General features: G+C 31.2%; 16 protein-coding genes across 19 annotated transcripts; 8 read left to right on the forward strand and 8 right to left on the reverse strand.

Annotated features, from left to right (window-relative positions):
- Positions 1 to 2,244: 2,244 nt before the first annotated feature.
- Positions 2,245 to 5,474, forward strand: LOC108336322 (HVA22-like protein i). The gene is made up of 7 exons (XM_017572737.2): positions 2,245 to 2,565; positions 3,138 to 3,178; positions 3,285 to 3,383; positions 3,602 to 3,658; positions 3,759 to 3,822; positions 3,916 to 4,125; positions 4,646 to 5,474. Exons 2-7 carry the CDS (start codon positions 3,147 to 3,149, stop codon positions 5,168 to 5,170), a joined length of 987 nt encoding a protein of 328 aa, XP_017428226.1. The 5' UTR covers positions 2,245 to 2,565; positions 3,138 to 3,146; the 3' UTR covers positions 5,171 to 5,474.
- A 5,275-nt stretch (positions 5,475 to 10,749) lies between these two features.
- Positions 10,750 to 16,464, reverse strand: LOC108338386 (uncharacterized). Its single transcript, XM_017575228.2, has 13 exons — positions 16,134 to 16,464; positions 15,933 to 16,048; positions 14,865 to 15,054; positions 14,548 to 14,629; positions 14,022 to 14,092; positions 13,577 to 13,618; positions 13,081 to 13,205; positions 12,750 to 12,843; positions 12,122 to 12,218; positions 11,878 to 12,047; positions 11,699 to 11,804; positions 11,347 to 11,433; positions 10,750 to 11,194 (listed from the first exon to the last, which is right to left on the reverse strand). The coding sequence occupies exons 1-13, from the start codon at positions 16,241 to 16,243 to the stop codon at positions 11,084 to 11,086; spliced, it is 1,401 nt and encodes a 466-aa protein (XP_017430717.2). The 5' UTR covers positions 16,244 to 16,464; the 3' UTR covers positions 10,750 to 11,083.
- Positions 16,465 to 21,999: 5,535 nt separating this feature from the next.
- LOC108341632 (uncharacterized) lies at positions 22,000 to 24,988 on the forward strand. Its single transcript, XM_017579291.2, has 3 exons — positions 22,000 to 22,606; positions 22,747 to 22,847; positions 24,242 to 24,988. The coding sequence occupies exons 1-3, from the start codon at positions 22,134 to 22,136 to the stop codon at positions 24,889 to 24,891; spliced, it is 1,224 nt and encodes a 407-aa protein (XP_017434780.2). The 5' UTR covers positions 22,000 to 22,133; the 3' UTR covers positions 24,892 to 24,988.
- A 3,505-nt stretch (positions 24,989 to 28,493) lies between these two features.
- On the forward strand, positions 28,494 to 32,322 carry LOC108337213 (hexokinase-2, chloroplastic). Its single transcript, XM_017573686.2, has 9 exons — positions 28,494 to 28,842; positions 28,976 to 29,126; positions 29,463 to 29,645; positions 29,942 to 30,016; positions 30,238 to 30,393; positions 30,490 to 30,585; positions 30,679 to 30,809; positions 31,085 to 31,166; positions 31,575 to 32,322. Exons 1-9 carry the CDS (start codon positions 28,574 to 28,576, stop codon positions 31,917 to 31,919), a joined length of 1,488 nt encoding a protein of 495 aa, XP_017429175.1. The 5' UTR covers positions 28,494 to 28,573; the 3' UTR covers positions 31,920 to 32,322.
- Positions 32,323 to 32,792: 470 nt separating this feature from the next.
- On the forward strand, positions 32,793 to 34,760 carry LOC108338209 (AP-2 complex subunit sigma). Its single transcript, XM_017574962.2, has 6 exons — positions 32,793 to 32,961; positions 33,046 to 33,144; positions 33,235 to 33,285; positions 33,452 to 33,625; positions 34,214 to 34,273; positions 34,505 to 34,760. Exons 1-6 carry the CDS (start codon positions 32,959 to 32,961, stop codon positions 34,544 to 34,546), a joined length of 429 nt encoding a protein of 142 aa, XP_017430451.1. The 5' UTR covers positions 32,793 to 32,958; the 3' UTR covers positions 34,547 to 34,760.
- A 95-nt stretch (positions 34,761 to 34,855) lies between these two features.
- On the reverse strand, positions 34,856 to 39,822 carry LOC108338208 (uncharacterized). Of its 4 annotated transcripts, none has more exons than XM_017574959.2 (14): positions 39,669 to 39,822; positions 39,353 to 39,484; positions 38,959 to 39,152; positions 38,401 to 38,449; positions 37,920 to 38,026; positions 37,565 to 37,787; positions 37,209 to 37,476; positions 37,058 to 37,121; positions 36,904 to 36,958; positions 36,712 to 36,769; positions 36,526 to 36,622; positions 36,076 to 36,393; positions 35,777 to 36,001; positions 34,856 to 35,529 (listed from the first exon to the last, which is right to left on the reverse strand). In XM_017574959.2, exons 2-14 carry the CDS (start codon positions 39,447 to 39,449, stop codon positions 35,179 to 35,181), a joined length of 2,106 nt encoding a protein of 701 aa, XP_017430448.1. In that variant the 5' UTR covers positions 39,450 to 39,484; positions 39,669 to 39,822; the 3' UTR covers positions 34,856 to 35,178. The 4 variants fall into 4 exon arrangements, with proteins under 4 accessions (XP_017430448.1, XP_017430447.1, XP_052736127.1 ...); XM_017574958.2 differs by having other exon boundaries at positions 36,712 to 36,772; positions 39,669 to 39,821; XM_052880167.1 differs by having other exon boundaries at positions 36,712 to 36,772; positions 39,353 to 39,821.
- A 3,629-nt stretch (positions 39,823 to 43,451) lies between these two features.
- Positions 43,452 to 44,342, forward strand: LOC108337128 (gibberellin-regulated protein 11-like). Its single transcript, XM_017573586.2, has 3 exons — positions 43,452 to 43,598; positions 43,794 to 43,857; positions 43,952 to 44,342. The coding sequence occupies exons 1-3, from the start codon at positions 43,521 to 43,523 to the stop codon at positions 44,131 to 44,133; spliced, it is 324 nt and encodes a 107-aa protein (XP_017429075.1). The 5' UTR covers positions 43,452 to 43,520; the 3' UTR covers positions 44,134 to 44,342.
- Positions 44,343 to 48,168: 3,826 nt separating this feature from the next.
- Positions 48,169 to 49,115, reverse strand: LOC108337129 (snakin-2). The gene is made up of 3 exons (XM_017573587.2): positions 48,957 to 49,115; positions 48,815 to 48,854; positions 48,169 to 48,682 (listed from the first exon to the last, which is right to left on the reverse strand). Exons 1-3 carry the CDS (start codon positions 49,032 to 49,034, stop codon positions 48,501 to 48,503), a joined length of 300 nt encoding a protein of 99 aa, XP_017429076.1. The 5' UTR covers positions 49,035 to 49,115; the 3' UTR covers positions 48,169 to 48,500.
- A 7,036-nt stretch (positions 49,116 to 56,151) lies between these two features.
- Positions 56,152 to 57,191, reverse strand: LOC108337032 (transcription factor bHLH52). The gene is made up of 2 exons (XM_017573470.1): positions 56,553 to 57,191; positions 56,152 to 56,367 (listed from the first exon to the last, which is right to left on the reverse strand). The coding sequence occupies exons 1-2, from the start codon at positions 57,189 to 57,191 to the stop codon at positions 56,152 to 56,154; spliced, it is 855 nt and encodes a 284-aa protein (XP_017428959.1).
- Positions 57,192 to 60,712: 3,521 nt separating this feature from the next.
- LOC108338454 (vacuolar protein sorting-associated protein 35B) lies at positions 60,713 to 68,642 on the forward strand. The gene is made up of 22 exons (XM_017575348.2): positions 60,713 to 60,928; positions 60,996 to 61,092; positions 61,198 to 61,321; positions 61,442 to 61,630; positions 62,034 to 62,127; positions 62,331 to 62,387; positions 62,476 to 62,565; positions 62,665 to 62,787; positions 63,877 to 63,951; positions 64,020 to 64,079; positions 64,541 to 64,657; positions 64,754 to 64,993; positions 65,067 to 65,132; positions 65,325 to 65,414; positions 65,496 to 65,585; positions 66,350 to 66,439; positions 66,666 to 66,734; positions 67,101 to 67,181; positions 67,271 to 67,378; positions 67,635 to 67,738; positions 68,018 to 68,131; positions 68,208 to 68,642. The coding sequence occupies exons 1-22, from the start codon at positions 60,836 to 60,838 to the stop codon at positions 68,416 to 68,418; spliced, it is 2,382 nt and encodes a 793-aa protein (XP_017430837.1). The 5' UTR covers positions 60,713 to 60,835; the 3' UTR covers positions 68,419 to 68,642.
- A 1,216-nt stretch (positions 68,643 to 69,858) lies between these two features.
- On the reverse strand, positions 69,859 to 76,394 carry LOC108338482 (ABC transporter B family member 13). Its single transcript, XM_017575384.2, has 10 exons — positions 75,872 to 76,394; positions 75,719 to 75,773; positions 75,434 to 75,609; positions 75,139 to 75,339; positions 74,669 to 74,928; positions 74,281 to 74,594; positions 73,454 to 73,677; positions 72,542 to 73,328; positions 72,202 to 72,443; positions 69,859 to 71,805 (listed from the first exon to the last, which is right to left on the reverse strand). The coding sequence occupies exons 1-10, from the start codon at positions 76,127 to 76,129 to the stop codon at positions 70,582 to 70,584; spliced, it is 3,741 nt and encodes a 1,246-aa protein (XP_017430873.1). The 5' UTR covers positions 76,130 to 76,394; the 3' UTR covers positions 69,859 to 70,581.
- Positions 76,395 to 79,639: 3,245 nt separating this feature from the next.
- On the reverse strand, positions 79,640 to 80,179 carry LOC108337031 (uncharacterized). Its single transcript, XM_017573469.1, has one exon. The coding sequence runs from the start codon at positions 80,177 to 80,179 to the stop codon at positions 79,640 to 79,642; it is 540 nt and encodes a 179-aa protein (XP_017428958.1).
- Positions 80,180 to 86,628: 6,449 nt separating this feature from the next.
- On the forward strand, positions 86,629 to 91,153 carry LOC108338742 (synaptotagmin-2). The gene is made up of 12 exons (XM_017575807.2): positions 86,629 to 86,981; positions 87,924 to 88,022; positions 88,123 to 88,173; positions 88,297 to 88,420; positions 88,696 to 88,814; positions 88,943 to 89,044; positions 89,254 to 89,328; positions 89,445 to 89,521; positions 89,600 to 89,846; positions 89,933 to 90,283; positions 90,416 to 90,547; positions 90,781 to 91,153. Exons 1-12 carry the CDS (start codon positions 86,871 to 86,873, stop codon positions 90,907 to 90,909), a joined length of 1,617 nt encoding a protein of 538 aa, XP_017431296.1. The 5' UTR covers positions 86,629 to 86,870; the 3' UTR covers positions 90,910 to 91,153.
- A 2,465-nt stretch (positions 91,154 to 93,618) lies between these two features.
- On the forward strand, positions 93,619 to 101,830 carry LOC108338229 (uncharacterized). The gene is made up of 2 exons (XM_017574988.2): positions 93,619 to 93,923; positions 98,088 to 101,830. The coding sequence occupies exon 2, from the start codon at positions 98,202 to 98,204 to the stop codon at positions 101,409 to 101,411; it is 3,210 nt and encodes a 1,069-aa protein (XP_017430477.1). The 5' UTR covers positions 93,619 to 93,923; positions 98,088 to 98,201; the 3' UTR covers positions 101,412 to 101,830.
- Positions 101,831 to 103,871: 2,041 nt separating this feature from the next.
- LOC108337764 (uncharacterized) lies at positions 103,872 to 104,598 on the reverse strand. The gene has a single exon (XM_017574353.2). It carries the CDS (start codon positions 104,502 to 104,504, stop codon positions 104,157 to 104,159), a length of 348 nt encoding a protein of 115 aa, XP_017429842.1. The 5' UTR covers positions 104,505 to 104,598; the 3' UTR covers positions 103,872 to 104,156.
- Positions 104,599 to 106,043: 1,445 nt separating this feature from the next.
- On the reverse strand, positions 106,044 to 107,030 carry LOC108337030 (uncharacterized). The gene has a single exon (XM_017573468.1). It carries the CDS (start codon positions 107,028 to 107,030, stop codon positions 106,044 to 106,046), a length of 987 nt encoding a protein of 328 aa, XP_017428957.1.
- Between the last annotated feature and the right edge of the window lie 9,108 nt (positions 107,031 to 116,138).

The following is a 116,138-nucleotide window of genomic DNA, read 5'->3' on the forward strand; positions in this document are numbered from 1 at the left end:
ATTTTAAATTCCTAACGTTATGATGATGGATCGTGTCTTTTTAAACGAAACAAGGTAAAAACAAAACGGCACTTTGCAAAAATTTTGTAAAATAATTATGCTATTTAAATTTTTTACATTTTTACACATATCAGTAAAATTTATAAGAAAAATTAATGCTTGTGTGAAAAAATTAAGAAGTATTTTTTTGTGAAATAATTATAATTTGTGTAATTCCGTCTATATTCTACATGCACTTTAGTTTAAAAAATTGTTTTTTTTTTCAAAAAAATCCAATTGTGTAATATGACAATATAGTTCAGACTGTGTCATTCAAAATTAAGAAATGTATTTCGAATTACGTAAACCAAGAAATATATTTTAGATTGTATAATTTGGAAATGTATTTTGGAACGTAAAATTTATAATATATTTTTTATTTATGCAATTTAGAATTTATTTTTAGATCTAAAAACACATTCTTAAATTCAAAAATTCGTTTTCACATCTCATAATCTGAAAATGTAAATTATGGACAAATTAGACTTTTCCAATACTCTCATGTAGGAGCATGAAGAAAGAGAGGAGGTGGAGAAAGAAATTGCCTCGTGTTTGTCTGTCTTCTTCGTACACTGGGCCTAGCCCACTTTATAAATTAATTTTAGTTATTTTGTCCATCTTTATAAGTGAATCTCTTTCTCCATTATCAGTGGCTAAAAACTGACCCAAAATTAATAGAAAATATTATTTTTCTCAGAGAGGCAACAATCATCAAAAATGATATATTTTTATAATTATTTTTCTTAAATAATAATAATAATTTAAAACAATTCTATTGATTTTTATGAAATTTGATTTTGTCTTTCATTGCGACACCTCCAGACACATTACGACATGCACATTTTGTTTCTGACACAATAATACCTTCTTTGCTGTTTGAATTTTATTCCAAATAATAATAGCATTCCAAACACATTAGGTTTATGCCATCTATCTTTTGTTATCATTTGCTTTATAATTCGACCAGGTTCGGTTCAAAACGACTAGTTTTTAAGAGAAAACTGAACATTTTTTTTTCTTAAATTCTCTCCAAAATGATAAAATAACTAACCATTTTTTTTTCTAAAATAAGTTAAATGAAAATACAGTAACCTAATGCGAAGGATCCATGAAAGAAAGAAGATGAAACATGATTTTGTTTGATATACTGTGTATAAGGTAAAGGAAGAAAAAGTAGAAATGAGTTGTGGTGTGAAAGAAAGGGAAAAAGTTGTAAATAAGAGATGGGTATTATATACATAAGAAATGAGAGCGAAAGGCTACCAAATAGACATAATTAGGTGGCACATGAGGGAATGAGCAACAATGAACATTGATGTTGAACTTGAGCAAATTGGTATCATGGTACATAGAAAATATCTATATTCAACATTCGCATGCCCCATAACATGCAATGAAATGGATCACTCATAAACTTTAAGAAGAAACGTAGAATCCAAGGCTTTCCCTTCTTTTTCTTTTTGGTTTTCATTTTCATCTTTCCTCTTGATGAGGAAACATCAACTTCTCCAATCTCCACATGGTACCCTTTTATTTACCTTTTATAATGCATAAATTATTAATGATACCCTTATAGTGTCACCTCATCTTAGGGTCCCTTTGCCTTTCTCAAATAAACTTGAGCCTTTATTACATTAGGATAGTGCTCTTTTCTTCTTAGCTTTTACTTTTGAACCCAATAAATCTACCATCGACATGCTTCGTTGCTTCTCTTAGCTTTCTTCTGCTTCACAAAAACTCTCCATGACCCGTTTCCTCTACTTCACCGCTCAAACATAATAATCATCCCAACCCAATTTTCATATGTTTTGAATACAATATTACAATGGGTCATTTGTGGAGATCATAACTGATTGATAGAAATTACTGAGGTTGGAAAAATCTTTATTTTTTTTAAAAAGTTGATCGGTAATAACTAAGGAGAATGCGTTGAGTGAGTGGTTATACTATACATATTATAAATTCTTCTAATTAATTCTTGAAATTATGAAAACTTTATATAAAATTTCGAAAAGCAATTCATCAATTAAAGATTGTGTTAATTGACTAAAAAATGTTGATTTGTGGTGTGATGAGTATTAGAGTGAAAGTGAAGGGTAATTGATGAGCGAAGATCACGCCACAAACGAAGTTGCAACACCTCCACGCACACAATCTTTTCTCTAGCTCTCTACAGTGTAGTAGTGTAGTGAGTCATAAATAGTCTATAATTTAATACACTGCACACACACACACTCTCACAACTGATCCATATAATGAACAGAAAAACCATTTAAAACGCTTCGTCTGTTCTAAATCCAAAATCCTAATCCTCTTTCTTTGCTTTTCTTTCTCATACCACTGTTTTTCTCCCAACACCTCTCGCCGACAGTGTAACGGTCTGCGGTGGCCGTTCCCGGCGCCGTCGCCGATCTCTTCCATATTCCGCCTCCAGATTTACCTCTGCTCCTTTCATTTAGGATTCCGACTATCATTTTCTTTTTTTTTTCTCGTTCTCTTTCTTCAACGCAATACACTCATTTCTAGGTATTTGTTTTTCATTGTCACTTTAAATGTTGGTTTCATTGTTGATTTGCGACGTGTGAAACAAATCAGATTAAGTCAAACGGTTTTAGTGCATTAGACGGTTCCGTTACCTGTGCTAGTGTTGTGGAGTTTTGATCTTAGACGCTGATCTTTAATTTACTTCGCATTGCTTCGACCTAGTTTTTCGATTCACTGGTTTCCTCCTCTGCATTTTTCTATGCATTCCACAGCTAGGTATTGCGATGACTGATGAACATTATCTAGGTTGACAACTCACGATTATTGTTGTTCTAAGAACACTGCGCTTGCTATTGTTCAAGTTTGGAAAGAAAACTGAAAGGAATTGTGGTTCTGTGGAGAAAAATAGGGTGTAGGGAGTAGGGATAGTCTTTAGGATATTGTCATGCTGATATTATAATGAGCTTGGAATTGGACAATTTTTGGCTTTGAATTGTAGATTGTTTTGAGATACATTAATTGATATGGCAATGCAATCGCTGTTATTCAGTTTTAGTTGCTTGAATTTTATTACGTTATGCTGTTTGGAGTAACCTTTTTCTTTTCAATGTCAGGGATACAAAATGATTGGATCCTTTCTTACGTGGGCGCTTGCGTATGTATTTTGATGTTCTAAATTCCAGTTTTTTTCTGATATGAATGGTTTGTGTGTGAGATTTGAAGGTTAATCGTTTTATTTGGTCTTTTTGATTTATTGACAGGATGGTCTTTGGCTATGCTTATCCAGCCTATGAATGTTATAAAGCGGTTGAAAAGAATAAACCGGAAATTGAACAACTCCGCTTTTGGTGCCAGTATTGGTATGCGTTTACCATGTTTGGTTCAGCTGTTAGCAAGAGAAATAATCATATTTGTTTTCTGTAGCTTTTTAATGATTTTTGCTGGAAAATAATGCCATTTCCCCCTCAAATTAGAGCTAATTTGGAACGAATTATAGATCGGTTGTTTGTGCTGAACTTAACGTGATAACTTCTACTGACAAATACTGATACCAACTTTGTTTTTCCCCGTGTTGCAGGATCTTGGTGGCCGTTTTAACAGTATGTGAGAGGGTTGGTGATACTTTTATATCATGGTAGAGGATTCTATCTTGGATGTGCTCAAAGAATATCTGCTTTCCTTATTAAAAAAAGTTTATAATGACTTCTTAGCTTTGAATTGATTTCTTCATGAAGGGTCCCAATGTACAGTGAAGCTAAGTTGGCATTTTTCATATTTCTTTGGTATCCCAAAACTAAGGTATGAAACTACTTATTTTGGTATAAAATCTTTTATTACTTTCTTATTTGCTTCTCTTCAATATGACAGTAAAATGTAATATTGTTGTGTTAGGGAACAACATATGTGTATGACTCCTTCTTCAGACCATATGTTGCCAAACATGAGACAGAGATTGATCGCAACTTGTTGGAACTGAGGACAAGGGCAGGGGACATTGCAGTTTTGTATTGGCAAAGAGCTTTCAGTTATGGTCAGACTAGAATATATGACATTTTGCAATTTGTTGCTGCACAATCGACTCCAGCACCTCGACCTGCTCAGGTAGTTGATTATGAATATGTACTGGTTGTGTCTGCTATTATGATCGAGCGTGACTTAAGTATACTAGAATATCAATTATCGGCTTTCGTAATTTGCCATTGAATTGTGCCCCTTATCCTGAATTTTTCTGGTTTGCAATAATAAAATATGTATTTTTTAAAATTTATGCATAAGTACGTTTAAAGGTGCCAGTCAGAACAATTGCATGCCTGTTAAAACAATATTGTACAGAAAAAGAAACTAAGACCTGAAATTATACTCATTTTTTCCATAGAAAGAGGAAAATATTGTAGTAAGTAATATTTCCTTTTTCCATGATAATGTTGAAATGAAGATACTGCTATTTGGTTCCGTGTCTCTACGCTGTTAAAAGTTATATACAGTTATTATCCATTTGTAACTTCAGTTTGTAGATTATTGGTTGTTTGGTTTTTGAGGAGGATACAGTTATTATCCGACTTATTATTCTTTATGCACATACCAATACCAATAAGAAAACAAATTGCTCTTGAAACCACAGCAACGCCCAGGTGTGAAGGTCCGTCAACCAGCACCTCCAAATCACCAACCAGCTGCTGCAACGGAACCACAAGTTGAGGAACCTCCATCCCCTACCTCTAGCACATCTTCGAGTCAGCTCCAGAAGGAAGTAGCAGAGGAATTGGATTCTCCAAAAGTTCCTAAAGCAGCCACATCTGCAACAGGTTTAAGTACTCAGAAATCGGGTGGAGCTGGTTTGAGTACTCAAAAGTCTGGTGGTACTGGTTTGAGTACTCAGAAGTCTGCTGGAGCTGCTTTGAGTACTCAGAAGTCTGCTGGAGCTGCTTTGAGCACTCAAAAGTCTAATGTTGCGCCTGAAACAAGCATTCAGTCTGCACCAGCAGAGTCGGACGCAAAGCAGGTCGAAGCAGGAGCACCATCTTCATCTTCTTCAGTTAATGAAAATGGGAATCCTCCTACTCCTACCAAAGAAACCATAATGGAAGAAAGCATTCGGTTAACACGTGGCAGACTAAGAAAAACCCGATCAGCAGGAACTCGCTAGCACGCTGAATATTGTCAAATTTTAGCATGAAATAGGAAGTAGGTGGACGATGATGAGTATTGAATTGTTGTAGAACTTGATGTAAATCTGTTTTCCCAAGTTTCCATTCCATTTGTTGCTTCATTTTATATATTTTTTTTTTATCAATTGTGGTGGCATGGAAGCATTGTAGCCTGATGTCATTATATGGACTTAGTTTCCATCGAGATGTTTGCATCGGCTGCTTTTGTATAGCTGGTCTTCATGTTGGTGTAACAGTATTACCAAGTTTTTCATTACAGGGAAGGCAGAATAATTTCATTAATTGGCAACTTCTCTCCATAAAACCTTTTTGCAGGCATTAGGTGAAGCAGGTTGGTTATGCACCACATCAACCAAAACAGTTGGTTCCATTAATTTAATTTAGAATCTGCTAGGTACTGTTTTTGATTGCTGTGATCAATACAAACAGTAATATACTCAATTTCTATTTCTTTTTGTCTGAATTTTCTTTCTGGTACATCTACAAATAATTTTTTTTTAGAAAAATGAAGACATATTTTAAAAAATAAAATTCTTTGAAGGTCTAGCATCTCAATTGTATTGTATTTGCTGCTCTTTTATGTCAATGTCTCCTTTTGATCCCAATTCGTCTCTTCTGTATACCCTCTGTCTTTCTCTTGAGCATCTTATTGTTATCCTTTGCTTTTGTTTTTCTGTTTACTTCTCTTTATCTATCACATGCCCTCTATCTTACTTCACCAACCTTTCTCCCTTACTCTCTTCAGTACTTCTCTCTCCCTAATCATTAAGAACTTAGAAAATGAGATTTCTACGTTTTTCAATACTTTCTTAATCAAACATCTTACATAATATTTTTCTCTTTTTAAGATGCCTGTATCTTACATAATAGTTGGGAACTTTCTCTTTAACCAATTCAAATTATCTTTTTAATCTCTTCCAAAGTGAATTTAAATATTTTTATAAAAATTTGTAAACACATTGTAAACTAAATTAATCACTATAATTTTAATTTGTTTAATTTATTCAAGGATATTTATCATGAATTTTAACTATAATATACAAAAAATGTTTATATGCTGTTATAAACTTTAAGTATTATACAAAAAATAGTTATGTACAGTGTTTTTAATTGGTTTTAATTGTCTTTATAATTTTAAAAATCAAGACTGAATTTCTCATGAATTATTTTATGCCAATGGAGAAAAATTCAAATATATGAAAATTGAATTGTTTTATCAGAATTAAAATTAAAATTTAATTGAAACATGATTTAAATATATTTTTAGTCGTGAAAAAAAGTTTTAAATTCTTCATATTTTTTAATATTAAAAAAGAAAAAAATATTAACTAATATAATCAAGATAACTTTTATTTTTTTAAACCAATAATTTACCTTTTGTATCATTATATTTTGATTAAAAATAATTATGATTTACTCATGCATTTATAATTATTTTCTATATATTTATTTTATACTATATTTTTTAATGATTGTAAAATCATTTATTTCTTTAATATATCCCTAATAAGGATTAAATTTCTAAAGAGAGAAGTAATACCATATGTTTTATGTATGTTAAGATTTACTACTTAAAATATGATTCGGTATTAAATTAACTATAAATAATAATAAGGGTTTTAAAAATGTTAAAAAATTTAAAACTGATAAGCTACGGAACCATATTTACTGGAAATAAAGACGTACCTAAACTTTCAAACATTACATTTCCATCGATTTTAAAAAGCTTTGAAATTTTAAAATGCTTTATCTAAATTTTACCTTAATGACTTTTCTTTATTCCATAATGTAAATACTTTTATAAGATTTTAGGTGAAGGACAGGACGTTGCAGTAAGTAGAAAGTTGAACTATGAAATTCTACATGGTTTCGAATTTTCAAACGGAAACTGTCAAAAGCATTCAGAATTTTACATTTTCAATATACTATTTAACTTCAGTTTGACTTTGGAATTTTATAACAAATTGAACCGTTGCAACAAAGACTTGGTCATTTTTTAATCCACTAGATTTTATAATATGTTAACTAAATCTTTACTTTTACTTTGCAAGGAAATCTTTTTTATCTTAATATTTAATATGGGTATCAATGTTTTTTATTTTAATATTTAAATCTAAGTCTAAGTTTAAGTAAAAAAATTAGAAGTTGAACTTACTATTTTAGAATTTTGAATTAAAAATTGTGTTATTTGAGTTGAACTCAAATCATATTTATATAACTTTTTTTTTCAAAGAAAAGAATATACTCATCATATTTTGATATTAAACTTTCTAATCTATCCAATTGGCAAAATATTTTAGAATATATAGATTCTTTCGAAGACTTTAATAATTAGAATGAAAATTGTTGAGATAATTGGTGAGAGTGGTTAATATCTAAGAAGAGAGACTTAATTTGTTGAGAAGATATATAAATTGTTAAAAGTTCTCTCTTATACGTTTTTAATTTCGACGATAAAAATATTTTCGTATTTTATTATGAAAATCGAAAAAAAAATCAATTCTGACTAGTGTAATATACTAAAGTTGAAAATTGAAGTTAAATTTGAAGCAAAAGGGTTTAAAAAAAGCGTTTTCAGAACATGACAAGGGTTTGGGTAAGGGAATTTTTTTCCACTAGCCGTTACCATTGACTTTTAACAATCTTATCCTCTCATTTTGCGCAGAATTTAATCAATTTATATAATAATATATCTTTGATGAGAAAGGAAACAATAAAATATAAACTTTTGTGGTGCATGTAAATGAAAAAGAAAAATTATATTAGTCATTGAAACTATTTTACTAAAATGGTGTAAATTTATTGGCTTTTTGAGTAAATAGAAATATTTTTAAAAAATTACAAATTTGGTTAAGTTGTGAAAGAAAACAACAAACTTGAACTATAGTCGATAAAATTTGCACCATTTTAGTAACATTCCAGCAGTACAGTTCTCATGTAGATATAATAATTATTGTATATACACATTCAACTAATTGAGATAAAGTTAATTATTATTAAACATTTCAATATCTTCATTACACCATTAATCACTTGTGAGAAATATTAACTACCAAAACTACAAATTAATAATTATATGTATAAACATTCATTTACATTAATTCATAATCTTTTCTCCTTACTACAGTTACTCTACAACCAATTAGTGGTATTTTGTTCTTTAGAATGGGATTAGGTTAGAATGTGATTAGCTTGAAGTGATTGAAAAAAAAAATGTGATAACCAAAGTGGACCTATATTTGCAGTTGCTTTTGGTATGCAAACTTGACAGCCCAACTAACCCTCCAAAAGTAGGGAAACCTCAACACAGTCACTTTCCCATTCCATGTTCTTTGTATAATATATATATATATATATATAACATACATAAATTTTTTTATAAATTTTTTTATATTAATTTAATATTATTTTTTCTTATCTTTTATTTTTGAAAAATATAAAAATTTATTTTTATTTTACCTTTATATTGTATGTGAAATGAATGTGAAGACACGTTATCCTATCATTACTCCTCCATGAATATTCTCAATACAATTCTAACAGAAATATCATTAACCAACTCTTTCATATCACATTCATTGCACTCATTTTGTATTATCCTTTGTTTTGTTCTAATAATGTTGATATATTAAAAAGAATTTTAATATATTTTAAAACATTAAAATCAGTATCTATATCAGTATATCTTGAAGATATGATACAGCAAAGGAACAGCACAAAAGATCCACCAGAGAATTCAAATTCTACTCTTGCACTACATTACAATAGAATGCAATATTATACAATATACATTTATGTGACTCTCACTATATAACCCTTTCATCTGTTTACTAATAAGAGATATGCAGTTATATATAATGGGTGTTATTAAGTGATACCAACTTTAACAAGAAGAGCAAGAACATCATCAAAGGGTTCTTTTTTTTTTCTTGAAAAAGCATCAAAAAAACAAAAGTAAATTAAACAGTAATTAGAGATCACTAGAGAGTGATCCCTCACCATCATTGTACCATCCTTGCTAGTGGAAGCATCTATTGTTCTTAATGGCATTAATGCCATAACAATCAACTATTATTGTTCAACTGTACTTTTCCTCTCTTTTTGTAATGCACAGCAGCCGTAAAGTAGAAATAAATAATAAAATATAATTTTTTTAGGCCCATTTAAGAAATATTTAGAGTTATGGGTTAGAGTAAAAAGTTTATTTGAATTGTTTAAAGTGGTAAAATTGATGTAGTATTATGGAGAAGAGTGAGTTTTATAGAGAATGAATTTTTAGCAACCTGATGGATGGAGTTGCTCAGTAGGACTTTCCCCTAATCAGTGTTAAATAAACAACTTTGAAAGTTACTGTTAATTTCATGTTTGTTATATCTCATTTCTCATTTATTGGTAGGTCCCAGAGTTGCTTTAAGTTTAAAAACTCCTTACCAACTTTTTTAATTGCATCTTGTGGCAACACTTGATGCAGTGCCTTATTTTGTTTTGTACTGTTGTAGTGCCAATTTGGTAATCTGCAACCACTAATTCTTCTGATTTGTGGTACATGTTTTGGTACACTTGCAGTGCCTTATTTTTGTTTTACAAACAATTCAATCTTTCAACAATGGTATAAATTGGATTTCGATGATATCAAATGGGATCAATATCATGAATTACAAAATCTGAACTATCAAATCAACTCATGAAATATCAAATCGGATCAATATCATGAATTACAAAATCTGAACTATCAAATCAACTCATGAAATAGTATAACATAGAAAAATCTTTTATCCATACTAAAAAAACATTTATTTTTGATGAAATTACAAAATTCCTTTCCTTCCTTTCTCGGCGAAACAAATGAAAAAGCATGGGAGCTCCAAATAAATTTTGTTTATCAATTTGATTCCCTACAAATACACAAAAAGAATTTCTTTTTTTGTATTGATATCTAACGGGATTGACGGGGCTCGAACCCGCAGCTTCCACCTTGACAGGGCGGTGCTTTGATCAATTGAACTACAATTCCAGAAAAAAAGATGTACTGTATAAATATTTTTACAGACCGTTTTTGTCAAACCTTTTCTTTTTCTATTTCGGATTCGAACCATTTTGTTGTAAATGAAAAAAACACATTTTTGTATATATTAATATGTATATCGATATCCACTTTAGTGAGATCGACACAAATTAATCGTAATCCGTTTCTTATTCTTATTAACAAATCGATTGAAAATTGAATCAATAAAAAAAAAAGATTTTTTTTTCAATTTTTGCTTTGATTTTCTACTTACGAGTTTGACATTAGTTTCGACATACATTATAATAATCCATCAAGGGTTCAAAATTATTTTCATAAAAATCCATCCTTCCGAACTACATAACATAAAGAAATAAAATTACTGTTAAGAGTTGGATACAAAGTTTAAGCACAACAGTTGAATTCTAATGGAGAAGAACAAGCTTAAGTTGGTCCTAGTATCCTACCAAAGCTTTTTTTGTGCATTTATAATTGGAAATATGTTAACCCAAACATCACCAAAGTTAAATTCGTCAAAGGCTTCATGAAAGATATGATAAACAGAATTGAAGTTAATCAGATTTAAGGACAACATGGTCAAATAAATGTAACATCATCAGATTACAGCCAACAATAAAATTTCTGTCAGTTAAAAGGATTGCAGGCAGTAAACATTGAAATAAATAACTAGTGTACAATCTCCATGTCTAGCCTTTGGCCGACCGAAAACCTTGTCGGAAACTCAAAAATGTTAAATTTGCACGGAGCACCCTATGCAGCAGAAAAGATGACAATTTGCCCCTGAAAGCATTGGGATTCATGTGCTATTTATCCAATATATGCATAAGCTGGAAATTGGACTGATGTAGAAAGAGTAAGGATGAAACTATTCTGTAGGAGCTGCGGAGTTAGCTGTGCTGCATATCTTAGTTCCACTGAGAATGTAGCCCCCAAATGCACTCATTTGCATGCATGGATGAGTTCTAGATGGAAGTACCTGTATATACATATATGAATAAATTGTTAAAGGGATGGTGTGATCTGTATTTTGTACCATAAAAATAACTTGAGTAACTGAAGGACTTCAAAAAAGTTGTATAATTTCGCAACAATGATATGAAAATGACATAAATAACGTGCGTTGTGTACCTGGTATTCACGTAGCCAAGGCTCTGATATTTGCAATCCAACGGCCATTTTCCCAAGCTGTAGATTGTGCATGCACGTTGCAAGCGGCTGCATTTTATACAACAGCGGACGAAGGAAATTTCATGAAACAATGGCGTGAAGAATTGGAGAGATCAGTTCAGAGAGATGCAAGACAACATTTTATTTCTTAAAATATTTTGGTATTCATAATATCTATATATGTCCCCGGCTACCCGGAAAAATCCGGAAAGTGATCCCTCAATATTACAGAATTAAAAGAAATCATGCCATTTAATAGAAAATATTATCATTCATGAAAACAATAAAATAAATAATAATTCATAGAAAATACCTGAAGATATTGATGATAAATTGCAAAAGGAGCAGAGTTCGCTAAAAGGGGCAAGAGATCTTTAACCACTGTCCAAGTATCCAACTCAGGTGCAGCAAAAATTAGACTGTAAATGGAAAAGAAAAAAGTTCATTTCCATTATTCTTTGAACAGTAAGGGACAGCTTTAAAGTCAGATACCTAGAAAAACCATTTTCCTTCCATAAGTCAATGACTTCTTTCTGCGCCCTCTCTCCAGCCTTTGGAGCTTTCCGAATAACAGGTTCAGTATTATCTGTCGCAATATCAGAAATTCCATTTTCCGACGAATGAGAGATTTCCACCATGCTGGCTGAGGCAGATATTTGATCCTGCACACATCATAACTTGTTCTAGTCTGCAAACAAGATAGAACTCATCAAGAGATCAAAGAGAGGCTACTTACATTTGACTGGCCTTCCACATTGCAAACATCATGTTGCAGAGTTTGTTCAGAAGATTCTTTTGGTGATAACAAGTCGGAAATGGGAGAACGTAGAATTCTGCAACAAATAAGAGATGATGATCATAAAGCCAGAGACAAGAACAAAAACCACGTAACATAGACATTCAAAACGGCCACCTAAGGTACCAGTGATCAAACAACCGGTTCAAAATCATTTGATATGATTCTCAGATAGAATCATGAAATTAATGAGTTATACGAATATAAGAGATTCATATGGTGCACGAGCATATAATATAACTATTATTTCTACTAAATTATCCACCATTATCTCTAAAGAAACCTCCATAAACTTTTCTCTCTTTATTCTGGGGCTTCATAAATTATTAAATTCAAAGAAAAAAAGTGTCTAAAACTGTTCGTCTGGAATTAAAAAAAAAATCTTTTAATAATGTAAAATATCCAGGTTTACAAAAGAACATCCAAAACTGTTTTTGAAAAATTAAAGCTTAAAATATGCAAGTCATTCATTCTTCTTTTAGTAACCAGTACAGCAAGAGTTATAAAATAGATTATGATGATTTTAACAAATAAAAAATTATTAATGCAATAAAACACATCATCTGACCTCTTGCAGATTTCATCACTTAAGTTAAATATCCTCACGATATCCATGGAACATGGTGCCTGCCCAAAATATGAGTTGCATACAAAACCGGTACCTGTAAAATATTTACATTATAACATGTCTATCACTTGCTCAGTCAAAAGATCGTTTAGAACAACAGAATATACGTATATATAAACCAGTGAAGTGCTATTTCATTTATGTTTACCATATTAGTAGCAATAATACGTAGTTTATTACACATTTAGGACCCGTTTGTTACAGCTTCTTTTGTGAAAGAGCCATTTTCATTAATAGGGAAAAATGGCACTTAATTTAACGTATACTATACCTCCTAAACGTTCTGCCACTGCCCCAGTGAGAAGGCCACCAATCATATCAACTACGAGAATGTCAGAATTTGAAGAAACGTTAGCCATGGAAAGTAGAAGGGACAACGTGTCTACCCGCAAAAATCTGAAGCATTAATAATTAGTCAGAAACAATATCAATCATAGATGCATCGCTTCATCTACCGAACATAAACCCACCATTTTAATTCTATGAACAGCCGGCATTGTAGTCATAAAGTCATAAAGTTGGGAGTTTGGTTTAATAAAAACCAGAAAATTAACAATTGTACAGCCTCTCTATTCAGTGAAACTTTAACTTTGAGATTTGCTCTCTTCTATTTCTTTTTCCGTTTGTTTTAAAACCACATACATATATCAAAGATATTTTAATACTTGTTCACAGTTTACATCTTGCTCCACAATAATAACTCAAACCAATAGGCAATAAATACAAATAGTTAAACATGTGAGGAAAAAACCGAAGATAATACTCACCCAATTTTGGATGGATACTTCTTAAAATAGGCTTCGCATATACTGGAGAGAGAAAAAGACTAACTGTGAGTAATAGAGTAGAGACTCGAAATATCAAAAACTGATACAGTATACATTTAAAGATATGGCAGGCAAAATATAAGTCACAGACAACTTCATAATAGAAAAATATCCTTTTCTTGACACAATTATTTGTATAACTTTTATTGAATCAAAATAATGCTGCTTGGTCCCACCACCAGCAAACAGTTTGTAGTACAGTGACAAAAGGCATAACAGCGTAATGTATTATCATCAACAGAACAAAACTCAGGAAGTCCATATAGGATATATCTTTCAGGTATATCTCTTACATCCAAGGCCAGTGATCAATTGCACAAAAAATTATGTGAAACATTATCAATATATAATGATAAAAGCAGCAAAGAAAAATAATAATGAAAACCTTCGAGCAACAGGACGCCTCATAAGTACTTTTGGTGCATATTTCTTCTGTTTCTTAAGTCTATATTTCTCCTGCAAAAATGGCACAAGATTTACTTCAGTACCATTCCTAAAATAAAATATATACACAGACAACTTGGTCCCAAAGAGATAATACTATGATATTTTGGTCTCCAAAGGTTTACAAAGTAGTCCTCCAAACAAAGTTGCGACATGTTCAACCTACCGTTATTTGGTTATTGCTTATTTGCAAACCTTAACAGAGGAACTGAAGAAAAATACTAAACCAACATATATAATGCTATTTGTCTTAAGAATGCTCACATGGAATGACATTCCAATCTACAACCATATTGGGTCCTGAAATCAGTTGTTGCAGTACCTTAAAAGAATTTTTTTGATGGCTTAAATTATCGAATCCAGTTGTTTTTGTTCAATGAAAAAAAAAAAACTGTTCGAGAATTTACAAAAAGATTTTCGTATATTTACTCCATAGTAAACCATAAAAGCTTCATAAGTCAAAATACCTGTGAGAATGATGTTTTCTTTTCAAATGTCGCACTATTGGCAATGAGAGCTTCAATTATTTCATTACCTCTAGCACCCTGCCTACATAAAAGATACAGGATACCTTTTGACCATCAAATCCCACAAGATTGGCAAAGAAATAATATATTGAGAGGTCATTTCAGAAAAGCAACTTGAATTAAAGAAAAATGAAAGTATTTAAACTGAAACCACACTCACATTACAAGTCAAATTAAAGTCACAGAACCAAAATTCGCTTAATCCCGAAAAGCTATTACCAAGAACAGAAATTCAACCACGAGAAGTATGAACTCACCTTCTCATGGCTTCTATATCTTCACCAGTCAGACTTTGTGCAGTATTATTGTCAACCAAAGCACGATTGTCCCTTGACTCAACATTCACTGCACCATCTCTTACTTCATCAGCACTGTTAACATTAACTTTGTCCCTCAACTCATCATTCCCTTGACCATCTCCTATTTCCTCAGCATTATTAACATTAACTGAAGTGCAAATAGAGAGAACCCACCCATGTTAGAGGAAGAGAAAACAATGGTAGAGTGCAGAAAAGTGCATCATTAACCATAAAGAATAAAATACACAAAAATAATCACAGATAACCTTAATCACTCACACTCAAATGACAGAAATAAACATACAACGGAACAATGGTAGTTTTTCTTTATGAAGAGGCAAAAAAACTATTGAAATTAGACCTGAGCACAAGGTGTTAAAACTGAACAATTAAAGTGTTACAAGAACGAGAAAAAGCTTGAGACAATGCAAAACATGGCACATTCACCCTTACATTTCATCCTTAAACTAATCCACCCGTAAAGGTATTTAAACTAATTTAAAAAACCATAACAACTCATCCCATATGAGGCCCTGTCCATACGTATTTGCTTGTACTAAGTGTACTGATACAGTTGCAGTAACCATTCCAAACATCTCAAACACCTTGTACCTTTTCCACCTCCACCCACATGTCTTTACCGTCAAACCACGTCCCTATAATACCGTGGCACCAAAGCTAGCTAATACGTGGCAGCTACTTAAAAAATGGTCACCGCCAAACATACATCCCATATGAACACAAGTACAAACTACAGCCTATAAAACAGAACAAAGCAATAACAAAACACAATCTAAAAATGGCAAATGAAAAATAAAGAAAACTATCTATAAACCGTAATGTAATTTTAAACTATCATCAACTAATCACAAATTGCCAAGCAAGACATTACCGCCTTGTTGATACTAAAAATAGTTCACTTTACATTACATAATCAGAAGTAAATGCACAGCCATAACAAATAACACTTTACACTCAAAATGGGAATGGCCAAAAGTAAGTAAATGAAAAGGAACAAGAAAGAACCTTGTGCGGGAGAAAGACAAGGCCCATCGGAAGAGGTATCCACTTGAAAAACGGTACCAAAGGCACGACCAATTAAAGGTTGCAGAGAACAGTTTTTATTCCCAATTTTCAATTTCCTGGATCACCAATTTTACTAGTATTTAGAAACCAATGAATAATATTAAACACACAAAAAAAAAAGAAAAAAAGGAGAAAACTAACGCTGCCGGAGAGAGACGAGCGAAAACCAGACGGTCTCCGTCGTTGATATCAAGCAAGACGCTGCAACCTTCCCAAGTGACTCTGCCATTGTTACTGTTACCTTCCCTCATCTTCTTCACAATTTTATTTATACGAATAAACTCCTAAATTGAGTGTTTCACGATGAAATTCAGTCGCACAGAGAGAGAAAGATCTAATAATATGATTCAACAACTATCTATACGTGTTCGTTGATCGTGCAGCCATTTTACTGTTTTAGTGCTAAGCGGTTTGTGTTGCGTCACAAGCATAACATAAACCCCCTTGTCACTGAAACTAGGGTACTATTAGAATTAGAATTAGGTTTTACAAAAGCAACTACTAACCGTTGCGTTTTATGTCATGAACTTGGGTTGGGTCTTCTCTTTCCAGTATGTTGGGCTTTTTAACTTCTGCACCAACTTTTTTAACGACGAGTTGTTATATTTTGAAGGCTTTTTTGTTTCTGTACCTCCGTAATTCTTTTCGGTTCCCCGTTTTGAATTTTTTTCAAAATAAGTTATCTACAACTTTTGGAATATGATTTTCATAATAAATTTTTCAAAATAAATTTTCTGAAACAATTTTTATAATAAAGTTTTCAAAACACATTAAATATATTCTGAAATAAGTATTTAAGAACTGAAACTTTAGAACAAAATTTTCAAACACATATAACATTTTTCAAAAAACAAAATTTCAAAACATATAAAATATATTTTTCAAAATAAACTTTTTGAAACACGTAAAATTGTTTTTGGAAATAATTTTTTGACAGTGGTGCATCAATGACACGATGACATAAATAATTTTTTCATAATAATAAAATATTCATTGTTCTAGTTGAAAAATATCGTTCTTATAATATGAAAGTCTAAATGGAAAATTTCTATGTTTTTATAGGAAATATTACAATTTTTTAAAATCTTAACTCAAACATTTTTTTTTTCTAATTAAAAAAGTTACATTTAAAATTACATTAATTTATATTTATTTTTAAAATTTGATTATGAACTTGGATTAAGATTAATCAATTATTATCTAATTAAAATCAATTAAATTTTTTTTAGCTTTACAAATATATTAAAATACACACTAACACTAATGTTTTCGTAAAGCCTTAGTAGAATATTATTTTTCACTCACGGTTTCCTTAAGTGACAATACTATAAAATCAACTTGTTGATAATTATTTATTACGGTAATTGTCGATTTCCAAAGACTAACCAATATGCCAAAAACTCTATTAAAAATAAACTCATTATAAAAAAAACATTGCAAAATAAATTCATCAATTGAAATAGACTAACCAATAGTTGTTGCAAGACAATTAATAAGTAATTAACTTATAAGTAATAATGGATAAGTTTTCAACAGTCTGATGGTTGGGAATCCAAGTGTGAATGGAAGTTTCACATTGAATAGAATTGAGAAAGTAAAGTCGTATATAAAGGTGAAAGGCCTATTAAACCATTGTCTTCAGGTTTTTGGTAAGGAGTAGTGTCGATCCCTTATATAGTTTACTCAGATGTTATTGGTTTGTGTGTAAATCACGCGAATCTCCTCTTTGATAGACCCAACAGTGACCTCATTATTGATAGTTGTTAAATTTAAAGCTTGTAAGAGTGAATAATTCAAACTATAGTATCTTATATTTACATAAATAAAATACATTTAAATATCAATAAACATAAGAAATCACGGAACATGTAAAGGAAACTCTTATCACAAAGTCAAAAGTAACAAAAAAAAATTTATAAATGATTTCTTTGTTACAATCTTATCTTATAATTTTTCATACTTTGTGAATTTTTTACGTAAACTTTCTATGAAAATTATTAAGAAATTAATATTTTTTATTTTTGTGCGTAAATTTTGTAGAGTCTCACAAAATACCTATCAATTGTTTTTTTACGAAATATAGAAAATTCTAAAAGTATGAAAAGTATATAAATCATAATTTTAATAAAATAATAACAATGGTTGATATTAATGTTACGGGTAACATAAGAGGGCATCACGTCTTCACAATAGTAAGAAATCTTTTAAATTTGATTAAAAACGTACTTAAGACTAATCAATTATTATCTAAATTAATATTGTGTAAAACATTTTGCAAAATATTTTATCTCAGCACTTGTTATTAAATTTTTGTTTTTAATTTTAAAATTGATTTTACTTTGAGTATAATTATTCCTTAAATACAGAAAAAAAATATTTATATTTTAAATAGAGCTTATGATAATTATTTAACGCAAATTAGTCCTTCTATTTTCAATTATTTTAAAAAATTAATCATTTTAATCTTTTTAAATAAGTATTTTCCCGATTTGACAAAACTATGTTTGATTTTACAAATAGACATTTTAGAAGTTTATCATTGGAAATCGTTAACTTTCATGACAATTTTTTTATATTACATTTCGAATATTATTCAATTAATCAATACTATTGAGTTCTAAAGGAATGAAAACATATCACTTCATCCAGTTTCAAATTGGACATTAATTAATCCTAAACCAATTTCTTGATCTTTGAATGATTAGGTAATTGAATTAACAATTAAATAAAAATTCATACCATGATAAGATAGGTGACCCATATATGCTTTGTCGGGTAGATGATGTCTTTTCATTTTAGTCGTTAAATTATCACTATTTATTATTATCACTATTTATTATTATTATTATTATTATTATTATTATTATTATTATTATTAATATTATTATTATTATTATTATTATTATTATTATTATTATTATTGTTGTTGTTGTTATTATTTTAATATATTTTGTGTTAAAAAATAGGGTTTGGATCGGTGATGTGTAGTTTATATGTTTTCTTTATGATCATTCTTCTAATTGAATGGTTGGCCAAATCTATGTCTCACCTAATAATAATACTAATTTTATGTGACTTGTCCCCATTTACTTAATATTCAAATTGATTTCTCAGCCTTTTCTGCATTGTACGTTGAATCTCACAGAAACTCATGGAATATGACATATGCAATAAGACCAACTCCATGTTTAGTAAAATTATTTCATATTTAATTTAGAGCAGTGTTGTATGAACCTTTTATTGAGATAGCAAGAGTTTTTATTGTTCTTTTATGTAAGTAGAGAATTTTTAAAAAATAGTTATATTAAAATGTCTACAAATCAAATTATATATAAATTAAATTTCAATATATGGAAAAAGCATTCATAAAAGAATTGTCTAAATAAATATATGTTTTAGTGGACATTGTATTCTTAGAGAAAAAGAAAATTAGGGAATGAGATTGGAAGGTGCAAATTAGCATATGTTTTTTTGGCTCATATGCTTTTAACTTTTGCTTCCTTTTGGAATCTTATGATCGTTTCTTGTTAGCAAAATTAAAAAATAAAAATACCCAATCCACACTTTTTCAAACCAAATCTCACAAGTTGCTTCATTTCATTGTTCTCTTTCTCGGATCTATTTGACACTATTCTAATTGCTTTATTCTCACGTTGACGAACTTTCCAAAAGGAAAAGAATCACTAATGTTTTCTTTTATGTCTATGTTTAACGAAAAAAGTTGAACAATGAATGAAAACTTCAACTTTAATCGAAAATTCTAATTATAATTCACTTGTTACATTATTAAATAAATGTAAATATACATAAAATGTACTTTTTTTTATCAGTTTTTACATAATATTTTTTATTTATTTTATAGACAAAAAATGTTTTTTTATGTTATTACATATAGAATATATTTAAAATAAGATATCAAAAAAAACAAAAGAAATATACTATAATGTTAGAAATTGAGTTTTAAATAAATAATACAGCATTATAAGAGATAACATATGAAAAAATGACACATTTTTATTAAAAAAACAAGGTTTGAAAACAAAAGTAATAATTAATTATCAATTTAACTGATTCTAGCGTGGACCGCGCAAAACAAGGAAAATAGTAATATATTGACAGCTAATATTATTTATATAATCTATTAACAACCATTTATTTATTTACTTAACAAAATATTGTTAATTATTTCAAATAGTATTATTATGAAGAATTATTATTTGGTGTTGTGAGAGCATGATTTTTCTTAAAAGGAAAATACTACACATCAAACATCTAAATTAACCAACACAGGTTTTTCTAGATTAATATGTAATATTAAGTTTTGCATTTAGCCATAAATTATTACGCATAATTAAATGATTATTTTGCAATTATCAATTTAAATATTATACCTAAAATTGTTTCTAATTGGTTGATAATGTAATATGTTATTTTGACGGATATGATGTATTAAAATTAACTCATGAACAATCGAGATAAGTTTGTGTAAGAAGTAGTTTTATTTATGTTTTGATCATATAAACTTGGAAGCAATTGAAAAGCACACGAGCTATTTAAAAGAAAAATAATACTTTCATACACTAAATTTTTACATTTGAAATTACCTTTTCTTATTTATTTATTTTAAATACAAAAATTTAATTTTTTTAAGACTATTTTACCGTCTTAAATAAATATAAAAGAATGTCATCTATCATTATTTTATTTAAAATGCACAGTTGGAAGTTACAAAAAATGTTGGCGTACGTGGATATATGCAATGCAACAAGTGATAGTTTATGTTCCATTGATGGCATCATTCTCACGAACTACACATCCTGGTCAAGTGCCTATTTCTGCGCCACCTTTCCATTCACCACATCTTTTCAAAGGTTCCTCTTCTCATAACAATTAATTCTTATTTAACAAAACTACCTTGCCTTTTTCAACCATTTCCTATATCTTAAATTATTTTTTCCAGGATGGAACACGATTAGGACATATACTTGTTCCACTAATAAGGTTTCCAAAAACATTTATATTGGTACAAATAAAATCGCATATAAGATAAAATAAAAAATGACGTGGATTTATATATACATAAAATATCCAAAAAGAGTGATAAAAAAGTAAATTCAATTTATTTCTATTTATTTTTCTTATTTCTAATATATATATATATATATATATATATATATATTTATAAAAGCTGTATAAATTAGTTTCAAGGAAAATATCTTAATTTATTGGTAATTAATTATTGTAAACAAAAAATTAAAGACCATTTATTATCGGATTTTTTCTATTCACATGTATACAACTACATCTACAAACTATACATATATGCGAATGTTCAAACATACAATTGAAAACCCTCCAACACAGTTAACACCTTGGTTTTTTCCTCACCGTCGAAGCACAGGTAGGCCACACCTTCCCAGTTATAGGGGTGCTCACATGGCCATTTAAAAAAGCATCAAATATTAATTACCATTTCCTATCTTTCAATTTTTTTATTCATTTGAAGACATTCAATCGCACTTTCACGTTCAAATAAAATCAAACCCCAACTTCTAGCTGAGAAATTCAAATCTCCCATCACTTGTACCATAAATTTTTAGTTGAAGGACAAGCACCCCACCACCCTCTGTTAAAAACTTTAAAGTGGAGAGAGAATATATATAATATATATATATATATATACATATATATACATATATATATGAATGAAGGAAGAGGAAGCAACAAATATACTAGTATTCGAACACGTCCAAAATCTTAGTGTTACATTTATTTATTACATTCCCAATAGTGTACCAGAGGTAAGTGCATTTTAATTTCACGCGTTTGTAGGTCCAAAGCAGTGAAACTAATAACTATATTATAAAAAATAAAAAAATTAAATTGTGATACAAATACTACTACTCCATTATATGTTATAACATGAGGGAATAAATAAATAAATAAATAAAGCATGAGTGGGTGTCCCACCACACACAGCACCTTCTGCATCCTTCTTTATTACTCATCTGTGAGATCTTCTATTCTGCTGTCTCTCATTTACACAGAAAAAATAAAAATCAAAACTTGTTCAAAAGACAACCTTTTTCATTGTATGAAACACAGAGAGAATTACCCTTTTGCTTCTCAAGGCTCTCTTTCATGGCTCTCTTAACTTCCTTGCCTGAGCACTCCACCACCCCAAAACGCCATAAACGAAAACCACAGCAACAGCAACAACAGCAGAAACAGAAACAGAAGCAGAAAGCAGCTTCTTCATGGGATCAAATCAAGAACCTTTTAACCTGCAAACAGATGGAAGGATCGAGGGTTCATGACCCTTCAAAAGGGTACTCAAAGATAGGGTCTTCTTGCAGCTCCATATGCAGCTTCAGAGACGTTGTTCATGGGAACACACGTGTGGTGCATAGGTCTGATAACTCTTCGCCGGAGAGTAGCTCTCTGGGTCAGGAAACCGGTTTACTCACCAGGAAACCGGTGACCGCTTCTACCCGCTCCACAGCCGCAAAATCAAACGCTGGAACAACCTACACGTCGTCATCATCTTCCAGGGGAATGCAGTTCAGAAAGCTATCTGGCTGTTATGAATGTCACATGATCATTGACCCTAGCAGGTACTACTACTATACACAAACACTTCAAATTAATTGCTTTAATTTCTCCTGAATTGATTAATTTATATATTTATCTTTTTTATAGTAAAAATTCAAACATTTTATTTAATGAAAATGGCTTTGAAAATGTTATAATTCAGGTTACCAGTTGCAAGAAGCACTGTGTGTGCTTGCTCTCACTGTGGTGAGGTCTTCCCTAAAATGGAGAGTCTGGAGCTTCATCAAGCTGTTCGTCATGCCGGTATTTTTAATATCTCTCTCTTTTTTTTTTTTTTTTCAGAAGAATATGCATGCATCATATTTTAATTCCATTTTGTAATGTGATTTAATTTCAGAAAAATATTAATTCCTTCCTTTAATGCCATTTAATTATTCATTTATTCGTTCTTGAGTGCTAGTATACTAATACAGGTTAACGTTTTACATCTTTAATCCTCAAAGAGAAACACAGTAACAGAGGTCTTCTAACATTAACTCGAATAATAATTTTTTTTTTCATGATATTAAAAAATGCTGTACTTCATCTGTTTTTTTTATTTATTTTCTAAGTGTGACTTTTTAGTTTAATTTTCTTTTCAAATTCAAGATAATGTTAATTATTTTGTCGTTATTTATTACATTTTTTTTTCACTTAATCTGATTTCGACCTGGCAGTCTTAAACTACACTTAAAAGTCAATTATAAAACGAATTTAATGTTCTTTAATTAATTCATTTAAGTGCATCCATTGACTTTATTTCTTTTACGAAGATATAACTAGGTTTGTTTTCAATGACTGTAACAATTCATTAGGGTACTATAATAAGATTTTTATTCTGGTTATCACTAATTAATATCATGAATGTTTCACTTTACTGAGGAAAAAGAAGAAAAAAAAAACTTTACACCAATGTGGAACATTGTTTGAAGCATTATAACAATTCTGTCTCTGTCAAAGTTAATTGATTGAACTGCCTTGTGCTTGAGGGAACGTGTTTGTGGGGTTACAAAGTAAAAGTCAGCTTCGAAATCCGAAACATGGACTCCATCCATGCATTCGAACCTTTTATCCGATAATTTTGCTCTTCATGGTTACTTCTGTCGCAATCAACCCTAACACTGTTCTTTAGGATTGGATTTATCTTAACATGTTTGAAAACTTTATTATCATAATTTTTTGAAAAAACCAAATGGTAGAAATTCCAATATAGTTTATTAGATAAAAATAAAAAATAAAATATTATATAAAATTAAAAGATCCATTAATTTATTATCTCCGTTAAACTTCTTTCTATACATCCATCATCACTATCACTAGGAAATCTCCTCTTCGATACATCTATCACTGAATAAATTTAACATTCAGAAAATGCACCCACCAAAATTTCAGTGCATTAGTTTGTGGGGGCAAAACATCCTCGATAGCTTGTTGTGTAGGAGAATTCGTACGAGATCACAGCTGTCTGCTGCAAAGGAAGATAAATGATCTGCTTCCGCAACGCGCCACCTCTTTATTGGTCCACACAGCACCACCCACCAAAAATAACAAAAAATTGACAATTGCGAATTTTCAATTAACTATGACTTGTTTAATTATAGTATTTATATTCTATTTCTACATTGAATAATAATATTAATTGTGTGTTTGGGGAACAGTTTCGGAGCTGGGTCCGGAAGATTCGGGAAGGAACATAGTGGAAATAATATTCAAATCGAGCTGGTTGAAGAAGGATAATCCCATATGCAAGATCGAACGGATACTAAAAGTGCACAATACTCAACGCACCATCCAACGGTTCGAGGAGTGCAGGGACACGGTTAAGAACCGTGCGCTGGGCAGCACCAAGAAAAACCCCAGGTGCGCAGCCGACGGCAACGAACTCTTGCGGTTCCACTGCACCACCTTAACGTGCGCACTTGGCGCACGTGGGTCATCCTCGCTGTGCGCCTCCGTACCCGGCTGTGGTGTCTGTACAATCATCAGGCACGGTTTCCAAGGCGGCGGCGGCGAACACGCGAAGGGCAAGGGCGTGAGGACCACCGCAAGCAGCGGTAGGGCACACGACTCCGTCGTGTGCGGCGACGGCACGCGGAGGGCCATGCTGGTGTGCCGGGTGATTGCGGGGCGCGTGAAGCGCGTGGCGGAGGACACGCCGCCGTCGGAGGAGGAACACGTGTCGGTTGCTTCCTATGATTCTGTAGCCGGGTACGCTGGAATCTACTCGAATCTCGAGGAGTTGGTTGTTTTCAATCCAAAGGCTATTCTTCCTTGTTTCGTGGTTATTTACAAAGTGCCTTCGTGTTAAGGAAACACAAAAAAAAAAAAAATGTTTCTATGATCGTAGCAGTACTGTATATTTAAATTTCTCCTTCAATTTCACAACTCTACCAAATAACAATGAATAAGTTACTAGTTATTGGTAATTGTATAGTTCAGTTACAAGTTGATAACTAGTAATTTATTGATCGTTAATTATATGGGGTTGTGGAATAGTGAAAATGTAAAGAACATCATGGTAACTGAATCATGGTTCTTGAGTTATGGAATTAGAATGTTGTAATGTACTTTCTGCTATTTCTGCTATTTCTGCCATGCACACGCATGACCATCTAATTATGGTGGAAGGTGGATGTGGAACCCAGTTTGATGTAGTTACTTTTTCTTGCCATGAGTTTTCTAAGTTTATATATTCTCACATGATCTTGTGCTAATGCAGAATGTTGTTTTCTATACGCAACACTTCATTAAGAATGTATGAGTTTATGGAACAATATTAGCATTTGAGGACATTTAGTGCTTTGATTAAATTAGTAATGTGATTATGTTATGTCAATGTGTTAAGTTAAATCTATGGTCAGGAGTAATTAGATGAAGAAATGGAGGATTAATGTGAGGGAGACAATGCATATAAAGCATTAAAACATTGTTCTCTTAGCAGGACCAGTAATAATTAGGAAGTCCACGCTTTTATTTTTTTTTCAGTTTTCTACCTATAAACAAGAGCAAAATGTCTTTCCCCAAAATAAAATGATGAGCATTGGTAACGATGCAATTACAAAATGTTACTTCCTAAGTTTTCAAAGGAGTGAAATTTGAATCTCAACTCTCTAAAATCACATGGTAAGTGATTTGTTTCTCATTTTCATACCCATCAAGTAAATATTATTTAAACAATATTTAGAATTACAAATTTATTTTTCATTCATATACCAAATGAAAAAATTAAATTTAATCATTTAAAGTTAGAACGAAACGAACTTACTTTTTATCTACCAAATTTAAAATTGAATTTGTTTGCATTTATAATTTTAACAAAAATTGTTAAATTAATCATTTTGTCCCAAACAGGTTAAATTTGATTAAAGAATAATATTTTTATACCTTATTTCGTATTTATTTACCTTTATAACATTTGGGTATAACACCGACAAAGGGCCGATTTTTTAAAAATTATAGAAATTAAAAAAAAAACTTAAAATATATTAAAATAATAAGACGTGGTCTTTCTTTGTCAACTTTGTTCATTATCACCATAAACTTTTATTTTTGTCGTGGTTGCAAGAATTTCTTCTTGGAAGCCGAGAATCTTTTATGAATTATTTGAAGGATTAGTAGCATGATTTAAGAATTGAATGAGACACAATGATGATGATGGTCAACAAATCAAGGAGGTAGAATTGTTGTATTAAGCACAATAATTGAAAGAATAAGAAAAGGAAAAAATGAGAAGAGGAGCAGGTTGGGTCGTGATCTGTTTGGGTTGTCCTTCTCTCAGCAACACTTTACTGAGCAAAGCATAATGAAGAACACTGCTTTTTCTATTCCTTTTTTGTTCCTTTTTGAAGGCATCTATTAGGGTTGGTTCATTGGAGAACAACACAAGATGATAATGATGGTGATAATTGCAGACACATGCACCAGCACATGGATATTTATACTGTTTTTTTCTCTCTGTCTTGTGTGATTGTATTTTGGGACAAGCCATGCATTACGAACACAGTACTATCCCACCGAATCTAACATCCCACAAGGTCTTGCTAGAGGAGTAAGTAATATGCATCATTTTGTTGCTTCCATTTTCTTAATCATTAATTAAGAACTAGGTTTAAAGTTGTACTGCTTTTCCACACCAAAAACGACAAATTTAGGGTTTTTGGGTTTCTTATTCTTACCACTTATAATCATTCTCAAAAGCTATAGCCTCTTTAGAGAAAAATTGGATTTTACTCTCTAAATTTGTAATCCCATTTAAAAAAAACTTTGTATTATAAATATAATTAATCATCTTTCAATACTTTCCGAATTACAGAACTTAAAGAGTTTTAGTTCTAGTTCCTTATTAAGAGAGAACTAAAAGGATTTTTGGAACACAAAGTTCTTCTAAAAATGTTAATTTGTGAATGTGTACAACTTTTTCATTTTATAAATGTTTTTGTTTTCTTTGGATTGAAAAAATAATTTAATTTCCATGATAGTTAGTCATAAACATATTACATTTAGAATGTTTAATATTAACTCTACTGTAAGTTTGTATGACTACTCTTATGGACCGGTCGAGTATAATTAACGTGTTAGAAAGACCGGTCGGTCATGTCTTTGGGACAACTGAGTGACTATAAACCCCAAAAAAAACTTTAAGTACAATCTATAATCGAGTTTATAGGTAAATTGTACTTACTATGTATTGGACAATGATTATGATCGTGCTAATTATAAACACATTTCGTGACCTATAGATATGAATATAAGATAAGAAGGTAATTATCTACATTGTTTGGAGTTGAAATATCAAGAACTTAGAAAAACGTTACAACAGAAACTTAAAACGAGGTTCAGTGACCTAAAGAAAAAGTGTATATGAGTGTTTTGACTGTGCTCACATTTTTTAATTTTTTTTCAGACAAATTTGTAGCAAGCAAATGAAGATGAGTGGTTGGGAGAATTTCTTATTACAAATGGTAGTTTTTTTATTCACACTTTAGGTAAATAAATGTAGTTATAATTACGTATGCAATAATTTTTATGATACGAATATAAAAACTAACTAAAATTTTAAAATTTGCAAGCTTTATGTTAATGATGTAAGATATGTTGATTATATCGTGTAAAATTCTTGAGAATGTTTGTTCTCTCTTCTTGTATTAAAAAAAGTGTTTCCTTAGTGTGCTGTTTAGAACCTAAACATATATACGTGAGGAAATTATTTTAGAATCACATAGATTTTTATTTATTTATAAATATTAGGTTTAACTATTTTTTAATTTTCTAAAAAAATACTAAATCCTTACTAAATTTCAATATTTCACTGGATTTGGACGCATGCAAGTTTTTATTTGGTTGTGGGCTCAAAGTTTGGTAGGCCCATCAAAAGGAAGAATGAGTGCAATACTCGGGCTTTAACATCCGCAGCCCAGCATTGCAAAAGACCACATTGATCTGAATACTTACTATATAGTCCAGTTTTTTTATTTTTTATTTATCGGCCTTTGATATATGAATGCACTTTGATATTTTATTTTAGAGCTAATTATGTTTTAATTCAAGATACATTAATTTCTAAGTCTATCAATGTAATAAAATGTTTTACCCCACAATGAAAATCTTTGCAGTGGCATTATCGTTATATAAAATTCAAAGCATTCAATAAATCTTAATTAATCGTATATAGAGAAAATTGTAATAACTTCTGTCTATAATAGTAGATTATATTCGTATTTTTTTTTTTAAAATATTTCACTTTAAATTTATTTCCCTCTTTTGTAAGTTTTTCTTAGATTACTGTTTTATAAGTATGATTAACATTGTTCTAATAATAATATTAATTAATAACAAAAATAAACCGTGTTTAACTAATTCAAAAGTTAAAACAACCGTTTTAAGGACTGAAATTGGTTCATCATCAGCAAACAAGTGAGTTTAATTACTGCTGTGTTTTTTTTTGGTCACATAAAGAATGTGTTGGATCAGCAAAAAAGAGAAAAACAAGCATGATGTCCGTTACAGTCACTGCCGCCACTTGCTTCGCCGCAGGCTCCTACCTTCCACGGTCGCCACGGCGGAGCTTCACGGTGGCTCTCCGATCTGACGTGTCAAGTACCGCAACGAGAATATTGACGGAATTGAAACGCGAGTGTGCCACTCCTCTCCCCCTTCTTCAGCAAGTGGCCAAAACCATGTCTGATGATATGCGAGCTGGGCTTGGGCTTAAGCCCGGGCTTCCCATGATACCCACCTATGTTGAAAATCTTCCCACTGGGTATGTTATGTTATTCGTCAAGGTTCTAGGATTGAGCATGTTAATGATTTAGGATTGAGCTAAACTTATATTGGGGTGGCTAGTGTTGTTATTAATGATTTGATGTGTGTTGTGTTGGATTGTGACATGTAAGGAATGAGAAAGGGTTGTTCTATGCCTTGGATCTTGGTGGAACAAACTTCCGTGTGATGAGGGTGCAGTTGGGTGGGAAAGATGAGCGTGTCATCGACACTGAGTTTGATCAAGTTTCTATACCACAGGATCTCATGTCTGCTACATCACAAGTAACAAACTAAGTTATTTATTTGCATAATATATGATGATCATTTTGCTTTTCTCAAAATGTCGCCATGTTTAAGTAGTGCTTTCAAATCTATAATTTGTCTGTTCCCATATAGGGTATGAGATTTTTGTTATATGTAAACTTGCCCTTGGTCACTCACTCAGGACATTTCTGCTATTTGATTTTATGAACACTTATTTCGGAACAATTTCTAAGAAAATCAGAAACTAGAGATCATGGTACATATATAGTTACTATAAAAGTAATGATGATAGGAATGACTTTTAATCTGTCAGATTATTTTTTCTCATCAAACAGATGCTGAGTTTCATTGCAGGAGCTGTTTGATTTCATTGCTTCAGGGCTTGCAGAATTTGTGTCAAAGGAGGATGGTGGGTTTCATATCTCACCGGGAAGAAAGAGAGAGATTGGATTCACGTTTTCATTTCCTGTGAAGCAGACATCTATTGATTCTGGCATACTAATCAAGTGGACAAAGGGTTTTGCAGTCTCTGGAACAGTATGCATTTATCTACCTTTCCTGAGTGCAGAACCACTCTCCAATCTCTATTATTTAACTTGGTGTGCATTCATTCACAGAAAAACTTCAAACAAAACTAAGATAGTAGTTGCCTTGCCACTATATTTAAAAACAAACCATAAATTTTAATTCAAGGGCACTGTGCATTATGAGGGGCAATGTAAGTTGTGTCATTTAATCAGTACCATTAACTTTATGTTTTGGTATAGTTAAATGGTAACTGAAATATATTATCCCAATTCTGGCATGGCTGAAACTTCAAACTACTTACACAGGCAGGAAGAGATGTGGTTGCTTGTCTGAATGAGGCAATGGAAAGACAAGGAATAGATATGCGAGTTTCTGCTCTGGTATGTTGTTTTGATGTCAATAGTTTTATAGAAGTTCAAGAACTTAACCAAAACAGACTGAAACAATCATGAATTGTTATTCAAATTGTTGCTTCTTTAGTTATTTACTTTAAAATTCATATATGGAATCTAATTATACAATGTGTCAATTTGTCAAAGTTAAACTCAAAGTGCAAACCTATAGAGTGGTGCTATAATTTTAGAAAATGGGTACCTAATAGGTGAATGATGCTGTGGGAACGTTAGCTGGAGCGGAATACTGGGACAGTGATGTTGTGGCTGCTGTCATTTTGGGTACCGGAACCAATGCTTGCTATGTTGAGAAGATCAGTGCCATTCCTAAGTTACAGGGCCATGCCTCTTCTTCTGGCAAAATGGTTAATATAGACTTCATTACTCTCCTTCTTTTCTTCATATTAATGCTATGGATGAAGAATATTATCTTAATATGAGCAAAGCATTCCTTAATTCAGATCATTAGCACTGAGTGGGGAGCTTTCTCAAATAGTCTCCCTTCAACCGAGTTTGACAGGGAAATGGATGCTGCTACCATCAATCCAGGGGAGCAGGTAACTTTTGAACCATCTCCTCTATTATTTAGATGTTCTTCCGACAAAGTAGCAAGTAGAAGAGTCACTGGTTCTCTTCACATTACTTGGCAGATCTTTGAAAAGACAATCTCAGGACTGTATCTAGGCGACATTGTTAGACGAGTGTTACTGAAAATGACTGAAGAGGGTGGTTTGTTTGGCAGATTTGTCCCACAAAAACTATCTACACCATTCATACTCGGGTAAATTTCATTTCAGTTAAAAATCAGAGGTGAAATCATATGACAGTCACTCTGTTCACGTAGTTCTAATCTCAGTTTACCATTTCTAGTTTTCTCTCAATTATTCATTCTCCAAAGTATATATTAATGCATCCCAATTTTCATAGTTTACTCTTTGCATCTAGTAACTCTACACCTTCTTATCATATACATGTTATGCTGGTTAAGGTATATTTTCGGCTTAAGACTCTTGAGCTATATTCAAACTGAAATATGCCTTTATATAAACTTAACAGAACCCCAGATCTATGTGCCATGCAGCAAGACTATTCTGGCGACTTACATGCAGTTGGGTCCCTCCTCTATGATATATTAGGGGTAAAAATTTCTTGTCCTAAACTTGATGAAAATGCAGTTTAAGCACATGTTCCATAACTCAACATTACCAACTTACAAACGGGTATTTCTTTCATGGATAAAGAAAGAAGATGGTAATTTCCCAAGAAAACTATAATAGTTGTATAAAGAAGCACCATTTGGTTATTTTACAATCCAAATATAATACTCATTCTTTTAATAGTGTTTTTTTGAATTAACTCTTCAAAATTTAATTTATTTAAAAGCTTAAGGAAAATGGAGAAAAAAATGTCCTTGTGCATCAGACTTTCAAGATGAAGAGTTATGATTATATTATTATGTGATGCTGTCAAGCATGAGCCATGTGTTTCTATCATATCTACTTAAAATATTGCATATAATACTTAATCACTGGCTCATTCTCTTCAGGCTGAATCCAATTTAAGTGAAAGAAAAACAGTTTTAGAGGTTTGTGAGACTATTGTAAGGAGAGGAGGGAGGTTAGCTGGTGCAGGAATTGTGGGGATTCTACAGAAAATGGAAGAGGATGACAGAGGTCTCATATTTGGCAATGGAAACAGAAGTGTTGTTGCCATTGATGGGGGCTTATACGAAAATTATCCTCAATACAGGACTTATTTGCAAGATTCAGTGAAAGAGCTGCTAGGGTCAGAAAAATCAAACAATGTGGTGATAGAACATACAAAAGATGGATCTTCCATAGGAGCTGCTCTGTTGGCTGCTTCAAATTCCATCTACCAACAACACTTATAGTATTCACTCTGACCCTGCTTGAGGAATTTTTTTCATTTGTAGTATTGAAATTTGAACTTTATGTAAATTATTCTTAGTTTAAATATTAGTATAGTTTTTTTTTTGGCATGAAAATCAGTTTTTAACAAAATAATCTAATTCAATAAAAAATAAGCAAAGTTTAATGAAGAGTTATTTCTACCAAAAATTGTATTTAAACTATGTCAAAACAATTTAATCTAGATTCAGTACAGTGTCGTCCAAATAATTTCTTGGTGTACTATGTATTATGATTCAGTGGTTTGATACTAAAATGTATACATTTAACATGTTTTAGTGAGGTTAAAATTTATAATAGTTTTTAAGCAAAAAAGAAAAGAATCACAATAGTAGAAAGACACATGAAAAAAATAAAAAAAAATAAAAAACTTCTGGAAAAGTCATAGCAGTTATTGTAAAAAAAATGGTAAGGAACTTGTTCTTTTAAAACAAATTAATTTTAATTTTAATATTTTTATTTACATTTGTCAAACTTTATTTTGTCTGTTCTTATTTGGTACTTGTTACTATATGGACGTAAGATATTTTTCCATCTAATATTAAATATTTAGACAAAAACTTTAAAATTACAAAATGATAAAAATAATTGCTTAAAATGACCCAAATCAAAATTTACATGTTTTACTGTAATAAAACAACAATTTTAGATTTTAAAGGAAAGAGAGCTATTTTATTACAAAAACTAAAACAACATTTTCTTTCACTCTAAATTTAAATTATAAAAAGGAGATTATATAAAAATGTAAACTATTTGAAGTATTTATTCGAAATTAATTTGAAAGTTCAAACTTCAAAGAAAGTCAAAATATAGGCAAAACCCTTGTCTCTCCCGTCTGTGTCATTACACGCTAGCAGCATCCAAAAACAAAATAAAAATAAATAAAAATAACATAGAGAGAGTTTCAAAGTAAAGTCGTTGGTATGATCATCTTCTTCGTCTCTCGCACTTAGATACATTGCACAATTCTTCCTTCTCCGGAACCCTAATTCATCGTTGCAAATGGTAAATTTCTCTTACTGATACTCGCTTTCATTTCAATTTTCAATTTGGTTTTTGTAAATTGTTGTATCCTTTTCGTGTTTGCAGATCCGATTCATTCTGTTGCAGAACAGACAGGGCAAGACTCGTCTTGCCAAATACTACGTTCCTCTTGAGGATTCGGAGAAACACAAGGTCGAATACGAGGTAACAACAACACGATTCCTCAACACGATTCCTCTTCTTTTTCGCACAACTAACAACGCCTTAACCTAATTTTCACCTCAATTTTCTCAGGTTCATCGCCTCGTCGTAAACAGAGATCCTAAGTACACTAATTTCGTCGAGGTCAATTTTCTCTCCGCCATTTTGATTATCATGCAATTTGTTGTTTGTCTGTTTATTGATTGATGTTATGGAACTGTGACGAGGTTCTGGTTCTGTCGTTCTTAGACTGTCTGAATTGCTACAATGTTTTTGTCTGTCGGTGTTCTTACCGTCTCGTGTATTGCAGTTTCGTACGCACAAGATAATATACAGGCGATATGCTGGCTTGTTTTTTTCACTCTGTGTTGATATCACTGATAATGAATTGGCATACTTAGAGTGCATTCATTTGTTTGTGGAAATACTGGATCACTTCTTCAGCAATGTGTGTGAACTTGATTTGGTATTTAACTTCCATAAGGTTTGTTTTTCATCTTATTTTCCCTCTACAATTGTGTTCTTATCTCACTCCTGTGTTTCTTTGCTTGTTATAGTTTATTTTCAGTAAAATAATTGTGTGACTGTTTATGTGGATGTAGGTGACTATAAGCCGTAGTTTCTAGTCTCGGTATTGCTATTAATTGATTTCTTCTGCTGCGTGTATTCTTGAGCTCATGTTAGAATATTGACAAACCATACCCGACAATAATCAGTATGCTACATTGATTATTTAGCTGCACTAATCAATATGTAACACTATAAATTAATGCTAAAAAGGGGTCTGGGACAGGATTACCTCATACATGTGGAAAACCAAAGAATATAATCAATATGTAATGTCATCGTTTATATACATCAAGATCCTCTGGTGGATGTATGTATGTATGTCTGTTATAATGATTTTTACTGATCTTTGTTTTATTTTTCTTTCTAAGTACAGTTCATGGTGGTTTAGTGTTAGGACTGGAGTAGTTATTGCCCACCATATTGAACGTTTTTCTTCCTTGAGATTATTATTACTATTTTTGAACGCTTACTTACTCATGTAATTTACCTGTTTGTCTTGAAGGTCTATCTTATACTTGATGAATTCATTCTAGCGGGTGAACTGCAAGAAACAAGCAAGAAGGTATGCATTATTTTGGTTTCTAAGCACTCCATGTATGGCTGCTGCTTTAAGGTTTAAGCCTTGTTGTTATACACTATGATTTCAGGCATAGTTGTCTACTTCTATAACTTCTTCCTACACATTTCTCCGCTTATGAAAATGCTGTTTTGGGTGTAATTGTTTTGACATAGCTATGAAGTCCGTGGAACAGAAAACCTCAATTCGATAACTAACCTGTTTTTGTGCTCGCAGGCTATCATTGAGAGAATGGGGGAATTGGAAAAACTGGAGTGATACATTACTTTTCTGCAGTCGTAGCAGTTTGGAGGTTTCGATGACTTGCTTTTGCCCTCGGCGTAATTCTTGCATTTCAATTGTGATACAGAATTTTGAAAATATTTTTTCTTGAGCCGTGTATTCAGTAGCCTTTACCTACGCATCTTATTGGGCTTATGTTTATATTTGTATGACATTAGTCAAATCGGGGTTTTCAATAGCCTTTCTTTTATTGTCGATTTCTATTATGTATTTTTTTAAAAAAAATTATTTGCTCGTCGTGACAGTTTGTAAAACACTTAATGGAATATAACTGGACAATTGCAGTGTATAAGCAATGAAAATCGATTAATTTTGGTGGTAGGGATGAACCATTAGGGAACAGATATTGGTGTTTTATTTTCAGTTAGATGGTGCTAGTGTCCTGCAAAATGAAAAATGATTAGGGGGCAATCCTTCTAAGTTTGGTTGGGGGATATTTTGGCGCAAATAAAGAGTTCTATGTTACTTTTAATATGAAAGGTGAAGCTCTAGAAGCTGCCCGTGTAGAAATATAAAACAATGAATCGTAGTACTGATGTTGGTCATGACTTTACAATCGCATTGGCAGCCACATTGTTGCACTAGTTGGGAGTGTGTCTCTGGTTTCTTCATATGATGAAGGGGGATGATGAAGGTCTAGTCCATTTGTCTTGGAAGGGTGCAAGGAGCTGCTTCTGTTGGGCAGGGATTGAAGAAATCTTGGATCCCAACGTATCTTGTGATGCAGACGAACAGGGAAGAATGGCTTGGGAACATGGATTCATTGCAGAAGAGTCATGCCTTGCACTTTGCCAATTAGGAAATTGGGTCCTCATTATATTGAAATTTACTGTGGACCTACTTTGTTCTGCTTGTTGCAACCCCCAAAAGCTTCGATGATCTGGTTTATGTGAGAGCGTTGAACTATAATTAGTTCCACATAACGGGTTACCAAAATAATGAGGTTGCTGCAACCGAACCTGCACTCAATTAAAGCATTGCGTGACGATACTAGCAGGACAATAAGAGTGCATATTTATGAGATATTAAATTGCACGCTAGTTTGTTCAATTCATTACTAGCAATAAACTTTAGGCACCTCATTTCATATAGATGATCACATTAAACTATTTTTACCAAAGTTGGACCCTAGATTTCCGAGCCTATTTTATTGGATTAATGATACTTTAATAACATTGCTCTTGCAACAAAAGAGATATTTAATACCTGTGGTCCTGCTACAGAAAGCTGATCAAGGAAAGAAGTTGAGGCATACTGACTCTGAGCTACAGGAATTGGCATGACCACCCCATGCTGCTGTGCTAGTGACTGAAAATAAGGCATTTGCAATTTTGATAATGGTTCCAACCTACTTCCAATTTTGTTATTATTATTATTATTGTCGGCCTTTAACCCATTACTTCCTGCTGACAAGGACAAGAAGTTGAAATTCTGCATAATAAGGATAATCATTAGTGCATGAGGAAGAGGGGTGGCATCATCACCAAAATTAACCTTAGGCTTACTTGCTTTTGAGGGCCATAAACCACAGGTGTTGGAGCAGACTGTGATATCTCTCGATAATGACATTGCTGCTGGAGAATAATATTCTTACTCTCATTGGGATTCGTCACAGTAGAAGTAACTCCATTTTTCATTCCGTTTAAGCTGTGCGCTTGTAAAAGAACTCCACGCTTTGATCCTTCATGTGCTCTCGGTTGATGACAGTCAAAAAGCCTAGTTTCTTTGATAACCTGTCTTTTTGGCATCTCTAAACTCTTGATTATATGACTGATGTGAATATGAGCTGCACACTTCTTCCATGATCTCTTGGGAATAAAAACCTGCATGGTTTGTTATTGGCAACGATAAATTGTTGTTTGAGTGGAATGTACACAATTTAGGATCAAGAGAATTTAACATAATAGTGTAAGTCAAACAAAAACAACAGTGATAGTAAATTTGTTAGTCCTTACCCTCCCACTTGACGAACAAGCTGAAGTTTCCATCAAATCCAGTTTGGAGGCACGGATTGCAGCTTCAAGCCAATCAGGAGCTTTAATAGCAGAAGACCTTGGAAAGAAAAAAAAAATTATCAGAATTGGACAAACAGTAACGAAGGTACCTAACTAGGCGAAAATGAAGAATGAAAGAAACTTTACTGAAGATAAGCCTGGCTAGTTGGTGCCAATGGAGACAAGCCTGGCCACAATGCAAGGCCTTCTGGAAAAAAATAAAAGAAGTTCGAGAATCAGCAAAATTAAGGAAAAAACTTTTCGCCTATACTTTAGTCATCAAAATGACATCAGCCATATCAAAAGGGGCATTTGATCTTCGAGAATGAGGGAGCATACCGTTTCCTTTTTGTTCCTTGATCATATGCTGTTGCTTGCAATCAACTTCTCTGGCCTAAATGTAAGCCAATAATACCAAAAATACAAGTGTACCAGCTCAGAAATCAGGTTATGGTAGGACCGAATAAACTGTAAAAGTTGAAATGTTCATCACCTCAAATTCCACGTGTGGTTTCCTCTCAACTTGAGAAATCCTTGATTGTCTGGGCATATTTAGTCTGCAATATGATGAAGCATGTCAATAGCAACAGACAAAGGACTTGAAAAATAGAGATATTTCAGAATGTAACAAAAAAATTACCCACCCCATTGCTAGACTTAACTCAGAGTCGTGCAATGCAACTCTGTTGCCATTTTCACTCTTAACAATCACACTAGGCATGTTCTGGTTATTTATTGTTCGAGAAGTGCCATGAGATGGCATCAAGGGCGTCGTACTCTCAGGAAAAGCAGGCTGCTGTTGTTCTTGACCAACATCTTCATTCAAACAACTTTTTTTTGAAGCTTCTAAAGGCGAACTCTCATGACCATAAGCGCTTGCACCCTGAATAGTTGCTGAGGCTAGAATAGAATCTATGACAAAATGAATAATAAGAGAGTGAAAAAGATTGAGTAAATATTTTTACAAGTATCCCAGATAAAGGAGAGAATGAAAAACAACCTTCCAGAGCAAGAGCAGCACTAGCATTATCCTCCAAGTTTTGCAAAACTGACGAGTTATCTGGCAAAGATTCCCCTTCTAGTTCCTTATTATTGTGATTGGAGCCATTGTCAGGGAACATTCCAGCCAAAGCATAGAGAGTCTCAGCAACCTCTTCCTCATCTTTTGTGATGGGCCCAGAAACAACTTCTCTTGGGGTCCATTGTCGTCTTATTCCTTGTTTCTGCAAAAGCATAAAATTCCAAGCAAAAGGTGAAGGAACAGAAAATGCTGAGAAATTAAACCAACAGAGCAAAAGTGTCAAGTTTTGAAACTGGCAAACACAGCCCACAGATGTCTTAGTTACAACACTCACTTTGGACTTCTTTACACTATCCTTTTTGAGAGATTCTATTCCATCCACCTTATTCTTCACCTTTTCTGAATCAAGTAACATGGATTCGCGACCCCGTTTCTTCGTGGCTATGTAATTTCAAAATACAAAACAAAAAAAATCATAATATTTTTAGCAAACAATATTTTTTCCCCACTTTCTACACAAGATTGCATGCAGAAGAAGAAAACTACTTGGTCAATTAAAAGCTTATAGTACATTAAAATATCAGTGGAACTAAAACGATTGCAATAATTCACGAGTAAAATAAAAAGACCAAAACTAAATCCGTAGTCCAACAATTGCAACAAACAAACAGAGGAAAAGAAAAGGAAAAACAAAAGCGCTTCTCAGAGATTGCTCAGACTCTAATCCAAAATCAACAATAGCAGAGAATTACACAGGAAAATGCATATTATGCATACATTAGAAACGCTGGGTTTCGAATTTGAAACTCACGCACCTGAACGTAGCTTCCGTGGAACAGAGGCACCGTTGCAGTCATTAAAAAACTGTCAAATCATTCAGAGTAGAGAAAGAACCAAACACAAGAAACTCTTCAGTGAGAAAAACATCCCCGAATTAAAAAGTAAGCAAATAAATAAAAAATAAAAACCCACTTCCTTATATGCTTTTAGTATCAATTTTACATTCAAAATGAAGTTTCAATTCTCAATAATCTATATAATAAAATTTCGTCAAAAATAATGTGATTATCCAGATAAATAAATTTCTAATTCTGAATGAAAAACACACGAAAACGCAACATGTAAGTTTCTTTCGGCGATTCTACCAGAAAATAAAATTGAAATATACTTCTCTAAAACAGTTTCCAAGTAAACTAAAATTGTCTTCCAGAAAAATTAATTAGAGATAAAGTTTGTATAAATTAGTGTAGAATAAATTAATTTTAACCTTTATTTTTTCAACTTAAATTTCGTTTATAAAACTCTACTTGGAAAAAAATCGTACAAAATTAGGCATGAAACAGAATATTAAGCACATAACAAGAAGAAGATACATTTCTATGAAGCTTGAATCTCTTGGTGGTGGCAATGAGAGCCGAAGAAGAGTCACGTGTTTGTTGTTGTTGTTGCTGTTGAGAGACATGGCAACTCATTTGAAAGCTCGTCGACGCCGTTCCCACCGCACTCAAGCTTCTCACCTTTTCCTTCTTCAATTTCTCCGAGAATCGAAGGTCGCCACGGCTGAAAACTACGCCTCACAAACCAAAACAGGTAAGAACGCAGGGAAACAAGAGAGAAAAACGAAGAACACAAAGCGTTATCTGCAAACTCTTCGTTATCGTAAAAGATTAAGAAAAAGAAAAAAGAAAAAAGAGAGACAGGAATAACGACAAATGTAAAATAGGTTTTGTCTGGTAGCGCAGAAAAAGTTGGTGCTGTGTAATTTACCAGCGAGGAGGTTGTGTTTGTGCTTGTGCTTGTGTCGTCGCTTGTTCGTGCTTGAGAACACACTGCTTCCACGCCTCACGTTTCGAGCTTTGTCCATTTCTCCACGGAAAAATAACAAACAAACAACAAGAGCTACAATAATAACAATAATAATAATAAGTTATAGGAATAATATCGTAGCGAAAATAGTGATAAGTGAAAGAGAAGGTTGAGTGGTATGGAAGGTGTTTGATGTAATGTCCGGTGAAGTTGAAGTTGAAGTTGAAGTGGAAGGGTTGAGAGAGACAAAAAGGAAGTGAGATTGTACGGTGCTTACTTGTTTACATGTTAAGACTACAAACACAGTGGTTGGTTTTGGCTTTTGGTTTTTGGTTTTTGGTTGAGTTCAGTGGAAAAGAAGGCAGAGAAAGTAATTGGTGCCTCGTGTTCAGAGAATCAGGTTCTTTTTTTAAGTAAAGGTATGTGGCAGAGCAAAACACACCCAAAAGTCAGAAGAAGAGTGCCAAAGATCTAACCACCAATAAAAGGCAAGAAAATTTCAGATTTATGGTTCTTAACAATTTTATTTAGTTATGATTTCCAAAAAATTAAACAAAATGGGTCAAGAAATTAATGTTGGAGACATTAATTTCATGCTATGACTATGGAGATTGTTAAATGAGCATGGAAATTGTAGGGTACGGTTGTAGGGAAAAAAAGTGTGAATTTTGAAACCTTGAACAAAAGAGAAATAATTATCCAAAAATATTATTTTACACACATAAATTCTTTTTACCTTCATTTCACATATATAAAAAAATATGTATAATTTTTTTTATTTTTAATTATTTTATTTTTATATTGTATATCAAATAAATGTAAAAATATATTATCTTATCGTTATATCTATCAAAAGAATAAAACAAAAGAAAAAGAGAATAGGAAGATTGAAAATGTTGATGGTAAGTTTTGATTGAACATTGAAGTGTGAGAAATGATTCTGTGGAAAAAAGAAAGAGGCTTTGGGTTAAGTTGCATGTAATAGCGATTCTTCTTCTTTAATCCGATAGGTAGTTACCTAAGTCTTTTCAATGTTGTCTCATTAGGATTTCAAATTCGCTTCTTTTTCTTGTTTTGCTTTATTTTGCACTTTTCTGCTTTTTTTATTTTATTTCAATTTTAATTATAATGATAAAAAAAAAGTTAATTATCAAAATATTCCTTGTACAACGTAAGAGAAACTGCCCAATTGCGTGGATTTATTTTTGTTTGATAGTGTGGAGAAGTTACTTTTAGCATGTTTAGATACTTTTTTTTAATAGAAAAAAAATCTATAAATTAAAATTATTTTGTAAGAAATTTGTCTATATGATTTTCAAAAAATTTATTTTTAATTTATACCTAAGCTTTTTTTCCTTATATTTTCATTCAAATCGTTCCAAAAAATTTACAGATATTCCACGCTAACTACTTATACGAACCATTATATGAACCATTTGTGGTGATTTTTCAAGGTTTATTAAGGAGTTTTAAACGTCAGGAAAATTTCTAATAATAAAATAATAAAAGAAATTGTCAATTTTAGAAAGTTTTCGAGCTGAAGTCAATTTTTGAATATTTTTTAATGGAAAAAACAAATTTAGTGCAAGTGGCAGGGCGATTTTTGTAGTATGCATTGAGTATATTGATATTTGATTTGTTATTAAATTTAATTATAGTTAGTGAATATAAAACTTTTAAAATGATTATTTTACAAGGCGATTTCACTGTTCCTACTATCTCTTGACTCTTATAAATAATATTTTAACATAAAAAATTTACATTTATTTGATATTATTTTTTTTATTATTTAATTTTTAAAAATATATGTATAATTTCACTTTTTTATAATTATATAAATGTATCACTTTATCATTTCTATTACCAAATTGGTGTTCTTAAATAAATGATTCGACTGGGCTACTTAAAAAAATTGAATTTGGTTGACGTAATTTGTTTTCCAAATTACAACATTTCAGCCTGAGGGCTAATGTGTTTTCCTGACCAGTTTTAAAAGAAAATTAAAAATAAAAATAATTAAATTTAAATAAAATATTTTTTAATTTCGAGTGATATTAATAAAATTAATTTAAGTTTTAAATATATTGATTTATAATATATGTTCATTTTCTCTATTTTTGGAAGATAAATGTTGGAATTATTTTTATACAAACTATACTCATCCTTTATCATAAATAATTTTCCTCAAGGGAATATGAATAATCTAACTCTCCTTTTAATCATTTAGAAATTCAAACTTGATATCATTTATTAAAATGAACTCACTTACTTGAAGGTTAATTTTCACTCATAATTCAATTAAGAGCATTTATACTATCCATGAGATATTTAAGAAAAATTAGGTATAGAAGTTACATTAGACCATTATCGAAAGTACTGCTTACCCAATCCTTTGATTTGGTCCCTGCACTTTGAAACTTCTTACGGGTTTTTTCTTCATGCACCTCTATAATTTCTAAAATAATCATTTTATCTTTATAAAAGTGGCTTCCGAAGTATTCATTTCAAAAACCTTCTTATAACAAAAATGATGTAATATTAACAATGAATGTATTTTAGTCTTTTTATTTTTAATATGAGATGCAGTTAGTAATATGGAGGTGCAGGAAAAAAATCCTTATTAAGTTCGACCCTTGGCCCTAAATATAGAAGCCCGGCCCAATTTGACTTTGGACTTTGCAGGAAAAAAATCCTTATTACTCCCTCCACCACCATGTCTTGCTTCCTGCACCTCCACAACTTTTCTTATTTTCAAAACTAACCTTATCTAAATACGGTACCAACTTTGACCATATGTCAATCACTTTTACCAAATCCACTTCTTTTTTATTAATATTCACTCTTAAAGCTTAAAGATTAAAGAGGCTAATATGTATATTCTGCACCAAATTCATGCTTATCTTATCTACCCAACCACCATGATGTAAGAGTATGTAACGTAGATACCATTTTCGTTCACCTTCAACTTCCTTTATGTTAATATTTCTGTTTCTATGTTTCTCTTATATATACTATGTTTTAAAATATTTTTGTTTTGTATAATTCGGAAATCATTTTTATTTTCAAATTCTACAACCTATTTTTTTTTTATAACTTTTATGTAATTAACTTTAGTTTATATAATATAAAAGTAATTTTTTTTTGCATAAAAACCATGGCATGTGGGCCAGTTTAGTTTCTTAACTACGGGGTTGTAGAAAAACAATGAAGGGAAACGGATGCTCATATCCGTTTGTCATTAAACGGATTCTTATATCCGTAAATGGATGTGCACGTCCGTTTTTTAAACAGAATTTTAAATTATAAAAACATAATATATCTATATATTATTAATATAATTAAACTAACTTCATAAATATATAAATAATGTAAAAATTAATAACTCTAAATTAATATTTTGACATTATAAAATTATTGAGAATTCTTCAATGGATATGAAAATTCGTAAACGGATATCAACATTTGTTAAAGGTTAAATGATGAAAAGTAATTTTTTTTAATCATCCAACTTTGATGTTAACTGAGGATAAATTGAGGATGTGGTGGTGCAGGAAAAAGGACGTGGTGGTGTAGGGAGAAACACTCCACTTCATTTTGTTACTAGGCTACAATAGACGAGAGTGTATGTAGAAGAAAAAACGTTCTTTTTCATAAAAAAAAATAATCATATTTTATAAGTGTATCTTTTGACGGATAGACAAAAAAAATTCACACTTACATTTTCTTGATAAATAAAACACATTTTTACAAATTAAATTTGACATAACCTGTAATGAACAACGTAATCTAAAATTTGTTTATTTATTCTCTATACTATAATAATTTATTTGTCGTATATAACAAATTTCCATAACATGGATACATACATTGTTTATTCTTTACAAAAAAGAATACACTTTTGATTCCTTTAGAAATCTTCAACACTTTTATAATCTATACCTTGAAGGAAAGAAAAAGGGACCCACTTTAATGGAATATATTAGTTTTAAGAGGGCTAATAAATACAACAACACTTCTCTCGTTTAACTCTTCCATGCAACTATGGCTATAAATACAACTACACTTTTTCTCCTCATTCACATAGCAACTCACAAAACCTTTTTCATTCTCATCTTCAAAACTCACCTTCATGGCCATTTTCAAGGCTCTTCTATTTTCAATTCTCATTTCTCAAATCATTGTAATTCTCGTGGAATCGGATACAATGGTAAACTTAACTTTTTCCTTTAATATATATACATAGGGTTATAATCTTCTTTCAATTTCATACAAATCATATTATATATATATATATATATATATATATATATATATATATATGTTGAAACTTTGCTTCTCTATGTCTTTTTTTCCCGACCAATCTTCAAAATTACATGATGTTTTGTTTTCTTAAACATCGCAGGTTATTATCAAGAACCCATTAGAACAACCAAGTCCTAGCCCTTCTTCTTCACCTCCAACCATAGGTACAAGTTCTTTAAGTAAACACTAAAGTTAACCTTTGATGTTACATAGATGATGTTTTAAGAACTTTTTTTCTTTTTTTTTTATGTTACGTAGATTGTGATGGTGAATGCAATAGAAGGTGTCAATTATCATCAAGACCAAATCTATGTAAAAGGGCATGTGGAACTTGTTGTGAAAGATGCAATTGTGTGCCTTCGGGTACTAGTGGCCACTATGAAGAATGTCCATGCTATGCAAATTTGACTACTCATGGTGGAAGACACAAATGTCCTTAAATTAATTACACTAATTAATTGTTTTCTATATATGAATATAAACGTTTGTAATAATTTAGTTTGGTTGTTATATCTATGCATTTTAGGTGGTGCATAGTTACTTATTACTAAAGTGAAGTTTCTCACTTTGCTTTCTTTTTAAGGTATTTTTCCTCATCTTTCACTCATGTCTTAAAGATACAAGAGTAAATAGTTGAATTCATCTTCAAGCATTGTTAACTATTTAATATATATATATATATATATATATATATATATATATATATATATATATATATATATATATAAATATTCTTTGCTTTAGAGTTAGGGTTAATTAAGTCTTGAGTCTTGAAGAATGTTGATATATTTGTATGAAGTTATGTGACCAAATTTGGGGTGAAATGAATGAAGGGAAAGAAAAGCTTAATGTTTAAGGAAAGAAAGAAAAAACATAGGAAACAGGTGGAATGTTGTTTGAGAGAATTTATAGGATGGTGAGGTTGAAGTAACCATCATCACATTCCTACATGGGGGCCTAGTAATGTTGGGAACCATAACTGGTGCAGGTTTTTGTCACCCTCACTCACACACAAATTCTACTCCCAACCTAAATGTTTTTTAATGACTAAAATAAATATTTAAAAAAAAAATTATTTATGTATTGGAAGTTTTATATCATCGATTAGAAATAAGATCAATTTAAAATATATAAGTAACTGCAAATCTCAAGTTAGTTTTGTGAAATTGAATTAAGTTTAGAATCCATTATTTAACATGATATTAAAGTCTGATTTAGATTTTATCCTATCAAGATTTCTAATTTGTTAGATATATTTTGAAACTATATAGATATTTGATGTTTGTTTGATATATTTTAAAAAATACAATGTCATCTTCTTAAAAATAATGAATAAATGTTTTTTACTTTTTTTAATAAAGCAAATTAGGTAAATGATGATTTTGTTAGCTATATACTTTTCTTTATAATAATTTGAAAATTGTGTAAATGATAATTTTGTTAGCTAGCTGTACTTTTCTTTATAATAATAATTTTTTAAAAAAGAGAGACAAATAATGTAAATATTTTCATAAGATAAAATTAATTTACACATAAAGTTAAAAATAAATTTTTTGATGAATCATAAGAACTTTTATAAGTTCATTTTTATCATTACAAGGAAAGTTAATTTGACTTTTTAAAATGTTTGTAGAAAAATTCGTCCTCTTATGTCTTTGTTTACTTCCATTTCTTATAATTTATTTTGGTTTTACTTATCTACTCTTAGTTTTATCAGATAACATTTCCCATCACAGCACCTCATCCATCATATGTTCATAGAGTTGCAAGACAGGAAAAAATGCAAAGTACACACAATTTCACGTGTTAGGTTTCGTAACTTTTGCTATGTTCATTGTTGCATTCTCTTGTTGGAATATATAGAAATTTAGCTAAACAATAATCTCTAAAATTCGTTAGCATTTAAATTACCATCTTAAAATTTTTATTATTATTCTTGTATTCAACATTTTTTAAATATATGTAAGTTTTATCTCATTACTAATGTTATTAATCTTGAATCAACGATGTTAATATGTAACTATTTTAATCAAATGTTTTTAGTGTAAAGGTATAAATATTAGTATATTACCACAATTTTAAAAGTACCAAAATACTTGTTAAAGCTAAATTAACATATTTTTTAAACGTTAAAACAGTAAAAAAAATGGATTTACGAAAAAAAGAAGAAGATTATTTACTTTTAGATTTGGTGGGTGTAATTAATATCTCCTAATAATTAATAAATTTGGTGCTTATCCACCAACCAAATCTGCTCTTACATGGAAGATTTAATAATAACTAACATGATTTAGACAAGTAACATTTAATTGGAAATAATTCATTTTGTGAACATGTGATGTTCAGGATTTGTTATGACTCTATTTCTGAAAATTTCTCTATTATTAGCTGAAATTACCAATTTTAGTGTCTTGTTTAACATTTCTCATGGCATGGTAAATTTTAAATCAATTTCATTGAAAAAGTTTCAAAAAGAAAATATAAAATAATCAGTAGAATGATTACAATTAGTTCAATGCATAAATTCCTCATATAATCTTAATCTGGCCCGTACTGCCAAGATATATATATATATATATATATATATATATATATATATATATATATATATATATATATATATATATATATATATATATATATATATATATATATATATAGTTTTTTTTTCAATTTAAAAACTATGGTGATACTAAAATCATAATATTCACTCATTTTAAGCATACATGATTATTTTAATTTTACAAATAATTGTTACCATTTAGTAGATTTTTTAAAATATAAAAAATAAAAGGAGAAATATATATAAAAGGATAACATAGATTTTCATAATGTTAATATATTGTTGTAGGTAAAATTTTCACGAATTTACTTTTAATATTATTTTAAAATGTCTTTTTGAAGATAATATTATATATATATATATATATAAATTTATGTCTATCTTTTATTTAGACTTTTGTTTTAATTATATATTTTTATATATATATATATATATATATATATATATATATATATATATATATATATATATATATATATATATATATATATATATAATAAGAAAAATATGTTTTGCATGGTTGAGGTGAGAGAAAACAATTAAAATAAAATTAGTATAGTAAAATTCATACAATAAAATATAAAATAGAAGTATATGATTAATGAGTGATAAGGAGACGTGAAAAATAGAAATATATATATATATATATATATATATATATATATATATATATAAATAATACAATATGTATTATAATTTTTTTTAAATGATTTTTTTGCTATCTGCATCTGTTACAATAAATGTATTATTTCTATTTTTATTCTCATCTAAATTGAATCTTAAAATAGAAAGAAAAAAAAGATAAAGTAGAATACGTCAACAATAAGTGAGGTATATATATGTTCGGAATTGTTCCATGTGTAATTGCCATGCACACAAAAACAAAGCAATAGTTTGGTTGCTTGCATGTGTGAGTCAGCAGCAATCAACATCATCACCGATTGCTATTTGTCACGTATGTTCGTTTTTAATTTTTCAGCGAATTTTACTTTGGTTTTTAATTTTAGTTTTTGTATTTTTAAGATGATGCTAAATTGTTTTTCATCCACTTTTTAACTCGGAGTTAACTTTTTTTAATATAATTCCAGTCAGTTTAACTTATTAAATTAAATTTTATTAAAATTCTAGGAAAAAAATTTCAATCAAAATTCTTCTTATAACCTTAATACATATTAATTCTAAACCTTTAAAAAAAATATTACAATTGTTAGGATCGAATTTATATTTTAAGAGATTAAACTGAAAGGTAATTAAAAAAATGTTAAGCTCTCTCAATTTACAGAAATATACCATATTGAAGAGATCACAAAACATAATCAGATTTACGTTAGGAAAATAATCCAACGCTTTTCAACAAATCTTTATTATTTTTATTATCTTTATTATCATCTATTCATAATAGAAAATTATAGCCATAATACAACACACGTGTGCATATCTTTTTCTTTCAAACCTTGTCATATATCTTCAACGATGCATAAATTAGAATAATTTTTAGAAAAAAAATTATTTAAACGCGTCAGAAACATTAAGCTTCTCCTTTAAGATTTGACCCATGTTTGTATGGTTTTCAAAGTGTATATATAAAAAACCTTAGTGACAAGCTCTAAAATAAAAACTTTGTATTTTTAAAGATACCTTCGTTATGCTGAATTCAACAACACCTAGATACTAACAATTTGTTCACTTGAATCGAATTAGGAACGAGTGATTTAATAAATTTAAGAGAATTTTTTTTAATATGTGAGATTAATCTCATAAATTTTATTTTCAAATTCATTCTCACTTATCTTTAAATTCACTCAAATAAAAAAAAAATTTATCTCCAAATCCTCTCAAATTCATTTCAAATTCATTCAATTATTCTCGTCACTTCGTTTAAGTGAAGAAAGCACCAAAGTTGAATATTAAATACAAAGTCAAATACATAAATTATTATAAATAAAATGGCGTAATTCTCACTGATACAAACGATGAAACATTACAACGAAGGCAAGTACAACCTTAACAGAAACTCAACATAGTTCTTAATTTTTGTAGTGTCTAAATATACATATCCACGTCAAGACTCGATGATTCAACAAGAATTGAAAAAGGGGTTCGATATTTCAGAACGTTATTCTTCACCTTTCACTCAAGAACACACACACACACACTATATATATATATATATATATATATATATATATATATATATATTATTTGATGATATAATATATAATATGAAAGAATTGTGCATGAAATTTAAGGGCACTTGCGTTTGCCACCACGAGTAGTTAAGCTAGCATAGCAGGGACACATTTCTTGGTTTCCAGCAGTACCAGGTGGGACGCAGTTGCAGCGACTGCAACAAGTTCCACAAGCTCTTTTGCAGAGACGAGGACGAGATGATAAACGGCACCTCGCACCGCATGCTCCTTTACAGTCTGAACATCAAAATGCATATATTCATATACTTTTCTTCATATCTTCAATTTCAAATTATTTAATAAAAAAAATTGTATATATATATATATATGAAGGTTTAATTTAATCAGTTTTTATATATATAAATATACCTATCTGCTGAAGAAGAGAACCCTGCGATTGTGCTTGCACCTGCAGTTTCTCAAAACCATGCATAAAGTAGTCAGTTGTTCGTGTTGTCGTACGTATGATATATATGATTCATGAAGAAAGAAAGCGTTTGAATGTTTGTACCGATTGATTAGCATCAACGAGATGAAGCAGGAGAAGCGAGGCGAGAAGGGAAGCGAGTATGAGCTTGGAAAGAGCCATGGCTAAAGGTGATGATGATGATGATGATGATGATGAAGTTTATGTGTTATTGGAATGAGAAGCATGAAGAGAAGGTATTTATAGTTGTGTGAGGATAGAAGGTGATAATTGTCATAAATGTGGGAATATGAAAGTGGGGCATGGCGATGTGGTGGAGCATAAGTTGGCTTTGTGTTAATGACTGGTGAAGGAAATTTGGTAACGAAAACTCAAAAGAGGTATTGGAAGCATCCAGAGGGATATTTTTTTTTATGTCTTTTTCCAGTTAACACATAATTATTGCATATATTAAAAAGTGTTTAAGTGGGGTTTCATTAATTAAAAAATGAAAAATCATTTGCCTAAAGTTAGACATCCATTGTAAAACGATGCAAAACAAGTTTCTTTCTGGGTGAAATATGATAAGTCATTTCAACGATGCTGTAAAAATTTGGCGGCGTGTGGTTTTGGTCAAACCATGTGAGCTAAGGCAACATAAATTGGTGTTTTTTTTAGGTTTATTAGGATGTTTTGGTCGATGTACTGTTTCTTTGGATATTATTGAGACGATCTCGGTTAATTGAATCTGACAATACATGAATATAGAATGTCTATTCATTTAGGAAACATTTTGATTGTGATGTGTGACATAACATTGTATCACATAATTTATGTTTATGTTGGTTCTAGCTAGGTTGTTGCATTATTGGGGAGGGGAAGATATTGCAAGAATTATGAAAAAAATGTGTGAGGGAAGTTTGATAGATGGTGATATGTGGAATTGGATGCATATAAAAAGTGTGTGGAGAAGGAAGAGGAAGTAAGTATGAATAGAAAGTAGGAAAAGGATTGCTGAAGAAAACCTTGACAGCTGTGTGCGGTGGCAACACAGCTGGATTATGCTAAAGAAAATGAAAAACTATCATCACATATCACTTACCCCCACCCACTCCAAACTTATCAAGTACTTTCTTTCATGGATTTATTATATTTTTGTGTTTATCTTTATCCTAATACATTTAACTAGTTAGTTATCATGTTAGTCCAATTCACATCAAACTCTTTTTTCTTTTTAAATATACATATGGGTTTAATTCAATTTCACAGATACAAAAATAATGGTTTATATTGTATTTTCTTTAATATTAAAAAACATTTTAAATTTAAGTTAATTTTATAAAATAGGATAAGGAATTTATAATATATCTTTAGTCAAAATATATGTATATCATGAGACTATATATTATCGATGATTTGGTAATGAGTGACAGGTTTAATAAACAATAAATTTTTAATAACTAGTAAAATAGTACAACAAACAATGATATATTTTATATAACTCTAATACTAAATTGACTTTAAATTTATAATTCAATACTATGATATATTTTACTATGATATTACTTATATAGTATACATTTGTTTTATTTAAATTTTATATAAAATCTCTAATATATAACTGAAGTACAATTTGTAAAAGTGGCCTGTAATATTTGTTTCGCTTTTTTTTCAAGTGATGTATATCTTAAATTGGAGTTAAAATAAACATAGAGACGAGATTTTATTAAAATAATAAAGAGATTATATTACGGGGATTAGTTATAAAATATTATAAATGTTTTTTAATCTTAAATTCATTATTCAATCCCTTTGTTTTTTGAATTTAAATTTTTTTATCACGATTTTGTTTCTGAGAAACATTTTAAAAGATTAAAGAAAAAAAGTGTATTTGAAAATCAGCCCATAGCATTTGAATATGTGAAAAGCTTTAGGCAAAGGAGAGAAAGCAAACGGTGAATTTGAGAGGAAAATGTCTCTTTAACAAATTTTTTTGATAATTTTTTTACAACAACATATGTGGTAGCTCTGGTCCGTTTTAAATATACGAACCAATAAAATAGTGACACATAATTTGTTGTCAAAAAGTTATTAAAAAAAGTTGTTAAAATATCACGGTTCAATTTAAAATGGAATTCCACGTGGTATTTTGAGAGTGAAAACTATGGTGTGGGGACAATAATATAAAGAAAATGTATTTTTAACAACTTTGTTTGACAATTTTTTATGTAACAACATTTGGTCCGTTTCAAATATACGAACCAATAAAATAGTGACACATAATCTGTTGTTAAAATATCATGGTCCATAATATAAAGGTAGACAATAAATAACAAAAGAGTATGCAAAAGAAAAAGAGAAAAGGAATAGTAATACATCTGAAAAGAAAAAACACTCTCTTGTAAAGTGTATCTGTTTATTAAATATATGCATAGTCGATCTTTTCAAATTTTGAGATCGGAGGTGTTGTTTAAGGTATTACTATACAAATACCACAAACTTAGAGATTAATAGTTTTTTTTTCTTTTTGTTTAAAACTTAATTCATTATGCTGCGGTTGTAGAGTTGAGTATTTTAGTTTAATTAATTGGTCTTTAAATAAATTCAAGTTCTATTTATAAATGTCAGTGTATATGCATTCATATAAAATATCTTTCAATATCAAAAGATAGAATAATAAATATGTAATTAATATATAATTTATTTTTTCTTTCAAATTACTATTTATAGATTTTATGGTTCGGATGATAAGAATAATAAATACATAATTAATTTATAACCTTTTTCTCTCAAATTATTATTTACTTATAGTTTAAACATAAATAATAATGATTTAACTTTCAAGTGGGATAGTTGTAATTAATTTATTTAAATTTGATCGACCGGTCATAATATTTAGACCGTTTAATGGTTGATCTTTCGACTCATTGTTACCTGTACACATTATTTCCAACATAATATACTTTTATATCATTGTTATGAGTGATAAATAAATGTCCAAGGAGTAAAAGATACTATCACAAACTTAAACATAAACTTAAAACTCTATGTTTCTATATATAAATACGAATTTAAGACGATGAAATTAGGCTGAATGAAAAGTGTATATAAAGAAAATTATTTATATTAATTTACAAAATTAGAAAGGTCGTTACATGTATTAAAAAAAGTTATATATTAAAATAGAAGTCATTTGTGAAACAAATTGAAAAGAGATTACATATCTATACGCAATTGGGTATTCTTAATTTCTTCTTTTGAATGCATTGTTTTTACACGTTATCTCTTAAAACTAGTAAATTTCTGTGTCAATGTTTTCTAATTTTTTTTCCTTTTTTTTACATATTAAATTTGTGTTAACATTAAAGGCAGTTTTCATGAATTTTTAAGAAAAAAATAATTCTTATGCTGTACAAAAAAATAATGCTTATAAATACCAACTTTAATTGTCTCAAGTCGATCAGAGTGCTTACCAAATATATATAAATAATGCAACAATGTTATGCAGACATGGATGACAAGAGTTAAGAAACGATTGGCAAAAATTACATATATATATATATATATATATATATATATATATATATATATATATATATATATATATATATATATATATATATATATATAATTTGACAATATTTATTTCTAAAAATAATTAAAAAGTGTTTCCGTGTTAAAAAGAATATTTATCTATTTTTTAAAATATGATATTTTCAAAATAAACTAAAAAAATCACAGTGATTTAATAAAAGTAATATGCTATTGTTTCAATTGCAGTAAAAGAATAAACTCAAAATATTTAAATTTCCCATATTCATATAAAAATAATTTTATGTAAAACAAAGATAAAAGTATTCTAAAAAAATATCCTTTGATAATATCATTTTTTTTATGAAAATCAATTAAAAACATACATTTTACACTATTTTTTTTCTTTTAACATATATACATATATGAAAGTATTAAAAATAAGTATAAGATCATGTTTTACCAAACTTCCACATAAAAAAAAAGTTTAATAATTTTCTTCGTAAGTTAAAAATTAAAATTTTAAAAAGAACTATAAAACATACCTTTTAAAGCACAAATGTTTTATACCATAGACTTCAATATTTTACTATTTAAATTATTTTTCACGAAACATGTTTCTTAATTTTTACATTTACCAATTCTTCAAATTAGACTCCACAACCGATACATATATAATGAATATACATAGAATGTATAAAAAATATTATAGAAATTGCATAAAACTAAACGTTGAAACTTGTGGACAAAAACGTATGTGCAACTATCCACTGTTACATGATTGACCCAATTATTTGGTTGACCTAAATTTCTCTATAAGGATGAATTATTAAACTTGCGTAGCTATCCAAATTCAGATATCTGAAAAAGGAAAAATGAAAAAAGTTGGAGTGTTTAATTTACTGAACAAAGCCGAAAAACAAGGTTAAGGAGAAAAAAAGAAAGAGGAAAAAATGATGGGGACCTCCTCACACAGCTGTTTCATGAACATACTAATTTGTCGCTCATCAAATTAAAGATATTTTAAATATATATGATGCTTTAAAAATATTTTTTTATGTTAAAACATATAAAAAAACACAATTTTTTATTTATTTATTGAGTAAATATATGTGTACAGAATATGTTTCCATATCTCAAGTAACATCACCCTAAACAATTATCATTCATTTAAAATCTTATTTGTCAGCTTATTAGTTAATTTTGACATCTTAGAAAATAAAAGAAAATAAAATATTTAAACTGTTTTAAACATTACTTTTTAAATAAAGTAAAACGATTGAGTATGGTAAAAGTAAAAAAATATCATTCTTTCTCTCATTGCTAAAAATATCTTTCAATCAAAATAATATCAAGCTTATTACTTGAATTATAAAAGTTTATAAACTAATCTGAATATTTATATGCTATATAAAATTTATTTAGAAGACTTTTTTAGTTTTTTATATAATGTATAAAAGTTCGTGGAATCAGTTGCCTGATAATTCAAATCAGTTTTTTTTAGTGGAATGGAAAAAAGAAACAGTCAGATAAAAAAATTGGGAAATACTATATAAAACGTGAAAGTTTTTTAACTGTGGCCAATGTAAGATTTCAAAAATATTTGATAGTAAATAATCTTGTTTTGAATTGAATATAGTAAGCAGAGTTCCATGAGAGTTATTGTTATATTAGTGTGGCCCTATTTTAAAAAGAAAAATATTAAAAAATATTACTATCATATTAGAATTTTTTTTGCACTTATTTAATACTACTTTTATTACCTTTTATCTCTTTATTTTTAGAAGTATAAAAGTCAACTTTTTGTGTAGATCATTTTATTTTTATAAAAATTATTAAATGGTGTCAACAACATTATGATCATATTTTGGACAGCTGCGTTTTCTATGTACACTCCTTTTTTTATAGATCCACCTATAAAACATCCTTATCTCAATTTAGGCCCAATTGTAAAATCCATTTAGTGATGTATTAGTGTGAGTATTTCTTTTACCATAGTCTTTTACTTGCAGTATAAAATTAAATTGACAATTTAGGTTTTTGAATTTCTCGATAATTTTTATACTTTAATTTAAACTGTAGTATGTAAATTAGTATTGGAATATACACTATCTTTTAACCTTCGGTACTGATTCTTTAATATAGTTGAGTACCTATATATTAAATTCTTTACATGTTACAAATATTTGGACTAAATTTTTTTATAAAGACTTTTAGGATAGAAAAATATTAAAGCAAAATAAATTCAATACTTTTATAAATTAAAATTAATTTATGTACAAACAAAAGATAAAAATATAGAGAAATTATATAAGATAATTTTTACAAAATAATTTTATACATAAGTTAATTATAATTTATAGAAAAGTTATTTTTATTTTTTACTATGATTTTTATTAAAACTTATTGTAAAGAAGTTTGTCTAAATAAATTTTAAGACTAAAATGTAATTTTCATTAGTTGAAATGTAATTTTAATCAGTTGAATATTTATTATATGAAATGTTCTATTATATATATATATATATATATATATATATATATATATATATATATATATATATATTATTGAACTAAAAACTGATCTCACATTGTGATTGGCCTGATTAATTTTCCAGACTATAAAAATTGAATCAAAACTTTAAAAGGGGGTAAAAGTTTATTTATATAGCTGACATTAATAACAATTAAATGATAATCTACTTTTAAAAATTAATTAATTTTTAATGTCATTATATGATTTTTATATTTTAAATATATTTTTCTGCTGACGTAGACATCATTTTTCGTAGTCATATATTATATATTATTATTATTATTTGATCCAGCAATTTATTTACAAATATTTTTTATGTTAAAATATTATCTTTACGTAGAATAATTAATATTATTTAATAACTGAAGCAGAGGTTCTATTGCCTTATATGTCCATATTTGTTATTGTTTATGGTATTCAAGTTAGGTTGTAATACAAAAATATCTATTATTTAAAATCGATTATAGGTTATGTATTAATGTGAGCAACTTTGTTAGTTTCTTTGTTTTTCGGTTATCTTATCACTATGCTTTCATACAACTCTCATTACGTATTTCTAATACATAATATATAAAAATGATATATTTTTTTTATTTATTGTCATTTTCTAAAGTCTTCTTTAACCTTAAAAAAATTATAAATAATAAAAAAAAAAAAAAAAAAGAGCATCTCAGTGTGTGTGAGAAAGACACTTTTTTTCAATTTCACTCCACTTCAATTCACTAAATTTTCGTAAGAATCATGATACGTTAACTTTTTCGTAACAATTTTTTTAAAAATGTCATTATTTTATTTTATTAGTGCGTTTGAATTTATTTTAAAAAAAATTATTTAAAATGTCAAAATATTATTAAAAAAAGTTGTTAAAAAATATTTTTTTTTGTAAATTATTAATTATTTTACTGTAGTATGTTCCCTGTTTAGGTACAATTTACACTAGTGCAGATAATATTATTGGTTGTATTAAAGACCCTGTTATAAGAGAGACTTGAGAATTTGATGATAATAGAATTCAATATAACTAAACAATTTATTCTTACATGCAACATGAATTTAATCTACTCTAGTGAACCTGAATTTTGACTGTTTGGACATGCAAAATGAATTACAGATTTACTCTAATCTAAATCTCTATGTACAGAGTAACTAACTTAATATAAAAATAAATAAAGTAAGGCATAGCTAAAAAAAAAAAGCTAACAACAACAAAACCTTATGAGCATATTATAAAGATTTATTCTTGCTTTTCTTTCTCAGGGTCTGTTTCAATTAGCTGTTTAAGTTCCTCAACCATGGTAGGTCTCGATTGAACAACTTCAAGATTTGTCAAAGTGGTGACAGTTTCTTTTGGCAAAAAGCACTTTTCCACCGCATACAACTTCTCTTGAACAAAGGGAGAAACAACCAGAGCGTGTAGAATCTCAGAAGGAGGTGCTGCTTTATCTTCATGCTACAGTTAGAAAAAAAGGTAAGCTTAAAAAATAAGAAACAAAAATGGAAAATTCATTTTTTAATGTTGTTTGACAAAAAAGTGCATCACAGACAAAACCAACCACGTGTCAAAGAAACAATGATGTTTAATGGAGCAACAGAAACAATGATGTTTGATAAAAATGGAGGTGATCGTGAAGTTACCTCAAACGAGTTCATGAGTTCAAGCATTTCAACTTGGACTTGAAGATACTTAACATATTTTGCAGCTGCATGAAGCATCTCAGCAGTGTTCATTTTTGTTCCACCAGGGACCAACTTACTGAGTTCTTGAGTCTTATTTGTAATCTTTCTTCTTCTTTCTCTTGCGGCTACACTCTGTGGAGATATGACTCTTTCCTTGTTACCTTTCTCCTCATCCATACAAAAAAACTGTGGTTGTCTCTCTTCTGATTGAAAAGAGTAGCAATTAGCAAACCCATCTATATGATTGGATGGTATTGTTGGTGTGGTAAGAAGCTCTGGTTGTTCCTCGCAGAAGAACTTTTGGCGTTTTGGGCACGGGAGAGGATTGTAATCTTCATGAGTTGGGAAGATTTGATGATGAGGGAATGAAGTGAAAGGATCAAAAGGAGAGTGAATATCTGAAGGATAGATAAAACCATCGTTTGGGTCAATGCAGTACTCAAAAAGGGCATTTGGAAGGAAAAAGCTTTCATCTGAGTAGGGAAAAAGGTGCTGGATATTTGGTGCTATTTCATCTGCCATGGCTTCATTACGGAGGCTTGCTTCTGAATCGGAAATTTGAAGAGTGTTCCAGTCGAAAAACTTGCTTAGCGACATCGTAACACATTAATCTTCTGCAACACGATGAAACAACAAGTTCACTTCAGTGAGAAAGAACAGAAAAAATGGTGCAGTAGTAGTTGATAACTCAATATATATATATATATATATATATATATATATATATATATATATATATATATATATATATATATATATGTATGCATATGCATGCAAGCAGTTAAAAGTTAAAGCTGAAGTGAACCATGTAAAAACACAAGAATCTTTAGGATCTACCTAGAGTGTCGTAGAGAGAGTACAGACATATGAGAGAGGGAAATACGATGATGTAGATTTGTTGAGTGTGAGAAGAAAAACAACACTATAGGAAGACCTTTATACGGAAAATACGAAAACTGATTCAACCCTCACCTGCCTGTTGCTCCTTTGTTGGTGGAGAGATTTCAGGAGAAGTTGAAAGCAGTTACCTAGATTCGATTATTACCATTTTTTATATTTTTTTTTATCCATTTCATAATTAATATATAGTATTTTATTAATTTAAATTGATATTAATAAATATGATAATGTATATTGAAATTATCTAAAAAGCTAATCCATGTATTATATATATATATATATATATATATATATATAATTTACATACTTTTTTTTGAAAATTTTCCAGAAATAATGCTATTTTAATAAAAAATTATCCAAATGATTCTTTACAAGTTTATTTAAGAGAATAACACTTAACATTGTAATAAGGAGAAATTTGACTCCCTAAACTGAATCCCAACTTACTTTTTCATGACAAAAGCTATTAAAAGATGAATATAAGAGAATCAAATTGCAATATAAATTTAGAAGATGTGATGAGTTAATTGGACCTCTTTAAGACTTACATGACTTTGGTCCATAAAAAATGGGTCAGTTGGTTGATTATGTTGTTGAACTAATGTCATATTAATGTCGGGATGTCAGATGAATTGTCAGATGGATTGTCAGACTGATGTCGGGTTATCAGGTGAATTGTCAGACTGATGTCCGGTTGTCAGGTGAATTGTCAGATTGATGTCGGGTTGTTAGGTGAATTGTCAGATTGATGTCGGATTGTCAGACTAATGTCAGGATGATGTCAGATTGATGTCGGATTGTCAGGTGGACTGTCAGACGGATATCATATCAATGTTGAGTTGTCATGTGAACTGTGAGACTGATGTCGGAGCTGTCAAATTATATTTGAATAATTTATTACTTATTCGAATATATCATTTTTGCTTACATTTGAATTTTCTATTAAATATCAAAACACGTATAAATAATTTATCATTTATTTGAATTTAACATCATTGTCAACTTGTTGGGCTGACCAGGTTAACTTATCTAAATTAGATGAGAAAGATTTTTAATTATGTATTGTTGAATTAACCTATCAGCTATGTTAAGTAAGTAAGGACAAGTTTATTTAAATGGTTGAATTAGACAAATCAACTGTGTAAACAAATTTGCAAATTTTTTATTGAAGAATCAAATTAAAAAAATTCTCTTAACTATTTTTTAGGAGACTATGGGAAGAAAATATTCTAATAAAGATTGAAGTTTTAAAGACACACAAATGAAAAGAATCAAAATTTGTCAAAATTAATTCTCAGCATAAACCAAAATCTAGCGGGATTTTGTCGCCACCAATTAAAAAAAATAAAAAATGAGTTAGAAATTCCGATCTCAAAAATTAAATTCCATCTACTACATTTCAATAATTTTTTTTATTAAAATAATATTATGGGTAGAAATTTTCACTTTATCTTATTTTTCACTTGACTTTGTTACTTCATATATAATTAACAAAATAATAATAATAATAATTTATTATCAATAAGAAAACTTAAAAACAATTAAACGAGTTTGATGATAAAATGACAAAGTCATGTCAATGTCTTTCAAATCTAATCTAAACTATTACAAAATTGTTCTATAACTTTTTTATTTATTTGTTAATTATCCTACCTAGTGGTCTTGAACTCCAAGTAATACTCTAATCCGTTACTAGCTAACCATATTTAAAATTCTAGAAAGTAGAACAAAAGTAAATATATATAATAAAATAAACAGAAGAAGATTAAGTCAATATTATTGTCATTGTTACATACAATAATAACATCATGTTTTGATATCTAAACCTTAAAAACAGAATTATCTCAAATTCCTCTGTCATAGCCTTATGCACTCCTAAAAAGTAAAACAACAAAATACAAGTAAAATCCAGATAAAACAAAAAAAGAAAAAAAAATGTACATCTACGTACAAATCAAATAGGGAATAACAAAACCTAGAAGAGAAAAACTAATACTGAGATAAAATGTGTTAGGCTTAGAATTTGTTAAATTTAATTTTGATTGTCATAATCTAAAAAATATGGTTTAGTTTTTTTTTTATATAAAACAGATAGTTTAAGAAATTTAAAATAGAAAATATGTTTTTGTTAAATTAAAAAATGCTCTACTAGTTAATATTCTGCAGCACAATATAAATAAATATATATATATATATATATATATATATATATATATATATATATATTTAAAAAAAAAAGCAGTTTGAAACCGGTTCAGAAGTTGTTGAAGCTGTAAACTAGTTTTGAAAAAGTCTAATAAATAAAAACCGGTTCATTAGTGGGGTTCTATGGACTCTTTAAAACAGTTCTCCTTACTTAGAACAAATTAGGTTAATTCAAGATGATTTTTGGAAATCGTAAAGCAAATTTATAAGGACTAACTTCTATTATTATAATTAAATTTGTTAAAAATAGGATTATCAGCAAGACTTATTTTTAAACTACGAACAATACTCTTTTAATTTTTTATAAATTAAAACATTATAGCATTTGTTTATTGATAGTATGGAACTATATATTTTGACAGTTTCATGCTTACACACTTTGATTTGGTGGTTGAATTAAACATTATAAACATGATAATATTAAATTACAAAATATTTGAATTTTAGTTGTTATATATTAGTTCTAATATGGTTGGTACTATAATTAAATTTATATTAAATGATTTGATGAGCCTAAGTTTGAGTTTCATTTTAATTGAGTAATTGAGTTTTATAGTTTAATATTTTGATTTTAAATTGGAGTATTTTTAAACACATTGGATGTAAAAATTTCAAATTAAACTTTATATTCTAAATCAAATCATAGAGTACTAAAGAAGAGAGACTTTATCAAAATGAAAACTACAAGCATTTAACATATTTTCATACTTAAATAACATATTAAACTATAAAAATACTAAGTACGTCTTTCTAATCAGTAAACGAACTTTTTATTTTAAGAATTTCAAATTTCAAATAAAAAATACAGAATTTTAAAAATACATGAACGTATTCATTTTAAAGTTAAAGCAAATAATTTACGGATAAAAAAACTACCTTAAATGTAACAAGTTAAAAGAAATATTTGATAATAAGATATAATTAACATTTTATGAATAAAATTGAAATCTAAATTAAAATTGGAGACCTAAATTACACTTATATTTTTAATTTATTGAATTCACAGTAGTTTATTTGTTTTTTGGCGTCAAGAATCTTCTCCTACGATTCAATTCAACTGTCTCGTGCTAACTCCATCGCGGTGGTGGGTTCTAGCCTGTTACTGTAGACGAGCGATCTCGCCCAATTGGAAGAGAATGATTGCAGAGCGATTCGAGGACGAAGAAAAATGGCTTGCCGAGGGTATCGCCGGGATTCAGCACAACGCGTTCTTCATGCATCGCGCACTGGTATTCTCCCATTTCTTCGTAACCTAATCCATTCCCCTTCTCAATTCGTCACGGTTCGCTCTCGCAGGATGAAGACAATCTCAGAGACGCTCTCAAATACTCTGCGCAGATGCTATCGGAGCTTCGTACTTCTAGGCTCTCACCGCACAAATACTACGAACTGTGTAAATAAAATATTCCTTCTTAAAATTGGCATCGCATATAGTAATTAATTGAACTTCTAGGTTTTCAATTCAATTGTTCTATTACATTCGGTGTTTCCGTGATAGATATGAGAGCCTTCGATGAGCTTCGGAGGCTGGAGATGTTCTTCAAAGACGAAAGAAGACACGGCGTTGCAATTGCTGATCTATACGAGCTTGTTCAGCACGCTGGAAATATATTGCCTAGACTGTGAGCGTTTTTTGCACTTTTTCCCACTGTTGTTGAATATCGAGTACCAATGCTCGTGCTTATGATTTCAATTTGAATGATTGTGCGGTCTCTATGTTTGCGTTGGTGATTTACTGCCAGGTATCTGCTTTGCACGGTAGGATCTGCTTACCTTAGAAGCAAGGATGCTCCAGTAAGGGATGTTCTTAAAGATCTAGTGGAAATGTGTCGCTCTGTTCAGCATCCAATTCGCGGTCTGTTTTTGAGGAGCTACCTTTCTCAAGTCAGTAAAGATAAGTTGCCTGATATTGGACATGAACATGAAGAGGGGTAAGACTGTTATTTGGTTTGTGATGGATTAGTAGTTTTTGAATGTGGCATGCTTGTCTATCATTTTAATCAGAGTAATGCTATATCCTATAATATTACCCCACTAAACCCCAGAGAAAAATTGAATGTATGTAATTTCTTGATAATATAAAAAAATTCAGTACTTTCTTCATATATTAAATTGGAAGATTGGTAGGAGGATTTAGATTTTTTTCTTTCATTTAATAAAGATGCAGTTATTAGAAAGTCTCTACAAAGATAACTTTTTATCTTTCTCAAATTTTCTTCCCATGTATTTGGTATCAATTTTCAATATGGACTATTTATTTTGGGATTATGTGTGGGGCTGAGTGAACAAAAATTAAAACGGTGGATATTGAAAGGTGCTTCTGTTGTCGTGCAGGGAATCTAAGGATGTGATGGTTGCAGTTGAGTTTGTTCTACAGAATTTCACAGAAATGAATAAGCTTTGGGTTCGGTTGCAGTTGCAGCATCAGGTTCATTGAACTTCCTTAACTCTTTTCTAATCTTATCTTATGAGATGCATAGCACCACAGTACTTGCATGCCATAGCCATTGAGGTAAAAATAAATCATGAGAACATGATTTCTGGCCATGCAGGTGTTATGGTGCTTGTGAATCATGCTTAATCTTTGGCGATCCTGAGCTGAGGTCTTCAATTGGGATTTCTGGTCTGCAGGGACCCAGTCGGATAAGAGAGAAGAGGGAAAAAGAAAGGAACGAGCTTCGTGATCTTGTAATATAAACTATTTCCTGACCAAGCACTGTGTTATACATTTTGATAGAAAGATAAGTTATGTGATTTTGTTTCCTCAAATTATTAGGTAGGGAAGAATCTGCATGTTCTGAGTCAGATAGATGGTGTGAACCTTGAGATGTACAAAGACATCGTCCTTCCAAGTGTCTTAGAGCAGGTCTAATAAAGTACATTTTCTCCCCAAAATGTAATTTTTTCTCATATTGTAACCCTTGATGTCATAATGTCTCTCAGCTGTCTAAATTGACTTGAGCAGGTTGTCAACTGTAATGATGAGCTTGCCCAATTTTATCTTATGGAGTGTATAATCCAGGTTTTTCCTGACGAGTACCATTTGCAGACACTTGAGACACTGTTAGGTGCTTGCCCCCAATTGCAGGTGGGTAGCATGAGTAGATTGGAAATAGATAACCTTTTTGTGTGATTGAGATTAATTATATTTGATCACTCAACCTTGGAGAGGCCTACTATACTTATTGATTTTTTAACCCTTTGTTAATATTATATTAATCCCTTCTTGAGATTTGTTTTTTAGAAGTTTTAATGAGACATACATTATAATTGCCCCTTTTAAGGTTAAATGTTATTTGATGCTCCATGTTTTTTGAAAAGTTTATCACATATTTGATTGGTCATGAATTTAGGCAATTTGGAATGGTGACTACTGACCCTCAATTAAATTTTGATAACACCGTGAATGTAGAGCATAAAATTATTGCACGTGTTATGGTTAATGACAAGAAACAATGGGACATACTTACAGTGCCCTTAAAGAGATTTTAGTGGTCAATGTAATTTTTAAGACTATTTAAGAGAAATTTTTTGCTTTGATACTGAACAAGTGAATTTAAAATCTCTAAGCAATTTGGTTGAGCATAAAACAAGAATTTTGAAATTCTGCCTATTGAAGTGGAATTTCATAAATTCTTCAAGAACTGAGTGAACCGTCGTCTTTCTTTCACACTCCTTTGAACTTCTTGGTCACTTCACCCTGTGCCTTTTGTCCAATTCTGCAGCATTTGTTCAAACAGCTCCATAACTAAAGTTGAAGTTTATACATATTTACCTACTTTTCTTTTCAAGAATAAAGTCTTTCCTTGTTATTTATTGCCCTAGATTATTTTTTTAGAAATTATTCTCAGTTTGTATATTGGATCTTCAATCTCTGTTGTTACCTGACTCTGTATAGGCTGCAATTGTCTTTCTCCATTCCTCTATCTATCGTAAATGCGTATAGATTCATTCTGTACTTATCTCAACTCATCATGAAAGGTTTTGCTTCACACTATCAATTAACTTGGTCAGTGAATCATCATACATTTGCTAGGACCACCAATCAATCATTTGATAGCATTCCTAGTCCTTATACAGAAGATACTCAAAAATCAATTCTGTTCTATCTATCTGATTTTTTTAAAGCTGATATCCATTTTTATTTACTCTTTGACTAACTTGATTGTATTTGCAGCCCACAGTAGACATCAAAACAGTGCTATCTCAGTTGATGGACAGGTTGTCAAATTATGCTGCCTCTAATACTGAAGTAAGTCTGATGCACTTTTTTGTCAAAAATTAAGTTTCCATGTGTTATTGATATCATTTATGTCTCAGGTATTGCCTGAATTTCTGCAAGTGGAAGCATTTGCCAAATTAAGCACAGCAATAGGCCGGGTAAGCCAGATTTCCTTCAGTTTGTAACTTTTATAGTGCTTATTTTGGGAGAACTGCAGAAAAGATGTCCTGGTAAAGTTATGGACAATGAAGGAACTAAATGTGATGGTGTTTGCAAATGCTGTTTCCCTTAATGATAAATATTTATCTTTGATAATTTAGTACGTGTAGTGGTACCTCGACTATTCCTTTAGTACGGATTTCTTTTCCTTGTTTTAAAACTTTTATGAAATCTTATGCTTAGAAGTTGTACAAGTTTAAAGTGCACTGTTAAAGTAGTTTGAATTAAAGGCATCTGTATGATCTTATGTGTTACAGGAAGTTCTTTTCAACTCTCTAAATGAGAAAAACTAAATATTGATTATACTCTCTTGGTTTGTGCCTACTAGATACTAGATATACCTTTTATTTTATGGACTATGGAGCCTCAATCCAAACCATATACCTGCTATTGACTGCAGGTGATAGAAGCACAAGCTGACATGCCTATTGTAGGAGCAATTGCTTTGCATGTTTCTCTTCTTACATTTACTCTCCGTGTTCATCCAGATCGATTTGATTATGTGGACCAAGTACTGGTATGTTACTTTTCAAACATGTTTTGATCTACCAATTTTTGAGATGTGGTATTTGCATCTTAGCTCTAATCTGCATCTTTTGTGGAATTTGTTCAGGGATCATGTGTGAAGAAGCTTTCTGGAAAACCAAAGCTTGATGACAGTAGAGCTACAAAGCAAGTCGTAGCACTTTTAAGTGCCCCACTTGATAAATACAATGATATTGTGACTGCATTGACACTTTCTAATTATCCTCGTGTAATGGATCATCTTGATCATGAAACAAATAAAGTCATGGCCATGGTTATTATCCAAAGTATTATGAAGAATAACACTTGCATCTCTACTGCTGATAAGGTATGTTATTTTTGCCTTTGACTCAACCTAATAAAATTATTTCTATGTAACAGTTTTCATTATGCCTTTGCAGGTTGAAGTTTTATTTGAATTAATAAAAGGGCTTATAGTGGATTTGGATGGAACAATTGGGGACGAGGTGAGCCTGAGAGTATTGTTAGAATATCTTGGGATTTTGTTTATACGGATAAAAAGGTTCTCTATTATACGTTATCTTAAATTTTTATTCAACTTTTTTTGTATGTTTATTCCATTAATATTCTATTATTATTCCCTACATAAATATAGTATTTTCCTAAGATCAGCCCTTTTTTTTATGTCTAATCTGTAGGTTGACGAAGAAGATTTCAATGAGGAACAAAATTCTGTTGCTCGTCTCATACACATGCTTCATAACGATGAACCAGAGGAAATGTTCAAGGTAACAATGAGTGTATTCGGAGTCAAATTGAATTTCACTGGTATCTTTCTATTAAGTGTTTCGTATCTTATTGACCTTCAGATAATTTGTACCGTAAAGAAGCATATTATGAGTGGAGGACCCAGACGCTTGCCTTTTACAGTTCCTTCCTTGATATTCTCTGCACTCAGGGTATCCTTCCTTAATGATGTTATTCTTTCAATTTGTGTTATCTACACCATCTTTAACATGCTTCTTGAATTGAATTCTATGTGATGATAGTTTTAAAATTATATGAATGGAGTTGCCTGGTCTGTGAGGTCCATATTTCATAATTAAAGCTGCCAATGGTTGTACAAGGATCCTATTAACCATGTACAGCAGAGCTTTGAGACTAATTATATATTTGAAATCTCAAATACTTAATCTTTTCTTTCCACTTTTCACCTTTTTTTACCCCCTTTAGCATGTGAAGTATTCTGTAACACTTACAATATTTGTACTGTGGCATTAATTTCAACTTTATGTCTTGAGGTTTTATATATGTGATTTAATGGTTAAGCCTCATTATTTTTTAACCTTGTGTGGGCTTTAATGGTGTCTAATATTATTACCCCATTATCTTGTGAAGTATTCTGTAACACTTACAATATTTGTACTGTCGCATTAACTTCAACTTTAGATCTTGAGGTTTAATATATGTAATTTAATGGTTATGCCTTATTATTTTTTAACCTTGTAGTGGCTTTAGTGGTGTCTAATATTATTACTCATTAGATTTATTAAAATCCAGTGTTTTCTACTTCCAATTGGATACTTGATAGCTGGTAAGGTCTGAAAATATTTACTTAAACTGTATGCCAAATTCTAACTGGGGGGTTTACTTTTTGAAATTTGAGAATAATACTTACAGTGAATAATTCATTTTGCCTTTATGAATCACATTTTTGCTGCAGTTGATCAGGCAGTTGCATGGCCAGGATGGAGATATAGTTGGAGAAGAAGTTCCTACAACACCGAAAAAAATATTTCAGCTTTTAAATGAGGTGATTTAAAATTTATTATCTTAGTGGGGTGGACGAGAATAATGTCTATCTTTATAATTACATGTGCACAACTCTACATTTTTTACTAAACTGTTATGGAGTTATTTTATCTAACTACTGTATGGCATTAGCATAACTATCAAGTCATTTATTTTTGTTTATATAATGTTGTATGCACCATATATTGTTATCATGTGATGGACAAATATTAGTTATTTTGTTACAGATAATTGAAGCTCTTTCTTCTGTGTCATCTCCTGAATTGGCGTTAAGACTGTATCTGCAATGTGCTGAGGTATGCTTGACCCTGCAAACTTGAATTATCTAATCTGATGCCTTTCGCCTTTGTTTCTCTTTATATTTCCAAACAGCTCTGAGAAGACCAATTAAGGGGATTTGTAAATGAAGTTGGGTCTTGAAAACTGATTCTCTCATGCGCAATTCTTTCCCCCCCATTAAATTGAAGATTTAACATTTTAGTCTGAGTGGGGAATTGATCTTTAAGGGCTATACTCATGCTGGACTTTTGGCTACTATTACAACCATGAATTTTAATATTTTCCTGACATTTTAATGCCTATTTATGATGATTATGACACTTCTCATTTTGTGGAATTGTTTCAGTGTATTTTTTTCTCACTTCTAATAATAATATTATCAGGCTGCTAATGACTGCGACCTTGAGCCTGTTGCTTATGAATTTTTCACTCAGGCATTTGTATTATATGAAGAAGAAATTGCGGTAATTATTATAGAAACAATTCAATTTTAACATATTCTTAGTATGACTAAGAAATGGATTTTACTAATGACTGTTCATACTGGTTTTAGGATTCTAAAGCCCAGGTAACAGCAATTCATTTAATTATTGGGTCTCTTCAGAGAATGAACGTCTTTGGTGTTGAGAACAGGGATACATTAACACACAAGGCAACAGGGGTATGGTACTATTACTTGTTTTTTACTTTTTCACCCTTGTCCTTTTACTTTTTAAGAGTCTCTTTAGAGGAGGAATGATGGCAGGATGAAAGGAGACCAGATGGGGAAGGAATGTTCCCTCTTATTTGGTGGTTTAAAACTTTTTTCGAGGGAAAGGAAATGTCAGGGCAATCATTCAACTTCAGCTCATAAGAAAATGGATTGTGGCAAATGTATTCATGTCAAACTTAATATGGTTTTCTATCTATTTCTACAGTATTCAGCGAAGCTTTTGAAGAAACCTGATCAGTGCCGAGCAGTTTATGCATGCTCTCATCTCTTTTGGGTTGATGATCAAGATGGTATTAAAGATGGAGAAAGGTATACTCTACTGGTTTGATTGGGATAATTTGATCGGTTTTATGCATCTCTGCCTCTGCTTATGTTTTCTAAAATAATTCTCTCCTCTGAATCAAGCTATACGAAGTGTTATGGCTTTGCACATTCGGTACACACTTTTACAATTGCTTAAAAGTTGATATATAATTTTACTGTTTCCTGAAAAGTCTTCAACTTGTCATCTTTTGTTTTCGCTGTTTCTTTCTTTTGGGATGGGGGTGTTGACTGTTTGATTACAAGGTGTTGACTGTTTCATTACAGAGTGTTGCTTTGCCTTAAGCGTGCTTTGAGGATTGCAAATGCTGCTCAACAAATGGCCAATGTAGCAAGGGGTAGTAGTGGTCCAGTAACACTATTTGTTGAAATACTGAACAAGTTGGTTCCTTTTGCTCTAAAACTGTTTATTATACTATCTTCGTGACTTTCTTACTGATGGATGATTGGTTTCCAGGTACATATATTATTTTGAGAAAGGAAACCCGCAGATCACTAGTGCTACTATCCAGGGGCTTATAGAATTGATCACGACTGAGATGCAGAGTGACTCTGCATCAGCTCTCCCAGCCTCAGATGCTTTTTTTACCAGCACATTGAGGTACATCCAATTCCAAAAACAGAAGGGTGGTATACTTGGTGAAAAATATGACCCTATCAAGGTCTAAATCCCCGCCTAACTTATCCAAGAAGCCCAAATGTGAAGTAGTATGAAAAACCCAGCATGTAGTTGTCAGTGTTCAAAATTAACAAAGGTTTATCAGTGTTCACTACTTGTGCATTATAAAATGTTTGCATTTAAAGTGAATAATTATAGATCTTCATATTCTTCCTACAAATTGTATGTATTTTATATTTCCAAGATATTAAATGTATTCACTTTTTCATTTAATATTTCTTAGAAGATTAGTAGGAAGATATACCATTACTTTTGTTTCAAGTACAATTGGCATGTGCAGATTAATGTTCAATTAAAGCTTGTTTGAATTGAATGTTCATTACGTGCATTAACATGTTCGCTGAGGCGTCAAGGACATTTTTAAAGCACGATTACAATTTGCTTTCTAGAGTTTCACTAGAACCATATAATTGGTTTTTCCAAGTTCACTCATAAAAAGGCTTTTTCATTCCTTCTATAGCAGTCTATCATTCCTAATTGTGCTTTCTGTCGTACCATAAGGCCCCGGCACTGCTGAATTAGTAAAGCAGATGACCCGGTCAAGAGCCCCTGGACATATCCTCCCAGCCATCAGGTGTTCTGCTAATTGGTCTCTGCGATGAAGCAGAAATCAGGTTATGTTTTAGCCAAAATAATATAGAATTGGGTAGAGGGGTGTTTGGATGAAAAAAAAAATTATAAAGAAACTAAAATGTTTAATGACAATATAGTGTTTGCATAGGGAACATTAAGAAAATGGAATTATTTAAATTTATTATAGTATTTAAAGTTGTGAAATTTAATGTTTTTTTTCACCTTAAGCAATCCAAAATTAGCTAATGTATGCCATTACAATTTAAATTTTAAAATTGATTTGTCTAAACAAAGTATAAAAGTAGTAGATGAAGTCAAAATAATGCCGAGTATGATCACATTCACATCGACAATTAATATTTGTAGTTTGTTGACATACAAATGTTATAAGTTAGTAACTGTACACAATAGCATGAAATGTGATAAGATAAAATCGTCCATATATGTTAGTTTTTTCATCTGCAACAATGTAAACAATACACTCAACTAATACGTGTTAAAAAATATCATGTACGATACACCCATCCTTCTTTTAGAGAGGACTATGAATCAACTTTGTTGATTGTTCTCCCTTCAAGAGTGAACAGATCTTTACGTGAAGATAAAATAGTTTCACAATCGACCCTCTACCCCCAACGAAAAACATGAAAATTAGTTAAGATTTGATTCAATATTTTTTGTTCTCGTTTTCTTGAAAGTAGAAACTACTCTAATTTGTTTTTATATAGGTTTTTTAGGCTACTATTCATTAAAGAAAGTTTGCCTTAATTTTTGAGATACAAAAGTTTAAATAAGGCTGGCTCAAATGCTACCTTATCACTGCAGAAAAGATGCTTTAGTTCAGGGAACACTGAAATGAAAAACCAAAACACTGATAACTTTCTCGATTGGATAGGTGCATAAATGGGTAAATGATAACGAACCAAACTAATTTTTTTAAAGGCGTACACCATTGGTAGTAATAATTCACGGCTGGCCTTGCTAATAAGAAGCCAGTGTACAGACTCATGGTTCTAAATGGCTCAAGGGTCTTTTTCTTAATCCATTTTAGTACTCTGGACTTTTCTTCACTCAATAAGCCAAGCTAGCATATTTAATATGCGGGAAATGATAAGCAAATTCTATATAATTGGCACTTGGTGGGTGGCAGTGTCAGCAACAGTTTCCCATACCCTCGTGTCAAGGGTGTTCCCGCAAACATCTGCACTGAATTGGATAAAAGGTTGGCACGTAGCCCTTTCGTTGATGTTGACGTGCATAAATTAAGAAGGTAAAACCATGAAGCTATATTTAGTAAAACAGAAGGATCCATGCATGTATCCACCACTGTTATAAGATTTATTTTGGTCAAATTCAGAAAGAATTGCAAAAGTGGTATCACTCTACAACAAGACATCCAATCATAGACTTTGAATTTTTCGAAGCGCTCGTGTGTATATATAAACATAAAAACAATTATCGTATGAAAACAAGGAAAAAATCATTCAGGCATGCTCTTAAAATAAACTAGGCCTTGCCTCAATTCAAGTTGTAAATTGCAAGTACCCTTTTACTTGGGAAATTGCAAATGAACAATTCATCAATGGTTTTCTTGGTCTCGCGATTCATGCTGTAGACTAACCAATTGCTTATAGATGCTTCGAGGTTTGGCCATCAGCCTCTCATGGCTTCCCATTTCGGCAACGCTGCCATTCTGCAGCACTACAATGCTGTCAGCGTCACGAACAGTTGATAGCCTGTGAGCTACCAAAATTGTTGTTCTACCTTCCATTAGTTTATCTAGAGCCTCTTGGACCAGCCTCTCTGATACTGTGTCTAGAGCACTTGTGGCTTCATCCAGCAAAAGAATGGATGGATCTTTCAAAATAGCTCTAGCAATTGCAACCCTTTGTTTTTGTCCCCCTGACAACTGCACCCCTCTCTCACCTACCTCAGTTTGATACCCTTCTTGCATCCTGCTGATGAATTCATGAGCATTTGCTGCTTTGGCTGCCTTCATTACCTCTATTTCTGATGCCTCCTCTTTTCCATACTTGATGTTTTCATAAACTGTGGTTGAGAACAAAGCAGGTTCTTGCTGAACCAATCCTATTCGCAGCCTTAAGGATCTCAGGTTTAGGCTTTTGACATCACATTCATCTATAAGGACTGATCCAGAATCAGGGTCATAAAACCTCATTACCAATGAAATCACTGTGCTTTTCCCTGAACCACTTTGACCCACTACTGCCAGACTCTTGCCTGCTGAGACTCTGAGATTCAAGTTCTGAAATATGGTGATGTCAGGTCTCATAGGGTACTTGAAGCTTACGTTTCTAAACTCTATCTCTCCTTTGACAACAGTTACAATCTTTGAGTTGGGATCATCTGGGGTGATGGATGTTCTCCTTTGGAGGATGCCAAAAACCGATCCCAGTGCCTGTGATCCCTTCACAATGTCTGGGGTAAGAGCTAGTGTTTCTGCTATTGCCAGAGAAGTGATGATTAAGACCATGAAGGACTTCATGATGTCTCCAAAATTTGACTCTTTCTTCTTGATTAAAACTGATGCATACCAAAGGCCAAGTGCATAGGAACAGAAAGCCAATAGCTGGGTTATGCCATAGCCAAAACCTGATATGTGGCCCCGTAGAAGAGCTTGTTTGTTAGGCTTGTTCAGTTCAGATGCAAACTGGATTGAAATTCGATCTTCGGCGCCAAAAGCAGCAACAGTTCGTATGTTGGCAATAGCTTCACGAGCCAAGGAAGTTGCTTTAGAGTAAGCCTGGCTGTAATCTCCTCCAAACCCCTTCAGAAATAATTGCTGCAAAAATAATTTCAACTTAGCTATTCTTCTGCTAAAGAAGGAAAATATTTTTTTGACACTAAATGCACCACTTGACAACTCAATTTTAGAACCACAACCATTGGCTATTATAATATTGAGGAGAAGGTTCACTGAAAAAACACAATATCAATGAGATCTCCATCCAATTACATAAGGGATTGACACTATTCTCTACCCAAAACCTTAAGACAATGGATTAATGAGTCTTTCACCTCTACATAGTGCTCTGCTTTCTCATTTCTATCCAATGTATAACTTGGACTCACACTTGGATTCCCAATATTATGTTCATTAAAAAGTTAACTTTTGTATTTGTAAAGAAGAAAAAATGCTTTTTTGACAATGAATGAGAAGTGGCGTTATGAAGCTAACCTCAGTGATAGAAGCTCCTATGAGAAGGGGAAGGCAGGCTACAACCACTGCTGTTAGTTTCCAACTCAATGTGAAGCCAATAACAAAAGCTGTGACAGTGAGAGCTACATTTTGCACAATGGTTGAGAGTCTGTCAGCCAGAGCACTTCTCACTAGTGTTGCATCAGCAGCTAGCATGGCTGAGAGTGAGCCAGTGTTGTTCTCATCCTTATCAAACCATGCAACTTCATTGTTGAGAATAGCTGCAAATGGGTCCAAAGACGAAATTAAAGTTTCTCGTTTCAGAAAAGTTAATGCATGTGATTATTATAACAGCAAAGCTTTTGCAGCCATGGAGTACCTGAGAACATTAACAAACGTACACGGGCAGTGAGATGTTCTCCCATCAATGTATAAAAGTAGTGAAGCAATAGATAAACAGGTATAGTAATAAGAGCAACTCCAAGAAATATTAAAGCGACACGATCTACTTCTTGCTTGATTTTAGAACTCTGAGGAGAATAAAATGCAGTCAAAATGTGAGTGATTCCTAGTGCAAAGAGAGGGGCTTCCATGCCAGCCAGTATTGCACCTACCGACCCAAGTATTGCATAGGGCCATTCTGGAGCATTCAGTTTCAGTAAATCCAAAATTGTTGGAGCTGAGGTTGTCTTTGATGGCAAGTGTTGTTCACTTGATTGCATTTCTCCTGTCGTGTCCAACATCAGCTGCTCCTCTAAGGTCATGTTCTCTGAAGGTTCTCTAAAACTAGAATTTCTTGAACTTTCAGAGCGAGATATTGATCTAGAGTTTGAGAGGTTTTGTGATGCCTGCAAACTCACCAGATTCACATACTCTCCATTGTTGGACATCAATTCCAAATGAGTTCCACTTTCGACCACCTGGCCGTTCTTCAACACAATAATTGTATCTACATCGCGTATGGTGGACAATCTATGAGCAACAACTATTGTTGTTCTGTTTGACATTATTTTTTCTAATGCCTGTTGGACAATCAGCTCTGACTCAGAATCTAGAGCGCTTGTGGCCTCGTCTAGAAGCAATACTTTTGGGTTTCTGATCACTGCTCTTGCAATGGCAATTCTTTGCTTTTGCCCCCCTGAAAGTTGGGTGCCACCCTCTCCAACCTGAATATAAAACATAGTGTCACTATAACTTTTCTATGTTAAGTAGAACAAAGATATAATGAAGCTGTTGAAGATAATTCACACATTTCTACAGGTCAAAGAACTTATGGTATTGCAAAACTAACCTGAGTTTGATAACCATCAGGCAATCCTTGAATAAAAGAATGAGCATTTGCAGCCATGGAAGCTTGTATGACTTTATCCATGTCTGCACCTTCTTTTCCAAACAAAATATTTCCAGCTATTGTTGTTGCAAACAGTGCTGGTTCTTGACTGACTAAGCCCATCTGTTCTCTCAACCATTTCAATTGGAGATTCTTTAGCTCATATCCATCCAACAGGATCTTACCTAGTGAAAATTAATGCATTAACCTCTCCTCCTAAGTATTGAACTGTTCATTGACAAAAAGAAAAAGTGGATGTACTAACTGACTAAATAAGAAAAATGATTATTTGACACACATACATTTTTTACATTCATTTCACATTACATTTTCTTACTTTTTACTTTCTTTTTTCTTGAAAAAGAATAGCGGTACCTTAACTGGCCAATGTGACAAAAACACTCATTTGACATGTCTAAGTGTCATTAAATTTTAAAATTGTGCACTGTGATGGTCTAGAAATTCAACAAAGATAGACTGCACACCTTGTCAAATGAATGTTAAAAACCAAAACTGTGTCAAAGTATTATTATTGTTTGAAAAAATAAAAAAGTTTATACTTTTATAATCATTTTATCCTTGTATTGTATGTCAAACGAATGTAAAAGTATGTTATGGTACTATTCACTGAATAAAAATGTGGGGTATGTTTGGCATAGGTTAATTTTGTCCCTACATTTTCTTCTCTCTACCTTGGTGTATCACTCTCCTACTTGTTCCAACTTGCCATAAAGGGCCATGGAAATTTCAAATGCAACCAACTCTTAAATGGTAATATTAATGATTACCTGAAGTGGGGTCATAGAACCGTTGAATAAGTGAAACAATCGTGCTCTTTCCGGAACCACTGGGACCAACAACTGCTATAGTCTTGCCAGCACTCACTGAGAAGCTCAATTTTTCAAAGATCATATTGGTTCTTGAGGGGTACGAAAAACAGACCTCACGAAATTCAATTTCCCCAGCAACCAGTGGCACGACAGTGCCATCATCCAACCTCTTAGAATTGCTTGAAGCGGACGCAATCATGTTCATGATGTTGGCTGCAGCAGCACGCCCTTTTGCAATGGAACCAAGATTTGGAGCAGCTTGACCAAGAGCACTTCAAAGGAGGAAAAGTTATGAGTTATCATACGATATGATCATAATCATAATAGCAGTTTCTGATGTACTTACAATCCACTAAAGATGACATTGATTATTGTTGTGAACGCTTTTCCTCCATTTGTCTTGTGATGCCTCACGAGTATGCTAGAATACCATAGAAGCAATGCCCAAGCACAAAATAACAAGCCATACGTGAAGCCTACTCCAACTCCTTTTGCCAGACCACCCTTTTTGCCCAGTTTCAGAGCATTATCAAGAGACTTTGAGTATGAACCGATTGCTTTCTCTTCTCCTACAAATGAGTAAACAGTACGCACTTGAGAAATCACCTGATCCACCCAAACATTGGGAAAGAAAGAGATATGTTATGCAAGGCATAGTTAAGGATAAAACACCAATTTAACTGTTGAAATAACCGATGAAAAATGACTTTTAGACTCATAAATTTTTTACATTCGTTTGACATTATCTTTCTTATCTTTTACTCTGTTTTTTCTACAAAACTTTACATTTTTTTATGACCAGGTTTATTTATTTACCTCTTCTGCAACCTTCCCAGCCTCAGCATAAGCTGCTTCACCCTTTTCTGATAAAGTAGACATGATTATTGTATAAGCTCCCCCAGCTAGAGCTATCAATGGAACCACAGCCAAGGTGAGTAGTGTGAGCTGCCACACTGAGGTAAATCCAATGGCAAATCCAACGATGAATTGAGAAAGGTAACGAATGGCGTGGCCTGTCTGCATTCAGCACAATGAACAACAGCATTTCACCATAAAGAACCACTCTCAACAATCTTAAAACAACATAGTTTCTTTGAACCATGTCACACACCTTGTCACCAATAGCATCTTGTACCAGTATTGCATCACTTGAGATGTGGAAAATGATATTAGCATCCCTTGCTTCGTTGTCGAAGAAATTAATATCCTTCTTTAGCACTGCCTGCAAATATTTCAAACGCAAACGTGCAGTTTGCCTCTCCCCTGTTTGCATCCAGAACGCTACACCTGAAAAATAGTAGTAAAAAGTGATTATTGAGGAACACCCAGAAGAACCATCCCTCGTTAGAAGCATTGCTTAGAAAGAAAGAAATGAAGTTGAAGTTATAAGACGTACCCATCCAAGCAGATACCAGAACAACTCCACCAAGGTAGAGCAAATACAAAGCATGCTGCAATGAAGAAAAAAGCCATCACATATATACACAAACACGATAGAATCTCATGCACGTAAGAAAATACAATAGTCCAGAAGATGGTGATACAGCACCTCAGAAACTCTTGAGGACAATTTGTGAGGATTGTTAGAAAGATGTCCCAAAGAGTCGATCATGCGACCAAACAAAATGAAGAAAACAGGAAGAGCAGCACCATGGAGACAAGAACCGACACTTCCGAGGAACATTAAGACACAGTCAGTTGAATCTGCTGTGGCAAACAAGCCAAAAAACGACACAGTCTCAGTTTTGGTCTGTTGGTCGGTTTTAGATGGCAGGACTTGTTGGGGAGGTAGTTCCAGTTCAGCCATTGTGTTTTTTGTTTGAATGTTGAAGATGAAGATAGAAAAAATAAAGAAAAAAGAGTGTAGTGTGTTATATGTTAAAGATAAGTTAGTATAAAGAGTAAAAGAGAGTGCCCCGTGAGGTACGGTTGGCGTAGCAGAGTCTATTCCCGCCAATAAATATAAAGTAGTTAAGGTTAACTATGCCAACGAACTCTTCGGTTCCATAACTATATTATTGGAAAAATATTATTAAGCCAACAACCTCTGTGCCGATTTTGTGGTTCTAAGAGCACTATGTTTGATCATGTTACCTGTCACTCCATGAGCCCATGCTTTTCTTTACAATGAGGTTCATAACTTCACTTCATTATGGTTGCTAATGGCCATCCATTTCGATGTTTTTAATCCAAAGTAGTAGGTGGAACTCTCCAACAAATAAGCTTAAAGAGATTCACATTGGGATGTTGGAAATGTTAGAATACAATTAAAACTCTTTCTGGTATAAAATAAAAGTTAATCTTAGAGGTACTTTTTTACTGCCTAGCTCATATGATACATTGAATACTATATAAATTTTACCTTGTGAATATTTTTAATAAAGTGTGTTGTTGACTTTTTTCTCTAACTAGCTCAAACTTTGTTGGTCACGTCACGTAGGTTTTGACTTCAGAATGCTCGTTTACTGCATTCACATCTAGTTGCCAAACTTTAATGCTACATGCCTTTGAAGCTATGTTAAACCCCTCTTACTTCTATATATGAATGAATCTTTAGGTTTTGTATACATAAAAGTTTATATGTTGAGACAATCACTTGAATAAAGATTATTTCTATCTGAATTTCCATTAGAAGATATATTGCATTAAAAAAATAGAAGAAATGATGCATTTATTGGAAATACACACGTACACAAAGTTTTATGGTGTAGTCTTTTTATTTATTTATTTATTTATTTATGTGTTTGCTAATGTACAAAATACCTCAGATTTCATAAAGAAGCGATACCACAAACTTTGTTAACTTTGAGGAAACTTGTCATTTATTTTGTTTTTTATAAAAATTTTGATATTCAATTTATAATAATTCAAATCTACATTATTTAAATTCATTTAAATAGATTTTCTTAAATTCAAATATATAGTTTTAATTTTAAATCCAATCCATTTAATTATATTTAAATTTTAAAAAATAGATTTTAAAAATTTAAATCTCAATTCAATTAATTCTATTTTGAATTTTGAAAATCCAAATCTCAGTCTAGTTAATTAGATTTAGATTGAATAATTTTTAAAATTTCAAAAATTCAATATCAAGTGTGCCTAAAATTCTTAATTTAGAGTGTAGAGTCGACTCTAGTTGTTTTTAACTAAAGATCAATCTTAGTCTTCTCCGTTGGAAAGTCGACCTAAGTCATCTTCGATCAAAACTCAATCGAGAAGGCCTCGACAAAAGTTTGGTCAAGTCAACCCAATTAAAAATCAACTAAGAAGGTCTTGGAAAAAAAATTGGCCAAATCGACCTTAGTCGATAATCGGTTGAGTCGACCCGACTGAAATTCGATTGAGCGAGTCCAGTAAAAATTTGGTGAAGTTGAACCTGGTCAAAATTCAGCCGAGTCAGTCCCAGTCCAAATTCAACAGAGTCGATCCCAACTAAAATTCGATAGAGTCAACTTAGACTGAAACTTGGTCACATTGGTCCCAATCAAAATTTTGTTGAGTCTGCTCCAATTGAAATTCGATTCAAAATTTGGTTGAGTCAACCTCAATCGAAATTAAACCAAGTTGGCCCAGACCGAAATTCAATCTAATCAATCTTGATCAAAATTTGGCCAAGTCGAGTCCAACTGAAATTTTGGCTAAGTCGACCCTAGTTGAAATTAAAAATTCAACCTAGTCAATTTCAGACGAAATTCAATCGAGTTAATCTCAAGCGAAATTAGATTAAGTTAATCTTGATTGCAATTCGAATAATTTAAAAGAATGTTAAAATAATAGTACAGAACATAATAATTAATTAATTATTATCTATGAGTAAATTAGAAACATGATGAACAGCTCTATAGTACAACTTCTTAAATTTTTTTTAAGGGATCTACAAGTTATAATAAGAAAAGAGACTATTAAAAATCATGATTAAATATAATTTAGTTCTTAAATTTTGACATTAAATTTATATTTGTCTTATTATAAACTTTGATATATTGTATTTCCAAATTTTAAAAAAAATATAATCATTTTAATCCGTATAACTTTTTATAAGTGTTAAATGTTGTTTAAGATTTGCATGTAAGTTATTTACACAATTTATTATGTTCTAATTTAAATATCAATCTAGAATACCATTTAACATAATTGAATAAATATTATATTGTTAAAAAAATTATATCTATTTATTTTCAATTGAAAATAAAAAATGTATAAACTCATAAACAGTTTTTGTTAGTTTATGAGTCCTTTTTTGTTACTTCCATTAAAATTAAATTATAAACGAAACATTATTGCGAAGAAAAAATAACTTAAATACTACAAAGATAAAGTTTGTTAAAAATAAGTTAATTAACAACTTAAGAATTGTTTTCTACATTAGAGATTGTCATAATTTCGGATTTCATATCAATTAATTAGATCTCAACAGGTTGAAATATGACATTATATATTTTGATAAATTAATTACATATATATGACTAGTATTTTAATTTATGTATTCATATGATAAATATGTCTTTATATGTAATTAATTCATAATAGATAAACATTTAAAATTTCTGAACTATACTATAACTAGTGTTTCAATCCTACACAACAAGTACAGGTCAAATTAACTCTGTAAATTTCATGGTTATAATTAGTTATCATATTTATGTTAGTTAAATGTATACATATATTTAATTATTTTGATAATTATAGATCAATCAAATCAGAAACAAAACTTAAGTATTCAACAAGGTCCATAGAAATTCACCCAATACAAAAAGATGCCTGTAAATAGACCGTTAAAATATATGGGTGATTTTTTTTTTCATGGTGTAAAAATTTAAACATTTTGTTCTTTAACTTCTCGTTTTAATATTTATATTGAAAATTTTCACATTTTTAGTTTCCATAAAAATATTTGTTTACATATATAGAGGGTAGTCTCTTTTATTAGTTTTCTAGCAATATAAATCCGGTATATAAAATATAAGAAAAACATAAAAATATAAAATCTATTTATATAGAAAAATATATAAACCACATTTTCAGTAACATGAAATATATAACAAGTGGAATTATGAATTAAACTAATTAATTTATCTATCTAATAGTAAAATCACAACTTCATAAACATTCATTCGACATAAGAATACTTACCATATATAATTGATTAACGTAACAAGTTAAAAAGAAACTCACTTCGTTGGTGTGTCCCAAATTAAAAAACATTCATGGTTCACACAAACAAAACAAGTAAACACCATTGATAACAAGAACAAGGTAAAACAACTTCATCGTAGATATCGTAGGTTAATTAATCATTACCATACGCTAATCTTTAATCTGTCTCTGCATTGCAACTAAGCTTTGATCTTCTTCTCACACAAAACTTTGGCACCGGCAAACTGCTTGGTGGCGGTGACAAATTGAACACCCAACTGGAAAAATCCACGTTTTCGGTGCCATAGCCAAAACCTTTCCCTGCCATAGCCGTTGACCTAAACGACGGCGTGTAAGCCACAGGAGTTGTACGAAGCTCCATCGTGGGTTTCTTCTTGAGTTCGTCTCTCATGGTTTGCTTTGGTTTTCTGTTGGAAATTTCTCTGCTTCTGTTTTTTCCACTGTTCACAACACTTGCAGAAACTGTGGGTAAAGGAAGCAGTGGCGGTTGCTGCTTTGGGTGATGATAGTAAAAGGAAGAAGACAGATCAAATGGGTAAGGAGGAAGATTCATGAGACCTGCATAGGTTCCAACATTGTAACAAGGATTTGACATGAACTTGTTTCTAAGGTTGTTCTTCTGGATTTTCATTCTGTTTTGGTTGTTTGGAGCAATAACTCTTTGTTCATCTTGGTGAGGTTTCAAAACACCATTCATTTTGTTGCCACAACCACACAAGGTATGTTTTCTATAAACCTAATTTTATACAAGAGCAATGCGATCGTTCGTTCATTCAGAAAACAAATAAATTCAGAAAAAAAAAATGTTTTTTGCTAAAAACACTTTTCTTTAATTTATAAAATCTTGACAGTATCATAAAAAAATAGATTGAAATAGAATAAGATGAAGTGTAAAAGACGATGATTATATTTGATCTTAAGAAAATAAGATGATTATTTTCTATATATGCATGCAATGGATCTACGTTCTTATAGGATCTATTTTTTGGGTCAATGTTCTTTTCGCATATATTGCATATTTTATTTAATGTTTTGGAATGTTTAAAAGGAAGTCACCGTTTCCTGCGGTCGGTTACCGGAAAAGAATAGTGTAGGACGGTGACCGCCGGATTATCGACTGCCGTTGGATTGTCTCCTTAGAAATAGCCGTTCAGAGGAGTATGACCGTTGATCGATTTCTTGTACTTGATCAAATTAATAACTTCTTTGCTACAGTGTAGTTTGTCTTATGTGAAAAAATTGTAGGATTAATTATCACACACAGTGGGAATATAAAAAAAAAATATATCATCGATTAATGAAATAAATAAATAATATGATTATCATAAAGTCAACAAGTATATGTATTATGTTATATACGGCATGTAATAATAGATTAGTAGTGTGATTTTTTTCTTTAAATTAATATAATAACGCATATGATTAATAGTACCAGATAACCACTTTTAAACATGTTTTTAAAGTTGAAAAACATATCTTTTTAAAAAGTAATTAGTTATACTTTTTTCTAAGTTAGGGATCTACGCTAGACATTCATAAATGGAAGTTTTAAATTAAATTTAAAAAAAAAAACTGAATAATGTATTAAGAAAAAACCTGCAAACACATTGTTTGAAATATTTTTCGAACTTTTATAAGATAATATCATATCTTATAAGGTTTGCTCTCACTTCAAAGTACAAATATAATAACTACTACGTGCATTAATTTATTTACTTGTAAATTAAAAGAGGTATAAGATGAGAATTAGGATAATAATACCTTTTTAAAATTATATTATTATTTTATTTTATTTTTTTAATAGTTTATTTTTTTAATAGTTTATTCTTTTGAATTTATCATGAAGTAGAAAAAAAAAGCAGATAAAATAATTTATAATTATAACTGTTTTTATTTAGCTATTGTTTTAAATTATCGTTCTATTAACAAAATTTAGAATTCATTTTTTTTTAATTTCCAATATGTAATAATATAGTTTATTTATAAGTTGTTATTATGTATTAGGTATGATTTTGAAAAGAGTAAGTGGTAGACATGATGAATGGCGTGGCCCAATGGATAGCCGGCAAAGGCACCGTCCTAACTCACAGCCATGTGACGATAAATAGTATAATTAATAATGCGTGGTTACTTATGTGCATAATTTGATTTTTCTAATTTTTAACATTATTATGGATATATATTTTACGTCTTGTAATTTTCCACCACGAATTCTTTTAATTTTTTATTTTAAATTTAAATACATTTTTTTTCTATGTAAACTTTTGCTCTAAAAATTTCCTCTTTCTCTATTTTTTTATGGCATCGCATTCGGTTATTTTATTTTTGTAAAAATAAAACTAATTACAAAGACTTACATCAAAACATTTGAAAATTAAGTGAAAAAATTATGGATCAAAAATTAAAATTGATCGAAAACGGATAACTAAATCAATAAAAAGAATAAATCTTTCCATGCTTATTCATAATTATGTTGTATATACACTATTATTTATTATTGGTTTACTCTCTCTTTTTTATCATCAAAGATATTTTTCTTTTATTGTATATTCTAAGGTAACAATAAAGTAGCATTCAGTTCTTGGAAATGTTAATGTGTTGAAATTAGAAAAATCTAAACAAACCTTTAAAATTGTTTTGCTCTTTTATTTTCATTCTTAGTGTTAATGATCCGTTATTATTTTAATTCTTTAAGACGAGTATTTAAGTTGTAAGTTTTTTTAAAATTGTAAACCAGTGCGTGATAAATTACACTTTCAAAGACATGCTGAAAATTTTCGTAATTTAAAATATTAACATGATAGTATTATATTGGGAATAAAATAGTAAATTAGACCTGAATTAAACTGATGATTTTAAACTAATGCGATACAAAATAATACCATAATTATATTTTTGAGTTCAATGGTTGAAATGATTTGCACGTGGTCCTTTTCATTATTGTAGTAGTTGGACCACGTGCTTCAAGGATCTCCACACTTCAAAATTTTGATCATAACAAATACTTCTCCTCATGTTTGGATTAGGATTTTAAATTTTAAAAATTTGAAATGTATTATATATATATTTTTTAACTTTCAACCATATTTGTACAAAATAATTAAAATATTGTATGGTTTAACTTTCTATTTTAAATAAAATAATTTATTTTCTTTCTTAAAATTAAACTTCGTTAGAAATAATTTTTTACGGTTATATGTCTCAACTTCTAAAATTCTTCACATAATGAAATACCACTCAAATATAAAGTTTTTTTTTCCTCTCATAAATGTGTTGAGACGCAACTGATTACTAAATATATAGGAATAAATAACTATACAGTAATAAATAACTATACAGTAATAAAGATGAGTGGGACTAGATGGTCTACTATGGTAATTAAATTTGTATAGGATGATAAATTTCACAAATACTATTTATCAATTATTAATATTAAGAGTGACAAAACGGGTCAATCTAGCTCGTTTAAGCCTTTGACTCGTCAAAAATGGATCATATTATACTAGCATGTCACTTAATAACAATTGACTTCTATTGAACTGTTGGGCTAGCCAAGCTGTCAGGCGGACTACTGGACTGATGTCAGATTATTGGACTGATACTGGGTTGTCAAGTTGTATTTGAATAATTTATCACTTATTTGAATATAGCATCTCTACTTGCATTTGAATTTCCCATTAAATATCAAAACATGTCCATACATTAAATAATTTATCACTTATTTGAATATAACATCATTGTTGTGTTGGCATGCTGGGCGAGTTCCTTATATTAGGTTAATTTTTAATGTTTTCGATTGTTAAGATGGATGAGGACGAATTTCGTACATTTAGTTTTTAATGATGTCGAATTATCGGACTCAACCGAACAAAACAAATTGTAGCAAGCTATCAGATTGAAGAGGTTGTCCCAATCCTTTTTGTCACTCCTAATTAATTAAGATTGATTAAACAATCATATTTTATTTATCTAAATAAAATTATTTTCTCAATTCTAAATCTAAATAAAGTAGAAGTTTATGAAAAATATTTAATTATACATATTCTATTTTATGAGAAGAATACCATAATTTGATTATTTGAAAAAATATAGCCAAACCATGAGTTAGCATTATCTCGACGAATCATTCCTCTTTTTGCATTCTTGTATCCATACAATTTTTTTTTTAAATTTCAATTTAAAATTTGTAATGTGTTTCTTTGTCAATTAAAGACCTTATAAAAACAAATTAAATGTTTTTTTTATCAATAACTATATGTTAAACGATTAACTTAAAACACTAATGAGAATGTTTGATTATGTTGCAACCCAAAATAAACAAAATCCTAAATTCATGAAATAATAAAGCATAAGACATTAATAATAACGAAATTTAAATCATAAAAATAAAAAAATAACCTAATAACAAAGGGAAAACAGATAAAATTCCTCAAAGATGAGAAAGTGTGGAAGTGAGTAAAAGCATAAATTAGAAGAAAATGATGTAAAAACTTAGATTAAGAGAAAAAGGTGTAAACAAGGGTTAGAAGAAGAATGAGATAAGAAGGTAAACAAGAAAATACATTTGAAAATTTATTTTTTCCTTAGTATATTTAGAATATTCGAAATTCTATTATCTTGATTATCAAAAGTTTATTATAAAAAACTAATTTTTAATTTTTTTTATTTAAAAGTAACTTATTACTTAATTTAAAAAAAAACTTAAATAAATACATTACTCTATTAGATCTAACGATGATAAATTGGATCAGGATTCACAATCGTTAGCCTGTCAAAATTTGGTGAGTTAAATTATAGATTTTAATATGTTAATCTGCTTTAATCTATTTCATCTATTCTATCAAACTAAGATTACAAAGGCGAAACAAAATAGATTAGTCCGCTAACTATTTTTTAAAATTCTAAAATTTAAATAAAAAATATTTTAAAATGTTATATTTGTTATATTATATTACTCTACACTGTAATTTAAATCATTAAGAATTATAAATTAAAATCTAATTATAATAATATAATTTAACATAAAAATTGTAATAATTATTTTAGTTTATTTAATTAAAGATATTAATTGGTTTAGAAAACTGGCATGGAAGAGAAATCTCAATTAGAACACATTTACAATGAAAATCACAAAGTGAATTTGAACATACTCACTATCCAAATCCTAATGTGAAACCTGAAAATTAGAGCGTGTGTACTGTTTTGAAGGTTCTTATCTCGCAAACAAACACAGAACACAAATCCAAGTACAACGTACCACACAGAAACTGTGACGTAATGATCATGTCCAATCTTTTTTGTTCGTGAAAACATGGATTTGTACTTATGTATCCAAAAAATACACAAACAAACATCGATTTTAGCAAAAAATTTCAGTTGTGTACCCTTTACAACTAATAAAACCGTTTTGTCTAAAAAAAGTAAAGAATAACACAAATAAAAATTCTAAGATTTTGATTTTGAATGAGCGAGCTCGGTCAGACCAATAGGTCATTAGACAGACTGATTGGTATGGATTAATACCGTTTATTACAGAAGATTAATCTTAAAAGTCACTCTATTCGTATTTAGATTATAATTAAGTTAATATTAATTAAAAATTTATTCTAAAACTTATAAATAGATTTGAAATAAGAAAGTAGGTTATTTACATCTACCATTGCATTAAATACTAATCTTCGATGTTAAATTAATTTTAGTATTAAAGTAGTTTCTACAAATATCTTTAAATTTAAATAAACAATTCAACTTAATACTTAAATTTCTGAAAAACATTTAAACTTTGAATAATAAAATACAGCTTAAATCATTGACTTTAATTTTATACGAACAAATGATGTTGTGATATCTAATAGTTTTGTTAAGAGTTAAAGTCGATGATATTTCATATTCATTTTTCTCTTTTAATTTTTTTTGAGATAACTTTCAAAAATAAACTCGTGATAGAAATTCTAGAAAAATCTAATTTTAAATGTAGAATTTGCATTTTAAGATGAATATTCTGAAATGGAAAAAACAAATACTAAAACCTTTTAAAGGTTGTAAAAAGTTGGACCCATTATCTTTGCTTATGGTTGGCATTAAAACTGACAAGGACAGTAATGACCAATGAGGAAACTTTCACATTTCATGTTATGATTGGTCAAGACATTTGTAAAATAAACTTACAAATATGCATTTAACTTTTAGTTTTATAAAGTATTATTATTATTATTTTCTTTCTTCTTTTTTTTCTATAAAGTATTCAATATTTAAGACTTTACTTTATCCTCTAACAAAAACAAAAGTTAAATAGAAAGTTTGGTCAATGTTTGAATTTGAGATTTAGGAAATTGTCATAATAATGTTAAATATGGGCCCAACTGTTGCCTCAGTAATTTGTGGGCCATGAAATTCTGCTGAATGAACACAAATAGGTTGAATAATTCATCAATATTTGAGGACATACTTCAGTTTAAGTTAGACTTAAAATAAACACGTAAATATATATTGAACCAGTTTGAAGAGTTTTATAAAAACACTTAAATATATATTAAATCAGTCTGAAAAATATAATATCAAATAAAAAACTCGAGAAGTGAATAAATTAACTTTTAATAGTTTGAGTATATATTTATTCACAATTATTGTTTAGGATGTGAAATAAGTTCAATTATTTATTATTATATAAGTTGTTGGGGGTTCAATTAGATTATTTCACTTCAAATTTAAAATAAAATGCAATTCTATAATTAAAAGACACCTTTTATGTTTCTAAAATATTGAAAACGTCTATTTGTATTAAACGGTTACTTTTTGGAATATTGATTAACGGGGTAAGAAGATAACGTGAAAGATTACTTTTATCAGTTTCTGAAATATCGAAAAGCCAAACAAAATACAAAGCGATGTGGGACCTGACTTTATTGTACCACTTTAAGGCATTTGTTTCTGTTTCTGATGAACACGGTTCACTGTTGGATCATTATTATCATCCAAGTTAACATCTACGCTGTTGAAAACTTGGTAGTATTTGAAAAGATCTGAAGGAATAGACTTACCGACACTCTGTGCCATCTAACGCGGTTACAAGTTTCTTTATCAACAACTGTTGTGTGGAACAAGTGGGAGTTGAACAAGGTCTTTATTAGCCACTAGTTTCAATCCTCTTTATTGCACTTGTATCATAACATTAAGAAATTCAACTTCTTTGTCTTTTCCACTCACTTTTCATCGGCACTCAAAATGAATCTACTCATCCACAACAATAGGAGGGCACTCACTGAAAGCATTTCTTGATTTGGATGGTTGCCCTTTGGTTATGGAAGCAACTTAACTCCCTTCCCTCTCTTCTTGTTTTCCACATTGTAGCACAAATAAATTTTCTGTGGTAGGCAAAGATATTGAAGATGGGAATTTTCAGCATTATAACAACTTCTTTAGGATTTGGAGTGGGAACTTCAATTGGGGTAGTGATTGGCTACTATATGTTCATATACTTCCAGCCAACTGATGTTAAGGTTCAGTTTTTTTCTTTCTCTGTCTGTTATTATTCTCTTGTTCATTGTTTCTCTCTCCATTTTGTTTTTTAGTTGTTAGCATAAGCATTAGCAGGAGCATGATACTGTATATTCCTTTGATAAAAACATAATGTCTTCCTCTTTCATGGAACAGGAATTATGTTTTGATGTTTGTCTGAGTATGATACTGTAGATTCACTTCACTCTCTGATCTTGGTTTTTTTCTGAGTATGATCTTAGCCTGAACCGTGATGTTGTGACATTAATTGTAGGTGAAGTGTGTTGTCATAGAGGTTCTGCCTTAAGGAAAATGCAATGGTTGTTCTGAATACAACTAAAATTGCTTTTCTCTAAGATAAATTTTGTTTATCCCATTTTTTCATGTAAACTTTCTGCTGTAGTACTTTCTGATATTAGAACATTGAGAGGAGTTTCTAAGAATGCTGAAACTTCAGTGGAGAAATTGAAGTTAGATAAACATAAAGGACCAGATTGTGTTATGTTTCAGGGAACTAAGTAACATTGTATTGAAATACTCCTGCTCAACCTTATTTGCTTTATGCTAAATCAAAAGTTCGAGTTGAATTTTGACAAAATTTTGTTTTTTGTTGTTCCATCTCAAAGAAAACGAAGTGTAGAGAAATTTCTTCTCCTAATTTTATTACAGACTTCTAAATAGTAAATTTTACATGACTAATTTGGTAAACTACGAAAAAAATACTTTACACAGGACTCAAATATTACCAACTATTAAAAATATAAGCAGACTGTGTTCTTATACACACAGGCATGTACTTAAGTATACCTGACCAACGCATTCCATTGAAAGTTATGTGTAATTTCAACACTGTGAGAAGAAGTTAATTTATCGCTTTCTGCTATTCTGTTTCCTCTCTTTTAGTTATTGTCTCACATTTCAAACTATGGCATGTCTGATTTCAGGATCCAATAATTCAACCCTTGGTTGAGGTAGATTCTAAAGCTCTACAACAGATGCTTCCAGAGATACCCTCTTGGATTAAAAATCCAGACTATGACCGTGTATGTTATTCTTTGCAGTTATATGTACAAGTGTTTATGCTTGGAGCAAGAGATGCATTATATGTTCTACAGAAAATTGATTGTATTTTCATGTTTGCAGCTTGATTGGCTTAATAAATTTATTGAGTACATGTGGCCTTATCTGGACAAGGTACCTATGCACACTTTTTCTTGATTTTCAAGATTGTTCTTATGGCATGTATGAGATTGTAGTGTTTGTGAAACTTCTCTATTTAACAATTTTGTAAGAGTAACTACAACTCAATCTTCATAGGCAATTTGCAAGACTGCAAGGAGTATAGCAAAGCCCATTATTGCTGAGCAAATTCCTAAGTACAAAATTGAGTCAGTTGAATTTGAAGAACTTAACTTGGGTTGTCTGCCACCAACTTTTCAAGGTTCATCTCTCTCTCTCTCTCTCTCTCTCTCTCTCTCTCTCTCTCTCTTTTTCCACACAGAGACACACATCACATGAGTACTATGCATGTGAAGCTGCTATTGTGTAAGGCCATGAATCTGGTATGCGCAGTGTTACTGATATTGCTTGAACTGCAAAATGAAATCACTGTCACATGTTTCATGGTTCCATATTAAGGCGATCCTTCATTAATCTATCAGGTAATAGAAGAAGTTTAGATTGATTGATGTTAATTTTCATCTGAATATATGCCAGGAATGAAAGTCTATACTACTGATGAAAAGGAGTTGATCATGGAACCATTAGTGAAGTGGGCTGGGAATCCTAATATTACTGTTGCAGTTAAAGCATTTGGACTTCGAGTCACAGTGCAGGTATATATATATTTCTACTTCATGACCTTTTGAAAATAGAGTGTATGGTTTAAAATGTGTTGGCAGTTGCAAAAGTTTTCAATTGTTTTCACCTAATTCAGAGTATTTATGCTTCTAAATAATCTCAGGTTATTGATCTGCAAGTATTTGCTGCTCCACGTATAACTCTGAAGCCTCTGGTTCCAAGTTTTCCATGTTTTGCCAACATTTACGTGTCTCTCATGGAGAAGGTGTGTCCATAAATATATAAATTTCATCGGAGCTCTTGAAAGGATTGATATATTTGATGTTCTTGAACACAATCGTTTCTGATGGAAACTATAACATGTGTCTGCATAAACAGAATCCTTGTCACACCTATCTGCATCCATCTACACAATTATTTTCTGATATCTTTGCCTTTTCTTCCTCTTTGTTGACTTGAATCTCTTGATTGAAGCCTCATGTTGATTTTGGACTAGAACTTCTTGGAGCTGATGTAATGTCTATTCCTGGTCTTTATAGGGTTGTCCAGGTAAGCATATAGTACTTTGATTTCCTATAAACTTTACATTACTGTTTATGCCTAATCATTATTATGCAGGCCAAGCTTGAGTACTGATTTCTCTTCCTCGTTTTTTTTCCTTTTAGGATATCATCAAAGATCAAGTTGCAAAAATGTATCTATGGCCAAAGGCATTAGAAGTTCAAATAATGGATCCAACAAAGTATGTACTATTTCATCCTTTCATCAAACCTGTGTAAGTTAGTGTTGAACTGGCTAATTTTTCTTGGTTTGTGATCAGGGCCATGAAATCGCCAGTTGGAATTCTTCATGTGAAAGTTGTGAGGGCAGAGAAGCTTAAAAAGAAAGATCTACTTGGGGCCTCAGACCCTTATGTGAAACTCAAACTCACAGAAGAGAAACTTCCTTCAAAGAAAACAACCGTGAAATACAAGAACTTGAATCCAGAATGGAACGAGGAATTCAATATAGTTGTCAAAGATCCAGAATCTCAGGTCTTGGAGCTAATTGTTTATGACTGGGAGCAGGTTAGTAGTAGTATCCTAATACTCATGGCAAAGGAAGTTTCCTATTACTCATTTTCAGGCATGATTTTTCTTTCTCTTTTGCATAGATTGGCAAGCATGATAAGATGGGTATGAATGTCATTCCATTGAAAGAGATTACTCCTGATGAGCCAAAAGTGACGACTCTTGATTTACTGAAGACCTTGGACCCCAATGATCCTGAGAATGAGAAATCACGTGGGCAGCTCATTGTAGAAGTTCTGTACAAACCCTTTAAGGAGGATGAGTTACCTCACAATGCAGAAGACTCCAATGCAATAGAAAAGGCTCCTGAAGGAACACCTGCAAGTGGTGGTTTACTTGTTATCACTGTCCATGAAGCTGAAGATGTTGAAGGAAAACACCACACAAATCCGTTTGCACGGCTGCTATTTAAAGGAGAAGAGAGAAGAACCAAGGTATCTTCTTACTGAAGTCTACTGCTATAAATAAACCTCTCCAATGATTGCTGCATCTGTTGTTTTTAGAGTTTGAATGTAGCATTATCTTTCTGTGAAAATTTGACTATTTCTGGTGACAAAACTATACAGCATGTAAAGAAAAACAGAGATCCAAGATGGGGTGAGTCGTTTCAATTTATGCTTGAGGAACCTCCCTCCAATGAGAGACTATATGTTGAAGTGCAAAGTGTGTCCTCAAAGCTTGGCCTTCTGCATCCTAAGGTAAAACTCCACTTTTAAACAAATTGTTTAGGATTTCATTTTTCTGTTTATATTTTGTTAAAAGTTTCACCTCGATTAGAGATAAAGCCAATTTAGAATATATAAGGAGTTCAAACCTCGCCTTACAAACTGGTTTTGTATCGGTTTTGTGAGGTTGAATTAGACTTAAGTCTACTTCTTAACATATTTTCTCCACTTAAAACGGTTTTCATTGAACCTTGTTTGTTAATCAGGAAACTTTGGGTTACGTGGATATAAAATTGTCTGATGTTGTTACCAACAAGAGAATCAACGAGAAATATCATCTTATTGACTCAAGAAATGGAAGGATTCAGATTGAGCTTCAGTGGAGAACTCCCTGATGATAATGGCATTGGTTATTGCATTGCATTTACAAATCTCCAAAGTACATAATTCTGTAAAGCACTCTTTCTTCTGATAAGGTTTGGATGAAACCTCTCAAACTTGATGAATCTCTGTGACACTGAGAAAATAGGAAGTGTTGCTGTTCTATTGTTGATAAACAGAATAACACCAGAGACTTCATACTTTCTTATGAGTTACACTCATGTAATAATAATTCCAATGATGTTTAAGTTCTGTTCACCTTGTTTATGCAAATTAACTAAAAGTAACATATGGTTAATGTTATTATTGATAGATTGCAGAATTACACTTTAAACCATAATATAAAGTATTCTAATTATTCATACTGCACTAATGTAATGAGCTTATTCCTTCTTTTAAGGATTTTGAAACTCAAAATATAGGTAGATGAACAAACATTAAAGAATGTTTCATATATTAATGTCTTAAAGATTGAGAATTGAAGTAGTGATATACTGTGATTTAATTGATTTACAGTTTGTTCCACATGATATAACAAAAATATTCTATTATACATAATACATTATATATGGCATACTTCATATAATTGATTATTCAAGTAGAAAATGGATTTTTATCTTTTTTGTTTCATTTAATCAATTATTTTAGAAACAATGATTAAATGTGAGTCAATGTTTGAGGCAAAAAGTTGTCTTAATACTACCATACTTTTTTTTAAAGGGGGTAAACATACCAAAGAATTAATTGACCAATGGTTATGTAATTTTTTACAAGGACTAAGGATATTAATCATAATAGTTTTATGGACAAATGCTGACATAGTTTGTAGGAGTAAGCAAACATTTTTTTGACTAATTGAACTTTTGCCTCTTTTTTCAAAGTGGGTGAGATACAAAATTGTTTTTACTACATTTGGAAATTTTGTTGCTAATTATTTTTGCTATTAATATTAATCAACTAAAACTTTGTACAATCATAACTAATTCTACACAATACAATTTTACCCATATAATTCTTAAACTTATCATGTAATTAGACTGTATTGGAGTATACTTCTTAAATTCATCACCTTTTTAGATTCAATTTTTGCACAAAATCACATATAAAAAATCACAAACGACTATTTTCTTGATATATATATATATATATATATATATATATATATATATATATAAACTTAAATTTTAAAGATTTATTAATAATTTTGTTTGAATATTATTTTACTAGATTGAGTATAATAATATTTAATTTGATTTTGATAGAAAAAAAAATAAGAATTGGTAGTTTTGATTTTCCATTTATTTAAATACATACTTATTTTATTTTGTTGATACAAGATAGAGATAGATTAAGTATATTTATTCTGTTATATTTTATTTTTAGTTGTTATTATTTATATTTGACCCAATGTCTTATTTACACCTATTCAAAGATTGTCAAGATTGTGTTAGTCATATTTTTTTATACAAAATAATATATATATATATATATATATCTCTGAAATGATTAGAAAAATAGTTAAAAGTAATATATATTTCATTATTAAGTTCAAATTTGTATAATGCTCTACTATGATTATTTATATGTAGAGTGTGTTAACTAGATTACATATTACTTTAATCAACGTAAAAATAATTGTGAACACACATTTCTAACTTACAAACTATTTTAGATAGTTTTTCCTTCAATATAGTTTTTATTTTTTTTAATTACGATCTCTTATATTTTAATATATATATTTATATATATATATATATATATTTTATATATATATATATATTATTTTTTATTCATTCCTACTTAGTTCGATTATTTGAAGTTGAGTATTATTTTTATAATTTTTGGATTATTTTTAAAATTTTCTTAATTATTCAAATTAAAAATTTAATATTACAAACTGAAGCAATTAATAATGTAAAAACTAAAAATTATAAAAAAATAATAATAATAATTTAAATTCAGAAATAATAAATTTTAAAATTTTAAAAAAGATAAAAGTTAAATTTGATTAATAATTGTTAAATTTATTCATTTAAATAAAATAATTTATCTAAATTAAAATTATTCAACTTTTAAAATACTAATAAAAATTTTAAAAATTTAATAAAAAACATTATTTTAAAAAATTATAAATTAAAATTATATAACAATATATTTTTTAAAAAGCACAACATTTATTCATATAATTATATTATAACATTTTATATTTATCCACTAATTTATTCACCAATTTTATTAAACATTTCCAACTCATAAAATATTTTATTAACTTAGAGTTATAAGGGAATTACATATTTAAAAACTAGTTTTACAGTGGATAAAAATCTATTATATATGTAAGAAAAAAATTATGAAAAATATATTCTATTATTCTTTTAAAAAATATTCTTTTAATTATTTGACATTATTAATTTATTTTTTGCTTATATTTAGTTTACTGTCCATTATTTAAAAAATAATAATTTATCCTTTTACTCATATCTATTTAAAATTAATTATAATCTAAAAATATTTATTATTTATTCTATCAATCTCTAAATTTTTTAATATATCATATATTTACAAATATTAAAAAACACAAATAAACATATGCTTGTTTTAAAACTAGTTAATTCTATAAAAATTGGAAACCTTTTTTCTCAAAGAAATTGGAAGAAAACGGCTTTAAAGTCCATGTTGTTATCCTGGTCCCATTAGCTCCTAACAACTTCTGGGGTGGCACGTGTTACTGTCCAACCTTCGGATCAATAGAACAAATTCACGAAAAAAAAATGAAAAACAAATCTGCACCAAATATTTTGAAGAAGTAAGTAAAACGTTGCTTCCACATATTCCCTTCCGCTTTGAAAATTCGCAGAAGTCACAAAAGGAAGCTCTCTCTCCGGAGCGCCGAGCACCACCCGCAAAACCCCAATTCCGTCTTTCCGTGCGCAGCATTTGAAAATTCTCGCGAACCCTTCGCGGTGGCGCTCCTCCTTTAACACGCCCAACCAGAACTAGGGTTTTGATTCGATACACCAGCCAAATCGTAAACCTCTCTCTCTTTTCCTTTTTCTCTCTCGCTCAATTAGCTTCTCGCATTTATTCTATGTTCCTTTATCAGGGATTCACGTTTTCCATATCTCGCTGTTTCCATTATGGCATGTTACGTATTAACTTAATTCCTCTTTACATTTCGATGCGCCTGTCGTTTTTTTTTTTTAATTATTAGGGTTTTCCATATATTCTATCAAACGCCAGATTTTAGGGTTTTGCAATTGTGGTGTCTATGCCGGGGAAGGGAGAATCTATATGCTACTATTTGTTCAAATTACAGATTAGTGTTCTATTTTTGCCCTTCCTCTTTTATTCCCGATTGTATCAGAGAGCATTTTTTCTTAATCAGAACTTGTTAAATTAATTGTATTTACTTTTGTGGGATTGTGATTTTAGTTCATAATTGGCCGTTGCAATGATGAAATAATATTCCAGTGATCGTGATTGGAAAGCTACAGCTTATTATTATTAACTGTGACTTTATACCCGTCCTTGACGTGACTGGAAATCTTATTCTTGATAGATTTAGGTTTAGCTATTTTATCACTCTTTAAGATAAGACCTGATTTACCCATCATTGTTTGGAGTAGGCAGTTTGTAAATGATGGCTCGTAGGTTTGTTCTATCTTCTAAAATATTACTCTGAATAGGTTTGTTCTGTCTTCTAAAATATTACTCTGAATTGCTCATCCAATGTTATTCATGTGAAAAATTTCTACTAGTATGAATAGTTGTAGCAACACATTTTTCTTATCTTTGCTGAAATTTTGTGAAATTTTTAAACAATACTGGTGTACTATGTTTTGTGAGTACAGATTCTAATTTGCTAAATGTTGCCGCTATAGATCTTTTTCCTTTGGTTATCATTATTCTATTATTTGTCCTGAGAATTCCAACTGATTTTTGAAAATTTGAGCAAATACACATGTTAATGTAAGAATGGTAACAAGAGATTTTGATCGTAAATGGAACTCCAAATAGCAGTTCATGCGAAGTGGCATGTTTTGTTGTTTATTTACTTGAATAAGTCTTGAGGTTCATTTTATACACTAGTTTGGATTTTAGGAAGCAATTATTATGGTTTCAATCATCATATTTTTTGTTAAAAATGTTACCCATAATTAGTTTGCATATAAAGTTGAATTTAGGCTTAAAGGGTTGTAAAGTGTGGAAATTACATCAAACTGTTTGGTGTGTTTCACTGCATCACAGCTGACAGCAACTTGTTCCTGATAAGTTGTTCCTAGTCAAGTTTTTTCCTAATTGGAAAAGGTTACAAACATTGTTTTTATGAAAAATAAAATGGTTATGGTGATGGGGCAATTGATGCAATCATATATGTGGTGTGATAATTAATGAGTTTGTTAATATAACCAAAAGTTTGCAGTTGTCCAGCCTTCACTTTTGAGTTTGATGAGATAAATGGGGAAATGGATTCTCTCCTGTCACTATAAATGCTTTTCTTAGATTTTCTGTTAGAGTTATATGAGTCAGAAGTGTCTCTTGGCTAGTTTTCTTTTTGTCAGTTATAGGCTTGAAAACTGTCCAAACTGCTTGGACGTACCATATATATTATGGTACTCACTATAATTTTGTCTGTAAAATATTAAGAGAACTTGGTTTTTTCTGTAACAATGCTCTATGATTGCTATCAACAAATGCCAGTAACTTCGTGTCATACAGAACAAAAATTATAGGCAGCCTTATTTTTTTGTTGGTATTAGTAAATGATTTGCATAGGTGAATCTTCCAGCACACGGATCGATAGTTAATTCCATAAAGAGGTTGCTTATTTATTGCTTTTAGACTTTCAAAGTCAATACTATTTATGAAGTATGAACACCTCTTGTTTGAATTTTTCCAAGTCAGACATGTTTCCTGTACGTACACCTCCCTCACACTTTAAAAAATTCAGCTTAAAACATAATATAACTTTAAAAAACGTCTTTGAGCGGCTGTGATGAAAAAGTGGCCATGGCGGATGGTAGTCACAGATTTATCAATGCTGCCATTCTATGGCAGTGGTGTAGTGATACGTGGTGGTTGCTTTTTGTGTTGCGGCGAATCGCAAGCAGTGGCCTTGGTGGAAATGATAGACTCATGGAAGACAAATACCATAAAATTGGAGCACGTAGCAGAAATTTGATGACAGAAATAAAAAATGGGTTGGGTTGTTTGACCAAACCCAATATTTTTCCAAATTAAAGAAAAGTAAAACCTGACCCAACCCTGGCCAACCTGCCCCTGTAAAAACCAACCAAATCCAGGTCCACACATTAAAAGGGCAGATGTGTATCACCTGTGAATCTTGTTAGCTAATATACCATGACACCCCAAACAATTCATCTTGTCTCCAACAATAGCTAGAGTAGCATGCCCATCTAGAAACCATTCAATGACAGCTTTCACCAGCTACAAACACCTCCGGCATGTACCCTTCTCCAGTTCCTCAACCTTGCTATTTTACCTTGTTTCTCTTACTCTACTCTGTTCAGCCTTGTTTAGCATATCCAACTGTCAACCTCTCTCTGTTTCCCCTTTGACTTTATGGTTGTTCAGTCCATTCTCTTCTGCTTCAATTTTACTTTTGCAATGACACATACCCTCACACACACACATGGAACGTTTCAAATGAAAACTCTTCTTTATGTGAGCTACCAATATAAGCCAATAGATCACATTTGGATGGTCAAGATTAAAACAAAAAATGCACATGAATTCTTAAGTGATTATGCAATAATTAACTTATAATTTTTGCCCTTTATGATTGTATTACTCAAATTTTTAACAATCATTTCACGTAATAAGAATAGTTCTCACTTGGTAATCCCCCTACATGTACATCCTTCTGCCATATCTTCAACCCCAAGGACCCTTAATATATGATTGATTCTTTTTGGCCACCATAATCCACAATTGATAACAATGTTCTGACCCTTCTTTGTGAGTCTCATCATCACAGGGAATAAAAACTTAAAAAAGTCTGTTGAAGAAGGTGAAAGATATATAACTTCATTTTTTTTTTTTTTTTTGGATTTTTTGGTAAAGAGATTGAGTTCTTTGTTGCAAAATAATGTATCAATATTTTTTTTGGTGGCATATTATTATTAGAGAAAAGTGAACGTAAAAGAATATGTCTTATTATTAGTGTTGTGTCTGTGTCAGACTGTGTTTCATAGATTGATTTTGGTGGTATACGATTATGATTTGGGATTAAAGGATTTGAATTTGTTTGATATGTGTTGTACATGAGGATTGATTTGTTTGATTTATACACTGGAATGCTCTTTTCTTATCTCTTTTTTGTGGCGATTAATTTTATTTTCTTTGTATGTGTTTTCTTTCTTCTATATCTTATTCTTATGATTTGCTAACTTTGCCGTTGTAAATCTTTATTGCAAATGTTTCTCACATGGCCAGCTCCCAGCCTGTATGAAAGAAGGTTGTTTTAGGTAGTCAATTATCAGCGTAAAACTTTGTTGAATTTTATGTCCATACTACAATAGATAGGATTTGAACTTAATGCATTAGAGAGTAAGTCAGAGTAGCAACTTTCCTCGAGAAAATGGATGAATCTCATCTTTTATATGGTTTGAGTATGTGTTGATAAAGCCCATTAAAGAGAGTACATCAGATGACGTAGCCTATCGGTAAAGGTGGCAAGGGAACCATAAATGTCTATTTAACAATGATAAGATTGCCTGGAATTTTTTCTTCTGTATATTGTTAGTTGCACTTGAGAATTAAACTTTAGAATAATTTTAGAGGGCTTGATTGATTCCTCTCATAATCTTCTATTTATAAGAATAAATTAATACAAGAGTACATGATAAATAGGGTAACCCTAGACACAATATAATCATGATAAATAGGGTAATTCTAAACACAATATAATCATGATAAATAGGGTAACCCTTGACACAATATAATCATGATAAAATAGGATAAATATCCTATCAGTTGCAAATAAGACTAAAAATTATGTGCATATTTTTTTCAGCTATATTTTACCGTATTGTTGCTGTAAAAAGGGTTCAGTTGGATTTTTTGTGCTCTGATTTTTGTTATAAATCTGTGTGAAGTTCCTCAAACACCTTTTCAGATAATTGTCTCCATTTTCGACATGCATGTTTACTTTTTTTATTATATTTTGCAGTGCATGTTTGGGAAGCATTTTTTCTGAAATCCGAATAAACCTCTTTTAATGGGAGAAGTTCTTGCACACCAAAAGGACAGCCTTGATGCTTTGATAAAGGTTATTTGAAACAGGATGACTCTTGAAGATTTCTTTACGTTGACTGAAATGAAAGATGGCCTCACAGCCCCTTCTCGAGTGCAAGAGTTGGTCTCTGTAATGAAGAAGGAGCAAGATTGTGTTGTTAAAAATGCTGGTGATGCGACAAGGCAGTGGGCTGCTGTTGCAAGCACTATTGCTGCTACAGAGAATAAAGATTGTCTTGATCTTTTTGTTCAATTAGATGGACTTTGGTTCATAAACAGATGGTTAAAGGATGCCCAAAATTTGGGTGCGGATAATACAAATGATGGCTTCATTGAAGAATCAATTACTACAATGTTACGAGCAGTAGAAAAACTATATCTAGACAGTGAAAAGTCAATTTCATCTGGAATTTCAGTCACTGTTAATAACCTTCTTGGCCATCACAGCTCTAAAGTGCAGGATAGAGCAAGAGCATTATATGACCACTGGAATGGAGGTGGACTTGGAGATGCTGAACCACGTGATAATTCAGATCGGGATAGACTCAACAATGAGAGTGATAAGATTGCCAGGGAGGAAGGCCAGCCATCTTGTGTGAATGATGCTGGCAATGACAATCATCATGCATCTGAACTTGCTGGAGATGAGAAGTCTATATTGGGAGGCCCAAATAGTCAGCTACAAGAGAAAGTTACTAGTAATCAGACACAGAGTGTTGACAATGCACTCCAGCCCTCTCTAAGTTTGGACTGTGAAGATATCAAAGAGAGATCAAGCCATGTTAATAGTGTTTTGGCTTCTGCTCAAGAAGCTACCGTAAGTGAATGTGAAACCACATTGGCTGGGACCTCTACCTTACCTACCTCTAAACAAGGCAGTTTCAAAGGACAGCAAGATGATTTAGAGTTAAATGACTTGTCCAAAAAGGAGAAGCAAGATCAAGATGTTAATGGTCCTCCTGAAGAATTAAAATCATCAGATATCTCTTCGGCATCTGCAAAGCCAGACCCTGAACCTGTTTCCACTGGTGATAGTGAAGCAAAAGCACTGGAATCTGTGAAAGAAGAACCTGCTTTAGAACATAATGTTGAAAGCAATGAAAATGTTGTTTGTCCAAAAAGAAGTGTTTCTGGTAGCATGAGAACGCCTGAATCTGATGGAATGAGTGAGATGGATGATTTCAGAGCCACAAGTTCTAGCAATCCACAGCTTACCAAAGCATCAGAAAATGATGATGACAGTTGTTCAAGAATGTTGCCTGACTTGTCTGTCACTGGAAGTAACTTGGAAAAACCTGACATGTCTTTCACCAAATCAGAATACGTCATAGCAGTAAAGGAAAGCAAGGACCAAGAGTCTGATCAAGATGATGATACCTCAAATGGTTCTGATTCTTTTAATCAGAGCAAAGGTCCCAGAAGTCCTAACATTATTGACAAGAGTTCTGACATGGAAATTGAATATGGTAATGTTGATGCTTTAGAAGTTGCTCGACTAGTTGCCCAAGAAGTTGAGAGAGAATGTGTCAGCCCTGTAAAGGAAGGGAATGACCATGGTTCTAATTGTACCACAGATGGTTCTGATTCTTTTAAATGGCGAAATGGTCCCAAAAGCCCTAATATTATTGGCAAGAGTTGTGAAATTGAGCTTGAGTATGGTATGGTTGATGCTTTAGAAGTTGCCCGACAAGTTGCTCAGGAGGTTGAGAGAGAAGTTTCCAGCTCTTCAGAGAAAATCTCTGAAGGTGGAATTAGGCGGAGAGGCAGCCTTGATTCTGTAGGGAGAAAGGATGAAGTCACTCGTATCCAGCCTGAGGAAGTATCATCCAGGCAAAGCAACTCTGCTGAAGTGTGTTCGGAAGAGGTAGGACATATGACAGTTTTAGATAATGTTGAGGCCGGGCCAGATGACATGGACTCCTCGCAGGTGACTGAAGCAGCTCGTGACCCAGGAGGTAATTCAGAGAAAAGTCTCTTTGATCTCAATGAAGATGTTGGATCTGATGATATGGATGTTTCTGTAAATGCTATGCCTACTATGCCAATACCTGTTGTCTCTGCTTCAAAACCTGCACAGTCTTCTGGGTTACCAATGGCCCCTTTGCAGTTTGAGGGGACCCACGGATGGAAAGGATCAGCTGCCACCAGTGCCTTTCGTCCTGCATCACCTCGTAAAACTTCTGATAGCGAGAAGAATGTTTCTGTTGGTAGAAACTCTGACCTTTCCAAGCAGAGGCATTGTTGCCTGGATTTTGATCTGAATGTTGCTGAAGGTGAAGAAGGATTGGTAAAACAAGTTGGTGAATCTTCAGGCCTTCCTTCTGGCCAACCTTCTGGCCAATCATCAGTGGAATTTAGTTCTAAAAGATCAAACAAGTTCGAATTGGATTTAAACAGTATCGGTGATGATGGTGATGTCCAACCTTCAAATCAGAGGATCGAGGGCCCACCCTTTTCTGGAAGAAATGGTTATTGGAGCCCATCACCTGCTTCTTCGTCGTCATCAATGCAACCTTCAGTACGGAACATTGATTTGAATGACAGACCATACTTTCAAACAGATTTAGTGGACCAATGGCATAGTAAGTCATCTTCGATAACTGAACCATATAAACGGTCTAAACCGGGGGCTCCTGTTATCTCTATTTTGGGTGCCAAGGTGGAAGTTGGTAGAAGAGAATATGTTCCTCAAACTTTGTCGCTGCCAAATGGCAAGGCTATTGAGCCAGCAATGGATCTTCCATTATCAGGAGCAGGTGGCATTTTAGGAATGGGGCCCCCACTATCCTACAATCATTCAAATGCTTTTGGGTATAATGGACTGACATCAGTGCCTGCTCTGTCTTTTTCGTCAGCCATGTACGGACCTTCTGGTGGCCCAGTTCCGTACATGGTAGACTCGAGAGGAACTCCAGTTGTGCCACAGGTTGGGGGATCTTCGTCTACCGTCCTCTCATCTTACACTCAGCCTCCATTTATCGTAAGCATGACTGGAACGCAGCTTGGTTTAAATGGGGTTGGATCTTCACATCCCAACTTTGATCTAAACTCCGGCTTCACGATTGATGGCTCCAACAGAGACATGTTGACTGCAAGGCAATTTTTCTTTCCTGCTCAAGGCAGAGCCATTGAGGAGCATGTAAGGACCCTTCCACAGTCCTCTAGTTCTGGGGTTAGTGTGAAAAGAAAGGAACCAGACGGTGGTGCCTGGGAAACCTATCCACGTAGCTACAAACATCAGCAACCGCCATGGAAATAGCTCTAATTTACGCTCTTACCTCTCATCTGATCTGTTTATAATTCTGCTACCGGTTGATGCTTATATTATTACTTTAAGTTGATATTGAATGGTAGGCCAATCCATTGGAATCCTTTAGCATGAGAAGAACCAGCCCAATAAAAGGTGGAGGACGATGGATCTAATATGATTCATGAGATTGATTGGCAAAGGGGGAAAATTAGTTTTTTTTTCTTTGTTTTTTCTTTCCTGCAGTTTCATAGAAAGTCAGTACAAGCTCACAAGGCTTGGTGCATTTAGCTGTAATATGTCTTTCACATGTCAAAGAAATTATAGGAATAGTATCGTGTTTCTCACTGAGTGGTACTTGAGTACATGGTCACAAATTTAGTTGATTTTAGTGAGTATTTGTTATCAAGTAATAACCTGTATAGAGAAAACTGTGTTCAAAACTTCTCCGCTTACATAAAATAGTCTAACTCGATACAACTCCTGCTTGACACGTGCTCTTAAGTATACAAAGTGACATGACATTTGTTATTCCCCTCTCCCCAATTTATGCTTTCCTGAACCTTAAATCTGACTTCCCAAATCTGCAGCCATTATTTTCAAGTATTGTCTGCAAACTGTACTCTGGAACTGCTTTTTCTCAATTTTCAGAGTCTTGTATTAGTTTCTCTGACCTTCTAATTTTTTATTTTCCCTTGGGTACAGATTAGGGCCTAAATGAAAAACGATGTTAGGAAATTATTCATTCAGTTTCTAATTACTCGCTTGAACACGTTTGTTGTAATATCTCTATTGTATTGTTCTAAGGAGAAAGAACGTAAGATTATTCTTTAATTTCCAAAACTTAAAATTAAATGAACCAATTTAAATATTTTGTTTAGCAATTAGGTTTAAAATATCAAACTACTTTAAGGTGAGCCAATCGGTTAATGTATATAATTGTCTTTGAAAAAATAAACTAAAAATTACAAAATTAACAATTCAATTGATATATTTTTTGTCCTTTGGTAATCAAGTATTGCATGATTAAGAGATAACAAAAGCTAATAATGTTAGCTTTTTTTTTTTATTTATTTACTTAGTTTATTCTACTTTTGATTTGAGGTTTAAACCTTAGTCAGAATTACTAGAATGGTGACCTGTTAATTTGTCGGAATAAACTTATGTTTATGCTATATTTAGTTTGAGACATTTTATATTAATGACTTGTATAAGAGGTTTACCTTGACGAAATAAACTAATGTAAAACATAATATGATATAAATGCACCTATCTTTATAATTTTTATTTGTACAAAGGTAAGATACACCTCAACTGCATAATATATAATACTGTTACCCAGAGTAACATAATTATTAATTAAACAAATATGAAACTTTTAAAATTAACGTATTGAATTTGGCTTCTATATCTGTCTCCAAAACTTGTTTAATTTTTCTTTTTCTTTTCGCTTCTAATAGATTTTTTTTCTTTTACTTCTGCTCTTAAATAGTTTTATTTAGGATTTTTCTCGTGGAAATTTTGGGTCCATTAACTAGACCTGAAATATTTTTTAACGACATTCCATGTTAAAAATGTTATGAATGAAAAAAAGAACAAACTAGTTTTCTGGAAAGAGAATAAAAGAAACAGTTTATCATGTGAAAAATAAAACGCAAAAAATTAAAAAAAATACTCAAATATTTATTAAAATAAATAAAAAATCGGGTTAAAAAATAATTCTTCAATTGTACTAACAATCAATTTATCACATTATTAAGATCTGTATCATAATTATTCGAACGACATGCATTCCTATGTTCTTGTAGCCTTGTTCATAAACATAAAATGTTATTTTGTCTTGTCTCAAAAAATAATTCATAAAGGGGATAGTCAATAAACTCATCTAAATATCATCTTCTATCTGGAGTTAAATTTTCATTAATAAAAATTAAAACTGGAAACATAACTCTACTCTAGATCTCTATATATTTTTGTCATGTTTGCTCGTAAGAATATACCATCCAATTTAATTGACTCAATAAATAATTAGTTTATTTAAAATTGGACTTAAGTTGAATATGATTTTTTTCTTCATGTTTTCAACTCAATAAAAAAATAGTTTATTCAATACTCGACTTGAGTTCAATTGAACTTTTACAAGTTACACTGAATTGAAAGTCATGACTAAGTCCATTTGGTTTTCTAACTCAAATTGATTTATTCATTGGTTTTTCATCAAAGAATTACTTATATATTTTACTTTGATTCTTTTGTAAACACAACTAATGAATTTATTATAGTTAAAACTTAATTACTTTAATTAATAACATTATAGTTATCCTAATGTTTCTTTCAAAATTTCCATTAAATCAATAAGACATATATTATTTATTTTTTAAAACACTTTTCCTCTTACCATAAATATATTCATTATTTTATTAGTTGCTGAGTAACTTTTATATATGCCATTACAGTAACAAAAATACATAATTTATTCACATAAACCCTCCAACCCTTATTTATATATGTCATCATATATCACAACATATACAAGTCTTTTTGGTAAAAAAGGAAAGTAATAAAAAAAAAGACAAAGAAAACACTCTCTCTCTTTCTCTCTCTCTATATATATATTTATATATTTATGAACTTAACTAAAAAAAAGGTAAAAAAACAACAACAAAAAAGAAAAAGAAAAAGTAAAAAGAAGAAGTAATTAGCAAAACCCCCTTTTTTTTCTGTTGGCATGTGTGTTGATGATGAGGGATTCACTGATCACAAAGTTGTGTGAGGAAGATTCTGCGGGAGTCTGAAGCGAACCTGCGATGCCGGCGAGCGCACGGCGACGCCGTGCCAACAGATGCCACCCTTGCACGGCTCGTGCGCGTGATGCGGCGGGGATGGCGGCGGAGAGTGATCGGCGGCGAAGGCGTAGGTGGCCTTACGAGAGACGTCCCAGGTGAGCGTGGCGACGAGAATGAGTGCGACGGTGGCAGTGGAAACGAGCAGGACGAAGGCGCCGCCGAAGCTGCGTCCGCAAACGAAGCCATACGCCTTGATGCAGGCGATCACCGCCACGTACAGCACCGTTAGGTTACTCACTACAGCATCAGACACAGCCATAGAAGAGAAAGAAAATGTTTGTGTGTGGGTCGATCTGGCTATGGTTGTGGCTTTAATGCGTCGTCGTCTTGGGAATGTTTCAGGGTTTTAACTTTTAATTATAACACCCGATGATGCTGAAATTACGAGAATGGACCCCTCTTGTCTGATATCTCACCGTAATTATTATTATTATTATAAAGTGTTAAATATGAGAAAATTATAGTTACTATATTTATAATAAAAAATATATAAACTAAACTAAAAATATAAATAAAAAATAATAATAAATTAATTAAAGATAAAAAATAAAGATAAAAGATAAATATAAATCAAATCAAAATAAAAAATATATATAAACTAACTAAAATAAAAGATAAATATAAAATAAAATTAATATATCTAATCTAAAGATCAAATTTACCAATAATCTCATAATTTTTACTTAACTATTAGGATTAGGATTGAAATCTACTCTTCATGATAAATTAAAATTACAGAATCAAAATTTTATAATTAAATGTTAAAAACGCACTCAAACATATTTTTCTATTACGCTTTATTTAATAAGGATGGAAAAGGTGAAAATCATCACTTGTTTAAAATGCTATTTTTATGTAATGTTTCTTTTAAAATTGAAGATAAGCTAATTATATCCTTGTTTTTAATATTTAATGTCATGTAAAAAAGTAATACAATAAACAATCTCATAGGATCAAGAATTTATTATATTTATAAAAAAATGTAAATTTAAAGTATAAAAGAGATGGCGTGGTTATTTACTACAACTACATCGAGCTTATCTATTTCGATATTCAGAACAAGGAGATCCGAACATATCCACCGGATTCGTAACTTATCGTGGTGTTATTATCGTACGCAACCGCCGATTTTTGTAACTCCAAGGAGATAATGCCACGTGTCTCTCATGTCTCTTTTCGCCTGACGTGGCTCTTATTTTTATTTTTTAATTACTCTCTGGGCTTCGTATTACCTTTTCTTTACCGTATTCTGCTTATGTGGTTTGTTGTTATTATGCTTATACTTTTCGCAAGTATAACCATCAACACTACTAGACAGTGTCTCCTTTTTACCGTATGTTGTACGGATTATACTAAGACCTCGTAATATCAGAAAAGCACGTTACAATCTTAGATTATGATGGTTTTAATTTAACTAATGTATTATTAACTCCATATATATGACATTTAAAGTCGAATATGTATTATTAACTCCATATATATGACATTTAAAGTCGAATATGACTTCTGATAAATCCATTTTCTGGAATGTGATCCAGTACAAGATATTGATCGAACTGCCTTGATCGACGAGCACTTTCCTGACATCGTAACGGGCTATTTCGGCCGTGATGATCATGGGATCATCGTGGTCAGGGTCGGGAGCGTGAAAATCTGCGTCTGTAAAAGTGATGCTGGGCATGGATCGAGGTTGTCGATCTACCATGTGCACCGTTTTTAGGTTTCTTAAATGTCGTTTTCGGGCGGAGGCTGATGCTCCTCCCCCTGCGAAGCCATCGGATATGGTGTTGATTCGCCCTCAGACCGACCTCTCTCTCTCTGAGTGTCGGGGTTGGCTCCGGGATCGTCGTCTTCGTCGGTCGTCCTTGGGGGGTGATCGTTCGGGACTTCGCCGGGAGGTTTCCTTCCTACTGGGCGTCGCTGCTCTGGTGGATGTTCTCTCCTTTATATATTTTTGGAGATACCCCGCGCGGATGAGTCTTTCTAGCTCATCTTTCACTATGTTACACTCCTCGGTATCATGACCATGGTTCAAATGGAGGCGACACGCTTTACTGCCATCAGCATTCTTTGGCGTGGCCTTCCGCCGAACGGTGAAGAGTTCTGCGTGCAACGCCTCTTCGAGCACCTTTGCCCTAGGTGCGTTGAGGGATGTATAACGATCGTATTTGGGAGTCCACCCCGACTCTTTTCGAGGAGGTCGATCGGTTTTATAGTCGTTGGACGACCGCTTCATGTCTTTCTTGGTACCACTGTTAGGACTTTCATGCTGTTGTTTTTTCCTGGAGTTTCTGAGGTCCTCAATGCGAATGAATTTCGCGATCGTTGCCTGGAGTTCTTCCATAGACTTTGGAGGATCGGCGTACAACTGTTCCGCGAAATATCCCGGCCTTAAACACGAGGGTAGATTGTTGATTATAAACGTGTGGTTCACGTCTTTTACACGTCTGGCCGTCTCGTTGTATCTCTGCATGAAAGCCTTCAGGGTTTCATCTTTCTCATGTTTGGTGTTTACGAGCTCAACATGAGTCATCTTCGGTCTTCTGTTGGTAGCATACTGTTTTCGAAAGAGAGCTTCTACGGTAGCGAAGCAATCCACTGAATTTTGAGGAAGTGTGTGATACCACTCTAGTGCCTCATCTTTCAGGGACAACGAAAAAGCTCGGCAAATGACGGGATCATTATCCGTGTAGAACGCCATGGCATCTATGAAGTTGCGGAGATGATTGTCGGGGTCTACTGAGCCGTCGTATCTTTCTAACGTTGGAGGGGGCTTTTCCGGCATATGAGCTTGCATGATGGCTTCCGTAAATGGAAGCAGGTTGGTGAGCCGCAGAGACGTGGGCCCTTTCCTTCCTCCTCCGACAGGTTCGGATGGTCCTCCCTGATGGCTTCCTTCATTATCGTCCTGTCGGTTGGAGGCCGATATCTCCGGCGGAGGACGCTGCGCCCTCAGCGCCGCAAGCTCCTCTGTCTGTTTACACTGAATTTCCTACTGTTCTCGTATTGTTTGCGCCTGCGCTTCAATCTGTGCCTGCAGTTGCCTGATCAAATCTCGGGTGTTGTTGTCCTCCATAGCTCTTGTGGTCTTCTTTGGAATATCAAATCTCAGCCCCACGGTGGGCGCCAAAATGTTTCGGTATAACAGTTGAGGTCGAGATACGAATCTGATGAATGACGTCCTCTCCTTCCAGCAATGTAGTTATCCTTCTATTTTCTTCTTGCACAGGACTCTTCAGGGAGAATGGGGTGGGTACCTGCGAAGGCACTCCGACGCTCAAGTCAGAAAAAAGGGAATGGCTGAACTTTTTTAGTTCAATAATGGAAGAAATAATATTTTCTCCTTTCTCTCCCTCTAATCAGAAAAATGCACCTTTTTTCCTTCTAGTTTTTCATATTTAACCTAACAATAAGATAAACCGTTTACCTAAAAATCCGGTTGGTTGGAGAATTCAACTGCTTGAAAAACACAACCGCTTGGTCGTGCTTGATATTGGGTTAGGTGGTTCCGTGATTTGCGACATCATGGCCAGATATTTCTAACCACTTATTCTTTAGTTTATCTGGATTAATTGATCCAGTCTGACTAAAGCTGACCGAACGTCTGTTGATTCTTACCTTTGACTGGGTTGACGTGACCCTGTAAGCTAATGTTGACTTGTTTGGTTTAACTAACAGACGATCGCTAAAAGACGATTGATGTTAGGAGCGACAATGACGAGCATATGATACGATGATCGTTCTGTCTAGCAGGTTGACGATCGTTCGAGAGTGATCATCTGTGACTTGTTAATTCTTGGTGGTCATCTGGGTTGCCGGTCGCTCGACTCATATATCTTACCATATAGTTTTGTTCTAATTACCTGGTTTAGCTAACTGTGATAACACCCTAACCCTAACCCTCAAAATCACCGTCAGCGTCACCCACCGATCGTGATTCTTGCATGCAATCTTCTCATAATTAATCTTCAGTCAAAAACATGACGTCTTTTCGTATCCATTATATGCTCTACCGTTGTATCCACGGAATTGAATTTGATCGATAAATATAACTAAAATGTGGATTGAGCAGTGGCATCATTTGAGGTAAAATGTTACTAATGTTATGATGGACATGACAATACTTTTGCGGGTCTATGAAGAAATAGAACCACTTCGTTTGTTGTGTCTTTTCTCAGAACAAGTGGTGGCATGACATGTCATTCGTTTGTTTGGCTGTCTAGAATTTAATAAATATAGAATTAGAATGAAATACTTTTACATTTATTTAATTTTTAAAAATGTTCTTTTAACAACTTTTTTATAATAGTTTATGTAGTAGTTTGTGATTGATTCGTTTTAAATATATAAACCAATAAAATAGTGATATATAATCTATTGTAAAAATGTTGTTAAAAAAAATTGTTAAAATATCGGACTATTTTAATATTACAGAGATATAATAATAGTCATAAAAAAATTATATTTTTAAAAAAATAAAAGAGTAAAAGATAAAAAAAAATATTAAATATAAAAGTTGTTTTATGTGTATCAAAATATTAGTTTTCAAAAACATAATTATAAAACCAAATATTTATATTCATTTAACCTATATTATAAAAATAAAATAATATAAAAAAACAATTTTTTATGTTTATTTAAAAAATAAAGAAAAATATGATCATATTAGATATATGATGAAATGGAGTCCAATTATATAAAAATTGACTTTATTTTCAATAAAAATCTTAAAATAATAGATTAGTAAATCTTTATTATTGTTTAATATTCTATTTTTTATCTTTATTTAAAGTAAAATTTAAATATACATTTTAATTTTTAATATAAAATAAAAATATTATTTTTAATAAAGAAAGCTATTTACACGATGTAGAGTTTAAAAGGGGTGATATTATTATATTAAATAATAACTTTGGATTACGATACCCCAACTTCATTCAATTACATTCTTCAACGAATTAATTTGGTACAGAAAATTAAACAAAACTTTGACTTTAGAGGGGTTCGTCACGTTTCTCGTGGACCTTCATGCTATTTATAACATCTTCAATCAAAATCACTTGCACAAGTCCTTTTGTTCATAAAAAATAATATTTAAACACAAGTTTCACACATGTATTTTTTTTTAGAAATAAAAATGCTTCCCTATAAAATTAAATAATAAGTTATCATTTTATACGGGAGATTAAATTTTTCTATCAAGTTTAATGTTTTTATACGGTTGAATATGTTCATATACATACATTTTTGTAAATGGAATGAGTTTATTAACATGAATTTGTGAAGAGCATTTATTACCCAAGTAATTAATGTGAAGTCTACTCGATAAGACCGCTTAACAAAAGATTTTCTGTTTTGAAACATACTTAACATCAAATTAATCTTTTATTTTATAACCATGTTTAGGTGTTAATTATAACGTCCTTGTTATAATTAATTTTGTATCTTGAGAATTATTTTTTAAGATTTGAAATTTGAAAGATTTAACTGTTTTATTTATGCTTTCAACTTGTTAAAAGTAAGACAATTTTTCCATTACTAAGTTCATGTATGATATTCCCACACCTTCATATTTTTTAGAAAATATAATTTAAAGATATTAAAATACTTTGAAAAAATATATATTTATCAGAAGAGCCAAGAATTTGCAGTTTTCTCCAAATCGCTTAGTAGATATTGATAAACATTAAAAGCTCTGTTGCTTTTTTCTTTCTTCTTTATGTGTTTAGCAATTTTCAACTTTATAAGTCATTGCTTTCCTTTTTTCTACACATATACTTTTATTCTTTTCATTCTTTTGTATAACTCTTTTCAAATAAGAAAGTTTCGTTTAATTATTTTCTTCTTTTTCTGTTCCTTTCTTCAAATGGACATTTTTTTCAATCTTACATCAATTAGAAATTCATTTCAAAATTGATTTCAAATTACATGTTACCAAATATTTATTTCAAAATATATTTTATTTGAATGGTTGTGGGATGTGTAATTTTAAAAATTTTAAATAAAAATAATTATAGGTTATTTCTGTTGTCATACCTCATTAAAACGCACCCAAAACCTCTCTGAGCGGACGTCAGGTGTCAAGCAAAGAGAATCTGAAAATCAGAAAGTGGGGGACAAGTGTGAGCAGATAAGTGGACGTTTGTTCTTGACGGTTGTAGTAAAACTTAGTTTTTCAAAACTCACGCCACTATCTGCATGCAACCCTCTTCTTCCAATTTCTGAAACTTCATTTTTCTCCTCCTTCTCTCTAAAAGTTCTTCCTTCTCTCTACAAAATCTCACTCATTCTCTTCTCGGATCACCACTCAGGCACCGCTGCGGAACTTACGGCGTCAAGAGCTTTCAGTTAAACCGTTCGGTTTGTGAATCTGAGCTGGTAAGTTCTTCTCTTCATTCAGCCGTGCGTTTTCGTGGACATGCAAACCAAGTTCTGGTTTCATGTGTTGATCACTCTTCTCAAATGAGTGGTTTTGATAGTGTTGGATTTTCACTTGGTGTAGTTTTGATTGTTGAACGTTGAGGGTAGAAGGACGTATAGAGGTGAACCATATACACTATCGGGAAGCGTTCGGTCACGTTAGAGGTAAGAGAAGCTTATATAATTTGATGGTATGTTCGTTTTTATGTTCATCTTGAATGGATGCATGTTTGTTGAATTGTTGAATGAATATGAAGTATGATTGTTGATATGTTTGACTGTATGGATGTATGAATGTATGAAAATAGATGTTGAAGAAATGAATTGATGTAAAGACTGATAAGTATGTAATTCCACATGAGAATTTATGTTCTTCACTGAATGATCTTTGACCGTTCGGTTTTCTAGTAGATTCGGTTGGAGTTGGATCCTTTCATTTGGAAAGAATCCTAGTTGAGGACGAGCGTCTTTGTTCTGTAATACCCTTCTATAAGTGTGCAACCAAGAATAGTCATTCCTTGGTGTTGATGGAAAATCTGAGTATACCTACATTTGATTTCATAGATCGTTCATTCTTGAATACTGGTTAAGTGGTAACTTATTATATTTATCAAGCTTTTCTTCTATAAGTTCAGTGGCGCTCGGTCTTACACCAAGCGCTCGTACTGAGTAAGTGCTCGGTCTTACACCAGACACTCATTCTCCTTTTTGTAATATACATATATATATATATATCAAGATCGTTCATTCTTGAATACTGGTTAAGTGGTAACTTATTATATTTATCAAGCTTTTCTTCTATAAGTTCAGTGGCGCTCGGTCTTACACCAAGCGCTCGTACTGAGTAAGTGCTCGGTCTTACACCAGACACTCATTCTCCTTTTTGTAATATACATATATATATATATATATATATATATATATATATATATATATATATATATATATATATTAAGAACGTTCGTCCAAACTAAATTGGGTTCGTCCTTTTTGGTACTCGGTCTTTGCCTGACATTCTGATTGTTCTTGATGTTTAACTCATTCAAAAGCTAAGTATATTTATTGACGTTTGGGTTATTCACCGGATCCAGTTATGTACCCTTATTTGATGTCCCATAGTGTCTGTCTAAATTGGTTATAGCCTAGAGTTTTAGTACTCGGCCTATGCTTGTTGGTGTTCAGTCTAAATCGTGAGTCAGTTCATTCAATTGGCTCATTTAGTAAATAAACGTTTGGTTCTAGTCGTTCTCGAGAAATATTATGTTAATCACTTCCTTTCTTAAAACCAACGATTCACTCTCTCAGTTTTGATCCGTTTGGAACTGGAGACCTTTGGTCTCACTCCAAGTGTTCGGTCTTGTCCGGGGCTGATGCTTAACGTTATGTATTTGGTATCCTAAGGGATCTTTGTACGAAGGGTTCAATTGAGATTATTAATAATGAAAGATGAATAGAATATGATATGGATGAAATGGTTTGGATCATGGACGAGCGTTCCTGGGAGGAATAGCTCATGAATGTATATTGGAAAGTGGTAAAGTATGAATGTGGGCATGCTAAGCTGGCGGTTCATCCTGATATTCGTGCTTACCTGTTTCTCACGTAGAGAAGGGTAAGTCATGCATGAGAATGGCAGGAGGTCCTCGTCCTTATGGTTAATTTGGACGGACGAACTAACCTCGGGTGGCAACTGTTGAGGGTATCCCAGTTACTACATCACCCGGGTGCACGAACGTCGTAGCTACACGAAATTCATACAGTCCGGACAGTCAGAGTCTAGAGTTAGGCTTTGCATGTAAAAGTGAATTAAATTATCTCGTTTAATTGCATTGTGTGAAATCTATGTTGATGTTTGAATTAAATTACATACGCTTACCCTATTTCCTGTCTTGTCCGTTTTGTACGTTCGTTGGTTGTCTTTCTGTTGCAATGATCATCTGTATGGATGTGAGCAGAAGGAGATGAATTGCTGGAAGTAGCACTAGAAGAAAATCTGGTCGAGGTGGAAGTTAAGACCGAACAGTAGAACCGTTCGGTCAGCTATTGGCTTCTTTGTATGATCGTTCGGTCATCTTTTAGACTACTTCTTTTGTAGGTCGTTCGATATAGGTCTTTTGTAAACCGTTCGGCCTAGTTTCAGTTATTGTTCAGTTTTTAATTCCTCGTAATACTGTAAGACTGTTCGGCCGTATTTGTACTGAATCTCTTTTGTAAGACTGATCTGTAATATTATTAATTTGTGATATACCTATTATATGGTTTTGATACTGTATTTTTGGGATGTTACATCTGTTAATATAAAAATTTCAAAATATATAAAGTTTTATAATTTATAATTGAAAGTGTAAGAAGAAACCCATTTTGTTTTAGTCTTTTTGGTTTTTTAATTTTTGTCCCGGCCCATGGAAAGGACCCTTTCTCAGTCGCTGCTGGAGCCCATTTTGGAGACCTTGGACGTGAATGTTGGTTTAAATGAATCATATAATAATTTTAGAGACATCTTCCTATTTCACGTTACATAATTTTATAAAACTAACATTTTAATGTATCTAATATATATATTCGTATAGGATAATGTTTAAAATTTAAAATAAATAATTTATACTATATACTTTTATTTTTTTATTTTTAATAATTTAACATAAAATTATTGAATTTTGATTTTAAAAAAATTAATATATTGAAAAAAATTATAATAAAATAAATTTCTTTTAGATTGTGTTTGTTTTTAGTATAACTGTGAGTTGATTTTGATATAAATATGGAGATAAGATTATTATTAATACATGAGAATAAATTGGATGAACTCTAATTTTAAAAAATTGTAAATAATTTAAGTTACACTTCTTTGCACACCAATTGTTTGATGAAAATACCAAAAAGAGTTTCTCTTGTTTTTGTGAATGGTGTGGTCTAATTGAGTTGCTGAATGCATGAGTTGTCAAGTGTTGAACAAGTCAATTAGAAATAACGATATTTATCACTTGCTATGCTGCGACTAGTGCACTTGCTTTGTCGATTGTTCTGCAGCCAGTAATGAACAATTTACCCCAGAGCTCGTTATTTGATTCAAATTATGCTAAGTTATAAATTAACACGCATTTAGCGATGGTAGGCAGAGAAATAGTCAAAACAAGCTACCAGATAGTCAGATAGGTTGGTAGGTTGTCAGACAAGCTATAAGTAGTTGCACATGTCAATAGATAGTAGGGCAGACCAGTAGACAGTCAAACAAGTCAACTTTTGGCTAGGTATAGGTAGTTAGATAGGCTAACTCGTAATTGGGTAGCGATAGTCATGGGAATTAGAACTGTTTTGGTGCAAGCACAAAGGATGCCATCAGTTGTGTTTTGAGCCATATTGTCCTGGAACGAGATCAATGTTGATGTTGTTGAGGGGTACTTGATCATATACAATACATATTCCATGATCTTATAAATGTTGGGTATGATAGAATCAATATGTAAAATCGATTTAGTGGCATATGGTGAATAAAATGAGACTGAAATCAATTTCACAGTCTCATATCAAGCAAGTGAAATCTATTATGATAGTTGTCTTTGATGTTTATGTAATATATGACGTGTTTTTTTTTAGGTGAAGGACATCTAACACGATGATTCTATATAGTATATTGTGAATAAGTCTAGAATAACTGTGTTTTTAGTTGGATAAAGTGTTGGTTTTCTTATTCTTCAAAAAAGGTTAGAGGTGTTAATAATTTGGTATGATTGTTAATAATTTGGCATGTTAATAAATGTTACATAAATTAATTTTGTATGATGATAAATATATATTAATTAATCATTAATAATTATTTATTAGTTATGCATAATTATGTGTTTTAGTAAATATGATTCACAATAATTTAAATAGTAACATACAACTTAATGTTTAAAAAAATAAATTTGAAATTCAATCCTACAAATCTCTTTTATAAATTTTCCTTTTATTTTTGCAATTTTATTTTTTCTTATCCTTAACAATTTTAATTTCATTTTCATTTTATATAAAATTTCTATGTAAGAGTAAAATTAATGGGTTTGCAGTCAGTCAGTAATGACCCATTTACCCTATGAGCTCGTTGTTTGGTTCATATTATGCTAAGTTACAAATTAATATGCATTTAGCTTAGACAAACAAATAGTCAAACAAGCCACCAGATAGTCAGATGGGTTGAGAGGTTGTCGGACAGGCCATAAATAATTGTATAGGCCAATAAATAGTAGGGCAAACTAGCAGCAAGTTAGACAAGTTAGCTTTTGGCTAGGTATAGGTAGTTAGATAGGCTAACTTGTGATAGGATAGTGGTAGTCATGCGAGTTGGAACTATTTTGGTGTAAGCACATAGGACGCAATCAATTGTGTTTTGTGCCGTATTGTCCTTAAGACAATATCAATGTTAATGTTATCGAGGGATACTCGATCATATACAATACATATTCCATGATCTTATAAATGCATGTGGAATTAATTTTGTTAGTATGTTGGGTATGATGGAATCAATATTTAAAATCGATATAGTGGAATTCGATGAATAAAATGATATTGGAATCAATTTCATGGTCTCATATCATGCAAGTGAAATCTATTATGGTAGTTGTGTTTAATGTTCATGTAATATTTAATGTGTTTTATTTTTGTTTGTGTGAGGTGGAAGATGGTGGTTCTTGATAGTATGTGGTGAAAAAGTCATAATTAACTATATTGTTAGTTGGATAAGGTGTTGGTTTTCTTATTCTTCAAAAGGTTAGAAGTGTTGATAATTTGGTATGATTGTTAATAATTTGGTATGTTGATAATTGTTACATAAATTAATTTTGTATAATGATAAATATATATTAATTAATTATTAACAACTATTTATTAGTTATATATAATTATGTGTGTTAATAAACATGATTCACAACTATTTAAATAATAATATACAACTTATTGTTTAAGAAAATAAATTTGAAATTTAATCCTACAATTCTCTTTTATAAAATTTTATTTTTACAACTTTTTTATCCTTAACAATTTTAATTTCGTTTTGAAATAATTTTCACTACTTAAGTTTAAATTTATATACAATTTCCATATAAGAGTAAATTGTAATCATATTTTTTTATTATTTAAAACATTTTTTAATCTATCATAGTCATTGTATCATTTACAAACTTTTTCTTCAAATCTCTTTATTTATTTCTTTAAATTCTTTAATCCAAATAATATCACAATAATCTTTTTATCCCTCGTATACATTTAATCACTCTTTCTTAAATTCACTTTTTCATCGAAACACTCACTTAAAGAATGAATAATAAAAAAAATAAATTGAATGGTTTAATAAACATAAGAATAATTATATTAGTTATTATCTTCTAGAAATACCCTCATAAAAAATAGATCTTAAAATTTAATTTTGATATTGCAAAAGTATGTTTTATACTAAGATTTAATGTAAAAGAAATTGAATAAGGAAATAGACATT

The sequence above is a fragment of the Vigna angularis genome, chromosome 7 (assembly GCF_016808095.1).
Source record: "Vigna angularis cultivar LongXiaoDou No.4 chromosome 7, ASM1680809v1, whole genome shotgun sequence".
In the NCBI taxonomy this organism is placed as follows: domain Eukaryota; kingdom Viridiplantae; phylum Streptophyta; class Magnoliopsida; order Fabales; family Fabaceae; genus Vigna; species Vigna angularis.

Coding starts and splice junctions, on each gene's coding strand:
- LOC108338209 (XM_017574962.2), top strand. Junction 33,626..34,213: donor TGGTATTTAACTTCCATAAG/GTTTGTTTTTCA, acceptor TTTGTCTTGAAG/GTCTATCTTATACTTGATGA. Junction 34,274..34,504: donor TGCAAGAAACAAGCAAGAAG/GTATGCATTATT, acceptor TTGTGCTCGCAG/GCTATCATTGAGAGAATGGG.
- LOC108338208 (XM_017574958.2), bottom strand. CDS start 39,449: ATGGACAAAGCTCGAAACGTGAGGCGTGGAAGCAGTGTGTTCTCAAGC. Junction 38,450..38,958: donor GATTCAAGCTTCATAGAAAT/GTATCTTCTTCT, acceptor ATGATTTGACAG/TTTTTTAATGACTGCAACGG. Junction 37,788..37,919: donor ATAGTGTAAAGAAGTCCAAA/GTGAGTGTTGTA, acceptor ATGCTTTTGCAG/AAACAAGGAATAAGACGACA.
- LOC108341632 (XM_017579291.2), top strand. CDS start 22,134: ATGGCTCTCTTAACTTCCTTGCCTGAGCACTCCACCACCCCAAAACGC. Junction 22,607..22,746: donor ATGATCATTGACCCTAGCAG/GTACTACTACTA, acceptor GTTATAATTCAG/GTTACCAGTTGCAAGAAGCA. Junction 22,848..24,241: donor TCAAGCTGTTCGTCATGCCG/GTATTTTTAATA, acceptor TTTGGGGAACAG/TTTCGGAGCTGGGTCCGGAA.
- LOC108337764 (XM_017574353.2), bottom strand. CDS start 104,504: ATGGCTGTGTCTGATGCTGTAGTGAGTAACCTAACGGTGCTGTACGTG.
- LOC108337129 (XM_017573587.2), bottom strand. CDS start 49,034: ATGGCTCTTTCCAAGCTCATACTCGCTTCCCTTCTCGCCTCGCTTCTC. Junction 48,855..48,956: donor TCGTTGATGCTAATCAATCG/GTACAAACATTC, acceptor GAGAAACTGCAG/GTGCAAGCACAATCGCAGGG. Junction 48,683..48,814: donor TTCTCTTCTTCAGCAGATAG/GTATATTTATAT, acceptor TTTGATGTTCAG/ACTGTAAAGGAGCATGCGGT.
- LOC108338386 (XM_017575228.2), bottom strand. CDS start 16,243: ATGAGGGAAGGTAACAGTAACAATGGCAGAGTCACTTGGGAAGGTTGC. Junction 13,619..14,021: donor AGGCGTCCTGTTGCTCGAAG/GTTTTCATTATT, acceptor TTCTCTCTCCAG/TATATGCGAAGCCTATTTTA. Junction 11,195..11,346: donor CTTGGCTACGTGAATACCAG/GTACACAACGCA, acceptor ATGTATATACAG/GTACTTCCATCTAGAACTCA.
- LOC108338742 (XM_017575807.2), top strand. CDS start 86,871: ATGGGAATTTTCAGCATTATAACAACTTCTTTAGGATTTGGAGTGGGA. Junction 89,522..89,599: donor CAAATAATGGATCCAACAAA/GTATGTACTATT, acceptor GTTTGTGATCAG/GGCCATGAAATCGCCAGTTG. Junction 90,548..90,780: donor TTGGCCTTCTGCATCCTAAG/GTAAAACTCCAC, acceptor TTTGTTAATCAG/GAAACTTTGGGTTACGTGGA.
- LOC108338229 (XM_017574988.2), top strand. CDS start 98,202: ATGACTCTTGAAGATTTCTTTACGTTGACTGAAATGAAAGATGGCCTC.
- LOC108338482 (XM_017575384.2), bottom strand. CDS start 76,129: ATGGCTGAACTGGAACTACCTCCCCAACAAGTCCTGCCATCTAAAACC. Junction 75,774..75,871: donor TGTCCTCAAGAGTTTCTGAG/GTGCTGTATCAC, acceptor TCTTCATTGCAG/CATGCTTTGTATTTGCTCTA. Junction 74,929..75,138: donor CTGGGAAGGTTGCAGAAGAG/GTAAATAAATAA, acceptor TGGGTGGATCAG/GTGATTTCTCAAGTGCGTAC.
- LOC108337031 (XM_017573469.1), bottom strand. CDS start 80,179: ATGAATGGTGTTTTGAAACCTCACCAAGATGAACAAAGAGTTATTGCT.
- LOC108337213 (XM_017573686.2), top strand. CDS start 28,574: ATGATGTCCGTTACAGTCACTGCCGCCACTTGCTTCGCCGCAGGCTCC. Junction 30,394..30,489: donor CCTCTTCTTCTGGCAAAATG/GTTAATATAGAC, acceptor TCCTTAATTCAG/ATCATTAGCACTGAGTGGGG. Junction 31,167..31,574: donor TCCTCTATGATATATTAGGG/GTAAAAATTTCT, acceptor CATTCTCTTCAG/GCTGAATCCAATTTAAGTGA.
- LOC108338454 (XM_017575348.2), top strand. CDS start 60,836: ATGATTGCAGAGCGATTCGAGGACGAAGAAAAATGGCTTGCCGAGGGT. Junction 60,929..60,995: donor TCTTCATGCATCGCGCACTG/GTATTCTCCCAT, acceptor TCGCTCTCGCAG/GATGAAGACAATCTCAGAGA. Junction 61,093..61,197: donor GCACAAATACTACGAACTGT/GTAAATAAAATA, acceptor TTTCCGTGATAG/ATATGAGAGCCTTCGATGAG.
- LOC108337128 (XM_017573586.2), top strand. CDS start 43,521: ATGGCCATTTTCAAGGCTCTTCTATTTTCAATTCTCATTTCTCAAATC. Junction 43,599..43,793: donor TCGTGGAATCGGATACAATG/GTAAACTTAACT, acceptor TAAACATCGCAG/GTTATTATCAAGAACCCATT. Junction 43,858..43,951: donor TTCTTCACCTCCAACCATAG/GTACAAGTTCTT, acceptor TATGTTACGTAG/ATTGTGATGGTGAATGCAAT.
- LOC108337032 (XM_017573470.1), bottom strand. CDS start 57,191: ATGTCGCTAAGCAAGTTTTTCGACTGGAACACTCTTCAAATTTCCGAT. Junction 56,368..56,552: donor AACTCATGAACTCGTTTGAG/GTAACTTCACGA, acceptor TTCTAACTGTAG/CATGAAGATAAAGCAGCACC.
- LOC108337030 (XM_017573468.1), bottom strand. CDS start 107,030: ATGCCGGAAAAGCCCCCTCCAACGTTAGAAAGATACGACGGCTCAGTA.
- LOC108336322 (XM_017572737.2), top strand. CDS start 3,147: ATGATTGGATCCTTTCTTACGTGGGCGCTTGC. Junction 3,179..3,284: donor TTTCTTACGTGGGCGCTTGC/GTATGTATTTTG, acceptor ATTTATTGACAG/GATGGTCTTTGGCTATGCTT. Junction 3,823..3,915: donor TTTGGTATCCCAAAACTAAG/GTATGAAACTAC, acceptor TTGTTGTGTTAG/GGAACAACATATGTGTATGA.